This window comes from Caretta caretta, chromosome 25, assembly GCF_965140235.1.
Source record: "Caretta caretta isolate rCarCar2 chromosome 25, rCarCar1.hap1, whole genome shotgun sequence".
NCBI lineage: Eukaryota > Metazoa > Chordata > Testudines > Cheloniidae > Caretta > Caretta caretta.
In genome coordinates this window covers 4,294,209-4,436,831 of record NC_134230.1, presented here as the reverse complement: position 1 = coordinate 4,436,831, position 142,623 = coordinate 4,294,209, and the positions used below count along the sequence as shown (strand labels likewise).

Genomic DNA, 142,623 nt, shown 5'->3' with positions numbered 1-142,623 from the left:
CTAATAATTTTTGTTACCCTTTTCTGAACCTTTTCCACTATATCTTTTTTGAGATGGGGCAACCACATCTGCATGCAGTATTCAAGGTGTGGACATACTATGGATTTATAGAGGCAATATGATATTTTCTATCTTATTATCCATCCCTTTCTTGATGATCCCCCACATTCTGTTTGCTTTTTTGACTGCCACTGCACATTGGGTGGATGATTTCAGAGAACTCTCCACAATGACTCCCAGATCTCTTTCTGGAGTGGTAACAGCTAACTTAGACCCCGTTGTTGTATATTGTGACAAAGTTCCTCCTCTGCCTTGGTGGGTGCTGTGCTTATTGCTTGCATCAGAGATTCACGGCAGCCCTCAGCTTGGCCACTTTTGCTAGTGGCTCAAGCCTGCCGTTCACTCATCTAACCTCATCACTGGCCAGCATAAGAAAAAGGAAGGAGAACAATCCCTGCAGTCTCTGCTGATCCACCATGTGGATCAAGGAACAGCCCAGAGACCTTCCCCTCTGGTGGAACCCATAGTTCTGATCAGACACAGGAGGAGTTGACCTGGAGTTGGGAGGTTTGGGAGGAACCCAGGCCCACCCTCTACCCTGTGGACTGCAGCTGTCTAGACTGCCTCCTGGAACAGCTGCATGACAGCTACAACTCCCTGGGCTACTTCCCCATGGCCTCCTCCCAACACCTTCTTTATCCTCACCATAGGACCTTCCTCCTGGTGTCTGATAATGCTTGTACTCCTCAGTCCTCCAACAGTCTGCGTTCTCACTCTCAGCTCCTAGTATCTCTTGCTCCCAGCTCCTCACACATACCACAAACTCAAGTGAGGTCCTTTTTAAACTCAGGTGCCCTGATTAGCCAGCCTGCCCTAATTGATTCTAGCAGCTTCTTAATTGGCTCCAGGTGTCCTAATTAGCCTGTCTGCCTGAATTTGTTCCAGGAAGTTCCTTCTTGTTCTGGAACTGCCCCAATTATCTTATCCAGGGAAAATGGACCTGCTTAATCTGGGACTAATATATATAGAATATCAGGGTTGGAAGGGACCTCAGGAGGTCATCTAGTCTATCTGCTTCAAAAAAATAGTCTCCTGTAGCCATCTGGCCTGACCCTGTCAAAATATGTATACTTAGGATTATGTTTTCCAATGTGCATTACTTTGCATTTATCAACATTAAATTTCATCTGCCATTTTCATAGATTATCAGGGGTAGAAAGGACCTCAGGAGATCATCTAGTCTAACCCCCTGCTCAAAGGAGGACCAATCCCCAAGTTTTGACTTAGATCCATAAATGGCCCCCTCAAGGATTAAACTCACAACCCTGGCTTTAGCAGGCTAATGCTCAAACCACCAAGCTATCCCTCCTCCTGGTTTTGTTGCCCGGTCACTTGGTTTTGTGAGATCCTTTTGCAGTTCTTCACAGTCTGCCTGGGACTTCACTATCTTGAGTAGTTTTGTATCATCTGCAAATTTTGCCACCTCACTGTTTACTCCTTTTTCCAGATCGTTTATGAATATGGTAAATAAGACTGAGCTCAGAACAGACCCCTGGGGGCCACCACTATTTACCTCTCTCCATTCTGAAAACTGACCATTTATTCCTACCCTTTGTTTCCTATCTTTTAACCAGTTACCAACCCATGAGAGAACCTTCAGTCTTATCCCATGACTGCTTATTTTGCTTAAGAGCCTTTGGAGAGGGACCTTGTCAAAGGCTTTCTGAAAATCTAAATACACTAGATCCACTGGATTGCCTTTGTCTGCATGCTTGGTGACCCCCTCAAAGAATTCTAGTAGATTGGGGAGGCATGCTTTCCCTTTACAAAAGCCATGTTGACTATTTCCCAACAACTTATTTTCCATCTATGTGTCTGACAATTTTGTTTTTTACAATAGTTTCAACCAATTTGCCCAGGACTGAAGTGAGGCTTACTGGCCTGTAGTTGCCAGGGTCACCTCTGTAGCCCTTTCTAAAAATTGGTGTCACATTAGCTATCCTCCAGTCATTTGTTACAGAAGCTGATTTAAATGATAGGTTACAGATGACAGTTAGTAGGCTTGCAATTTCACATTTGAGTTCCTTCAGAACTCTTGGGTGAATACCATGAGGTCCTGGAGACTTATTACTGTTTAGTTTATCATTTTGTTCCAAAACCTCCTCTAATGACACCTCAATTTGGGACAGTTCCTCAGATCTGTCACCCAAAAAGAATGGCTCAGGTTTGGGAATCTCCCTCATATCCTCAACAGTGAAGAATCATAGAATCATAGAATATAAGGGTTGGAAGGGACCCCAGAAGGTCATCTAGTCCAACCCCCTGCTCGAAGCAGGACCAAATCCCAGTTAAATCATCCCAGCCAGGGCTTTGTCAAGCCTGACCTTAAAAACCTCTAAGGAAGGAGATTCTACCACCTCCCTAGGTAACGCATTCCAGTGTTTCACCACCCTCTTAGTGAAAAAGTTTTTCCTAATATCCAATCTAAACCTCCCCCACTGCAACTTGAGACCATTACTCCTCGTTCTCTCATCTGCTACCATTGAGAACAGTCTAGAGCCATCCTCTTTGGAACCCCCTTTCAGGTAGTTGAAAGCAGCTATCAAATCCCCCCTCATTCTTCTCTTCTGCAGGCTAAACAATTCCAGCTCCCTCAGCCTCTCCTCATAACTCATGTGTTCCAGACCCCTAATCATTTTTGTTGCCCTTCGCTGGACTCTCTCCAATTTATCCACATCCTTCTTGAAGTGTGGGGCCCAAAACTGGACACAGTACTCCAGATGAGGCCTCACCAATGTCGAATAGAGGGGAACGATCACGTCCCTCGATCTGCTCGCTATGCCCCTACTTATACATCCCAAAATGCCATTGGCCTTCTTGGCAACAAGGGCACACTGCTGACTCATATCCAGCTTCTCGTCCACTGTCACCCCTAGGTCCTTTTCCGCAGAACTGCTGCCTAGCCATTCGGTCCCTAGTCTGTAGCTGTGCATTGGGTTCTTCCGTCCTAAGTGCAGGACCCTGCACTTATCCTTATTGAACCTCATCAGATTTCTTTTGGCCCAATCCTCCAATTTGTCTAGGTCCTTCTGTATCCTATCCCTCCCCTCCAGCGTATCTACCACTCCTCCCAGTTTAGTATCATCCGCAAAGACTAATGCAAAGACTAATGCAAAGAATTCATTTAGTTTCTCCGCAATGGCCTTATTGTCTTTGAGTGCTCCTTTAGCATTTTGATTGTCCTGTGGCCCCACTGGTTGCTTAGCAGGTTTTCTGCTTCTGATGTATTTTTAAAAAAGTTTGCTATTACTTTTGGAGTCTTTGGCTAGCTGTTCTTCAAATTCTTTTTTGACCTTTCTAATTATATTTTTACACTTCATTTGCCAGAGTTTATGCTCTTTTCTATTTTCCTCATTAGGATTTATTTTCCTCTTTTTAAAGGATGCCTTTTTGACTCTTTCTGCTTTTTTTACTTTGTTGTTTAACCACGGTGGCTCTTTTTTGGTTCTCTTACTATGTTTTTTAAATTGGGGTATAAATTTGAGTTGAGCCTTTCTTATGGTGTCTTTAAAAAGTTTCCACACAGCTTGTAGGGATTTTACTTTTGGTACTGTACCTTTTACTTTCTGTTTCACTAACTCCTCATTTTTGTGTAGTTCCCCTTTCTGAAATTAAATAGTACAGTGTTGGGCCACTGTGGAATTTTCCCTGCCACAGGGATGTTAAATTTAATTATATTATGGTCACTATTACCAAGTGGTCCAGCTATATTCAGCTCTTGGACCTGATCCTGTGCTCCACTTAGGAATAAATCAAGAATTGCCTCTCCTCTTATGGGTTCCAGGACTAGCTGCTCCAAGAAACAGTTATTTAAGGTGTCAAGAAACTTTATCTCAGCATCCCTTCCTGAGGTGATATATACCCAGTTAATATGGGGATAGTTGAAATGCCCCATTATTATTATTATTGAGTTTTTTGTTGTAATAGCCTCTCTAATCTCCCTGAGCATTTCAGAGTCACTAACACCATCCTGGTCAGGTGGTCTGTAATATAGCCCTACTGCTATATTCTTATTTTTCAAGCATGGAATTACTATCCATAGAGATTCTGTAGTACAGTTTAGTTCATTTAAGATTTTTATTTCATTTGATTCTACGCTTTCTTTCACATATAGTGCCGCTCCCACACCAGCACTCCCTGTTCTGTCCTTCCAATATATTTTGTACCCTGGTATTACTGTGTCCCATTGATTATCCTCATTCCACCAGGTTTCTGTGATGCCTATTGTATCAATATCCTGCTTTAACATGAGGCACTCTAGTTGACCCATCTTATTATTTAGACTTCTAGCATTGGTATATAAGCATTTTAAAAACTTGTCATTTTTTGGCTGTCCCCTATTGCATGTCATAATTAAATGGGACTTTTTTTCATTTGACTGTTTCTCATCAGAGCCTCCCTGTATTTTATCATTTTCCATCCTCTCCTACGTATTAGGACATAGGTAATCTCCATCCTCCCCTAAGGGATGTCCAAACCACATGCAACTCCGCACCTGTCGGCTTTCCTCCAGCCCTTAGTTTAAAAACTGTTCTACAACCTTTTAAATTTTAAGCGCCAGCAATCTGGTTCCAGTTTGGTTTAGGTGGAGCCCATCCTTTCTGTATAGGCCCCCCCTCTCCCAAAAGCTTCCCCAGTTCCTAATAAATCTTAACCCCTCCTCCCTACACCATCGTCTCATCCACACATTGAGACCCATGGATTGAGACCCTGCAGTTCTGCCTGTCTAACTGGCTTGCCTACTTGTACTTTTACACTTGACTTGCCAGAGTTTATGTTCATTTGTATTTTCCTCAGTAGGATAGGATTCCCAATTTTTAAAAGATGTCTGTTTGTCTCTAACCACCTCTTTTGCTCTGTGGGTTAGCCATGGTGGCATTTTTTTAGTCCTCTTACTGTTTGGTTTTTTTTCCATTTGGGGTATACATTTAGTTTGAGCCTCTATTATGGTATTTTTAAAAAGTTTCCATGCAGCTTACAGGCTGTTGCAACTGTTCCTTTTAATTTCCATTTAAGTAGCCTCCTCATTTTTATGTAGTTATCCTTTTAGAGGTTAAATGCTGCTGTGGTACGTTTCTTTGGTGTTTTCCCCCCTACTAAGATGTAAAATTTGATTCCATTATGATCGCTATTACCGAGTGGTTCAGCAATATTCACCTCTTGGACCAGATCCGGTGCTCCACTTAGGACTAAATCAAGAGTTGCTTCTCCCCTGTGGGTTCCAGGACAAGCCTCTCCAAGAAGCCGCCATTAATAGTGTCTAGAAATGTTATTTCTGCCTCCCAGCCTGAGGTTACATGTTCCCAGTCAATATGGGGATAGTAGATGTTCCCCATTAATATTGTTTTGTTTTTTTTTTTTAGCCTCTCTAAGCTCCCTAAGTGTTCACAGTCACCGTCACCATCCTGGTCAGGTGGTTGGTAGTATATTCCTTCTGCTGTACTCTTATTATTCAAGCACAGAATTTCTATCCATAGAGATTCTATAGTACAGTTTGAGCCATTTAAGATTTTTACTATATTTGACTCTATGCTTTCTTTCACATATAGTGCCACTCCTTCACCAGTGGAACCTACTCTATTGTTCCTACATATATTGTACCCTGGTACTACCATGTCCCATTGATTATCTTCATTCCACCAAGTTTCTGTGATGCCTATCATGTCCATATCCTCTTTTAATACCAGGCACTCTAGTTCACCCATCTTACTATTTAGAATTTTGCATTTGTATACAAGCCCTTATAAAATCTGGCAATATTTAGTTGTCTGCCTTCATGGGTTGTAACTGAATGGGACTCTTTCATTTGACTGTTTCTCTTCAGTTCCTACCTGTACTTTATCAGCTTCTATCCTCTTCTCTTTACTAGGTTATGGAATATCCCCTTTAATAAATCCTTCCCTAAGGGATGTGTCTGTCTGAATTGCGTGTCCTCCTCACCTGTCAGCTTTCCCCAGTCCATAGTTGTAAAAACTCCTTTATGACCTTTTTAATTTGACATGCCAGCAATCTGGTTCCATTTTTGTCTAGGTGGAACCCATTTTTCCTGTATAGGCTCCTCCTTTCCCAAAAGATCCCCCAGTTCTTAATAAATCTAAATCCTTTCTTCCAACACCATCATCTGATCCACACATTGAGACCCTGCAATTCTGTCTGTCTAGCTGGTGCTGCACGTGGAACTGTAAGCATTTTAGAGAATGCTCCCATGGAGATCCTGGACTTCAATCTCTTACCTAGCCACTTAAATTTGTCCTCCAGGACTGCTCTCCTGCCTTTCCCTATGTCACTGGTACCTATGTGTACCATGACCATTGGCATCTCCCCAGCACTGCACATAAGTCTGTCTAGATGTCTCAAGAAATCTGCAACTTTCACACCCATGAGGCAATTCGCCAGGCAGTTCTCCTGGTCATCACAAACCCAACTGCTTATATTTCTAATAATCGAATCCCCTATTATATTACCTGTCCTTTCCTAGTAACTCAGTCCCCTCCCCAAGAGGGGTGTCCTCAGTGTGAGAGGTTACCATGACATCATCTGGAAGGAGGGTCACGAGTATGTGATTGTTTCCCTCCACTGTAGTTTGATGTTCTCCTTGCCTGAGACTTTCACCCTCCCCAACAGCACAGAGGCTGCCAGATGGGGGCTGGGCCCGCTTTGCTGTGTCCCAGGAAGTCTCCTCTGTGTACCTCTCCGTTTCTGTCAGCTCCTCCAGTTCAGCCACTCTGGTCTCCAGAGCCTGTAGGCAGTCTCCGAGGGCAAAGAGCTGTTTGAACTGCATGCACACATACACCACCTGCCCACTGTGCGAGGTACATCTGATAGCCCCACTCTGCTGCTGCACTTCTGCCTGTGTTCTTTTTATTCTGGCTGGGGCTTTTTGTTTGTTTGTTCCGTATGTTTGTGTGTATGGCTGGACTCTGAAAGGCTCTCTATAGAAAGCTGGAGTTTCTGTTCCAATACACCAGTGGTTCTCAAACTTCTGTACTGGTGACACCTTTCATATAGCAAGCCTCTGAGTGCGACCCCCCTTATAAATTAAAAACACGTTTTTATATATTTAACACCATTATAAATGCCGGAGGCAAAGCGGGGTTTGGGGTGGAGGCTGACAGCTCACGACCCCCCATGTAATAACCTTGCGACCCCCTGAGGGGTCCCAACCCCCCGGTTTGAGAACCGCTGCAATACACTGAAGGAGGGAGAAATCCCTAGTCATGAGGCCGAGCAGTTTCTCTATCATGGGTCACCATATTTCAGCAGAGTATGGGGAGGGGTCTCCGGGATACTGCAGGGTTTGGTCTTAAGACTGGAGTCATGGTTACAGGGCGAGCTACAATTTACATCCCTTTGCAGACCCTGCCGAGTGAAATCCTTGTCTCCTGCCAGGCTGGACCCTGCTACTCCCCACTCTGGGGCTGGCTCTCTGGCTGTAGCCCACCATCAGTTTCTCCACCATGATAACACAACAGGCTCAGCTAAATTTGGCACCTGCAAGAAAACTTCCCTCTGGGAGCCTTTGACCCACAGTTGATTAAAGTGACCCCAAAACAGCCTTCAAAACCAGTGTACAGTTCATTCACACAAAGGCATCTAGCAAGCAGAGAAAAGGGTTACCACAGCTAAAGTCTATACACATCTGGGCTCAGCTAAACTTTGTCCTCTCTTTGCAAGTGTGGAGAGACAGACAGCCCCGCACCATTCTCTTAGCATCTTACCCAGTCACCCCCCTTCTTCCTTGCTAGGCAGGGTCTTTAACGGTTCAGTGTCCTTTTGATCATAGGCTCTGGCCTGGAGAAAGGTGACATTTCCCAATTAATAGCTCCCCCACTGTTCTCTGAAGGGCCCCTGATATTCTCTCTGGACGTATCTTAGCTCTGTCACCTTCTCATGTCATGTTTGTTCTCCCTAACAGCCTCCTTTGATGTAACTCTGTGTAGGCAGACATAATAATATCAAGCAGGTAAACTGAGGTGCATATCATATTCATAAAAATAATACAGATATGTTCCTCGTTCTCCTCATCCAGTTGTATCGACTCTCTTTAATCATGCTTGGGAAGAGAATAAAGAGCTTCTCACAAAATACCCTGAGGCTATGAAATCCTCATGGAGGGAGCTGCAAATAGCAGGGGTGAGAGAAAAATGCAAAGGGGAGATTGAAAATAGGGTCAGCAATACCTGGGGAAAGATAATCTGAGGCAGCCCCTTTCCCCGCACAGACACAGGGACAGTTGGGAAGCAGGAGCTACTGAGAAAAACTAGGGCCTTACTCTCCCTTGCCCTGTACCTTGTGCAGTCTTTACACCAGTGCAAGGTAGAAACATAGGACTGGAAGGGACCTCAAGAGGTCATCTAGTCCAGTCCCCTGCACTCATGGCAGGACTGAGTATCATCTAGACCATCCCTCACAGGTGTTTGTCTAACCTGCTCTTAAAAATCTCCAAAGATGGTGTCAAGGTTCCTCCCCCACTCTGAACTCTAGGGTACAGATGTGGGGACCTGCATGAAAACCTCCTAAGCTTACTTTTACCAGCTTATGTTAAAACTTCCCCAAATTAATTTTATCCTTTGTCCTTGGAATAACCACTGCCACCACCAAACTCTAACTGGGTTTACTGGGAAACGTAGTTTGGACACGTCTTTCCCCCCAAAATCCTCCCAACCCTTGCACCCCACTTCCTGGGAAAGGTTTGGTAAAAATCCTCACCAATTTGCATAGGTGACCACAGACCCAAACCCTTGGATCTGAGAACAATGAAAAAGCATTCAGTTTTCTTACAAGATGACTTTTAATAGAAATAGAAGTAAAAAGGAGTAAAGAAATCACCTCTGTAAAATCAGGATGGTAGATACCTTACAGGGTAATTAGATTCAAAACATAGAGAATCCCTCTAGGCAAAACCTTAAGTTACAAAAAAGATACACAGACAGAAATAGTCATTCTATTCAGCACAATTCTTTTCTCAGCCATTTAAAGAAATCATAATCTAACACATACCTAGCTAGATTACTTACTAAAAGTTCTAAGACTCCATTCCTGTTCTGTCCCCAGCAAAAGCAGCATACAGACAGACACAGACCCTTTGTTTTTCTCCCTCCTCCAAGCTTTTGAAAGTATCTTGTCTCCTCATTGGTCATTTTGGTCAGGTGCCAGCGAGGTTACCTTTAGCTTCTTAACCCTTTACAGGTGAGAGGATTTTTCCTCTGGCCAGGAGGGATTTTAAAGGGGTTTACCCTTCCCTTTACATTTATGACAGATGGAGATTCCACAACCTCCTAGGCAATTTATTCCAGTGTTTAACCACCCTGACAGGAAGATTTTCCTAATGCCCAAGCTAAACCGCCCTTGCTGCAATTTAAGCCTGTTGCTTCCTGCCCTGGCTTCAGAAGCTAAGCAGAACAATTGTTAGTATGTGTAAAGTCCTACTATTCTGATGTGGTAGCAATTTACACCCACTTCACACTCCACTTTGCCCTGGTGTAAATGGCTTACAAGGCACAGGACACTCAGGAAACCAGCCAACAGGGCTTAGAGCTGACAGCGAATTAGACATGAATTTGCACTTAGGGCTTGGCTACACTTACATTTTATAGTGCTCTAACTTGCTGGCTCAGGGGAGTGAAAAATCAGCCCCCTGAACGTAGCAAGTCTGAGCGCTTTAAAGCGCTAGTGTAGACAGGCTCCGAGGGCTGGGAGCCGCTCTCCCAGCGCTTGGGGCTAATCCCCTCGTCAGGGTGGATTACCAGGAGCGCGACCACACTTGCACTTCAAAGCACTGCCGCAGGATAGGGCTGCAAAAAGCCCAGTGCAGTCTGATGCTGTATGATACAATGGCATCATGTCCCAGTGCATGGAAATCATAGGGCCTTTCTCGATGGCTCCAGCGTGGTACGCCTGGAATATGGCCTTCTGTGCATCCTACTACTAGAAAGGCAGTGATGAAAAGGAGGGAGTTCAGGTCGGCTGGCTGGGACCCAGGATTCCCATTCCACAGGAAATTCCAAAATTAAAAAATATTGTTCCGCATTGAAACAAAACCTCAAAATTCTGACATTTTCCATGGAGTAGGAGGAGTCCAGAATTTTCATTTAAAAGAAAAGGGAAATGACATTCTGGGTCAACTTCTTCTAAACACAATGAGACTCCCTGAACTGCTTGGAGCTCTGTCTGCCTGCGGGGCAGAGGGGGGGCTACTGAGAAGCCAGGAGCTTGTAAGTGCTTACAGCCCTGGAGGAATGATGGATGAGATAGAGAAAGGCACCATTTGGGCTGAGATACAGTGAGATGTATCAGTCAGGGGAACTCATTTTGCAGGAAGCAGTGGAAGCTGCGCAGCTTGGGACACTTAAAATTGGACTGTGCCAGAGAATGGAGATGGAGATGATGGTCTGGTCTTTTCCTTCTCTCACTTTGATGATCTTAGGACCCTATCCATAGCTGCATAAAACCTAGCTCACACAGATCAGCCTCCCAGGGCCATATGCTTCCCCTTGGGAGCACAGCCACGTTTAAATGTTTCAAGCCATGGGGCTAGAGCAATTCCTTGCTTGGCTGCATCTGGAAGGGCGTTGAATAACCTGAAAGAAAACTCAGTGCTATTGGCATTGAGCTCTTACTAACCTTGAGTATCCCGACTACAGCCAGTGCTTAACCATGAGTATCAGGCAATGGGCCTGCTCACCTGGCTCTCAGCCAGATGGCAGCAGTAACCTTCTTCTTGTTTTATCTGCTTCAGGAACATGTTCCCGCCGAACCTAGTAGAAGCCTGCTTCAAACAGGTACGGACACCGGTTCCCCATGCCTGCTTCTTCCTGCCCAGCACTCTGATTGTCCTTTATGCCTGTGCAGAAGAGGTTGCATTCTGAACTGCCCCCCTCTAGAGATGCAGGGATGGGTTTAGGCCACCTTTGAACCTCCCAGAGTGCACTGCTCCAATGACCACTGCAGCCACCAGTATAAATTAGAGCAGCTCCCAGGCAGCCTTACCCAGTTGTCTATAGATTAGTAAACAGCCCGGAATTGCTGGAGCACAGACTGTTCTGGCCACTACCCTTCCTGCTCTTGGCTTGCTCCTCTCAGGGGCCTGCCAAGGGGCAGTGTGGGGCCCCTTATATGCCAGCCCTGTACTGCCTGTGAACAAGGGGAGCTCCCCCAGGGCTGTTCCCCTGCCCCTTTATAGCACCTCACGAGCAATATAAAGGGCCCATAGCACAAGTATGAATATCTGGCCCAACGGTAACAGTTGGGTGTAAAATGACACCAAATGGGATTCCCCACTCACAGTGCTAGCCATTGCACCATCCCCTGCGGAGCTGAAGAAGAGACTTCTTTCCCTGAGTGTAAGTAGCACAGCATCTGGGTCGCTTGGTAAGCTGGTCCCATTCAAACAATATGTGTTTTAATACAGCCAAATGCAAAGTCAGACATCTAGGAACAAGGAATGCAGGCCACACCTACAGAATGGGGGGCCGGACCCTGTATCCAGTGACTCTGAAAAGGATCTAGGGGTCATAGTGGACAAGCCATGGAACACAAGCTCCCGGTGCAATGCTGTGGCAGGAAGAGCTAATGCGACCCTTGGATGGATAAATAGGGGTGCAGTGAATAGGAGTCGGGAGATGTTTCTACCTGTGTTTAGCAGTGGTGAGACTGGCCCTAGAATGCTGTGTCCAGGTCTGGGATCTAGATTTTTTAAAGGATGTTTCAAAAATTGAGAGGGTGCAGAAAAAATCCACACAATTCATTTGAGGCCTGGAGAAAATGCCTGACACTGAGAGACTTAAAGAGTTCGCAAAAAGAAAAGGAGGATTTGTGGCACCTTAGAGACTAACCAATTTATTTGAGCATAAGCTTTCGTGAGCTACAGCTCACTTCATCTGTTGCATTCAGTGGAAAATACAGTAAGGAGATTTATATGCACACAGAACATGAAAAAATGGGTGTTATCATACACACTGTAAGGAGAGTGATCACTTATGCCATCATGTGCCAGCAATGCCCCTCTGCCATGTACATTGGTCAAACTGGACCGTCTCTACGTAAAAGAATAAATGGACACAAATCAGATGTCAAGAATTATAACATTCATAAACCAGTCAGAGAACACTTCAATCTCTCTGGTCACTCGATTACAGACCTAAAAGTCGCAATATTACAACAAAAAGACTTCAGAAACAGACTCTAACAAGAGACTGCTGAATTGGAATTAATTTGCAAACTGGATACAATTAACTTAGGCTTGAATAGAGACTGGGAGTGGATGGGTCATTACACAAAGTAAAACTATTTCCCCTCTCTTCCCTCCCCCCCTCCCCCCCGTTCCTCAGACGTTCTTATCAACTGCTGGAAATGGCCCACCTTGATTATCACTACAAAAGGTTTTCTCTCCCCCCGCACCCGCCCCCTGCTCTCCTGCTGGTATTAGCTCATCTTAAGTGATCACTCTCCTTACAGTGTATATGATAAACACCCATTTTTTCGTGTTCTGTGTGTATATAAATCTCCTCACTGTATTTTCCACTGAATGCATCCGATGAAGTGAGCTGTAGCTCACGAAAGCTTAGGCTCAAATAAACTTGTTAGTCTCTAAGGTGCCACAAGTCCTCCTGTTCTTTTTGCGAATACAGACTAACACGGCTGCTACTCTGAAACCTTAGAGTTCGATCAGCTACCCAGGGAAAAGGTGGATTCTCATCTCTTGATGTCTTCAGTTCTAGACCGGATGCTTTCTGGAAATTCTGCATTGGCTAAACCCAAGTTATTGGGCTCAACGCAGGGGGAACTGGGTGAAATGTAAGGGCCTTTGCTTTACAGGAGGTCAGGCCTGATGATCTAATGGTCCTTTATAGCCTTACGCTCTATGATCTAGATGTCTGTGAATCCTTGCACTGAGCCAGGGAATTAGGCCCAAACAGTTGTCAGCCAAGTCCCTGGGAGTTCAGGCTCAGGCCCTATGGAGAAGAGCAGGGTTATTGTGCAGAGGCTTGTGGGCACGGCTGACAACGGTGTATCATTTCAGTACAAGACGCAATACAGCACCAGGGTCTTCGCCAGAACCATCCTCCGCAGCAGCAATGACACAGCAGGGACCACGGCCAGCTCACAGGCTTCCATGCCCGAGAATGTCACCGGCACCCTGGAGAACGTCACACGCACCCTTAGGAGCCTCCAGGAAGTGCTGAGCTTCGAGGAAACCATCCCTATCCCCGGCTCTGCCAACGGGGTGAATGCGCTGGGCCTGGTGGTGTTCTCCGTGTGCTTTGGCCTGGTGATTGGCAGCCTGAAGCAGAAGGGACGGGCCCTGCAGGAGTTCTTCAACTGCCTCAACGAAGCCATCATGAGGCTGGTGGCCATTATCATCTGGTGAGGAGCAGGGTGGGTGGGGCAAGGAGACCTGATGAGAGATGGGGGTAATTTTAAAGGTGAGATACACAGGGAAAATAAATGGGTGTGGCCCCCATTTTGCTCCTTAGTGCCTGGATGGGATTTTAATTCACAAGTGTGTGTTGGGTTTTGTTTGTTGTTTTTATCATAGATATATCAAGGAGGCCAGGACATGACTTCCTTGATGCTGCTTGAGGCCTCCTTGGAGGACCAGAGAGCTGAAGTGGGGGGATCACTAAGACGTTACCTAAAGGGGCAAGCTGTGAGTGTGGCACACACAGAGCTTTCCTCCCAGCTGTTTTCCAGGAGTTTTAGTTAATGTTGAATGGTGTTGGGCCAAGTACCAAACCCTGTGGAACACCAGTAGAAACATCCCCTTTCGGTGAATCCACACTGACAACTACTTTGTTTTTAATCAATTGAACATAATCAATTGTTCTGTTGAGATTGTACAGTGCTAATTTTTAATTAGAATGTCATGTGGTACTAACTCAAATGTCTTACCAAAGTTTAAGTATATTATATCTATGCAGTTATTTTTATCAACCAACCTTGTAATCACTTCAAAGAATGAAATCAGTATTGTTTGCCAAGACGTATTTTCCATAAAACTATGTTGACTGGCATTAATTGTATTCCTGTTCTTGGATTCTTTATTGATTGAATCCTGTATCAGTTTTTCCATTATTTTGCCTTCATGGCTAACTGACCTATAGTTACCCAGGTCATCACACCTGCCTTTTTTGAATATTGGCACAGCATTAGCACTCTTCCAGTGATCTGGAATTGTCCTGGTTTTCCAAAATTTATGAAAAATTAACATCAGCAGGCCAGAAGTATCCTCAGCCAGCTCTTTAAGCACTCTAGGGTGCAAATTAACTGGGCCCGCTAATTTTAAAATATTTATCCCTGGTAGATATTAGCATCCTCTTAATTTACTAATCCGGTTGAAAGGATTTCATCATCCCTATGTGATATGAGTACATCATCCTGCCTCTTTCCAAATACAGAATAGAAATACTTATTGAACCAGGGGCAGCGGAACAATGGGTGTGGGGGACTAGTGCCCCCTCGAGGGAAATATTTGGGGGGGTCTCATGTATGTTTCTGCCCCTTCCAATGTTTCCCCCCAAAATATCTCATGGAAATGATGGTGGGATTGGGAAGAGGGGCTGGAGCTTCCTCTGAGATCAGGTTGGCCACGAGGAGCAGGTAGGAACACCAGTCCTGTCCCTGCCTTCCAGCCTCCATGGGTCCTGGTGGAGACACTTGGCCCAGAGAGGGGCAGGAACATATGTGCCAGCTGTCAGAGTAGGGTGAGGAATGGGAGGAGCACAGGGCACTGGGCACCAGCTGCCAAGGAATTGCTGTAGGAATGCCAGTAGGAACTGCTGGGACACCCTTTCCCAGCCTGTTGCCAGCTGCCCCTCTCCCATCCCTCCCCCCACCAATTCTCAGTAGCTCCCCTCGCTCCCCCTCCTATCCATCTGCTGCCTGCCCATTCACAGTGAGCTTCCGTACTAAACTCTTCTGCCTTTGTGCATCATTATTAACGTTTACCATGTCCGTCTAGTAGTGGGCCTATACCATTGCTTGGAGTCCTTTTTTTCCTAATATACTTAAATTTCTTCTTAATATAAGACCAGCAATACTGGGTCCGATCAATGGTCCATCTAGCCCTGGATCCTGTCTTCTGACTGTGGCCAATGCCAGACGCTTCAAAGGAAAGGAACAGAACAGAGCAATGATTGAGTGATCCATCCCCTGTCGTCCAGTCCCAGTTTCTGGCAGTCAGAGGCTTAGGGACACTCAGAGCATGAGGTTCTTGTGTTATGTGAAGGGGTAAATAAAGCTTCCTTATCCACTTTCACTACACCAGTCATGATTTTTTAGACCTCTATCATATCCCTCCTTATTGGTCTCATTTCCAAGCTGAACATTTCCAGTCTTTTTAATCTCTCCTTGTATGGAAGTTGTTCCGTCTCAACCGTTTCTGTTGCCCTTTTCTGTACCTTTTCCAATTCCAATATATCCTTTTTGAAATGAGGCAACCAGAACTGCACATAGTATTCAAGGTGATGGCCTACCATGGATTTGTATAGTGGCATTGTGATATTTTCTGTCGTATTATCTCTCCCTTTCCTAGTGGTTCCTGACATGTCTGTTAAATTTTTTGACTGCCACTGCATATTGAGTGGATGTTTTCAGAGAACTATCCACAGTGACTGCAAGATTTCTTTCTTGAGTGGTAACAGCTAATTTAGACCCCATCATTTTATATGTATAGTTGGGATTATGTTTTCCAATGTGCATTACTTTGCATTTATCAACATTGATTTTATCTGCCATTTTGTTACCCAGTCACCCAGTTTTGTGAGATCCCTTTGTAGCTCTTCACAGTCACCTTTGGACAACTATCTTGAGTAATTTTGTATTGTCTGCAAATTTTGCCACTTCCCTATTTACCCCCCTTTCCAGATCAATTATGAATATGTTGAACAACTCTGGTCCCAGTACAGATCCCTGGGGCACACTGCTATTTACCTCTTCATTCTGAAAACCATTTATTCCTACCCTTTGTTTCCTATATTTTAACCAGTTACTGATCCAGGAGAGAAACTTTCTTCTTACCCCATGACAGCTTACTCTGTTCAAGAGCCTTTGGGGAGAGACCTTGTCAAAGGCTTTCTGAAAGTCTATGTGCACTCTGTCCACGGGATCCCCCTTGTCCACATGCTCGTTGACGTCCTCAGAGAATTCTCATAGATTGATGAAGCATGATTTCCTTTTACAAAAACCTTGTTGACTCTTGCTCAACAAATTGTCTTAATTTATGTGTCTGATAATTCTGTTCTTTACTGTAGTTTCAACTAAGTTGCCTGGCACTGAAGTTAGCTTTACCAGCCTGTAATTGTCAGGATCGCTCCTGGAGCCCTTTTTAAAAAGGCGTCACGTTAGCTACCCTCCAGTCATCTGGTCCAGAGGCTGATTTAAGCGATAGGTCACAGACCACAGTTAGTAGTTCTGCAATTTCACATTTGAATTCCTTCAGAACTCTTGGATGAATACCATCTGTTAGGGGGCTTATTCCTTCACCCACTTACTTCCCTGGTCCTTCTCGCATGAACAGAGAGCAACAATACCCAAAGTCCAAAGGTGCAAACAATTCGATGTTTATTGGGGTGAACTTCCAGCAAGCATGATTCCAGTTTCCTTCCTTAGTATCCTCCTTCCCAGCTCTGACACCACAGAGCCTTACACCTGTGTCCCTGTTCCCATTCCTACCCTTAGCCAAACATGATTCCAACTTCCTTACTCCCATTCCCTGTTCCCATTTCCCCCTTTAGCAAAACATGATTCCAATTTTCTTACCCCCATTCCCTGTTCCCATCTCCCTCTTTAGCAAAACATGATTCCAATTTTCTTACCCCCATTCCCTGTTCCCATCTCACACACCCACATGCCCACCCCCACCCACACCCAGTCACTTCCTCATTGACTACAGATTATATAGTAAAACTTGAGTTCTGCTTAGCTATACCTTAACCAATCATTTTCCTGAAATTTAACTAACCAATCCTAACATATTGTAACCAATTATATCCTACCACCTTAATTAGTTTACACCCAGCAAAATTAATTATACAGCAGACAGGAACAATCACAGAACCAGACAGAGATTATACAGACAAACAATAGCAAAGTGGGAACTATAATGACAAAACAATACAGAAGTGAGGATTTCACATCCCAGCTATTGATAAGTGAGTTCTTGCCAGACAGGATGCTATCAAACTAAGTTTCCTTTTACATTTTCTAGGCACTTCCCTTTCTCTGGAGGTGATAGGAACTATCAGGACAGGATTGTATTCCTAACAGCCGAATAGCACCTTATTTCAGTGTGACTAGTTTGGAATGTGAGGATGTGACTGTTTGCTTCCCAGCTTATGGCTGCCTCTGCTGCTTAGCCAAAGGTCTTAGCCTAAGAACAGGGCCTCAGACTGTCACATTAAGAGAAGGCCCTTACACCAGCAGACAGTGATTTTGATTCTTTCTTTTATACCTCTATCACTAGCCAAGTGATAAGAATACACCTAAATTCTTAGAGTATAGGCCTTTACAGACAGGCCTGAATATCTATATCCTAACACCATCTGGTTCTGGTGACTTATTACTGGTTAATTTAACAATTTGATCCAAAACCTCCTCTACTGACATCTCAATCTGCAACAGTTCCTCAGATATGTCATCTAATAAGAATGGCTCAGGTGTGGGAATCTGCCTCCCATCTTCAGCAATGAAGACCTATACAAAGAATTCATTTAGCTTCTCCACAATGGCCTTGTCTTTCTTCAGCGCTCCTTTACACCTTGGTTGTCTAGTGGCCCCACTGATTTTCTTTAGCCCTGCCAGCCATGGATTTTTCCCTGAAGTCTTTACTTTCCTTATTAATTTTCTACCCTTTGTTGTATTTATCTATTCCCCTTTTTTCCATTCGTTATATTATGCTTTTCTATTTCTAATTGCTGCCTTCATGTCCCCATTGAACCATGGATGGGCTTTTAGCCAAAGTTGTCCTCTTTCGTGTGGAATTGTGGCTTTGGGGCATCTAATGAACGCTTCTTAGAGAACTCACCATTGTAATCCACATTTTTCTGTCTACATTTTTTCTCGCAGTCAATTTTGCTCAGACTTTTTCCTCAGTGTTGGGGAATTAGGCTGGGCCTGTCCTCTGTTTACCCGTATTGAATGTAACCAGGTCATGATCACTGGTCCTTAGACAACCACCAGCTCCCAACCCTGTGATTAATTCATCTGTATCCAGTATAGCATTCCTTCATGTTGGATGCAATACCTTTTGTGTTAGAAAATTATTTTCTATATTTTTTAGAAACTCTAACAATGTTTCACTGCTGGCTGAATGCAACCTCCAGCATATGTCTCCCAGATTGAAGTCCCTCATAACAACACAATTTTTCTGAACACACAGTACAGACAGAAGTAACTCATGCTGTTCTCTGGTTTGATTCAGTGGTCTGGGTTTTGCTAATAGCACTTTGATCCATATGCATACAACATCCCTAGGTCTGAGTCATTGATACCTCTAACACATTACCTCTTAGTAATGGTGTCTTTTGCCCACTCAAATCTTTCTAAACAGGTTATAAGCAGTGATTTTAACATTCCAGTTATGTGAATTGTCGCACCAGGTTTCAATAATATCGAATTTCTTCTCTATCAATGAAAATTTCCAATTCCTCTTGCTTGGTACCCAGACTCTTAGCTTTGCATTAAAACAACTGAAAAATTTCTTCTCTTCTCATTCTTTGCCACATCAGTTCAATTTGTTCCCAGCATACTGCATTTGAGTTTGTACCACATTTGCCTTCTTAGTATCCTCCCCTTGTGTTGCTAGCTTAATGTCCTCCTGGCTCCTCCAGCATCTCTTTGGATGAATGGGCCACTTCACACCTCTCAGCCATCTGTGCTGCAGATAGATGTGCAGAGCCTCTTCCCTGAACACTAGGACCAGATTTGGGGCAGGGACTCTGCATCTCAAATCTTCTGCCTCCAGCTGGTTCATGCACTTCTCTCAGCCCCACTACCTTCCTTTCTCAGAAGCCCTCCAAGCTTACCAGGGCATGGAGTGGCAAGAAGGAGAGTGGAGCTGGTGTGTAGTGTCCGGAGCAGTGGGTGGGCTAAGAGCTACAGGGGATGTCAGACTGCAATGGCATAGTGCAGAGAATGTTGGAGATGGAGCGGCATCGGAGCAGTGGGGAGGAATCTGAACAATTGCAGGGAATATGGGGTTTTGGAGCGGTGGGGGTATTAGAACAGTGCATTGAAGAGTGGGGAGAAAAGGAGGGGGTCAGAGCTGTGCAGAGGGGGATGCTGGAGAGGTTTTGTCAGTCTCCCAAAACTCTCACATCCATTGCCCCCCAAGTTTGTCCACCTCTTCAAAAAAAGTCCCCACTGACTCCATGCTAGTCCCTGAACTGCTGCTGCATCCTCACCCCTGCACCCACAACTCCTCAATGTGGGTCCTGTCCTGATGACTGCCTCTCTGTGGGAAGGAGGGTGAAGCAGGGTGTGCTGGAGAGGCGGAGACAGGAAGCGATGCAGGGGCAGCAAAGGGACTAATATGGAGCAATGTGTTCTGTGGCCAGGGTAATCGTTGCCTCGGAGCCAGAGACAGTGGAGAGGGTGGGAGTACATGGGGGTGCAGAGAAAATATTGTTTTTAAAAGCAAAGAAATTAAACGCTCAAAAGCCATAATGCAGTGTTACGATTGGCCAGCTGTGCCCCATGTCCTTCCAGAGTGTGGAGAGAGACTAAACAGAAACCTCTGAAAACTAGGAAATACAAAATTAAGATACATGCTGTGACGGGTTGGATCACAGAAACCCCCTTGGGGCTGGCCACTGATGTGCCAAGACTACTTCTGCCCCGCCTTTCCTGCCAGCTTGGGACTCCAGAACCCTGCCTGGTTGTGCCAGACATGCTTGCCGGCTACAAACACAGGCCCAGGTCTGAACCACGTCCACAAACTGAAAGCAGCTTAAGAAGTGTTCCTGTCTTTAACACTCAGATGCCCAACTCCCAGTGGGGTCCAAACCCCAAATAAACCTGTTTTACCCTGTATAAAGCTTATATAGGATAAACTCATAAATTGTTCGCCCTCTATAACACTGATAGAGAGATATGCTCAGCTGTTTGCACCCCCCCCCCCAGGTATTAATACATACTCTGGGTTAATTAATAAGTAAAAAGTGATTTTATTAAATACAAAAAGTAGGATTTAAGTGGTTCCAAGTGATGACAGACAAAACAAAGTAAATTACCAAACAAAATAAAATAAAACACGCAAGTCTATGCCTAATACAGTAAGAAAACTGAATACAGATATAACCTCACCCTCAGAGGAATTCCAGTAATCTTCCTTTTACAGACTAGTCTCCTTCTAGTCTGGGTCCAGCAATCACTTACACCCCCTGTAGTCCCGGTTTCTTTCAGGTATCCTTTGAGGTGGAGAGGCTATCTCTTGAGCCAACTGAAGACAAAATAGAGGGGTCTCCCAGGGGTTTAAATAGACTTTCTCTTGTGGGTGGACACCCCTCCCTCCCCCTGTGTAGAATCCAGCTACAAAATGGAGTTTTGGAGTCACATTGGCAAGTCACATGTCCATGCAGACTGAGTTCCTTACCAGCCAAGCCACATTCCTGGGAAAGCTCAGATGTGGATTGGCATCTCCACATTCATTGTTAGCTTAAGTGTTTCTTGATTGGGCACTTACTGAGAATAGTATTTTCTCAGGAAGCTGACCAACTGCTTCACTGAGGCTATTTAAAATTAAACAAGTACATAGCCAATATTTATAACTTCAAATACAAAAATGATACATGTATACAGATAGGATGAATGTATTCAGTAGATCATAACCTTTGCAGAGAGATGTTACATGGCATATGTAGCATAAAACATATTCCAGCCATGTCATATTTACATTCATGAGCATATTTCCGTAAAGCATTATGGGGTGCATCGTCACACATGCCACAACCCTCGTTAAGTTGTTCCAATGGTTAACTACCCTCATTATTAAAGATGTGTGTCTTATTGCTAGACTGAATTTATCTGGCTTCAGCTTCCAGCCATTAACATGTTAGACCTTTCTCTGCTAGAGTGCAGAGTGCTCTGGTATCAAATTTCTGTTCCCGTGTAGGTACTTTAAAAATATGTATTGTTTGCCTGTGCCCAGCTTCCCAAGCAATCCAGATCGCCCTGTGTCAATGTCCTGCCTTTTTATCCAGATACTCCTGTATTGAGACTAATAACTTGTGTCTGACTACAGCACCCTCCAGAAGGGTGATCAGTCTGGATTTGTGGAGATCAAGAGGTGAAGAATCCACCACTTCCCTTGGTAGTTTGTTAACCTTTAACCCATTCCCAGTGGCTGTTACCAGCTCCAGAATTGGCACAGTTAAGGTTGCATTGCAGGGCTGGCATGTACCTTAACTTTGTATTTTCTGATTTTCAGAGGTTTTGGTTTAGCCACTGTCCACATTCTGGAAGGGCAGGAGGCACCACTGGGCAACTTTAACTCTGCAGTAATGAAGTTTTGGGGCATTTAATATATATTTGCCCCTTGAGCTAAAAGTGTTGCTGGTAGCAGTAGTAGGCTGTTATCCTCTGTGTGGCTCAGCCAATAGAGGGGTGTGTGACACACATTTTATCAGTGGACAATACATTGCTTGCAACACAGCAGTAGAATACTGGGTGTCAGGACTCCGGGGTTCTGTTTCTGAGCCTGGGACAGGAGTGGTTAGAGCAGTTGCTGCAGCCAGAGAGCCAAGTGCATAGGTTCAGCAGACTCTAGTTGAAAGGAGGAGTGACTGAATCTTGGATCTGGGTATTAGAGATCTGGCATCTGTTCCTAATTGCCAGGAGTCCTGTTAGCTGTAAAATGGGGGGATGATACCGGTCTTCCTAAGGTAGGGGTCTGAAGCCTTGCCCAGCGAAAAGGGCTGTGAACTCAAAAAGTGTTGCATCCAACATGGGGGAAGTCTATATTAGACCTTGTCTTGACAGCTAAAGAGGAACTGAGCACAGAACTAAAAATGAATGGTAGCTTAGGCACAAGTGATCATGACTTATCACATTTATAATGTACAAACAGAATGGAGTCCAGTGATATCAATACTTGGTGCTTTAAAAGGGCCAGTTTCACAAAGCTGAAAACAATTATGAGCCAAGTCAGCTGGGAGGAAGAATTGAATCAGAACAAAGTGAATGACTGTGAATTAAGGCCACTTTATGAGGCTGTGTCTACACTACAGACCTTACAGGGGCACAGCCCTATCGCTGCAGCGGCACCGCTGTAAGGTCTCCTGTGTGGCTGCTCTCCCACCAGCGTAATTAAACCACCCCAACGAGTGGCAGTAGCTCTGTCGGCAGCAGAGTGTCTCCTGCCAACATAGCGCAGCCCACACCGACGCTTTTGTCTGTGAAACTTATGTCTGTCAGGGGGTGTTTTTTCATACCCCGGACTCAAAGTTTTACCGACACAAGTGCTAGTGTAAACATAGCCCTAGTTGCCCCAAAAGCCACAATCCCCCTGTCGAGGAAGAGGCCATATTGGTTAACAAAGGACATTTTGATTAAAAATCTAGGTGGTTGTAAAATTAACACAGTGCACACTAAATGGATTAAAAACTAACTAACTGATAGGTCTCAAAATATCATTGTAAATGGGGAATCATTGAGTGGGTGTGTTTCTAATGGGGTCCCACAGGGATCAGTTCTTGGCCCTATGCTACTTAACATTTTTATCAATAATCTGAAAGAAGACATCAAATCATCAATAATAAAGTTTGTGGATGACACAAAAATTGTGGGAGTGGTAAATATGGTAGAGGTCAGATCTGGATTGCTTGGGAAGCAAAATATACTTTTAATACAGCAAAATATACATGTGTACATCTGGAAACAAAGAATGGAGGCCCTACTTCCAGGATGGGGAACACTATCCTGGGAAGCAGTGACTCTGAAAAAGATTCAGGGGTCATGGTAGAGGTGGACAATCAGCTGAACATGAGCTCCCAGTGCAACACCGCACTCCAAAGGTCTAATGCAATCCTTCGGTGCATAAGCAAGGGAAATCTCAAGTAGGAGTAGAGAGGTTATTTTACTTCTGTATTGGCCCTGGTGTGACTGTTGCTGGAATTCTGTGTCCAGTTCTGGTGCTCACAATTCAAGAAGGATGTTGGTACATTTGAGAGGGTTCAGAGAAAAGCCATGAGAATGACTAAAGGATTAGAAAACATGCTTTGTAGTGATAGACTCAAGGAGCTCAGTCAATTATAACAAAGAGAAGGTTAAGGGGCAAGTTAATTACACTCTAAATACCTACATGGGGAACAAATATTTGATAATGGGCTTTTCAGCCAAGCACAGATCTAACACTATCCAATGGCTGAACATTGAAGATAGCCCAATTCAGATTGAAAATAAGGCACACATTTTTAATGGTAAGAGTAGTTAACCATTGGAACAATTTACTATGGGGCATGGTGGATTCTCCATCATAAACAATATTTAAATCAAGATTGGATTTTTTCTAAGGGGCCTACTCTAGGAGTTCTCCTGGGGTAGGTCTCTGGCCTGTGCTATCCAGGAATTCAGACTAGGTGATCACAAAGGTCTCTTCTGGGCCTTGGAAGCTATGAATAGGTGACAGTATTGACTGGAGATTCTGAGCCTTGAACTCCTGACACTCCTGGCTCCTAGCTCAGGGCACCCTCGGCTGGTGGGTATTTTGTGGGGAAGGGACCCTCAGACTGTTGAAAAATGGAGATTGAAGGAGGCAGATCTGTCTTACAAAATTCAGAACCCCAAACTCATGGACCACTAAAAATGTTGATCGAAAGCCAACTCTGGAGTCAGGACTCCTGGTTTTTATCTTCCTCTCTGTCACTGGGTCACTCTGTGATGCTGGGCAAAGCACATAACCTCTGTGTGACTCAGTTTGACCATCTGTTCAGTCCTATGACGGCTTTGCATGGAAGGATTAATAGCACAGTGTTTCCTGTCACGGGTGGGATGTGGCGTTTTCCCTTTCCCATGAACTGATGGAATGTGCTGGACTGGCAGGCCGGGTCTCTCTGCTGAGACTATTTTCTGTGATGGTGTCTGTTGGGAAATGGCCGCTTGTCCACTGCATTGGGACCATCATAGTGATTCAGAAGGGAAGGCTCCTTGCAGCACCTGCAACACTGAGCCACCTCCTTAAACAGCAATGCACCAAGTCAAGCTAGTGAGTACAGCTTGTGAGGAGCCTGTTCTCCCTGTCCCTGGCTCATGCGGGGCTAGAACCAACAACTCCCTCCTCTGATCACTGACATCAAAGTTATTTGGCTTCTAAATGCTTTGCTCTCATGCATGCCCAGCTGAAGGAAAGGGCACATTCAGTGACTGCAACCTGAGTTGCAGGAGATTTCTACTATGCAAGGGCCAGGGTGAGTTGGGGAGAGCTATGGTCAAGGGAGCTGCCAAGGGGCACAGGGGCAGATAAGCCCCTAAAAGTCTGGCACATTATTCAAATCAGGTCAAATCTCCCAAGGACAGGCTGCCTCCGGGGAGCCCTAGCTGCTGCCTCCTGCTGGGAATGTGCTTTCACGCTGAGGCCTGGAGGGGCAGAGGAAAGCCAAGATGCCTGAACTGTTCCAAACTTCCCACGTGGCTGAGTGTGAGCCCTGAGCCTCTTGAATACGAACACTTGAATGGGAGTCCCTAGGGGTGAGCCCTGAGCCACGAGTGTAAGCCTCAAAGCCACAGTCTGAGCTCTGACTGGGAGCCGGGAGTCCTGAGTGGGACCCTGAGTACCTGAAGGGTGTGTCCACGGAGGCATGGTTCTCTTTTATCTTTCCCTAATTTTACCTTCCTGTGACCGCCTCCATCTCAGCACTAGGGCGCCTCCCGCTGAAAGGCAGCCCTGCACTCACTGGATGGATCAGAGCCGGGAGCTCTGCACCCGCGGGATGGATGGGAGCTGAGAGCCCTGTACTCATGGAATGGGATCTGGGAGCCCTGTGCTCGTGGGATGAGAGCCCTGCACCCACAGGATGGATCAGAGCTGGGAGCTCTGCGCCTGCAGGATGGGATGGGAGGCGGGAGCCCTGCGCTTGCGGGATGGGATCAGAGCCGGGAGCCCTGCGTTCTCAGAATGGTATATCGGAGCCGGGAGCCCTGCGCTGCCAGGATAGGATGGGAGCTGGGAGCCCTGTGTTCACGGGATGGGATCGGAGCTGGGAGCCCTGCACTCGCGGGATGGGATCGGAGCTGGGAGCCCTAGTTAGGAAGTTCTGTGGGGTGAGACGGGAATGGAGGAGCAGAGAGGGCAGGTCCCAACGCAGGAGAGGATGTAAGGGCTGATGCAAACATACTTCAGACAAAATGTTTCCTGACCAGCCTCTCCTTTTACTTCTCTGCTTGGACCCAAGTTCAGCATTGCTAGCAACATTTGCTCCCCTGAGTCCCACCGATATTTCAAGAAGGGTTTACATGAAAATATCTGCATAGCCAGTGTTTCCATGATGCTCCTGCCTGTACCTCGCCCTGAGTTAATACTGCCCTCCAGGTGGAGGGGCCTGGCTGGGAGGGGACAGAAAGGGATTTGGAGAGCCCGTCATGCAGAGGCCAGTGCCATCACAGAGGGGTGGATTTCAGTGGAGGAGCAATCCCACCCAGTGCCCCAGCCTGTGCAGCCAGCAGGGGACTGAGGCCATTGACAGACAGACATTGCTTGGTCATTTGAATCCACAGGTCAGCTCTCTGCTGTCCCTGCAGCTTCCAGGAGGGGGCAGCTAAAACCCCGTCTGGCGACTTCATGCGTGGCCTGTGTCTTTGGGTGCCCCAACCTCCTGTGACTCTGTACAGCGTGGGAGAGCCGATGCAGTTATGTGCGATTCTGGAGGCCAGTTCTAAGCCCTGGTCCCTGTGTTCTGTGACAGGTACGCCCCAGTCGGGATCCTATTCTTAATCGCTGGCAAGATTCTGGAGATGGACGACTTAGCAGTGATGGGGGGCCAGCTGGGAATGTACACGCTCACCGTCATCGTGGGGTTGCTCATACACTCCCTGTGTGTCCTGCCGCTGCTGTACTTCATTGTCACCCACAAGAACCCATGGGTGTTCATCACAGGCCTTCTGCAGGCCCTCATCACCGCACTGGGCACCTCCTCAAGGTATGCTGCTTCCCCAGGCAGACTGCGCTGGGCAGGGGCACAGCAACCCGTGGGCAGGGTTGCCAGGCATCTGGTTTTCAACCGGAATTCCCAGTCGAAAAAGGACCCTGGCGGCTCCGGTCAACACTGCTGACCGGGCTGTTAAAAATCTGGTCAGCAGCACAGTGGGGCTAAGGCAGGCTCCCTGCCTGCCCTGGCTCCATGCAGCTCCTGGAAGCAGCCAGCATGTCCCTGCAGCCCCTAGGCACAGGGGTGATCAGGGAAGCTCCGTGCACTGCCCTTGCCCCGAGCGCCAGCTCCGCAGCTCCCGTTGGCCAGGAACCACACCAGTGGGAGCTGTGGGGATGGCGCCTGTGGATGTGGGCAGTGTGCACTGTGCAGAACTGCCTGGCTGTGCCTCCGCCAGGGGTCAGACATGCCGGCCACTTCCAGGAGCAGCATGGAGCCATGGCAGGCAGGGAGCCTGCCTTAGCCCCACTGCGCCGCCGACTGGGAGCCACCTGAGGTAAGCGCTGCCCAGCTGGAGCCCGAACCCTCTGCCCCAGATCAGAACCCACTCCCACCCCCTTCCTCCCTCCCGGAGTCTGCACCCTGCACCCCTTCCTGCACCCCAACCCACTGCCCCAGCCCAGAGCCCCCTCCCACACCCTGAACCCCTCATTTCTGGCCCCACCCCAGAGCCCACACCCCCAGCCCAGAGCCTGTACCCCCTCCCACAGCTCAACCCTCTGCCCCAGCCCAGTGAAAGTGAGTGAGGGTGCGGGAGAGCGAGCGATGGAGGGAGGAGGGCTAGAGTGAGTGGAGTGTGGGGCCTCAGGGGAGGGGCAGGGCAGGGGCGTGGCAAGGGTGTTGCTGATGAAGGGTTTTGTGCAATTAGAAAGTTGACAACCCTACCTGTGGGGGAGGGCTGGGGAGCTAATTAGACATCATGGGACACATGCTCAGAAGCTCTCGTTATTCTCAGTGAGTGCTGAACTCTTGCCACCGCAAGGCTGTGGGGTGGGATTCCCAGCTTCTTGCCCTAGAACCCAGTCCCAAGCCCAACAAAGTCCCATGGCCTTCTTTGGCCCTGGATTGGAGCTGTGATCATGAGGGCAGGCTGCCTCCATCTACGTGCATTAGTGTATGTGCCAGCCACCAAGGAGGCGAACATATCTGTCTGGGGAGGAGATGGTGGGGACTTAGCCGCTGGTCCTGGACTGCACGCCTGAGCTCAGGGCCCAAACTCATATACCACTGGCCTGGCCTGGGGGAGACTGCTCAGCCTGCCACTCACACACACATTCACAGACACGCTCACGCGTGCTCTCATACACACACATGCGCTCTCACAGACACGCAGTCACACACACAAATGCTCACACACATTCACATGCACTCACACACCCGCTCTCACACGCACTCACACATGCGCACTCACATGTGCTCTCACACACTCACACATACACACTCAGACAAGGCTGTCTAGTCTTTCAGTGATTGGGGAGAAGGGCCTCAAGACCCTTGTCTAAGACTGGTGCAAAGAAGCTCAAGATGGTGCCACCCTCCTGCAGTACAAACAGCTTTCTGCGGAACCTGCTGTGAGGCCCCACTCCTGGCCTGACACCGTCACTCCCAGCCAGCAGCAGGGCTGGGAGTCCTGACACTCTCAGGCAGCTTCAAAGTGCACTATACCACCAAGAGACCCACTCAGTCTGCACTCACTCCCAGCAGCCACTTCTGACCTCCCCCTCTACACCTTGCAGGGCAAGAAAGCAGGGATGTGGGATAATAACAAACCAGGGAAGGGCCAAGCATGCTGGAGTGCGTGGCCTTTGCTATTTCCTAGAGGAAGGCAGCATGGTCTGGTGGTTAGAGCTCTGGGAGTCAGGAAACCTGGGTTCTGCTCTTGGCTCTGAGCTTAACTCTCCATGTCACTTTGGGCAAGTCCCTTTCCACCTTTCTGCCTCACTCTACAATACAGAGGTTCTTGGAGGCACCATGCCAGGGGCCAAGCCCTTGGTCCTTCCCCCCAGCGTAGGCTCCAGTAGCCTTCAGGGTCTATTGCTGAGTGAGTGGGGTCACAAAACGCCTCCGGCCAGGGCCCCCTCCCTGGTGCAGAGGTTGGGTGTGGCTCTTTCATGGTGTTTGGGGTTTCCTTTCAGCTCGGCAACGCTCCCCATTACGTTCAGGTGCTTGGAAGACAACAACGGGGTGGACAAGCGCATCACCAGGTTCGTTCTGCCCGTAGGCGCGACCATTAACATGGATGGCACAGCTCTATACGAGGCCCTGGCAGCCATCTTCATCGCACAAGTCAACAACTACGAGCTCGACTTCGGGCAAATCATCACAATCAGGTGACTGGGCCCAAGAACCTGTGCCATTCAGAGGGAGTCAGGCATCGGGGGTCTTGCAGGGCTTGACGGCTGACCCCAAAGGGATCAGGCACCGGTTCTGCTTTGAAAAGGGACTGAGAAGAGGGGGAAACAACAAATTCAGAGAGGGCCCCACTTTTGCCAGCCATGTTCTGGGAGGCGGTTCTGCCCCAGGCCAGAGATCAGGCTGTGGTTTTCAGACTGGGGTACATGAAGTCTCTCCCCATGGTGAGCAAAATGAGCCCATGAGAGCCAAGCAGCAAAGGTTGGGGGTTGGGGGATTGAGGGTGGAGGGGACTCTGACAATGACCGCAGTTTGCAGTGTTGTTGCAACCATGCTGGTCCCAGGCTATTACAGAGATAAGGTGGGAGAGGGAATATCATAGAATCATAGAATCTCAGGGTTGGAAGGGACCTCAGGAGGTCATCTAGTCCAACCCCCTGCTCAAAGGAGGACCAATCCCCAGGTAAATCATCCCAGCCAGGGCTTTTTCAAGCCTGATCTTAAAAACCTCTAAGGAAGGAGATTCCACCACCTCCCTAGGTAACGCATTCCAGTGTTTCACCACCCTCCTAGTGAAAAGGTTTTTCCTAATATCCAACCTAAACCTCCCCCACTGCAACCTGAGACCATTACTCCTTGTTCTGCCATCTGCTACCACTGAGAACAGTCTAGAGCCATCCTTTTTGGAACCCCCTTTCAGGTAGTTGAAAGCAGCTATCAAATCCCCCCTCATTCTTCTTTTCCGCAGACTAAACAATGCCAGTTCCTTCAGCCTCTCCTCATAAGTCATGTGTTCCAGTCCCCTAATCATTTTTGTTGCCCTCCGCTGGATGCTTTCCAATTTTTCCACATCCTTCTTGTAGTGTGGGGCCCAAAACTGGACACAGTACTCCAGATGAGGCCTCATCAATGCCGAATAGAGGGGAACGATCACGTCCCTCGATCTGCTGGCAATGCTCCTACTTATACATCCCAAAATGCCATTGGCCTTCTTGGCAACAAGGGCACACTGTAGACTCATATCCAGCTTCTCCTCCACTATAACCCCTAGATTGTTTTCTGCAGAACTGCTGCCTAGCCATTTGGTCTCTAGTCTGTAGCGGTGCATTGGATTCTTCCGTCCTAAGTGCAGGACTTTGCACTTGGCCTTGTTGAACCTCATCAGATTTCTTTTGGCCCAAACCTTCAATTTTCCAGGTCCCTCTGTATCCTATCCCTTCCCTCCAGCATATCTACCTCTCCTCCCAGTTTAGTGTCATCTGCAAACTTGCTGAGAGTGCAATCCATGCCATCCTCCAGATCATTTATGAAGATATTGAACAAAACCGGCCCCAGGACCAACCCTTGGGGCACTCGGCTTGATACCGGCTGCCAACTAGACATGGAGCCATTGATCACTACCCGTTGAGCCTGACAATCAAGCCAGCTTTCTATCCACCTTATAGTCCATTCATCCAGCCCATACTTCTTTAACTTGCTGGCAAGAATACTGTGGGAGACCGTGTCAAAAGCTTTGCTAAAGTCAAGGAACTCCATCCACTGCTTTCCCCACATCCACAGAGCCAGTTATTTCATCATACAAGGCAATTAGATTAGTCAGGCATAACTTGCCCTTGGTGAATCCATGCTGACTGTTCCTGATCACTTTCCTCTCCTCTAAGTGCTTCAGAATTGATTCCTTGAGGACCTGCTCCATGATTTTACCAGGGACTGAGGTGAGGCTGACTGGCCTGTAGTTCCCAGGATCCTCCTTTTTCCCTTTTTTAAAGATGGGCACTACATTAACGTTTTTCCAGTCTTCCGGGATCTCCACCGATAGCCATGAGTTTTCAAAGATAATGGCCAATGGCTCTGCAATCACATCTGCCAACTCCTTTAGCACTCTCGGATGCAGTGCATCCGGCCCCATGGACTTGTGCTCGTCCAGCTTTTCTAAATAGTCCTGAACCACTTCTTTCTCCACAGAGGGCTGGTCACCTCCTCCCCATGCTGTGCTGTCCAGTGCAGTAGTCTGGGAGCTGACCTTGTTCGTGAAGACAGAGGCAAAAAAAGCATTGAGTACATTCACTTTTTCCACATCCTCTGTCACTAGGTTGCCTCCCTCATTCAGTTAGGGGCCCACACTTTCCTTGACTTTCTTCTTATTGCTAACATACCTGAAGAAACCCTTCTTGTTACTCTTCACATCTCTTGCTAGCTGCAACTCCAGGTGTGATTTGGCCTTCCTGATTTCACTCCTGCATGCCCGAGCAATATTTTTATACTCTTCCCTGGTCATTTGTCCAATCATAGAATCATAGAATATCAGGGTTGGAAGGGACCTCAGGAGGTCATCTAGTCCAACCCCCTGCTCAAAGCAGGACCAATCCCCAACTTCTTGTAAGCTTCTTTTTTGTGTTCAAGATCAGTAAAGATTTCACTGTTAAGCCAAGCTGGTCACCTGCTATATTTACTATTCTTTCTCTACATCAGTCTGTTTCGTCCCTGTAACCTCAATAAGGCTTCTTTAAAATACAGCCAGCTCTCCTGGAGTCCTTTCCCCCTCGTGTTATTCTTCCAGGGGATCCTGCCCATCAGTTCCCTGAGGGAGTCAAAGTCTGCTTTTCTGAAGTCCAGGGTCCGTATTTTGCTGCTCTCCTTTCTTCCTTTTGTCAGGATCCTGAACTCGACCATCTCATGGTCACTGCCTCCCAGGTTCCCATCCACTTTAGCTTTCCCTACTAATTCTTCCTGGTTTGTGAGCAGCAGGTCAAGGAGAGCTCTGCCCCTAGTTGGTTCCTCTAGCACTTGCACCAGGAAATTGTCCTCTACACTTTCCAAAAACTTCCTGGATTGTCTGTGCACCGCGGTATTGCTCTCCCAGCAGATATCAGGGTGATTGAAGTCTCCCATGAGAACCAGGGCCTGCGATCTAGTAACTTCCGTGAGTTGCCAGAAGAAAGCCTCGTCCACCTCATCCCCCTGGTCCGGTGATCTATAGCAGACTCCCACCACGACATCACCCTTGTTGCTCACACTTCTAAACTTAACCCAGAGACACTCGGGTTTTTCTGCAGTTTCATACCGGAGCTCTGAGCAGTCATACTGCTCTCATACATACAATGCAACTCCCCCACCTTTTCTGCTCTGCCTGTCCTTCCTGAACAGTTTGTATCCATCCATGACAGTACTCCAGTCATGTGAGTTATCCCACCAAGTCTCTGTTATTCCAATCACATTATAATTCCTTGACTGTGCCAAGACTTTCAGTTCTCCCTGCTTGTGTCCCAGGCTTCTTGCATTTGTGTATAGGCACTTGAGATAACTTGCTGATTGTCCCTCTTTCTCAGTATGAGGCAGGAGCCCTTCCCTCTCGCATCCTCCTGCTCGTGCGTCCTCCTGGTATCCCACGTCCCCACTTACCTCAGGGCTTTGGTCTCCTTCCCCCAGTGAACCTAGTTTAAAGCCCACTTCACTAGGTTAGCCAGCCTGCTTGCGAAGATGCTCTTCCCTCTCTTAGTTAGATGGAGCCCGTCTCTGCCTAGCACTCCTCCTTCTTGGAACACCATCCCATGGTCAAAGAATCCAAAGCCTTCTCTCTGACACCACCTGCGTAGCCATTCATTGACTTCCACGATTCGTCGGTCTCTACCTGGGCCTTTTCCTTCCACGGGGAGGATGGACGAGAAGACCACTTGCACCTCAAACTCCTTTATCCTTCTTCCCAGAGCCACGTAGTCTGCAGTGATCCGTTCAAGGTCATTCTTGGCAGTATCATTGGTGCCCACGTGCAGAAGCAGAAAGGGGTAGCGATCCGAGGGCTTGATGAGTCTTGGCAGTCTCTCCGTCACATCGCGAATCTTAGCTCCTGGCAAGCAGCAGACTTCTCGGTTTTCCCGGTCGGGGCGGCAGATAGATGACTCAGTCCCCCTGAGGAGAGAGTCCGCGACCACCACCACCCTTCTCCTTCTCTTGGGAGTGGTGGTCGTGGAACCCCCAACCCTAGGACAGTGCATCTCATGCTTTCCAATCGGCGGAGTCTCCTTCTGTTCCCTTCCCTCAGACGTAGTCCACTCTCTTCATTAGTAGCTGTGGGGAGAACATGAAAACGGTTGTTTACCTGTATCTGCGTTGCTGGTACATGGACGCTCCCCTTTCTTCTTCTGGAGGTCACATGCTGCCAAATTTCTTCACCGTCCGTCTGTCCCCGCTGCGCAACCTGCGCTGAATCTTCAGAATGTTGTGTCCTTAGAAGCATATCCTGACATCTATCCAGGAACTCTTCAGTTTCTCTTATGCAACGCAGTTTCTCTTATGCAGTTTCTCTTATACCTGTTGCTCCAGACCTTGAACCTTCTCTTCCAATATGGAGACCAGCTTGCACTTCGTACAGACAAAGTGGCTTCTGTCCTGTGGAAGAAAGACAAACATGGCACATCCAGTGCAGGTCACAACAGCTGAACACTCACCATCCATATTACCTTCCTTCTATGAGTTTCCTCAGGAATTTTAGTAACTACTCAGAGAAGACAGCAAGATGTAAGCCTCAGTGGGCTCTCCCCAGGTGAACTCCCTCTGTTAGCCTCTCTGCTGTTCGCTGCTCAGCTGGTTCGCAGCTGACTGGCTTTTTATAACAGTCAGGCCCACTCAGGGCTCACCTGGAATATATCTTTCCTTGGACCAGCTTCTGTTGGAGAAGGAGACAAGCTGGGCCAGCCCTGAAGAAGAGCTCAGTGCAGCTTAAAAGCTTGTCTCTTTCCCCGGCAGAAGCTGATCCAATCAAAGCTATTCCTTCCCACGCCTTGTCTCTGCAGCAGTAATGTTCGCTAATCACTGAACTCGGTGAGCAGGTTGTAAACTGAACTTCCCTGATTGATGTTACCTGTGAAAGGGGCCAAAAGCCCAAACTATAGCTTGAGGGTCCCCAGATCTCAGCTCTGCCCTGGAGTGCCCGGCTAGATGGCGAGTTACAAAGCAAGCAGCCAGCATGCCTGCGCTGGAACAGGCAAACTCACGGGAACACTTTGCAGTTATGACTGAATGTCCCAGCGGGGGCGGAATTCCTAGGCATTCCTGGCTGCTCCATCCCTCAGAGCCCTGAAATCTCCCTTTGAAATGGGTAAGTGCAGGGGAGGGCACATACTGCTGCTGGGACACAGTAGACCAGAGTATGGATGCAGGAAGCAGCCTGCGTTCATGGCCATTGCAAGTGTGCACTGTGCTGCATGCCTGACCAGCCACTGCCCACGGGGATGGCAGGAGCCTGCCTGGTGACCGAGGCCAGCTGTTGAGCTTGCGGCTGATGGGATTTGAGCACCTTTGTGATACACTGAATGTATTGCTCGCACTACTTGCCTCTTTGGGTGACACTGGCTCTGTGAACTGGCACTGGACTAGATCAGAGCATAGGAGAACTCCTGCCTTCCTCAAAGGCTGCAGGAGGGTTCTTCACCCCACAGCAGGGGCTGGGAGTTTGACTCCCCCAGGCTAGGTTGTTCCATTCAGTCCCAGCTTGGGTGGATTGTGCTGTGGCTCTTGTCTGTAGAAAGGGATGAAATAGCACCAGGACCTGAGCAGTCCTGCACTTCGTGGAGTTTGAACTCCGCACCAAAGGTCATCGCTCCAGCCCCTCTACAGGCTGCATGTTTATATAATCACACATCTTTCCAGCTGCTGACCAGTCTCTGTCCATAAGTCCCTTCTGAGCCATTTCTCACCCTGGAATCATAACCCAAAGCCAGGGAAACTGGGATGTTAGATGAGGTGGGATCTGAGTTACTATAGAAAATTCTTTCCTGGGTATCTGGCTGGTGAATGTTGCCCATATGCTCAGGGTTTAGCTGATAGCCATATTTGGTGTCGGGAAGGAATTTTCCTCCAGGGCAGATTGGAAGAGGCCCTGGAGGTTTTTCACCTTCCTCTGTAGCATGGGGCACGGGTCACTCGCTGGAGGATTCTCTGCTCCTTGAAATCTTTAAACCACAATTTGAGGACTTCGATAGCTCAGACATAGTTGAGAGGTTCATTTCAGGAGTGGGTGGGTGAGATTCTGTGGCCTGCATTGTGCAGGAGGTTGGACTGGATGATCATAATGGTCTCTTCTGACCTTAGTATCTATGAATCTATGAAACTGCTTCCCTTCAGGGCCTGCCTTAAAAGTTGAGACCCTTTCAGGTATGTCTACACTGCCATTAGACACCTCTGGCTTCCCCATGCCATAGAACAGGAGTGGGGAACCTATGGCCTGTGGGCCGGATCTGGCCCGTTGCTTAATTTCATCCAACCCGTGTATCCCATAGGCTGGGGAAGGCTGTGACTCCCCAAACAGCCAGGCGTGGACCACACTCCACCCTGCCCAGGCCCTCTCCCCGCCTGTTCACTGCCGTGCAGCGTGCAGCTCCTCCAGTCCCCCTGTGCTCCAGCCAGAGCTCGGAGGGCTGCCCGCCTGCCCTCCTGGCACTCTGGGTCTAGGCAGGCCTGTGTGCTGCCTGACTTCCAGGCGCTCCAGGCCTGGGCAGGGCTGGGGCCCACGCCATCTGCCCTCCCGGCACCCCTCTGGGGCTGGGAGGCTAGCGTGGGGCGGGGTTTGGGGCCGGTGGTCATGGGGTGGTGTGGGGGCCACAGGACTCTGGCAGGGAGGTGGAAGGGGCGTGGCTGGGGGCTTTGGCTCAGACCCTTGCTTTTTACTATTATGTGACCCGCGACTGATTGTTTTCTGTGGGTCAGTGGTCCGTGGTAGAAAAAAGGTTCCTTACCTCTGCCATAGAACATACAAACGGCCACATCGGGTCAGACCAACGGTCCATCTAGCCCAGTCTCCTGTCTTACGACAGCGGCCTGTGCCAGGTGCCCCAGAGGGAATGAACAGAACAGGCAATCATCAAGTAATCCATCCTCTGTCGCCCATTCCCAGCTTCTGGCAAACAGAGGCTAGGGACACCAGTTTCTCTGAAATGGCCTTATCATCCTTGAGTGCTCCTTTAGCGTCTTGTTCGTCCAGGGGCCCCACTGGTTGTTTAGCAGGCTTCCTGCTTCTGATGTACTTAAAAATATTTTGCTGTTAGTTTTTGAGTCTTTGGCTAACTGTTCTTCACATTCTTTTTTGGCCTTCCTAATTATATTTTTACACTTTGCTTGCCAGCCTTTATGCTCCTTTCTATTTTCCTCACTAGGATTTAACTTCCACTTTTTAAAGGATGCCTTTTTGCCTCTCACTGCTTCTCTTACTTTGTTGTTTAGCCACGGTGGCTCTTTTTTTGATTCTCTTACTATGTTTTTTAATTTGGGCTATACATTTGAGTTGAGCCTCTGTTACAGTGTCTTTAAAAAGTTTCCATGAAGCTTGCCGGGATTTCACTTTTGGTGCTGTACCTTTTAATTTCTGTTTAACAAACTTCCTAATTTTCATGTAGTTCCCCTTTCTGAAATTAAATGCTACCATGCTGGGCTGCCGTGGTGTTTTCCCTGCCACAGGGATGTTAAATTCAGTTATATTATGGTCACTATTACCAAGCAGTCCAGCTATATTCATCTCTTGGACCAGATCCTGTCCTCCATTTTGGACTAAATGAAGAATTGCCTCTCCTCTTGTGGGTTCCAGGACTAGCTGCTCCAAGAAGCAGTCATTTAAGGTGTCAAGAAACTTTATCTCGGCATCCCGTCCTGAGGTGACTGTCAATATGGGGATAGTTGAAATCCCTCATTATTATTGAGTTTTTTTGTTTTTATAGCCTCTCTAATCTCCCTGAGCATTTCACAGTCACTATCACCATCCTGGTCAGGTGGTCAGTAATATGTCCCTACTGCTATTTTCTTATTATTCAAGTATGGATTGCTATCCATAGAGATTCTATGGTACAATTTGGTTCATTTAAAATTTTTACTTCATTTGATTCAATGCTTTCTTTCACATATAGTGCCACTCCCCCACCAGCATGATCTGTTCTGTCCTTCCAATATATCTTGTACCCTGGTATTACTGTCTCACTGATTATCCTCATTCATCAGTATTGTAGGCAGAGATATTACCATCTCCCTATTCCTACCCCATGTTCCCATTTATACATCCAAACAAGCTGTGATATCTGCATCCCTATTATCTGGGAAAGTTTCCTTCTAAGGGTATGTCTACACTGCAGTTAGACACCCTGGGCTGGCCTGTGCCAGCTGACTCCAGACTGCTGCGGGGCTGCAGGGTCCTAGACCCTGTGCTCCAACCCAGGTCCAGAAGTCTACACTGCAATTAAACAGCTCCTTAGCCCAAGCTGTGTGTGCCTGGGTCAGCTGTTTAAAACAAACAAAAGGAAGCATTTCTTCACACAACGCACAGTCAACCTGTGGAACTCTTTGCCAGAAGACGTTGTGAAGGCCAAAGCTATAACAGGGTTCTAAAACGAGCTAGATAAATTCATGAAGGATAGGTCTATCAATGGCTACTAGCCAGGATGTGCAGGGGTAGTGTCCCTAGCCTCTGGTTACCAAAGACTGGGAATGGGCGATAGGGGATGGATCACTTGATGATTACCTGTTCTGTTCATTCCATCTGGGGCACCTGGCATTGGCCACTGTTGGAAGACAGGATACTGGGCTAGATGGACCTTTGGTCTGACCCAGTATGGTTGTTCTTATGTTCTTGATGAGACCTTTACTGGACACTGTGTCCAGTTCTGGCCTCCATGCCTGAAAAAGGATGTTGAAAAATTGTAGAGGGTTCAGAGCAGAGCTACAAGAATGATTCAAGGTCTGTAGAACCTGCCTTGCAGTGACAGCCTAAAGAAGCTCAATATATTTAGCTTATTGAAGAGAAGGGTAAGAGGTGACTTGATCACGGTCTGTACGTTCCTACCCGGTGAGAAGATTTCTGATCGCAGAGAGCTCTTTAATCTTATAGATTCATAGACATAAAGCCAGAGGGGTCCATTTTACCCATCAGTTCTGACCTCCTCCATAATTCTGGCCACAGCTTCTGGGTTAACAAGAGCAGATCCTTTAGAAAGACGTCCAATTTTGATTTAAAGACTGCAAGTAATAGAATCCACTACGTTCCTTGGTAAGTTGTTCCCATGGTAAATTACTCTCAATATTAAAAATTGTTCCTTATTTCCAGTTTGAGTTTGTCTAACTGAAACTTCCAGCCATTGGATTTTTTTCTACCTTTGCCCACTAAGGTGAAGAACCCTCTAGTATTATATATTTTTTCCCCATAGAAGTAGTTACAGACTCCACATCACACATGCAGTGCAGGGTTTGGATGGTGGCAGTAAATAAGGCAGGGGCTACAAACTGACTGAGGAATACTGAACAAGCTGCCTCCTTCACTGAGCACTGTCCGTCCTTTGTGCTGAATGAGGTGCAGTCCTGTGGAAACATAGTGCATGGTTATAGAATTAAGGAATGTACCATAATGCCTAGACACAAGGTGGCAGCACTAGGTTTGCACAGGCCACCAGAGATCTGCCATTTCCTACCTTTGCAGTGTGTGACTTTGCAGATTTAACGTTTTAATATAGTTTTTTTTCATGCAATTAAAAAATAGAATAAAATAAAAATAAGTGTGGAACCAAATTTAGGGCTTGAACCTGCTCCACTGATGCCAAAGGCAAAGATCTTGGTGGCTTCAGCGGGAGCAGAAGTGTACACTGATTGAATGAAGACCTGCCCCTTTGCAGGGCATGGCCCACACCTTTCTTTCTCCTGCTGATCACTGTGCTTCCTGTCCTCCCCAGCATCACTGCCACTGCAGCCAGCATTGGAGCGGCAGGCATCCCCCAGGCAGGCCTGGTGACCATGATGATTGTGCTGACATCGGTGGGGCTGCCAACTGAGGACATCACCCTCATCATTGCGGTGGACTGGTTTCTGTAAGTGCCCTACACAATGGCGAGCTCTGCTCCAGCTGCAGAGCCAGGTCCTTCCTGCTATGTGCGGGAGTTTGCTGTGCTCAGTGCCTGGTCCAAACAGCACAGTGAAGGCTCTAGGACCACCTTGTATCACTAGGCTTGCAGCCTACTCCTTTACATGTGGGGTCCAGCCAGGGCTCCTCAGCACATATCCCAGAGACTCCAGGCACAAGTGACCATGTTCAGAGCAGCTGGGTCACTGAGCAGAGTAGGCTCCATTTGCTCTAACTGGCCAAGTCCTAAAGACTTTTCCTAGACCTTCAGGGCCAGCTTGTCCCCAAAAGGTGCAGGCCTGCATTGGGGCAGTACTGCACGCAGGGAGCTTGGGAAGGGATTGTGTCTCAAGGAGGCACAGGGCTCCCTGGGGGCAGGAGTGTGGCATCGGCGCCAGAATAGGGAGGGCCAGGGGGCCATGATCCTCCCACTTTTTGAAAGTGGACAGATTAGCCCTGCCCCCACCTCCAACCCTGCTCCTCTTCTTCCCCCTAAAGCCCCACCCTCTGACCAGGCTGCCAGCTGGAGCCCGGCTGAGGAGCCTGGGCAGCGGGGGGTGCCATGCCACTGACACTCCACCTGATTGGGGTGGGGGGGACCAAGAGAAGCCCCCAGCCCATGTCCTTGCTCCTGGGCCCCCAGCCCAGGGCAGGTGGAGGCTCCTCATTGCTGCCTGGCCACACGGCTCTTACAATGGCCGGCTGCGGCTCTGAGGCCCTAGCCCCTGGCCGGAGCCAGGTCAGAGTAATAGCCATGCAGGCAACTGTGGGGAGCCACAAACCCTCCACCTGCACCGGGGGTTGCTCTCGGCCCCCTCACACCAGGCAGTTGGAGGGTCTACGGCTCCCAGCCCGCTTCGGGTTCCAGCATGGCCGGGGGCGGGGCAATGGAAGGAGCGGGGCTCCTGCCCCCCCACTTTTGGGACGGTTCCACCGGGGCTGGAGTGTGGCCCTGGCAGACAGCAGCAATATTTGTGTATTCTGCGTTCATTGTGATGCAGACTGAAGCGGGTCACGCTAACTATGGGCATTAAAAATTAACACAGGAATAGACTGAAAGAGCAGCTCCCAAGTCTAGGATTGCGTTGGTAAGAAGAAAATTGACCAGGGCTGCAGGCAAATGGCTACGGGTGAGTGCCAGAACGTGCACCCCTGCAACACAGAGCAGGGGACGGAGGCTGGCGAAGGGTCTCAGGCCTGGAGTTGGCTGAGGAAGGCGAAGGAAAATAGGGAGCTGATGAAATGATGTTGGCTGTTGTGTTTAAATGATTACACCGTATAAGGGATCAGCTGCCTCCTGAGCACCCCCTCATGGCCAGAGGTCATGCTGCAGCAGCCTGCTTCTGTTCCTTTCCTTGGGTCCTTTCATAACTCACTCAGTTAACTGGTGCTGAAGCATTTTCTGCTCGCTGCTTCACAGGGTCGGGTTAGAGCAAGGCAGGGCGTAGGCTGGTGCTAGGGTGACTGTAGCAGGCCCTCAGAGCTGTGTTTGCACAGTTCGGGGGTCATCCCCCAGCAAAGCTCCACCCACTCCTACGTGCACAGGCCCAGCACCCTCCCTGTCCCCTCTGAACCCCTGCCCTCACACAACGCTTGGCCCACTCACGTCATGCAAGTGCTTAAACATTCCAAAACCGAGGCAATTCATGCACGAACCCCTCTGCTGGGAACCAGTTCCAGCTGCCACACATGCAAGTTACCTGACAAACCACAAAGGCAAGGAAATGAAAAGTTAAAGCACCTAGCAGTACATGCCCTCTACTCCACCCACAGACACACACCTTTTCATTACCGCAATTACCGTACGCCACGTGGCACAGCCTTAACCCAGAGGGATTCCATCCTCCTACCCCCACATTTTGCAACATATGTAACATATAGTGTCATCTCTATAGCGAGGTGTACTCAAGTCAGAACATGACACAGGCTCGATCCACCCTCTGGGCCCCTGCTTGTCAAGAATCAGTTTTCATCCCTTTCATTCCTGAACTGGTACTGTGATAGGCGTGCATCCTACATAATGTGGGGGCACCTAGCCCACCCCAATCGTAGAGTACACACCAGGATCAGCAGGGACAATCTGATTGTCACCAACACAGAGGCCAAGAAGGGGGTTTGTGTGGGGTCATAAGAATTACAAGTAAGCAGAGCAAGTTCAAGGATAAATGACTTCTGCCTAGATGTGCCTCCCACAGTCAACCGAACTGGAAGAATAGGAGCTCAAGGTGAAACGGTGAAGAAACAGGTCCTATTGGCAACAGTGCTCGTGGGGTAGGTGGCTGCCATCCCTGAGGGCAGCATTAAGGTTCTGGGGTAGATGTGACAGTCCCATCCGTGCCAGTGGGTGTAGAGGGAGTGTACCAGTCAGTGGCTTCACTCCTCACTCCATGGTTTTGTGTCAGGTGTGTTTTGTGTGTGGCCACTTTAATTATTTCACAATTACCTTTTTGTGTGTGTATAAATAAGTAGAACGATGACATAACAGCTACTGGCAAAGAAACCAGAGCAATTTGGTGGGAAATGATTTTCAATCATATTATGTCAAACTCTTGGTGGGGGCAGTTTGGTTGGTTGGTTTTGTTCAGGCTCATTTTAAAGCACAGTTCTGCTCAGAGACAGCTTGGTGGGGTGGGGGGTGTCCTTGTTTGTCTTTCAGTGAGTCCGAATCCAAAGCCAGCTGCCAGCTCTGAGCCCTGTGGGACAGGCTCTGTTCCACCATCACCAGTAGAAAAGGTTCTGCAGGCCAAATTACCCCTCCAGGAGAGCTGTGGGGCCCCGGTGCTTGGAGCAGGACTGCACAAGTGTGAAGTGATGGGAAGTTCTGTCAATGCCAGGCTGCAGTTCACTCTATCTCAGCCCAGCTGGCTCTGCCAGATGAAAACCAGTCACAAGTTTTTTGAGACCCTTAAAGGCAGCAGAACTGAGAGCAATGCACAGAGCCTGATTTCCCTCTCACACCAGTTGTAAACTGAGAGCAATCCCTTTGAAACCGGTGGAGCTGTACTGGTCCTGTTGACATTCCAGGGAAGTGTCGGGCGGAAGTGAGAGGCAGGGGTAGATCAGTTGAATAAGAAGGACTCTTTTTAAAATCACTTCTCTGAGTCAAACCGAACTTCAGGTGTCCCAAGTCGGGGGGGCCATTCCGTAGCTGCCTAGATCTGCCTTAGGAAGATTTTCAGCACAAATTTCATTTTGACCCTTTGTCTAAAGCACCAGGCACTAGAGCTGCTTGAAAAATGGGCAACATTTCCCTGAAAATGTTTGTGGAAAATGTGTCCCTTTTTCTGTTGAAATTCTGACAGTTTTCAGCTAGCTCTGGTACCAAAAAGTGATGACATTTCCCTGAAAGACTCATCCTGTTTTTCATGGTCACTCTTCTCTGCTGCTTTCCAGGGACCGTCTGAGAACCACCACCAATGTGCTGGGGGACTCCCTGGGAGCTGGGATTGTGGAGCACCTGTCTCGGCATGAGCTGGATGCACAGGACAGCGAGCTCGGGAAGTCTGTGATTGAGGAGAATGCGAAGCCCTACCACCTGATCTACCAGGCGAACACCCACAAGCACCGCAGCAGTGAGACAATCATGTGACGCCAGGGAGCAGGGTTCAGATTGAGCCTTTAAAAAGGTCAAGACTTTCAGTGGCGGGGGATGGAGAAAGAGCCAAGCAGAAGCAAACTCTCCTCCCCCTACACACATTTCCCCATGCAGCCTCCCAGCCCTGCCTCTTTTAAACCTAAGCTACGGAGAAAACAAAGATTTAACCCTTTCTTTACCGAGACAGTTAGATGTTCATTGTGACCCTCATATAAGAGAAGCAGGACTGAGAGGTCCTGCCTTTGTGGTCCACTTCCCCACCCTGGACTAGACTAGGAGTGGGAGGATGATAGTGTTTAGATTAGTAACTGTTCCTCCTCTGCACTTTGAGGCAGAAAACTGGAGCAGCCTCTGTCTCCCACTTCTAGACATTGTCTGAGGCACCAGGTGTTTCATTAGCATCTTTCTTCAAATTTTTATCTGCCTTTCTTTGTATGCTTGGCATATGAAGGGTTAAGGACCAAGACAATAGGCAGCAACTGGCTCCTAGAATTAGTTGGTATTTTGCAGTAACCAACTAGGATTTGGTTGCTTCCATGGTACTTACCTGTCACTATATAGCAGCATTTTTTTTGTGAAGTCCTGGCTTTCTAGTTTCTATTGTGATCCAGGAATCAGACCTGAGTATGTTACATTCAAAGGTAGAGTTGGCCTAGCACAGGGGTGGCCAATCTGGGGCTCCGGAGCCACATGTGGCTCTTCAGAAGTTACTAGGCGGCTCCTTGTCTAGGCCCCGACTCCGGGGCTGGACCTACAGGCGCCAACTTTCCAGTGTGCTGGGGGGTCCTCAATGCTCAACCCCTGGCTCCGCCACAGCCCCTGCCCCCACTCCACCCCTTCCCACCCCTCCCCTCAGCCTGCCGTGCCCTCGCTCCTCCCCCCTCCCCCTGCAGAGCCTCCTGCATGCCACGGAACAGCTGATCAGGAGGCGCTGGGAGCGGGGAGTGGAGCTAATGGTGGCTTTTTGGAAATGTACATTGGTAAATTCTGGCTCATTCTCAGGCTCAGGTTGGCCACCCCTGGCCTAGCAGCTTCCCTGGTTCTCAGCTAAAGCATTACCCAACCAATAACTGAAGCTAGATTAGTGATTTGATTGTCACTGTGGCTGCATAGAAGCATTGTCACAAAATTCTTAATGTCCTCCTGCAGAGATGCAGAGCCAAACAGCAGGTCAGGCTCCACAGGTCTGAGGATCACCACTGGGAACCCGGTTTACATTAGCAAGGGGCACACAAGGAATCAGGGGGGAGCCGCCAGAAGAACTCCCCGACTTCTCAAGTGGCAATTATATTTATATCAGAATAGCAGCAGTGACATCATAGCAACCCAGGGTTCCTGAGGGCCTATCTCATGCAGTATCCTGACAACCTTGTTACAGGCAGCTCTTGGGGCTGCATGGCTTTCAAGGGGCTGGGAGTCTGTGGACAATATGGACATTCTGACTTTTCTTTTACTCTTTAGTTTGGGACAAAATATCATTACCTGTGAATATGGGCCAGGCTGGCAGAACCAGGAAGGGGTTGAATGACTTCTGTTCATCTGAGAAGCTGCTAGAGGTGGGCACACGAGCACAGAGAAAGAATTGATTGGCATTGGTTAAGGCATCTAGCAGTCTGTAGGTACTCCAGGACTTGGATGGGAAATCAGGCTTCTTCTAAAGGTCAAGAGGGTCGAGGGATAGCTCAGTGGTTTGAGCATTGGCCTGCTAAACCCAGGGTTGTCAGTTTGATCTTTGAGGGGGCCATTTAGGGATCTGGGGCAAAAATTGGGGATTGGTCCTGCTTTCAGCAGGGGGTTGGACTAGATGATCTCCTGAGGTCCCTTCCAACCCTGTTATTCTATGATTCTAGGGGGTCGTGTCACTCCTCAAAAGTTGCCTTGATAGCCAGTAGCTCCTTGTCCAGACTATCATAGCTTTTTTTCTGCCAGGGTTAGCTTCTGAGAATAAAAGGCACAAGGGTGGAGTAGGGGTGGGGGGCATATTGAGTTTGGCAAAGTTTGAGGTGTGGACCTCGATTGTAAATGGTTTAATGGGATCTGGGTGAATCAGGATGAGTGCTGTGGTAAACTTCTGTCGATCAAAGGCCAACTGAGCCTCTGTGGACCAGGCAAACTGGGGCAAACCATTAACCATGCTGCCAGGCTAGAGAATCCTTTAATAAATTGCCTGTAGAAACTGGCGAACCCCAGGAATTGCTGCATCCTGCTACCTCCTTAGGCACGGCCCAGTTGGATAGTGCTGCCACCTGACATGGGTCCATGGTGTGTCCCGCATGCAAAATGATATATCCCAAGAATTCCACTGTGGCTTTATGGAACTCAGTTGTTCTCCATGCTGGGGAGACAGGGCTGGACCTGATCAACTTGCATGGGTTTGGGCATTGGAGAAAGGACTGGTAAGGCAGGGCTGGAGCCAGCAGGGTGGTGGATGCTGGGAGGACTATATATTTTCTTGGCAGCATTCGGTCAGGCAGTCTGTTGATCTTGATGCATAGGTTGACTAACCCATCCAGGTGGGTCAGTGATCCCACCCATGCCAGGTCATCTTTCATAGTGTCATTTTAGGCCAGGCTGGAAATGATAACTCTGGTCAGCCTCATTCTACTCAAAGTCTGCTGCCAAGCATTGGCACTCCAGGACCGTCTGCCATTCCTGCTGACACCTGAAGTGCAGCTTCAGCTGCACACTTGAAGATCACCACCATAGCTTGAATGAAGTCCGCACATTGTCCCAGAATGGCTCCAGGAATGGAGATGCCAAGCTAGGGCCTCCTCAGGAAGCAGCCTGATAATCTGTCCCACTCAGGGTTGGTCAGTGGGGTACATAGAATCATAGAAGATTAGGGTTGGAAGAGACCTCAGAGGTCATCTAGTCCAACCCCCTGCTCAAAGCCATCTAGTCCAACCCCCATCTCTGAGCGTATCAGAAATAGGAGCCAACATTGATTTAGGAACCCACGAAATTTGTTGTGATGGCCATTGAATTTGTCAGATGGGGGAGCTTAGACTCATGGAGAAGAGGGGCCAGAGCTGAAGGCAGTGTGGCTTGAGCTTGAAGGACTGCATTCTGCACATGCAGGCCAGCACCCTAGGCCGGCATGGTCTGTCGGACGCCAGCTAGCTCTGTCAGAGAGATATTGGCCTTTGTAGAGTCTGCACTCTCTGTCTCAGCTCTAATTCTCCTCTTGTTTGTATTGGGCTGTCAGTGACCAGAACACGGGTGGTTGGGCTTAGTGATGGGAGCAGGACTAGGGCCTAGTGGGTAGGGCAGGAGTCGGTCCTGAGGAATCGCAGCCCAGGGTCAGAGCCACTGTACTTGGAGAGAGACAAGGCTGGGGCCAAGGCAGGAGCAGGGCAGAGGCCAAGGGTGGAACAGGGCAGGAGCAGGGCTGGGAATAGCAGGCACAGGAGCTATTGCAGCCGTAGGCAAATGCTTTGAGTAGCTGCTGAAGTGCTGCTGCTGGGCATAAGAGCCAGTCTACTGACTTCTCCCACCAATCCGCTGACGCAGACAGACAGGCAGCCTGCACAGGCCAGCTGCACTTGTGAGGTTGCCAGAGACTGGCTTACTTGCAGGCCGTGGGTCCCAATAACCCCTCAGACACATGCGCTGAGTGAAGGGGTAGTTTTGCTAGGGCTGCAAATACCCTAGGTGCAGAGGCTCAAGCAGTTACAGTTCAAGGTGTGTAATAGCGGTTCCTGTTGGGGTCTGGCCAGTCCAGAGCCAGGGCTCTTTCAGCTTAGGGTGCCCTCTCCAGTCCAGTCTCTACTCCAGCAAACTGGAGCTTGCAGGTTTCCAGGCCAGGCTCAGTTAGTGTCTTTCATTGAGGCCTCTCTGCGCTGGCTCCGTGCCCAGCCACTGCTGCTCCCACATACGTCCCACACAGACCTGCACCCACCTGTGACATCTGGCAGTCACAGCCTGTTTCACACACAGCTGTCCACAGTTTCCTTGGGCTTCTCTCCAGCTCCCTGCTGCCATACAGCTCCCCCTCCTAAACAAAGCCTGGCCACTTCTGGTTGAGGGTCTTTCCCCTTACCTGGCCAGGCGTAAGGGGACGTGTGGTGAGAAGGGGGCTGATGGGATTTGTCGTCCCCTGCTCTGCAGAGCCAGCACACTGCCTTTCATGGGAGCTGGGCAATCAGCACCTTGGGCAGGGCTTGGAAGCATTGGCAGCTTCAGACAGTTGGGTCTTATTTTTCTGATTTATTTTTGTAAGTGAAATATCTGCACAATTCTATCATTTGAAAGCAGGCTGCTGCTCCTCTGGCAGTAACTTGATTCATGTCCTGCTGGAGCGATTCTGTACTGCAGACCGGTCCCTCATGACAGTGATAGACTGGCACAGTGCAGGCTGTAGGGCTCCCACTCCATTTTTTAAATCAGTGCCTAAATAAGGATAGCCCAGAAGAACTCTGTCGGAAAATCCGGTGCATTACACACATTTGCTATTTACACAGTGTGGTGGCGCGAACACCCATAGCTGAGCCATCTCCTGGTGGCTGTGCCAGGGCCTGTGAACTGCCATTTAACACAGTGAAGACCCAAGCTAAGGAAACTAGAATGTAACACCCCCAGGCTCCAACAAAGTCACAGACTGACAAGCCCAGGGAGTCAGGAAAGTAGGAGTTACAGTACCATCCCCTTCTTAACTTCCCCACCCAGAAGGTAGATTGATCATGCATATGGGCTAGGGGACAGAGTATCAGACTAGATCTGCAACTGACCTGCTGCGTGTTCCTGGACACATCACCTTTCCCCTTTGTCTCAGTCTTCCCATTTGAAAAATTATTCTATTTAGCAAAGCTTTTGACACGGTCTCCCACAGTATTCTTGTCAGCAAGTTAAGGAAGTATGGGCTGGAAGAATGCACTATAAGGTGGGTAGAAAGCTGGCTAGATTGTCGGGCTCAACGGGTAGTTATCAATGGTTCCATGTCTAGTTGGCAGCCGGTATCAAGTGGAGTGCCCCAAGGGTCGGTCCTGGGGCCGGTTTTGTTCAATACCTTCATAAATGATCTGGAGGATGGTGTGGATTGCACTCTCAGCAAATTTGCGGATGATACTAAACTGGGAGGAGTGGTAGATACGCTGGAGGGGAGGGATAGGATACAGAAGGACCTAGACAAATTGGAGGATTGGGCCAAAAGAAATCTGATGAGGTTCAATAAGGATAAGTGCAGGGTCCTGCACTTAGGACGGAAGAACCCAATGCACAGCTACAGACTAGGGACCGAATGGCTAGGCAGCAGTTCTGCGGAAAAGGACCTAGGGGTGACAGTGGACGAGAAGCTGGATATGAGTCAGCAGTGTGCCCTTGTTGCCAAGAAGGCCAATGGCATTTTGGGATGTATAAGTAGGGGCATAGCGAGCAGATCGAGGGACGTGATCGTTCCCCTCTATTCGACATTGGTGAGGCCTCATCTGGAGTACTGTGTCCAGTTTTGGGCCCCACACTACAAGAAGGATGTGGATAAATTGGAGAGAGTCCAGCGAAGGGCAACAAAAATGATTAGGGGTCTGGAACACATGACTTATGAGGAGAGGCTGAGGGAGCTGGGATTGTTTAGCCTGCAGAAGAGAAGAATGAGGGGGGATTTGATAGCTGCTTTCAACTACCTGAAAGGGGGTTCCAAAGAGGATGGCTCTAGACTGTTCTCAATGGTAGCAGATGACAGAACGAGGAGTAATGGTCTCAAGTTGCAGTGGGGGAGGTTTAGATTGGATATTAGGAAAAACTTTTTCACTAAGAGGGTGGTGAAACACTGGAATGCGTTACCTAGGGAGGTGGTAGAATCTCCTTCCTTAGAGGTTTTTAAGGTCAGGCTTGACAAAGCCCTGGCTGGGATGATTTAACTGGGAATTGGTCCTGCTTCAAGCAGGGGGTTGGACTAGATGACCTTCTGGGGTCCCTTCTAACCCTGATATTCTATGATTCTATGATACTTACATGTACCTTGTGCTAGGGGAGCCCATTGCACAAATACAACCTGACAGGCAAGGCTCCCACAGAGCAGTAAGCTTAAAGCCTTGCCTCTTGCAGTTGCCTACTTTGTGAAGGCGACTCGGGAAGGAGCAGCAGCTGAGCAGCAGCCTGTCGTCAGCCAGTGCAAACCTGGCTCACCGGGAGGATTTCAAAATTCAAGCTGAAGAAAGATCTTTTTTACCTTGATACCTTTTCGTCCCAACCCTGGCATTTTTCTTCAGGTTGCCAGCTAACGACATGGTTAAGATTGTAGGTCTTTATGTTTACACTATCCAAAGGGTAAAAAATTGTCAGAACTGTGTGTACATCTCTCTCTCTCTCTCTCTTACATTTTTTTGCTGCTACTTCCAGAATGAAGAGAGGTGCAGATTCACAAAGATACTTAGATATTGTGATGCTGATCGGATCGGGCCCTGCATGGGAGTTAGGTGGGCGAATGCCAGTCTGCAAATCACTCTGAGGGTTAAGCAGTAGGTAGGCACCTGGGCACCTAGAAGGAGGCAGCACTGCACATGCCCTGAGGCACAAACACAGGCTCCAAGGGAACCTTTTACTGCAAAAACCTAGGCACTGAGTGAATTTGGGCACCTACAGAGTTCAGTGGGAGCTTTGTGAATCGCAATGGAGCCTAAAACTGGGATAGAGGCACCTACAACCAGCCGTCGCCACGTAAGCACCTTTGTGACTCTAGGCTAGAAATACAGAGCTCCCTCTCTGTAAGACTGCACACTCCATTCTGGTGCTTGACTCAATTAACCAACTAACTCCCTCCTTTAAAACAGACGCCATCGGGAGGTGGTTTTGACACTGGGACGCCCAAGACCAGCCTTGCTAGGAAGGAGCTCCGTACGTATATTCAGTTTATGTCATGTCAGCTGATGGCATCTCTAGGATTTTGCAATGTATGGAGAGGGCAGGACATAGTTCTTTACTGGGAATTGGGATGCCCAGTTATATCCCATGCTCCTGTTGTGTTTGTTACACCAAGTGGGATAGATTAAGGCTCTCCAGCCAACAAAACATAAGATTTTGAACAACGCCCTCTAAAGCCGAAGATCTAGCTTTGCCCCAGTCCTTGAAAATTTGATACTGAAAGTGTTTGTGGTTAAAATCCTATTGTCAACAGGTACCTGAGGGTATTCCGACTGGTCTGTCTCTGTTACCTAAGTGATGCTTCTTCCTATAGGGACCTTCCAGTTGTTTTTGTATTTTAAACAAGTCACATGTCTGTGTCCATGTGACTGCAGTGCAGTCTTGTTTCTAACTATTGGGTGTGCAAATGTGTGGGTTTGAACAAGGACTTTGTTCACTGCTTTAAATACGTAAAGAACTGCTTGGCCAACACACATCTTGTTAAAATGGAGAAACACAGAATTTCCAGGACAAAGGCAACATTTTGCAGTGGAGAAAGCAAATTTACACACCGGAGGAAATGTGTAAAATGGGCAGTTTGTTCCAGGAGCGGATCCAGTTCTGGAACAATGGCCTGTCCGTCCACGGCTGCACATAGGGATGAAAGAAATTGACAACTGGAAACTGTTGCTTGATAGTATGTTCATAGTGTGCTCACAAGTTGGCTGTGTTTATGCTTGAGGGCTGCTTCTTTATGCTTTGAGTTTCAGAGATTTTAATGGTGGAGAGTTTGTGTATTTGAAAAATAAAAGGAAATTTTCCATGAGTCCTGCCTTGGAAGCATGACCTGACAAGCTTCAGTGCCTGAGATTAGAGACAATGCCTCTGGTATCATTCATTACAGCTCTTGGTGTTCACTTGTCCATGTCGGGGGGACCTGCATGAGATGTAAATTCTCACCAGCAAGCCTCTTCCCTGAAGCTTTCACCTGAACTCTAGCCCTTGCCACATTCCTCATTACAAGCAGTTACAAATTGTCTTCCTTGCACTCAGGTGTCAAGAATAGTCTTTCCATCTCTGCAAACCTTGTCCAAGAAGTAATAGCTTGTGCGTAGCTCCACTTACTGGCTGGCGGATGAAAGTGTTTGGAGGGAGGACCTGTTTAGCGTCCACACTCCTCTATGAAAAGACATGTCCCAGTACCGTAATATACAAGGCTGAATTTATAATGCCAGTCAGAGCATTTTGGGGTGGTCCTGTGAAACAATGGCTCAACCCTCTGTTCACTTCAAAACCAAGACTAACACGGCTGTTACTCTGAAAAATGACTCCTGTCCATCCTGATCATTCAGATTTCAAAGCAGGTCAGGGAGGAAATTTGTTGACCTGTGCCTCAAACATAACTGACTCATTTTGTATGAAAAGTGTGCGTGTGGCTCAGCCTCCTATTGCACAAGTCAGTATTGCCAACTCTCACGATTGAATTGTAAGTCTTGAGATATAGCCGGTGTTTTTCTTAAAGGCCCAGCTCCTGCAGCCATATGATTGTCAAAATCTCAGTTTTCATTTAAAAGAAAAAGTAAGCTTCTAGTCCTCCTGGTTGCAGAAAAAAGCTTGAGACTGTGAACCTTAACTCTCAGATGCCCAAAACTGCGACCCCGAGCGATAGGCATACATAGGTTTAGATTTTCAAGGCTCTTTGCGAGAAAAAGAACTAGGAACTTGCCTTTTCTTTGATAATGTAAGATGACATGCTCCTATACATTCCTAGTTTCCTCAGCTCAGGAGGACCATGGGGGTGGACTTTGCAGCTCTGCTGCCTTTATGTGTGTGAGCAAATTGCTGAAAAATGTACTAATGTGATCCTGTCACAGTTGCAGGGCTAGCTGGACTGTTGACCACTTACTGGTCTCTTTAAGTGCAGCCCCTCAGGTGTCAGGCCTCAGGCCCTCATCTCTCCTGGGGTGGAATTCCACCATTCCCCCACTCTTTGAGCTGGCCTTGGGCCGCAGCACCCTGTGCATCAACTGTGCATATCCACCAGGTCTGACTGAGTTTGGACACCTGCAGGCGTCTGGAGCCAGTGGTGACCAGCCTGCTTAGACCAGAGTAGTGTTACTTTAACAGTAGAAATAACTCAATCCAGAAAAAGGATTTAAAAAAAACCAAATAGTCTACACAAATCTCTGTCTTACTGAAGTCCAGCATCCCCCTCATGGTGTGCTAGGCAGGCCTAGCTTCTTCAGGCAACTGCCCCTGGAGTGCTAACCCCTCTCCTGAGAGTCCCTTTTTAAACTGCTATCGTCCTTTGGATCTTCTGGTTCCCAGGCCTTTTCCCTCATAATGGCCTTGTCTCTTAACAAACCACCCGTGTTTGCTGAAAAGGGCTTATCGTGAGCCATTCTGTTTCCTTCCTGCTTGTTTTCCTAATAGTCCCTTATTAGACTTGTGACGGGATCCCCGGGGTGCAGCCTGGGACTGTGGGACCGCTTTGCCCCCTTAACTCTCCAGCCTGGGCTGTCTCTCACAAGCTTTGCTAGTGACAAGCAGCAAACCCCTCCAGGCACTGTTATCACTCAGCACAACTACATGTGGAGCTGCACACCGAGCTGGATTGCATGAATGCTCCCAGAGCCACTCATGAATCACACAGAGAAAGGCACCAGCCAAATCCCCCCAGCTCCCAGCCTTGTACCTCAGAAATATACCATCCTGCACTGCTCAAGACCCTTTCTTGAGCATTGCAAGTTTATTAATTAGTTCACCACTTCATCAATGGAAAGTGGATATACATCAGCCTTTGTAAACCTTAGCAGATTTACCAAGCACTTCGGGCAAACTCACTAGTAAAGATAAACAGTAAAATAAGTTTATTGATTACAACAGATAGATTTTAAGTGATTATAAGTGATAAGTCACACATGTGATAAGCAAAAAGTCAGAGTGGTTACCAAAATAAAATAAAATATAAGCTTGCAGTCTAAACCTTAACCCTTATCACACTAGACAGTATTTAGATCAAGCATTGTTCTCACCCCACTGGATCTTACAGTCTTTAATATACAGGTTTCTTCCTTAAACCTGGGGCAGTCTCCTCTTTTGAAATCATCAGTCTTCTGAGCATCCTTGTTGCTTGCAGTGTAGGTGTGGGGAGGAGAAAAGGCCACTGTGTTCTGTTTTATACCCTCAGTCCATGTGCTTGGAGAGCACAAGTCCAGGCAAGTCTGGTGGGCATTGCTGAGTCACCCAGCAAGGTTGAGTAATTCCCTGGGTGTGGCCTTGTGAAGGTGAGTCATTGCATTGTAGTTCCCTTGCTGGACAATGGCTGTTGACGGTTGTTCAACACCCTCCTGGGTGTTGATTATCCCCCTGGTTATTGTTTTAGGGGAGCTAGTATCTGGGCGCTTCCAAAACCCACAGCATATTTTAGTGACAACCATACAACACATTCTCATAACTTCATATGCATTAATGATACACATATTTAGATAGAAAAATTACTTTTGGCAGATCACAACCTGTCATAGAATCATAGAATATCAGGGTTGGAAGGGACCTCAGGAGGTCATCTAGTCCAACCCCCTGCTCAAAGCAGGACCAATCCCCAACTAAATCATCCCAGCCAGGGCTTTGTCAAGCCTGATCTTAAAAACTTCAAAGGAAGGAGATTCCACCACCTCCCTAGGTAATGCATTGCAGTGCTTCACCACCCTCCTAGTGAAATAGTTTTTCCTAATATCCAACCTAAACCTCCCCCACTGCAACCTGAGACCTTTATTCCTCGTTCTGTCATCTGCTACCACTGAGAACAGTCTAGATCCATCCTCTTTGGAACCCCCTTTCAGGTAGTTGAAAGCAGCTATCAAATTCCCCCTCATTCTTCTCTTCTGCAGACTAAACAATCCCAGTTCCCTCAGCCTCTCCTCATAAGTCATGTGTTCCAGTCCCCTAATCATTTTTGTTGCCCTCCGCTGGACACTTTCCAATTTTTCCACATCCTTCTTGTAGTGTGGGGCCCAAAACTGGATACAGTACTCCAGATGAGGCCTCACCAATGTCGAATAGAGGGGAATGATCATGTCCCTAGATCTGCTGGCAATGCCCCTACTTATACAGCCCAAAATGCCGTTAGCCTTCTTGGCAACAAGGACACACTGTTGACTCATATCCAGCTTCTCATCCACTGTAACCCCTAGGTCCTTTTCTGCAGAACTGCTGCCTAGCCATTCGGTCCCTAGTCTGTAGCTGTGCATTGGGTTCTTCCGTCCTAAGTGCAGGACTCTGCACTTGTCCTTGTTGAACCTCATCAGATTTCTCTCTGTCCCCTGATACCTCACACGGCCTGCTTTATATGCAATATAACAATTATATACAAATGAGGAATATGGGAGTTACAGGGCGCTCCCCTGGGGTGTAGAGTGTCAACTCCACTGTTGTCCTGCTGACTGTCACTTACTGGCCTCTCCGGTCATTGGCACTGGAACTCCTGATCACTGGCCACAATCATCTCTTGGGAGGCTCATAACGAATGATAATTGTGCTGTGCTCCTCATGCCCTTCCACAATGGGAGAGTTTAATTCCCCAGGGTCAAGTGTTGGAGCACCAGGAAAATCGTAGTTCAGGCCCCAAAAGAATATTGGCATTACAAGAAAAGAATAAACACAAACATTAGCAAAGCAGGAAATGCAGAGCTCAGGTGACACTTCCCACACAGCACAGCCGCACACCCTTTCTGCTTATCTTTGTGGGGACAGTAACAGGCACTGGGAATCCAGAAGTACCTCACCCCTCCCTAATCAAATCGCCCGTCTCTCTGCACCAGCCAGCACACGAATCAGCCCTCCCGCCAGCCCCACTGTGCTGTAGCAGCACGACTGGTACTTGCTGCCAGCTAGCAGAAGTTACTTGGCCAGCTCAGGAAGCTGCAGCCCGTTGCTGATGGGTAAACAGGGCTGTGGGGCTCCCCTTTCCCTGCATTCCTGGCAGGACAATCTGAACATACATTATGCAGCTATAAATACAATTTACTACAAACCATTGCACTGATCTGTGATCAGCCTTCACCTGAAATGCTTTGAGCAGCAATAAAATAATTATGCTGGCATGGGGGGGTTGGATTTTCAAAAGGGCTAGAGGAGTTAGGCACCTAATTTCCACTGACACTTCAGTGCCTAGCTCCCTTACGCTCATTTGAAAAATCCAAGCCTAAAGTATCATCATTGGGCATCTGAGCTAATGCTAGGGGCAGTTCCTCATATCTCTTGGTTCAGGCTCCCTTCCAGACTCAGGAAGTTGCCACATTCAGTTCACGTGCTGAAGGTTTTCTTTGCAGCTGTGACAGCTAGAGCCTTTCTATATAGATATAGCAAATGCTGTGATTCCACAGAACAAGAGAGCAGCAGCAAGAAGAGGTCCCATGTCACTAACCTACGTGACCCACCCCATTCTAAGCTGTAGGCACCATTGAGAGGCATCTGTGGGGACTGTAACATATTTTGGCAAATTCTGCATAGGGACGGGAATGCAGTGAATTGTGTTGCTATTGCAGCTCCAGAAATTCCTGGAGTGTACTCACTATTGTCAGTCAAAACAACAATTACACCAAGTACAACACTTGTCCCTGAGCCCATAATGTACCCAACCCCTCCTCCTCTGCTCCGCTCTGTCTGATGTAACATAGCCTTTGAAAGCTCCTCAGAACCCAGTTTGGTCAAAACCCTGTACCAGTCAAAATAGGCTTCAGGGCCACTCCTCACCACAGAATTAGCCAGCCCTAGTAAGTCTCAGCCCTGCACTCCCGTGATATGCACCAAATCTTCCCATTCTCTGCTCCCCACTGGATCTCAGGGCTGTGTGCCCAAGCCATGCATTGAGCCTGCCCATTCTCAGCTCCACTCCTTGTCTCAGGGCTGTGTGGGCCTCAGAATGCTCCTGACTGGAGGGAGGGTTTGCAGGGTTTCTCTTCCCCCTCATTCCCACTGCTCACATGGTCATAGCTACTGTCACCCTAGAAGCTCAGCACTGTGCCCCCCAGGCTTGCTGCCTACCCAAATATCCCCCAATGTCTCTCACCCCCTCCCAAGCAAACGCCTGCTCCACCCGAGCTTTAGACACTGCACCATGCAATTGCCTCCTGAATCCTATGCTCAGCACCAGAAGCCCCCGGAGAGTCCAACTAGCCACCAGATAGGGAAAGTTGGCCAAGGTCCCATGATGTGAGGAAGAGATGCCAGTGTGCCTGAGCAGGGCAGGGCCTTACACACAAGCCCATCCTTCCTCCCATATCCTCCTGGGCTGCAGGTGATGCTCTATGCAGGTCTCAGTAACATGTCCAAAGTCACATAAGAAGCCTTTTCTTAGGCAACTGCCTGTGTGCAGATTTTAGAGCCTTTGGAAAAACTGACAGAACCCCTGCGGCAACAGCATAAAGTCCCAGCGCTGTTGCAAGAGCTTTTCCTTGGCCATAAGGGCCTGCCAAACAGGACAGCAACACAGCCCCTCACCAAAGGGGAATTTGTGGTGGTGCCTTAGGTTTCCACAGCCAGGACAAAGAGCTGTGTATGCACAAAGGGGAACCTACTTCAACCTGGCTATGCCTTTGTGCTGTCCATCACTCTGCCGACAGACACAGAGTAAAATCCTGGCTCCATTAAAATCAATGGAAGCATTGTCACTGACCTCAATGGGGCCAGGACTTCACTCTCATGTTTAGGTGATGCTTAATATCTAAGTAACATCAATCCCTTGTGTTGATTATCAATGGGCTACTAGAGCTAAGGCTGAGACTAGTTTACCGTTTAAAAGCTGCCTTTTCCAGCTGCCTTTTACAATTCCATACCAATTGACAACCGTGCTTCAGCAGGGCATGGGAGAAAGTTACTGGTCCAAGCTGAGGTAATCTGAGCAATTTTAAAGATAAAGTGCCCCTAAAATGTGACCATTAAATTGTCCAGTTCTTAGAATGTTTTCTTGCATATACCTGCAGTCTCCAACTCTGGTACTGGGCCTCCCCAGACTGCTCTCACTCAATGGGATTGGATCTGAGCTCATGCCCTGCACCCACTGCCCTTCCAGGGGAGCAATAAAACACTTAAAGTTAGCACTACAAACTAGCATCTGGGCAACATACAGCAGAGAGTGATTTGCATACGTGCAATGGAAAATGTGCATAGAGGTTGATTGCTCTCAGCGTTATTGGAGCACTCAGGGCAAAATACTCAAGGATAGTGAGTTCAACTCCTGCCTTGGCAGATTGCCAAGAATGCCTGCCACTGTGCACACCAAAAGAAAAGGAGGATTTGTGGCACCTTAGAGACTAACCAATTTATTTGAGCATAAGCTTTCGTGAGCTACAGCTCACTTCATCGGATGCGTACTGTGGAGAATACAGAAGATGCTTTTATACAACAAACCATGAAAAAATGGGTGTTTATCACCACAAAAGGTTTTCTCTCCCCCCACCCCACTCTCCTGCTGGTAATAGCTTATCTAAAGTGATCATTCTCCTTACAATGTGTATGATAATCAAGGTGGGCCATTTCCAGCACAAATCCAGGGTTTAACAAGAACGTCTGAGAAACTGAGAAACGGAGTGGGGAGGAGGTAGGAAAAAACAAGGGGAAATAGGTGACCTTGCATAATGACTTAGCCACTCCCAGTCTCTATTCAAGCCTAAGTTATTTGTGCTGGAAATGGCCCACCTTGATTATCACACACATTGTAAGGAGAGTGATCACTTTAGATAAGCTATTACCAACAGGAGAGTGGGGTGGGGGGAGAAAAAAACCTTTTGTAGTGATAAACACCCATTTTTTCATGGTTTGTGTGTATAAAAACATCTTCTGTATTTTCCACAGTATGCATCCGATGAAGTGAGCTGTAATTCACGAAAGCTTATGCTCAAATAAATTGGTTAGTCTCGAAGGTGCCACAAGTCCTCCTTTTCTTTTTGCGAATACAGACTAACACGGCTGTTACTCTGAAACTTGTGCACACTACTACTCCTTTGGGAAGTTTTGCCCTGGGTAGTGAGCTTTTTCATTAAGAGCTCTTATTTCAGTGTTCTGGCATCCACAGGTATACTCAGATTGACTGTATGCCTCACCAGAGCCAAGGGAGGAAATAGTGCTAGAAGTTTAGGATTGTTTGGTCAAGGAGCTCTTTCAGATTCAGCCTCCCAGTAAATAGCTTACTTTAATATTCAAATTGCTCTCACACCATGTGCATATGGAGACTATCATAGAATCATAGAATATCAGGGTTGGAAGGGACCTCAGGAGGTCATCTAGTCCAACCCCCTGCTCAAAGCAGGACCAATCTCCAACTAAATCATCCCAGCCAGGGCTTTGTCAAGCCTGACCTTTAAAACTTCAAAGGAAGGAGATTCTACCACCTCCCTAGGTAACGCATTCCAGTGCTTCACCACCCTCCTAGTGAAAAAGTTTTTCCTAATATCCAACCTAAACCTCCCCCACTGCAATCTGAGACCATTACTCCTCGTTCTGTCATCTGCTACCACTGAGAACAGTCTAGAGCCATCCTCTCTGGAACCCCCTTTCAGGTAGTTGAAAGCAGCTATCAAATCCCCCCTCATCCTTCTCTTCCGCAGACTAAACAATCCCAGTTCCCTCAGCCTCTCCTCATAAGTCATGTGTTCCAGTCCCCTAATCATTTTTGTAGCCCTTCGCTGGACGCTTTCCAATTTTTTCACATCCTTCTCATCTACCTGAAGGGGGGTTCCAAAGAGGCTGGAGCTCGGCTGTTCTCAGTGGTAGCAATGAGAACAGAACGAGGAGTAATGGTCTCAAGTTGCAGTGGGGGAGGTCTAGGTTGGATATTAGGAAAAACTATTTGAATAGCAGGGTGGTGAAGCCCTGGAATGGGTTACTGAGGGGGGTGGTGGAATCTCCATCCTTAGAGGTTTTTAAGGCCCGGCTTGACAGAGCCCTGCTGGGATGGTTTAGTTGGGGATGGTCCTGCTTTGAGCAGGGGGCTGGACTAGAACCTCCTGAGGTCCCTTCCAGCCCTGATCTCCCAAGATTCTGTGGGGCGGGGCAGGTCCTGAGGGAGCTGGGGGGCGGGGCCAGGTGGGGCAGGTCCTGAGGGAGCTGGGGGGCGGGGCCAGGTGGGGCGGGTCCTGAGGGAGCTGGGGGGCGGGGCCACCTGGTGCAGGTCCTGAGGGAGCTGGGGGGCGGGGCCAGGCAGTGGCCCAAGGACGTTGCGGGGGGCGGGTGACGCGGGAGTCAACGCCCACGAGGTGCCCTGATCTCTCTTCGTCAGAAGCTGGAACTGGGCGACAAGGGACGGATCAGGTGACCGGGACAGGGCCCATCGTACCACGCGTGCACGCTACCTCCCTCCCGGCGCTTGCGCATTGGCGCCGTCACCCGAGTTGGCATTTCTGCGCACGCGCAGCGATGGGCCCTGTGGGAGACGCGTGCATTCGTCATATGTGCGCGACCGCCTACGGGGCGGGGCTGAGGGGTGGCGCGGAGCGCACGCCGGCGGCATGGCGGCGGCCCGCTACCTGCGGCTGTGGCGCTGCTGGCGGCCGGGGCTGCCCGGGGGCCTTGCCCCGCTCGGTCCAGCGCGGCGGCGGCTGTACGCGGCCTGCTCCTCCGCCTCCCCGTGGGCGCTGTGGGCTCCGCGGGGCCCGGCCCCGTCTCCCCCCGCCGGCCTCAGCGTCGGGCCCCGGCGACGCCTGCGTGGCCTGGGCAGCCTGGGCGGCGGGGACGGGCTGGAGAGCGGCGGAGCCGAGGACGGCGGGGGCGGCGGGGCCGATCCCGCCGGGGCCCCCCCGGCCATGACGGCGCTGACCCCGCTGCTCATCCCCGAGCGCTTCCCCAACGTGCCGCTCATCGCCGTGACGCGCAACCCCGTCTTCCCGCGCTTCATCAAGATCCTGGAGGTAACGGGGGCCGGACTCCGCGGGCAGCCGGCGCGCCTCCTCCGGGCCGACAGCCGCCCGGCTCCCCCCATCCCTTGCGCCTGCCCGGCTCTCATGCCTGGGGTCTGGGACGCCATCCCGTGTGCCCTGCTCACCGCCCGCTGCCCCCTTCTCCATTTCATCGCAGTGCTTGGGACCCTTTCTCCTCTCCCAGGGCTGCGCACTGCATCCTTTTTCCCGGCAGAGCCACGGACACCCCCTGGCGCTGGGTCGGCCCTAGCTCCTCTCTACCCCTTTGCCTAGTGCGTGGAGGTAAAGGGACCGTGCTGCAGGGGCACAGACCCTCCCACCTCCTTTGCACCCTGCCAGCTCTGGGGAGACAGATTGCCTGGCCCGGAAGCCTGTGACCCTGCAATGTGAGCTAAAGCTTCTGGATCCACACAGAGGGAGAGGAGCTCTCTGCTGGCCTAGAATGGGAGGATGTGGACTGGCAAAGTCATATTAAAACCCCACCCTTGCTGCATCCCAGTCATGTAGAAGATGAGCATGCCTTTCTGGGAGCCCACCTATTGCAGGTTTCAGAGTGGCAGCCGTGTTAGTCTGTATTCGCAAAAAGAAAAGGAGTACTTGTGGCACCTTAGACACTAACCAATTTATTTGAGCATAAGCTTTCGTGAGCTACATGCATCCGATGAAGTGAGCTGTAGCTCACGAAAGCTTATGCTCAAATAAATTGGTTAGTCTCTAAGGTGTCACCTGTTGCAGTTGATGCTGTGCCCTGGTCTATGCACAGATTTGGTAGAGTAACCCAGGGCTTGTCTACACTTAATTTTATAGCGCTCTAACTTGCTGGCTCAGGGGAGTGAAAAATGACCACACTTGTGCTTCAAAGCGCAGCCGTGGGAGCACCCCTGCGACAGCACTTTGAAGTTTCCAGTATAACCATGCCCTCGGTTAGGGGTGTGATTCTTGAATGAAATAGTTATACTGGTACAACCCCTAGTATGCTTGCAGTTATACTGGGGTAATGGGTCATTTTAGGGGCCGGCATAGCTTATTTGCTGTCTCATATATAGTTAAAGCAGAAGAACTTTTGTCTGTAGACAAGCCCAAGACTGGAAGCATTAGTAGGGGCAGGGAGCCAGGATTCTTGGGTTCTGTTAGCAAGTCTGTGGCAGAGCTATAATGTGGCCTTGTGTAAGTCAAAAGAAGGTTAAAGGAAGGAGAGGGGTACACTAGGGCCATGTGACTAGGCAGGGCACAAAAACAGGAGTCCAGAGAGAACTTTGCTTAGCCTCTTGGACCGAGAGGCAGAGGACTTGCATAGTTAGTTTATTTTATGTCTTCCCAGTTCCAGCTGTTCATCTTGTTTACCACTATATAAAACCAACTTGTGGCAGTTGGAGATTGCACTGCAGCTAGATTTACCAAGTAAATTTTAGGCTGTCCTTGAATATCAGTGCTTACGCTGACTGTAAATCTTCTTTTCATCTGTTTTTATTACCATAGTGATTTGTCCTTGATTCAGCCTTGGGTGCACATGTTCACATGTATGTGAACATGATGTATTCCTGATGTCCTTAAAGTGGCAGTGATGAGTCTCATTTCCATAGTTTATTACTGTCATAAATATAAAGGGAAGGGTAAACACTTTAAAATCCCTCCTGGCCAGAGGAAAAACCTTTTCACCTGTAAAGGGTTAAGAAGCTAAGATAACCTCGCTGGCACCTGACCAAAGTGACCAATGAGGAGATAAGATACTTTCAAAGCTTGGGGGGGAGAGACAAAGGGTTCTCTCTGTCTGTGTGATGCTTTTGCCGGGACCAGAGCAGGAATGCAGGTCAGAACTCCTGTAAAGAGTTAGTAAGCAATAAATAAGCTTAGGGGGTCTTTCGTGCAGGTCCCCACATCTGTACCCTAGAGTTCAGAGCGGGGAAGGAATCTTGACAATTACTTACTTCTATGGTTGCATCTTTCAGTCAAAAAACACCAAAGAAACCTCAGAGAGAGAAAAGAAAAGGAGTACTTGTGGCACCTTAGAGACTAACCAATTTATTTGAGCATGAGCTTTTGTGCTTTCACGAAAGCTCATACTCAAATAAATTGGTTAGTCTCTAAGGTGCCACAAGTACTCCTTTTCTTTTTGTGAATACAGACTAACACGGCTGTTACTCTGAAACCTCTCAGAGAGAGAGTGTGTCACGTTTTGGGGCATGCTGACCGTGATAGTGGCCTTTCTAGTTATATGCCTGGCCATGTTCACTTTGGAATATGTCCTACTTTTTTCTACAGCTGTGTGGTTTGGCACCCTTATCACACGATTTGCAGGTGTTTAACAACACATCTAAATCTGAAACTGAATATGCTGTTTGAGTCAGGAGGGAGGATGGATGGACGGACTTTATTTTGTGGATATTAAGCATTTGGAATGTGTAAATATTGATTCTTAGCACCTGGTAGTGCTGTATTGACAGTTTTATTGATGCTAATCTTGGAGTAAAAATATCAAGAGTCAGACCAATGTAAGTTTTGATTCTTGTATGGTTATCATAATTATGTTCATAAATACTATATTAAAATGTTTGGGTTTCAAAGTTAAACACTCAAATATTAGGAAATGCCAGAATTTGGGTTTCTTGTGCAACATTCATTCTGCCCCCTTGAAAATCGGTAGGTCTGGAAGGATTTAATTTTTATTAATAAGTGTTGGTAAATGTCAAGTTCACCATACACCCACTCAAATCTATGAGAAAATAATTCCATGGATGATGATAGAAATTTACTAATAGAAAAAGCAATAAAATTGCTGCTTGAGAATTTACTGGTTTGACTTAAGGATATTTACTTTGTATATTCTAACACGTCATGACAGTTTGTGTTTTAATGGTTAAAAAGCTCAGTGTCTACTATCATTAAGTAATTTTCCGATTCCTGGATTGTCTGATTCATTTGTAATTTCCCACATGTGTATATAAACATTTTAAAAAACACTTAATCCATAATTTTGTGTAGCTGTGAATATTGACATAGACACAAATAGAAAAAAAAGACTTAAACATAGGTTTATGAGCTGTAGCTCACGAAAGCTCATGCTCAAATAAATTTATTAGTCTCTAAGGTGCCAGAAGTCCTCCTTTTCTTTTTAAAGAACATTATCATGCCTCAAAATTATTTTAAAAAATCAAATTCTGATAAGCCTGTATATATGCATTAATGGTAGCCTTTAATTACGTGATGCTATACTAGGTTCCATACCTCATTCATTCAGTGCACTGGATGGATGGTGCTCTGGGGATGAGGCGTCTGTTAAGTATTCCTTCTGTCCTCATCTCAACATTCAGTGTGTAGCTTCAAACTATTTACTAACACAAATAGAACCCTACTCCAAAAATGTAATTATTCATTTCTTCGTTGTCTCTTCTAAGGTGCTCATCACTGTAGTAGCTGGGTGCCTTACTAATGTACAGCTGGGGAACCTGAGACAGATGCCTGAGGCCACACAATGTCAGTGATTCCCAACCGTGTGCTTATTCCTCCTGATCACATTGCCTTACTGCCAGACGCACTGAGCAGCCACAGGTCTAAACAACTTCTGTTGCAATTGTGGGTGTTCAATGCTTCTGCAAATCAGGCCTCTGGTATCAGAGGTTGGGCATCCAGAAAATGAAGAACACAGTTAGTGACAACCTGTGAAAGTTTGGCTTAAGTGACTTATATACATCACATAGGAACTCTGTGGCAGAGATAAAATTGAGTTCTCTTGTGTGACATTCACCTGTTTAACTGCTGGACCATCCTTTCTCTTTGTGCAGTCCCTTGCTTTGTTCTGTATAAGCTAGGGCTGTCAGGTGATTAAAAAAAGTAATTGTGCGATTGATCACGCGACTAAACAATAATAGAATACTATTTATTTAAATATTTTTGGATGTTTCCTAAATTTTCAAATATATTGATTTTAATTACAACACAGAATACAAAGTGTACAGTGCTCACTTTATATTTTGATTACAAATAATTGCACTGTAAAAAACCAAAAAAAGTATATTTCAGTTCACCTAATACAAGTTCTCTGTGTAATGAAAGTTGAACTTACAAATGTAGAATTATGTACAAAAAATAACTGCATTCAAAAATAATCTAAAACTTTAGAGCCTACAAGTCCACTCAATCCTACTTCCGCCAATCGCTCAGACAAACAAGTTTGGTTACAATTTGCAGGAGAAAATGCTGCCCACGTCTTCTTTTCAGGTGACATTGTAAGTGAGATCAGGTGTTCACATGGCACTGTTATAAGCCGGCATTGCAAGATATTTTCGTGCCATATGAGCTAAAGATTCATGTGTCCCTTCACGCTTCAGCCACCATTTCAGAGGACATGTGTCCATGCTGATGATGGGTTCTGCTCAATAATGATCCAAAGGAGAGCAGACTGACGTATGTTCATTTTCATCATCTGAGTCAGATGCCACCAGCAGAAGGTTGATTTTCTTTTTTGGTGGTTTGGGTTCTGTAGTTTCCGCATCAGAGTGTTGCTTTTTTAAGACATCTGAAAGCATGCTCCACAGCTCATCCCTTTCAGATTTTGGAAGGCACTTCAGATTCTTAAACATTGGGTTGAATGCTGTATCTCTCCTTAGAAATCTCACATTGGTACCTTCTTTGCATTTTGTCAAATCTGCTGTGAAAGTGTTCTTAAAACGAACATGTGCTGAGTCATCATCTGAGACTGCTATAACATGAAATATGTGGCAGAATGTTGGTAAAACAGAACAGGAGACATGCAGTTCTTCCCAAAGGAGTTCAGTCACAAATTTAATTAATGCATTATTTTTTTAACGAGCATCATCCGCATGGAAGCACGTCTTCTGGAATGGTGGCTGAAGCATGAAGGGGCATACTAAAGTTTAGCATATCTGGCACGTAAATACCTTGTGAAGCCAGCTACAACAGTGCCAAGTGAATGCCTGTTCTCACTTTCACGTGACATTGTAAATAAGAACTAGTCAGCAGTATCTCCTGTAAATATAAACAAACTTGTTTGGCTTAGCAATTGGCTGAACAAGAAGTAGGACTGAGTGGACGTGTAGGCTCTAAAGTTTTACATTAAGTGCAGTTATGTAACAAAAAAATCTACATTTGTAAAGGTTTCAGAGGAACAGCCGTGTTAGTCTGTATTCGCAAAAAGAAAAGGAGTACTTGTGGCACCTTAGAGACTAACCAATTTATTTGAGCATGAGCTTTCGTGAGCCACAGCTCACTTCATCAGATGTGTACCGTGGAAACTGCAGCAGACTTTATATACATACAGAGAATATGAAACAATACCTCCTCCCACCCCACTGTCCTGCTGGTAATAGCTTATCTAAAGTGATCAACAGGTGGGCCATTTCCAGCACAAATCCAGGTTTTCTCACCCTCCACCCCCCCACACAAATTCACTCTCCTGCTGGTGCTATAGCCCATCCAAAGTGACAACTCTTTACATAATCAAGTCGGGCTATTTCCTGCATAGATCCAGGTTTTCTCACTTCCCCCCCCACCCCCATACACACACAAACTCACTCTCCTGCTGGTAATAGCTCATCTAAACTGACCACTCTCCAAGTTTAAATCCAAGTTAAACCAGAATATCTGGGGGGGGGGGCCTGTCCTTGCCTACAGACAGCCCCGCAACCTGAAGCAAATACTCACCAACAACCACATACCACACAACAGAACCACTAACCCAGGAACTTATCCTTGCAACAAAGCCCGTTGCCAATTGTGCCCACATATCTATTCAGGGGACACCATCACAGGGCCTAATAACATCAGCCACACTATCAGAGGCTCGTTCACCTGCACATCCACCAATGTGATATATGCCATCATGTGCCAGCAATGCCCCTCTGCCATGTACATTGGTCAAACTGGACAGTCTCTACGTAAAAGAATAAATGGACACAAATCAGATGTCAAGAATTATGTAAAGAGTTGTCACTTTGGATGGGCTAGCACCAGCAGGAGAGTGAATTTGTGTGGGGGGGTGGAGGGTGAGAAAACCTGGATTTGTGCTGGAAATGGCCCACCTGTTGATCGCTTTAGATAAGCTATTACCAGCAGGACAGTGGGGTGGGAGGAGGTATTGTTTCATATTCTCTGTATGTATATAAAGTCTGCTGCAGTTTCCACGGTACACATCTGATGAAGTGAGCTGTGGCTCACGAAAGCTCATGCTCAAATAAATTGGTTAGTCTCTAAGGTGCCACAAGTACTCCTTTTCTTTTTACATTTGTAAATTACACTTTCATGATAGAGATTGCACTACAATACTTGTATGAAGTGAATTGAAAAATATTTTCTTGTGTACAATGCAAATATTTGTAATAAAAAATATAAAGTGAGCACTGTACACTTTGTATTCTGTGTTGTAATAGAAATCAATATATTTGAAAATGTAGAAAAAATAGAAAAATATTTAATAAATTTCAATTGGTATTTTATTGTTTAACAGTGTGATTGATCAAGATAAATTTTTTTTTAATCGTGTGAGTTAAAGCTGATTAATCAACAGCCCTAGTATAAACCTTTCAGCTTCTAGAGCAAATGAGACTGAGATCCTGCAAACAGCCTCAGTCATTACACAGAGTTGATGTAATTCCCAAGGCATGTTCCATCTTTTCACTGAATGAGGCTGGGGGGTCTTGTGCAAAAAAAAAAAAAAAGGTATAACTAAGGCTACGATTTAGACATGGGTATTTTTAATAAGTCATGGACAGGTCACAGGCAATAAATAAAAAATCATGGTCCATGACTTGTACTATAAATACCAGCTGGAGGGGTGGAGCTGCCGTTCCTGGGAGGGTCCGGGGGGAGCACTGCTGCTCGGGTGGTGGGGGGAAGCCACCGCCCCTGGCAGGGGTGCGCCACCACTGCTCTGGAGGAAAACCCCGGGGGAGAGCCGCTGGTTGGGGGCACTTTGGAGGGGCAGGGCCAGGGCCAGCAGCATCAGGGGCCGCTGAGCTGCCGCTGATCCGGCCACCCCCAGGACTGTTGCCAGGGGCTGCCAAGCTGTGGCGGCTGCTGCTGCAGAAGTCCTAGAAAGTCACAGAATCCGTGAATTCTGCAACCTGTGTGACAGACATGGAGCCCTAATCATAACTGTTAGAAGAAGCCTATTTACGTTGCAAATTCCAGTACTTAAAAGTTAAAAAAATGCCAATATTTAGGTTGCCTGTGCAACATTCTTTCTGCCTGCTTCTGCTCGGCTTCAGTCCATGCAGTCCATTTAAAAGTGTCTGGTCTGGATATGGCCCTGTTAGCCGACGGCCAAGGATGTTTGGTGAGGTGCCAGCTATGCCCGTTTATACCATCCGTGACTTTAACCGCTAGGACGCACTGTCCCTTCGCGGCGGGCAGCCCGGGCTAGACTGACGGATGCCCCAAGGTCCTAACCACCCGTGACTTTAACTGCTAGAGCTCAGAGCTCCTTCGCAGCGGGCAGTCAGTACTGACTGACTGGTGCCCCAATGGCAGCACTAAGAGCCTCTCCACACCCGTGACTTCAACTGCTAGAGCTCAGAGCTCCTTCGCAGCGGGCAGCCAGGATTGACTGACAGGTGCCCCAAGAGTTTGCCCCGTGGAGGCGGCACAACTCAACGCTAGGCTCTTAGTACTCTCACCTAATGGCCAGGCTTTAGAGCCAAAACGGCTGAGGTTCTTTAATTGTGTTGGTTGCTTTACAGTAAACCAGAGAAAACAAGTCAGGCTTATGCACAAATGGTTACCAAAATTTATTAAGCTAGATTCTAATCATGTGGTTACAAAATTGCTAGTGCCTACTTATTTTAATGTAGAGATGTTACACACACAAACAAGTTACAAAACTGAAGCCACAATCCCAAAGAAAGAAAACAAAGTATAGAGCTCTATTTCAAAATATGTGTACACTAAAGATAGGAGATCAGGTGTGGGTGCTTCTTACCCTCCTTGCATCTCTCGATTCCAGCGGTGCCAAGCCAGGATCGGTCACTCAATTCCGCGGAAAGATGAATAAGGGACAAGGCTTAGGGACCCTCTTAGCTGCAGAAGCCTTGGGAGGCTGTCACTTATCTGACCAGCAGATAGATAGTGAAAAGCACTCAAAAATCATGGTGCTGTAGGTCCCCTACTTATACCTCTGTACTCCTTTATTCTCTTTCTCCTTTCTTATGCCAAATTGAGGCTGGTCTGTCTGGGTGATGCCAGCTTTCGCAAGAGTAGTTTACACTTGCAAGGGAGAGAAACAATAAGTTTCGACTACTGAACATTTCTTTTATCAGGGTAAATATTTTCCCACCTAGGATGTTGGTGTGTGTGCATCACGCTATTTAGTAGGGGCTAAGAGCCATGTCTGTCACAGGGCCTCTGCCTGCTGTGAGCTTAATCCTAGTATCTGTTCCCAGAGGCACATTGTAGCAGCACACCTGTGCTTTTCACAGCTTCAAAGGCTGTGCTGGAATATATGTTAAGTGCCCTGTTCCGGCTTCCTCCTGTGTTTCCAGCAATGCTGGTCTGGGGAGGGCTGGCTGTCTGGCTACAGGCCTGTGGGCTGCCTATTGACTACACCTGCTGTAAACTGTAGGTTTGCCATTCTGAACAGATTTGGAGTGGAATAGCTTGGAGAGTGATTGAAGCTGATTCCCTTTCCCTGACTATATTTCACTTCAACAGCTCAATGTCATTTACAGGCAAGGATGGGATTTTGGCCTTGATCTTTTTGAAACTCAAGCTCTCTGAAGGCTGGTTTTTATTTTTCTTGTTGGTTTTGTAATCCTGTAGTCCCACAGACTTCCTACACTGGCATCGATAGCAGGACAGAATACGAAGTGTTGATTAACAGAAATAGCAGTATCAAGGCAAAACAGGGACTGCATTAGATCAACCAAGAGCTCATTGTAGAATTTGCACAACACTTCAATTTCAGGAGCACTATAATGAGAGAGTTGTGATGACTGGTTTTTCAGTAGCACTTGTTCTGCAGCGAATGTTAAAAACTGACTGTTGTATAGAGAAGGCAAACAGAAGTTACACACTTTTGCATGCGCTGTTTTAATTTTTGGAGCGCGCTCATGGCTCTTGTTTTGGTTGTGGAGCCATTAAGGAATGGAATAGGAGAATTTGCTTGGAGCAGTATGCCTTGCACATCTAGGGGGAAGAGGATTGGAAGGAGAGGAAGTTTCTTTGCCTTTTTTAAGATGTAGTAAGACAAAAGCTGTGAAGTGAAATTTTTTTAAAAAAGATTTTGTTCATGTATCATAATAACTTGCCTAGGGAAACTTTAATGTTTACTTATCTTAAATATTTATATTCCTTTTAATAATTTCTCATACTTCCTTAGTATCTTTACCTAGCTTGAATCTGAATTAACACATACACTGAGAAATTCCCTCCCTTGCTGGAGTTCTCAATATTCATCAGTACTCACTGTGCCCAATGTCTGTCTAGGAAGGGCAGATACATTCCAAATAGCCAAGAGAACAAATTTGCCTTAAAGATGTCTGTTCCATTCTCTATAGGTTCTTGTACTGTGCTCATCAGTGTAGTGTTTGAGCACCATTCAGTAATGGATTAAGGAATGTAACTAACATGTCACGTGTTTCTCATCTTCTTCCCAGACGGACAAGTCCGTGCAGGGAGTACATTGATTTTAAAATTTGTATGTGTATATGTTGCTATATATTTGTTAGAGAAGGCAGGTCAAAGAAGTGCACTGGGAGAGGTTTGTGATGCCCAATAGTTCCTGAGGGAGTTTGTTCCACAGCCTTGGACTGGGCCCCAAGAAAGCTTAGTGTGTTACTTTGCACTTACCATTACTGAATTTCATCTGCCATTGTGTTGCCCAGTCATCTAGTTTAGTTAAGTGTTTCTGATGTTCTAACTTCAACAAATTTGTGTCATCTGCAAATTTTGCCGCCTTGCTGCTCATTCCCTTTTCTGAGTTTTAAATAAATGTTAAACAAGCCTGGACCTCGTATGGAGCTATGTAGTACTCACTGTTAATCTTTAGCCATGGGGAAAATTGACCACTTATTCCTACTCTTGATTTCATGTTTTACAGGAAACCAGAACCCATGTTGTAACCATGTTTTAGTTTAGAAGCTCCCAAGGTTCTCCAACATGCTTTTCTTGCTTGTGTAGGGTGTCAGTACAGGCAAGAAAAGCTAGTGTATCACAGTGTTACCCAACAGCCATGCTTCACAGCTGTGTATGTGACTGATGGGTCAGAAAGAACTCGAGTGGCTTGCTGAAGGTCTCAGGATGTCTGTACCAGAGTTGGGAAGGTAGCCCAGATTAGATTTCCTAATTCAGTCCTGGTCTGTAACCACAAGCCCATCCTTCCTGTGTGACAGGAGCTGAAAGCTTCTGCGAAGCCTGCTCTGAATTTTTACTTAAAACTCATTGCTATCCTAGGTGAAAAATAAGAAGCTGGTGGAGCTGCTGAGGAGAAAAGTTCGCCTTGCCCAGCCTTATGCTGGTGTCTTTTTGAAGAAAGATGACAAGTAAGTGATATCTCTTGCTGTATATAAATACTAATGAGGTTGCATGATTGTGCTGGGAGTGCACTAGGAAAGCTGAGTCCATTAATTGTCTCAGTGGTGACTATGGTGGAAGATGTAGCACAGTGGTAACAAAGGGCTGAACCCTGTCTGTTACCCTTTGTTACCACTGTGCTACATCTTCCACCATTGCTACTGCTGGTAGAGAATTATGGGTCTTGGCTTTCTTTCTGTAGAAAAGTCCTTAACTGTTGGTCAACGGTAAGTAAAAGGTTCCATGTACTCATTAGAACTTTGAGTGGAGACCACATACTAGTTGTTTTGTTCACACCATTATGTATCAGACTCTAGGGACAAGGAGTTTAAGGAGTCACTGTTGCCTCAGTTTGTTGCTCCTTCACCTCCTTTTCCAGACTGGATATCTCAGACAAAGACTCTGAATGTCATACGCTGTGTCTGCACTGGTGACTGGACAGGGTTCTATGTGCATGGTTGTGCCAGAACCCCCTCCCTTCCACATCTAAACCAAAGAAACACTGGTTTTGAGGTGTGCATGGAGCAAGAACTGCACTGTATGTAAGGGAGCAGTTTGACTGCTCAGAGCTCAAGTATGAAACTGTAGAAAAACCTGAGTCTCTGGATTAAATTTAGAAGTGTGAGCAACAAGGGTGATGTCGTGGTGGGAGTCTGCTATAGATCACCGGACCAGGGGGATGAAGTGGACGAGGCTTTCTTCCGGCAACCCACAGAAGTTACTAGATCGCAGGCCCTGACCCTCATGGGAGACTTCAGTAACCCTGATATCTGCTGGGAGAGCAATACAGTGGTGCACAGACAATCCAGGAAGTTTTTGAAAAGTGTAGGGGACAGTTTCCTGATGCAAGTGCTGGAGGAACCAACTAGGGGCAGAGCTCTTCTTGACCTGCTGCTCACAAACTGGGAAGAATAAATAGGGAAAGCAAAAGTGGATGGGAACCTGGGAGGCAGTGACCATGAGATGGTCGAGTTCAGGATCCTGACACAGGGAAGAAAGGAGAGCAGCAGAATACGGACCCTGGACTTCAGAAAAGCAGACTTTGACTCCCTCAGGGAACTGATGGGCAGGATCCCCTGGGAGAATAACATGAGGGGGAAAGGAGTCCAGGAGAGCTGGCTGTATTTTAAAGAATCCTTATTGAGGTTACAGGGACAAACCATCCCGATGTGTAGAAAGAATAGTAAATAAGCCAAGCTGGTCGCCTGCCATAACAGTGAAATCCTGGCTGATCTTAAACACAAAAACGAAGTTTACAAGAAGTGGAAGATTGGACAAATGACCAGGGAAGAGTATAAAAATGTTGCTCAGGCATGCAGGAGTGAAATCAGGAAGGCCAAATAACACCTGGAGTTTCAGCTAGCAAGAGATGTGAAGAGTAACAAGAAGGGTTTCTTCAGGTATGTTAGCAACAAGAAGAAAGTCAAGGAAAGTGTGTGCCCCTAACTGAATGAGGGAGGCAACCTAGTGACAGAGGATGTGGAAAAAGTGAAAGTACTCAATGCTTTTTTTGCCTCTATCTTCACGAACAAGGTCAGCTCCCAGACTACTGCACTGGGCAGCACGGCATGGGGAGGAGGTGACCAGCCCTCTATGGAGAAAGAAGTGGTTCAGGACTATTTAGAAAAGCTGGATGAGCACAAGTCCATGGGGCCGGATATGCTGCATCCGAGAGTGCTAAAGGAGTTGACGGATGTGATTGCAGAGTCGTTGGCCATTATCTTTGAAAACTCATGGCGATCGGGGGAAGTCCTGGCTCCATGTCTAGTTGGCAGCCGGTATCTAGCGGAGTGCCCCAAGGGTCGGTCCTGGGGCCGGTTTTGTTCAATATCTTCATTAATGATCTGGAGGATAGTGTGGATTGCACCCTCAGCAAGTTTGCGGATGACTCTAAACTGGGAGGAGAGGTGGATACGCTGGAGGGTAGGGATAGGATATAGAGGGACCTAGACAAATTGGAGGATTGGGCCAAAAGAAATCTGATGAGGTTCAACAAGGACAAGTGCAGAGTCCTGCACTTAGGACGGAAGAATCCCATGCACTGCTACAGACTAGGGACCGAATGGCTCGGCAGCAGTTCTGCAGAAAAGGACCTAGGGGTTACAGTGGACGAGAAGCTGGATATGAGTCAACAGTGTGCCCTTGTTGCCAAGAAGGCCAATGGCATTTTGGGATGTATAAGGAGGGGCATTGCCAGCAGATCGAGGGACGTGATCGTTCCCCTCTATTCGACATTGGAGAGGCCTCATCTGGAGTACTGTGTCCAGTTTTGGGCCCCCCACTACAAGAAGGATGTGGAAAAATTGGAAAGAGTCCAGCGGAGGGCAACAAAAATGATTAGGGGACTGGAACACATGACTTATGAGGCAAGGCTGAGGGAGCTGGGATTGTTTAGCCTGCAGAAGAGAAGAATGAGGGGGGATTTGATAGCTGCTTTCAACTACCTGAAAGGGGATTCCGAAGAGGATGGATCTAGACTGTTCTCAGTGGTCGCTGATGACAGAACAAGGAGTAATGGTCTCAAGTTGCAGTGGGGGAGGTTTTGGTTGGATATTAGGAAAAACTTTTTCACTACAAGGGTGGTGAAACACTAGAATGCGTTACCTAGGGAGGTGGTAGAATCTCCTTCATTAGATATTTTTAAGGTCAGGCTTGACAAAGCCCTGGCTGGGATGATTTAGTTGGGGATTGTTCCTGCTTTGAGCAGGGGGTTGGACTAGATGACCTCCTGAGGTCCCTTCCAACCCTGATATTGTATGATTCTAAGAACACTAGCACGATGAGCATGAACACGCCATGTCATTTTGTAGTGTGAATGGGGGTAAGAGGTGTGTACCGGATCCTAGTTCTCCATTCCCACAATGCACTAACCCTTTCCTGCTTGACCCTTACCCAGATCTATAAAGGTCCTGAACACCCCCCCCCCCCTTTATTAACAGTTCTGTGCGGACCACTACAGAACAGTTTTCCACAGAACTGTTTTCACCACTATAACCGAACATGAAATCTGCTCCAAGAGTTGCCACCTGGTCAGCTGAGCACACCTGCTCATCAATGTGTGATTGGAGTTCACTGTCCACACCTTCTCCCACAGCACCAAGAACATCCGTCTTTACCAGGAAGATTCAGAGAGGTTGGTGCAGGTAGGTATTCACCAGACTAGCTCAATGCTGGGAACGGATAAAACGTGTCAGGCCATGGAACTGAAAGGCAAAAGACTCCAGCAGTCACTCCAGAAGGAGTTCTCCAATATGCCCCTTCTTCAAGGAGTTGGACCCAGTGCTTTCTAGGGCCCCCAGTACAGAGCCTGAGGTGACTCTCAACCCCCTCCTCAACCTCACGGGCCACATCGTCTTACAGCCAGGTCTATACTGGCAACTGGACACAGGTCCATGGGTGTCATCATCTAAACCCAGGGCGAGGAGGCAATGGGGATTGTGGAGGTGGCAGCCTCAGTAGACCCGGAGGAGGAGCAAGTTATCCTGCATCTCTGCCTGAGGAACCAGCTCAGCAAGCCCCTCTGGATGAGCCAGAAGAGGATCCCAAGACTCACCAGGAACCAGAACCCCAGGCTGGTAAGTTTAAATCCCACCCACCCCGCCAATATCCTCTCCCTCTTTCTCCAGGGCTGCATGCAGGACTGGAAGGCTACTCCTCTCCCAACCCCAAAATGGTTCCCGACCAAGACGTTCAACATTTTATTGAATTACCATGAATCACCATAAAGCTTATGGCAGAAGTTATTGAACAGATTATCAGCAAACTATCGTATTGCCCCTGGGTCTGAGAGTTCATCAGCCAACTGGCGGACAGCAAGGATGGGGGTAGAAAGGTCAAGGTGGAGGACAGGGCATTTGTACAAGATTAATGGTTCTTCAAAATTGCAACTGTTTTGTCCTTCAAGATATCAAACTTCCGTTACAGTAACATCCTTCTCTCCACAAACAGGAGCCATATCAGGGTGGGTTAGTGTCAGGGCTGGTTAGTTACGTACAGGAAGGAGAAGGAAGGGGAACAATCGCTTTTCCGAGGAGTGGGACAGCGGTTATCTGTCCTGGTGTCTGGGGTCTCCCTGCTTGGAGCCATGCTTCACAAGCTGGAGGAAAGGTGGGTGGAGGGGAGTTCTGCTCTGGTGACTGCACAGACACAATGCAGCGTCCCTTTGCAGTGGGGAGGCAAGTGGCTTGTGGTCTTGATTGGAAAGGTCATGGAACAAAGTAAAATTGCTGTGTGATTTTTTTTTTTCTCCATTCCTGTCTCGACCCTTTGCTGAACAAAGGGGCCCAGATTTAATGAACCTGCAATTGCAGGGGCCCACTTGGTGGTGGCTCGGCATTCACAGTGGTTTTCTTCTCCCTCTCCACAGTCTCCATCAGCTATCTTAGAATATAGTCTATTTCTGTTCAGATTGCCTTCTAGTCCCATAAGTGCACATCTGCATGTTTCTGGTGCAGCAGAAACTCCAGCTGGTTCTTAAGGTTCAATGGCAGTGCAAATGGGCTTGGTCCACCTTTCCAGCTCACCATCCCTTCCATTCAGCGACATGTAGAGAGGTGAGAAGCAGCTCAAACATCTCTCTGGCAGAGATTGCTAGGTCCCCACTACGGGACTGGAAAGACACCTCCCTTTTTCAGTCTGGTTACTTTCAGACCTGTTTCATCGAAATGATGGCCAGCCTTGAAAGAAGACATAATGGTTAACATTACTCCCTGAAATAAATGCACCCACCGTCCCAATCACAAATTTAAAGACAGTAAATGTTTAAAAACTATTATTTCATGCTACCTACCGCTTTCAGCAGGTGCTTTTTTCTCGGAGGCTGCAAAAGTTGTCTGAGAAAGAAGGGTAATGAAACAATCATTTCTGAAATGCTGAACAGTATCTACATTGTGAGCGTCAACAGCTAAGTTGTGTTATGTGGAGGGGATTTCTTACACCCTTTAAAAGGAAAGAAAATGATAGAATGCTGTTATTCATTGTTCTTTCATTTTGTATTAATGGTCACAACTGTTAGCCAGACCACAGTTTAGGTGGGGATTAGTCAATGCTTGTAGGACCTGGAGAATAGTTGATGAAGGGGTTGGGAGGGGCTTTTACTACTGGCATCTGTGAGGTGTGCTGGGATAAGGGCACTTACAGGCCAACTATCAGTAACCCCATGGAAGTGCCCTTGTCCCAGCACACCTCACAGATGCCAGTAGTAAAAGCCCCTCCCAACCCCTTCATCAACTATTCTCCAGATCCTACAAGCATTGACTAATCCCCACCTAAACTGTGGTCTGGCTAACAGTTGTGACCATTAATACAAAATGAAAGAACAATGAATAACAGCATTCTATCATTTTCTTTCCTTTTAAAGGGTGTAAGAAATCCCCTCCACATAACACAACTTAGCTGTTGACGCTCACAATATAGATACTGTTCAGCATTTCAGAAATGATTGTTTCATTACCCTTCTTTCTCAGACAACTTTAACTGGGCAGACACCCATCACAGAACAGTCACACAGCAGAAGATGTTATAACTGTGGAGGTGCCCTGTCCCAACTACCCATAACAAGTCATTACCTAAATGAACGACTAATGACCATCAGCAGGAGGGGAACTAAACTGCTAATTGAAACACAAGTGAATGGGAATGGTCCCTGTTGTCTTTTTACAGCACCTGTACGGGGTTTGGTGCTTAGTTTGGGTGACTCTGCCTGCTGTTCCAAGATACAGGCATGATTTGCATCCTGGATTTCCCTGGCTTGCTGTGATCCAGCACCAGCATGAACATTCACTGGATCATGCTGACTGTAAAGGGTTTGCACGCCAGTCCTGTCCTGTGCACACTCTGTCCTAAAGTACTCTCCTTTATTCTCGCAAATGTTATGAAGCACACAGCTGGCCACATTGGCATCCAGTCGGTTGTGTAGGCATAGCTAACAAGACTTCAGCCACCCAAAGGTGCACTCCACTATCCTCCTGCAGCTGCTTAGTTTGAAGTTGAATTCAACTGGATTGGTTAGGGTAGGGTTTCATTAGCCAGGGTAGGAGCAGTACTCCGGGTCCCCCAGAATAACTCTGGGCGCAGAGACACCATATAGACCCATGTCATTTCTGGGGAATAAAGTTCTTTACTACCCCTTCAAGTGCAATCTCGGTCTCCTCAACACCTTGGCATCATGAACCTTTCCTGTGTGTCTGACATTAGTGTGCACGAACCTGCCTTGGTGATCTACTAAGCCTTGAAGAATGACTGAATAGTAATCTTTTCAACTGACATTCTCTCTCACTCCTTTTGGTGGGCAGAGTTTGGGGATTTGAGTGCCGTCAATGGCCTCCATGCAAACCCTATTCTCTGGACCCCCGCTATAATTTCTGGCCATGGGTTTGAGAGGGTTGATAGCTACCCAAATCTGCACTACCCCAAGCCTGACAGTGGACTTCCCCACTCTGAAGTGGTTTGTGATTGACTGGTAGCTGTCCAGCATTGACTACTGCTCTCTGGAAGCTGGCACTTGCTTCTGCATCAGTATGGGTTTCTGGAACAGAGTTCTGCCACTGTAGGATTGGGGCCAGCTCTCACAGGGCTCCATGAACATCTGCTTCCTCATTCTGAAGGTCTGCAGCCACTGGTCATGATCCCAAGTTTTCAAGACAATGTGACCCCACCACGCTTTGCTGGTTTTTCTGGTCCAGAGGCAGCAGTCCACCCTTGGACATACGGTCACGACACTGGCAGTTTCTTGCTTCTTTGTCTCACAGGGTGACAGTGCATCAGTCACCTTTCTGGTCACGCATCTTTGGCGTGTGAGAAAGGTCTGAGTACATTCACCTGAGATTCTTGCCAGTTGCGTGCTGCAATGCACATGTTTGTCCTGAAAAAAGGAGCAGGACAGAAATGCATTGTCAGTCACTTGCTCCATGTCTTCTAAGTTGGCCAGGAGAAAAGGGTGAGTGGTCACTGACATCAACAAATGTGTGAAAGTAGCTGACAGGACCAATAACACACTGCAGGGTGGTTCCTAGAGGGTCTCCTTGTGATGCATATAACCCTGGGTTATTACCCCTGAAATTCTAATGCTAAAGGTGTGTAGCAAAAAAGTGGCAGAGTGGATGCAAGTATACATGTGTAATAGCTTGTGTGCCAGGTTCTCCCCGGGCTGTCATCTGGAACTGGGGTACCATTGAGCCCCCTGACCCACCAGCCTGTGACAAGCTGCAATACCCTCCAGCCTGCACTTTCACCAGCATTCGCACAGGTAGGGATACACTCAGCTGCAGTTTCATGCAGGTTCTCTAACCACCAGCATCCTAGGCTGGGACCCCAGAGCAGTACTGTCCTGCCCTGGTCAAATCTGGCCAGTATATGGGTTTAATACCCAGTCCGCCTCTCCCTCAATGTGAAGAGAACAATGCACACTTGTAACCAAGCAGAGATTTTCCTCAAGCACTCCAGTCAAAGCTCACTGGTCTAGATTAAAACAAAAACAAGTTTATTAACTACAGAAGATAGATTTTAAGTGATAGCAAGCAGATCAAAGCAGATTACCTAGCAAATAAACAAAAAATGTAAACTAAGCTTAATATACTAAATAGATTGGATATGAATTAGCAGATTCTCACCCTAACTGATGGTACAGGCAGACTTGTAGATTCTTAAGGCATAAACTAAACTTGCTTTGCAGATTGGAATCCCCAGGTGTTTTGTACACAGGCTAGAAATCCCTTTAGCCTCGGTTCAGCACTTCTCCCAGTTCAGTCTTTGTTCCTCAGGTGTTTCCGAAGTCGTCTTGTGTGGGGAGTGAAGAGGCCTAAATGATGTCTGTCATAACCATACAGCTAAGGGTAACCTAGAATTCCTCCTTACCTGTAAGGGGTTAAGAAGCTCAAATAACGTGGTTGGCACCTGACCAAAGGGACCAATGGGGAAAGAAGATACTTTCAAATCTTGGCCGGGGGGGCTTTGTGGTGTGTTCTCTGGGAAAAGCAGAGAAGCATCAGGTCAAAAAACCTCCTCCTATAAACCATCCTGTACAAGTCTCTGATATTACAGAAAGAGTAAGTAAATAAGGCAAAGGCGCGTTAGATTACCTTTTTGTTTTCAACTTGTGAATTTTCCCTTTGCTAGTGGGGGGTTTATCCCGGTTTTTTGTAACTTTAAATTTTTGGCTAGAGGGGAATCCTCTGTGTTTTGAATCTGATTAGCTTGTAAAGTATTTACCATCCTGATTTTACAGAGGTGATTCTTTTACCTTTTCTTTAAATAAAATCCATCTTTTAAGAACCTGATTGATTTTTCCATTGTCCCAAGACACAGGGGTTTGGGTCTTTGATCATTTTTTAACCAATTGGTTAGGATATTATTCTCAAGCCTCCCCAGGAAAGGGGGTGTAAGGGATTGCTGGGGGAAGAGGAACTCCAAGTGGTCCTCTTCCCTGGTTCTTTGTTAAATCACTTGGTGGTGGCAGCATTACTTAAACCCAAGGTACAAGCGAGAATTTGTGCCTGGGGATTTTTTAACTAAGCTGCTACAAATAAGCTTAGGGGGTCTTTCATGCGGGTCCCCACATCTGTACCCTAAAGTTCAGAGTGGGGAGTGAACCCTGACAATTAGATATGGCAGGAACCCTTTGTTCCAAAACCAGTTCCCAGACCAGTGTGTGGGGAAAAATAGACACCCCAAATAGAGTCCAGAGTCATGTGGTCTGGTCATATGTCCTTGTAGAGTCATAGCAGCCATCACTCACAGGCTGTCTGTAGTGTTCTCGGGAAGGCTCACCAGGTGGGAGATAAGCTTCTCCTAAGGCCCTATTGTTCTTTCTGGTGGCCCACTGTCCTGAATAGGCCCTTCCCCGCCCACTGTGTAGACTGAAAGCATCTTGTCTAGTGAGTGTTATCCAGGTGTAACTACATTTGAAGTACAGATACATAGTCAGTATTTATAACTTCAGATACAAAAATGATACATGCATACAAATAAGACAATCATATTCAGCAAATAACTTGTCCAGTGGCACCTCACGTGACTTATCTTGCATAAAATAATTATGCTACAATCATAGCACCCTAATATCACTATGAAGAATATGGGGAGCAGTGTCACAGCTTTTAAGTGTGTCTCGCACAGCATACGGGAATACATGCGTGAGCATATGAATGGGTAAGTACAGGTTAAGGTCTGAAAGGACTGCCAGATCCTCTAGTCTGACCTCATGTATATCACAGGCCACCAGCACCTGCACATTAAACCTTGCATCTAAAATTAGATGCAAATGTTACATCCCACAGAAGACTAAGCTGTTATGTGCCCCAGTAGAGAGTAGGCAGGACCGAGGTGCCCCAGTGCCCAAGGCCTCTGCAATGGCAGGGTTTAAGTGAGATATATCTAAATAATCCCAGCAAGTGTGGCCTGTGCTCCATGCCTCAGAGGAAAGTGGAAAAACTGCCCATCTGACCTGGGGCATATGGCAATCAGTTAGACCTGAGCATGAACCAGCCAGCCAGCATCTGAGAGAGAATGCTCTGTGCCACCTCAAAGCCCTGGCCCACCCCACCCAGTGTCCCATCTCCAGATGTGGCCATCTCTGATGCTTCAGAAGGACCGCTCCCCCACCCCCCAAAAAACAACAGAATACATGGGGGCCAGGTGCTGAGTTTCAGGGAGAGAGTTGCCAAAAACACCATATCACCTTTGGGCAAATGTTGTTCACAAAGTGACATCCCATATCTAATCTTTCAATACTTGTCCTCAAGGGAAACCTGCTCAACATCTTCAGAAGGTGAGCCTAGGAATTTAAATTCATAATTCTGCTAGAACCAAAAGCCATGGATTTAACAGGGTTTTATGGCTCATTACAGCTATTTGTAACATGCCACACTGCCTGCTACCCTTAATTGCCCACTCAAGTCCTTTATGCATAACAATGTAACGTGAGTTCTTCCAACATGTTACCCTTTTGGCTTGTCTGTTCCAAATTTAACTCAGACACACTGCTTCCTTCCCTACACCTGAAGAGCTCTTTGTAGCTCAAAAGCTTGTAGCTTCCACCAACAGAAGTTGGTCTAAAAAAAATATTACCTCACCTACCTTGTCTGTCTCATGTTTATGTAATGTTTACATTTAAATTTTATCAGCAATGAATCTGACGTGGTGGAAAACCTGAATGAAATCTACCAGACAGGCACTTTTGTCCAGATCCATGAAATGCAGGACCTTGGCGACAAGCTGCGCATGATTGTCATGGGGCACCGAAGGTAACTTCATCTGCTGCAGAGCCCAGGCATGTGTCTGCCATTCTTGGTGGGCAGGCACATCCTTCAGCTCTTGTTATTGCACTTGTAATGAGGAGAAGAGGGTCATGGGGTGCCATGTGAGGTCTCTTTGGGGAGCTTGCTATTATCAGCTAAGTGTTCGCTTAAAATCGAAATCTTGTATTTACAATCTGTGCTGCACTTTGCCCCACTCTATTCCTGATGGAATGGGGGTACATGTCTCCAGAAGATCTCCCACTCCTGGGATTGGAAGTTTCTGATCTAACTGATAGGGTTAGTGTCTGAGGGAGCACAGTCTGGGTGATATCCTCTGGCAAGGGTAATGGACTGCCTAGTCCAGAGGGAATAATCCCACTATTATAACAGATGTTATTTTTGTAGTGCTATAAATTTAGTGAAATAGACAACCAGATTGGAAAAGCCTTTTGATCTTTGAGATCTCAAGTTACTTTTTTACTGATTTTGCTTTGTGGTGGCACCCGCTCCCTTGTGCTGAGCTCTCCAAAGATATATAGCAGAGATGGTCCCTCAGATGAGAAGATTTCAGTCTGTGTGTCCATCCTTATACTTAGACCAGGATGTGATGAGGGAGCCAAGGGTCACAGTTTCAAATCCAGCTGTGCTTTCTTTAAGGGGTTGGTTCTTCAAAACAAAATGTTAAAATCTAATTCCACTTTGATGTAGGGCAGAAATACAGAGGAGCTAACACAGCAGCCAGCTTACCTTTTTCATGCTTCAGTTTATTCTTTCTAGTATTTGCTTTGCAAATCCCATATGGGTTCACAGCTGCCTGATTCTTAGTTATGTTAAATCAATCTTCAGTGTTCCTGATAGAGACTTGAGAGAGAGTGACACCTAAGCATAATATATAATCCAGAGACTGCAAGTAACCCTGCCCCTAGAAGGGTAGTTGCATACACCAATGTTAGACTTGCGGTGCTGGCTACAGCTGTCTTCTCTCGGTCTTCAGAATTCGTATAAACAAGCAACTAGAGATTGAGCCTGAGGAATCTGAGCCTGAGAACAAACAGAAAGCAAGAAGGAAGCTGAAGCGCTCCAAGAGAGAGGCTGAAGAAGAGGAGGGACCAAAGGACCAAACCGTGGAGCTGGTGCTAGAACCTGTGGCTGCCTCGCCAGAAGAAGTGCTCATGGTAGAAGTGGATAACGTTGTCCACGAAGATTTTCAGATCACGGAAGAAGTTAAAGTAAGTGAAGAAATCACACAAGCCTAGTGCTGCAAGTGTGTGTATCCAGATCTGTGCCAGAGCTATTGGGGATATCCTGCATGTGCTGTTTACAGGTTTATTATACTGTCTGTTCATAATCTCACCCCATGGAAGGTGCCTGGTTCTCATAGTCCTAATATATGTATCTGCATGTTAATCCCATTACGATGACCCTTCTCAGTGCAACATCTCTATTGCTCAGAATGTCTGGCCCCTAATTAACATCACTGTAAGGATGGATTATGCTGTGCGTGCATCCCATGTAATAGCTTGTATCCTGATGGGCATTTATTTTAACTAGCTTGGCTGAAGAATGATTATAACTTCTTTCAAGGGTCATGTCTGAAGGGCCAACCTGAGGGTGTGGGAGAGTTCACTCCATGCAAGAGCCCAGTCTCCAAGCCATCCTTCCCCACCTCCCAGAACGATGGGAAATGGAGGAGGGCAAGCTTCCTTAACAACAACCAGAGTTAAATGGACGCAGGGACTCCTGCCCAGCTTACTGGTGTTTCTGGGCCCTGACATGGGAGGAGGGAGCAATGTTGTGCTTGCATTTTCACTCAGAACTTGTGGGTTTCAGACTGTTGTTTTGTTTAATAGGCGCTTACTGCAGAAATTGTCAAAACAATCCGGGACATCATTGCCTTGAACCCTCTCTACAGGTACCTTTACCCTGTGCTGCTTTATCTCTGGCTTTCAGCAGTTCTCAGGCATGTTTGGTACTTTGAAGCCATTTTTTCTAGACTCAGTAAATGTCTGCGTGCTGTAGCCTAACCAAAGGACAGCAGTAACTGGAGAGTTTCCCACGTAAGATTTAGCTTCAGGATGGAAGTAGATTTAATGAACAAGATGATAATAAAGGGCATGATATGAAACTTAAATGTCTAGGAGGGAGGCTCATGAGTGCATGGGCTAAAAACACTAACTTTAACTGGTGACCTGGGTTCAAATGTAGCTTGGTCACCTGACATGGGTCTTAGCCTAAGACATGTTACAACAAAAGCTTGCCACAACTGCCAAGCTAGGCTTAGGATTCCTGAGATGCAGGGGTGCTGCAGAGCTGGGTGGGGGACACTTCCATAGATCCTGCCTGCATTAAGACTGGGCTGAGCCACCAATAATTCCTCGCTTTAGTCACCCCATGAGCGCTGGTTGAGCTGGAAAGCTGAATTGCTGTTTCGTCTCTCCTGTCTTGTTGGTTGTATTGAGGAATTTCTAATACGGTATAATTTCAATTTTCTGAATAGTGTCCCCATGTAGCCCTATGTTGCATCTAAAGCATTAAAATAGCATGCCTGTTTAGCCGAAGGCGAAATTATCCAAAAGTTTCAGCTGCTCCCTAGGCCATGTGGGAAAATGGGAGAGTACTGTATTCTTAGAATATTAAATCAAAGAAACCATTTACTTTTTATTAGACATTTTGATTCTTGTTTCTAATTGACCTTTCAGAGAATCGGTGCTTCAGATGATGCAGGCAGGGCAACGAGTGGTAGATAACCCAATCTATCTGAGTGACATGGGTGCAGCGTTAACGGGGGCCGAGTCGCATGAGCTGCAGGATATCCTGGAAGAAACCAATGTAAGATGAAAAAACTTTTAACTGATGAATCCCCTCATATAGCTGCCTCTTTCAAAGCAGATGCATCATTACTTGTCATGACTTCTCTAGTGTCTACACTGAGGACACATTAGCTTTGCATTTGGTTATGGCTTGATTTCAGTGGACAATTAAATCTGTGTGTGTGTTACACACCCAGAGATGGTCTCCATTGCAAGCTAAATTGGAATGGTGATGCTAAGTGGGCATCTCATGACACTTACTGTATTAGGTAAAAGAAACAAAACCTGTTTAAAATGGATCATAGACTGGAATAATCCCGTGGTCTCACAAAATGGAGCTCCTTTGCCAAGTGTTAAAGCATTAAGGAGTTATTCCTTTTTATCACATTGTATCCTTGCGGGAGGGGTGGAACACTGCAGGAGGGCATTAGCTTTGTATCTTTGAAAATACATCCCTTGTTATCAGCCTGAGTTATGAGAGGTAAAACAAATCTTTATCTTCTTTCCTGCATTTGAATGACCGTAGAATCAGTGAGGGGTGGCTTGCCCACTGGATGGAGAGGAATATATTGCATCTGGTTTGATGGCAAACAGCTGAGTTTTCCCATCAAGTTCCATATTGCTAGATGTTCGCTGTCCAGATTGATTGTGTCATGTTATCTTATGCATTGAAGCCATTGGATGTGCTTCTGAACATGCTTATTTCCAGCCTGTGAATGGAGAAGTTATTTTGCACCAGTCTCACCAGACCTATGGATGCTGGAGAATTGTAGGTTCATGGGAGAACATTGTGACAGCTCATCAGCCTCTGTCGTTAGGCAGTAGCCTTTCTCATCAAGTGCTGACAGGCCTGTGATGAGTCTGAAGACATAATTTGTTGCTGGGTGGTTGTTTTTTTTCAGATTCCCAAACGGCTTTATAAGGCCCTCTCTCTCCTGAAGAAAGAGTATGAGCTGAGCAAACTCCAGCAACGTCTTGGACGGGAGGTGAGGCTCTAAAGGAACAGGGCACGTTCCCTGTCTTACAAGTTCTTATACTGCACTCATCACGGCAATATAGATGAACACTAAGTAATAGCAGTTATGTGGTGGCATCTTATGTCTCGCAACTGAACAGTGTCATCTGTACTTAGTCTTGTGAAGTAAAAACCTCACTAATTTGCATTAATTACTTGGGCATACATTGTAAATTATGAGAAAGTGGACAGAAATCGAAGGAAGTATAGTACTTTATGTATACTTTTGACAGGTATAAGTCACTTTTAATTTACAAAAACTTCATATTGCACATGTAAATATTCTATGACTTTAATTTCAATGAAGAATTGTGACTGACTTTTACAAAACATGCAAGAAGGGTAAGAAAGGGGTGTGATCTAGATATTGGAGCTTTGAAAGGGCCTCAGTTCTAGTTCCAAGAGCTGTGAAATAGATGATGCCTTGTTAAGTTGCTGGAGCCACCTTTACTTGTAAAATGAACGCATGTGACAAAGAAATAATTGAAATGCAATAAATTTGAGACTCCACAATGCTACTCTTAGTCACTTCTTAGAGCCTTAGAGTAGAACTATACTGCAAATGCTTTCCAAGGGGTATTTGAATCTTCTCTTGCTGGGGACCTCCCAATTCATTCAGATCTCTTTGGAAAGTGGTTGGAGGCATATGGTGTTGGGTTGGGGAGTGAGGGGGTTAGTTATAACAGGTTAAAGGTACTGCGCACATTGTGTCTAGGTTGAGGAGAAGATCAAGCAGACTCATCGCAAGTATCTTCTTCAAGAGCAACTGAAGATTATCAAGAAAGAGCTAGGCCTAGAGAAGGAGGACAAAGATGCCATAGAGGAGAAATTCCGAGAGCAGCTCAAGGATCTGGTAGTGCCAAAACATGTCATGGAAGTGATTGATGAAGAGCTGAACAAACTTGGTTTGCTGGACAATCACTCCTCGGAATTCAAGTGAGTGCACACTAATGCTCTTTGCAATGAGGATTAATTAGAGCTGTGTATGAAATGTGTGCAGTGCCACAGGGCACCTAGAGCAGTGGTTCCCTGCATTCTTACAAAGGGATCCTCCAACTGCCTGTTGTCTCTTATTGTGACTCACCGATACAGTGTGTGTGTGCGCGCGCGCACACCCCTCCCCCCACTTCCTTCTCCTCTGCTCCTAGGTGGTGGGGAGGCGACACCTTTCAATGGGAGTCCAGCAGCCCCTTTGGCCCCTGGAAGCTCTTTTTAGACAGCTTTTTAGATTTTAACCTTCAAAAAATGCATTTTGGAGGCATTTGTTGTGATTATTTCCTATACCACCCAGTTGTGCCCCCAGCCCTACACGCAACCCAAGTCACCTGGCAGCATATTGCACCCCCCAACCCCACCTGGCAGCTGCCCCTCCCCTCAATCGCACTCTGCTCCATTTTTAAGTGAGCTTCCCCCTGTTCCCCCCTGGAGTCGTGAAGGGGCCTGACTCCCCTGGCCCCACATGACGTCCCAGCCTCCAAGGGGTAGGTGGGCGGATCAGCAACTGCTTCTGGGGTCTGTGGCTGTCCATGGCCCCTGCCTGCAGAGGGGTGGTGGCACATGGAAAGGATTCCCCACCCCCTTCAGGTGCCCTGCTCACCTGGATTGGCACTCCCTGCCCCAGGTGCATGAAGTAATCTCCCTCCCACCCAGAGCTGTGGTGACTGACAGCACCGCAAGCCAGTCAGGGCTCCCCAGTGAGGGCAGGGATCTGTGAAGCAACCCAGGGTCCACTTGGAGCACTGTACTCAAGTCAGCTCCCCAGATTATTTCTGGGGCACGCATGGGGCAGGAAAACTATAGCAAAGAACAGAATTGTCAGACACGTAGATAAACATAATTTGTTGGGGAAGAGTTAACATGGGTTTTGTAAAGGGAAATCATGTAGCACCAATCTACTAGAATTCTTTGAAGGGGTTGAATGCACACGTGGACAAGGGGTATCCAGTGGATATAGAGTAATTTAGATTTTCAGAAAGCCTTTAACAAGGTCCCTCACCAAAGGTTCTTAAGCAAAGTAAACTGTCATGGGATAACAGAGAAGATCCTCTTATGGATTGGTAACTGGTTAAAGATAGGAAACAAAGGGTAGGAATAAATGATCAGTTTTCAGAATGGAGAGAGGTAAATATTGGTGTCCCACAGGGATTTGTACTGGGACCAGTCCTATTCAATATATTCATAAATGATCTGGAAAAAGGGGTAAACAGTAAGGTGGCAAAATTAGCAGATGATACAAAACTACTCAAGATAGTTAGGTCCCAGGCAGACTGTGAAGAGCTACAAAAGGATCTCACAAAACTGGGTGACTGGGCAACAAAATGATAGATGAAATTCAATGTTGATAAATGCAAAGTAATGCACAAAAGATGGGGTATAAATTAGCAGTTACCACTCAAGGAAAAGATCTTGGAGTCTTTGTGGATAGTTCTCTGAAAACATCCACTCAGTGTGCAGCAGCAGTCAAAAAAGCTAACAGAATGTTGGGAATCATTAAGAAAGGGATGGATAATACGACAGAAAATATATTGCCTCTATATAAATCCATGGTACGCCCACATCGTGAATACTGTGTGCAGATGTGGTCACCACATCTCAAAAAAGATATATTGGAATTGGAAAAGGGTTCGGAAAGGGGCAACAAAATCATTAGGGGTATGGAACAGCTGCCATATGAGGAGAGATTAATAAGACTGGGACTTTTCAGCTTGGAAAAGAGACGACTAAGGGGGAATGTGATAGAGGTCTATAAAATCATGACTGGTGTGGAGAAAGTAAATAAGGAAGTGTTATTTACTCCTTTTCATAACACAAGAACTAGGGGTCACCAAATGAAATTAATAGACAGATTTAAAACAAATAAAAGGAAGTATTTTTTCACACATGCACAGTCAACCTGAGGAACTCCTTACCAGAGGATGTTGTGAAGGCCAACGCTATAACAGGGTTGAAAAAAGAACTCAGTAAGTTCATGGAGGATAGGTCCATCAATGGCTATTAGCCAGGATGGACAGGGACGGTGTCCTTAGTCTCTGTTTGCCGGAAGCTGGGAATGAGCGACGGGATGGATCACTTGATGATTCCCTGTTCTGTTCATTCCCTCTGGGGCACCTGGCATTGGCCACTGTCGGCAGATGGATCTTTGGTCTGACCCAGTATGGCTGTTCTTACGAGTGGCGTGGGGCTGAGATGGGCTTGTGATGGCAGTGCTAGACCCTTCCCACAACCCTTTGGTTGGTTAGGACGCACTGCTTGGGAAACACTGAGCTACAGTATGGGGATTGCTCTCCTTGCTCCATAGTATTGTTCTCTTTGCATTGTATAGGGTCAGTATCCAGCTCTCCCTTATGGACTTACTGTAGTTCCTGTAGATAATTATTCCTTTGATTTCTGTTCTCACTGTGTCAATTTACTTTCAACTGTTTTCTTTGGGAGTTCTAGAAATCATTTCTTACAACCCATTAGGTTGTAATTAGCAAGGGTTATGTAGTCCCATCCCCCACTCCTCAGCACAAGGCTCACACAGGGTTCACACACTCACTCCCCAAGCAGCTCAGCTTTGGCTCTTAAAAGAGGGCTCTAGATTTCATATGAAGCGAGAAACAAGAGGCTAATCTGTCACATGACAGTGGCTCAGCAACATAACTCTTGTTAATTGATTGAAAATGCTTGGGCAGGATGGGAATTGCAAAAGGCTGAATCACTTTTGCAACATAATCAGCCCATTGATGTGGGCTTTCAGGAGTGTAGAGTGGTGCTTCATAGAATCATAGAGTATCAGGGTTGGAAGGGACCTCAGGAGATCATCTAGTCCAACCCCCTGCTCAAAGCAGGACCAATCCCCATTTTTTGCCCCAGATCCCTAAAGGGCCCCCTCAAGGATTGAACTCACAACCCTGGGTTTAGCAGGCCAATGCTCAGGCCAAAGTGGAGGGAGGGATAGCTCAGTGGTTTGAGCATTGGCCTGCAAAACCCTGGGTTGTGAGTTCAATCCTTGAGGGGGCCGTTTTGGGATCCGGGGCAAAAAATGGGGATTGGTCCTGCTTTGAGCAGGAGGTTGGACTAGCTGACCTCCTGAGGTCCCTTCCAACCCTGATATTCTAAGTGCTTCCACACCTTTTACTAAAGGGGACCAATCAACTGCATTTGGTCTTTTTGGAGACCCATCATTGTATATATACAGTGTGTGTGTACATGTGTGCACACACATACCTACACCCTTCCTCTGCTCCCTGGGGTGCCATTTCAGATCTCAGTGAGGGGGCAACTTTCAGCAGGGGTTCAGGGGCCACTTAAGAGAGTCAGGAGCCATCATTTGGAAAATACTGGCGTAGATGAACCTGTGCCCAAGATTTTGAGATTTCACTATGACTCAGGCTCCATCAACGCAAAGCAGCATTTTGTGTAGTTGTCACACAGTGAATTCCATAGCATCTCTTTGCATCTAAAATATACTAAATATTTTTGCTGGCATACACAGAATTCTTTGCTTAGCCATGCTGGAAACCCAGCTCAGATTTCCAGCCCCAGTATCTTGGTATCTGGACTGGGAGCACTGTGCTTGACTTTACAACCTTAATAATGTTCTTTTCACATAGTTCTGTTTGTGTGCAGTTTCCTAGTTTTTAAAAAAAAGTAAACTGAAGAAAAAACAAATTCCACCTTGTGGTATTTTACTGGTGGCAACTGATTATATTGTGGCAACTGATAGTAGTAGTAGGTTGGTGTCCTCTGTGTGGACCAGCTCTAGAGGGGAAAGAGACACACTTTGACCGTTAATTTCACAGATGGTTGCTGACAGCAGAGGAATGACAAGATTCAGAAACCGTGCATTCCATTCCAGGCTCTGGAGTAGTGTGTGCCCTAGTGGGCATAGACTTGGCTGCTGCCAGTTCTCCTCAAAGTGTGAACCCTTCTGTCCAGTCCTATCTCTTCCCCACTCCTGTCTTCTCATCCTAGTTCCAGTTTCCTTGCCCAGGAAGACTGTCTTCTCACTCCCACTATGTCTCCTTGTCTAGCCAGTCCCAATCCCCCACCAGCTTCTCAGCCGATCCCTCTCCCTCACCCTGGCCTCCAGTCACCCATTTCCCGTTAGCTCCCAATCTCGTTCCCAGGTGCCTCTTCCAAACTCAGTGTCCCATCTCTTCTCCCTTGGACCCTCCAGATCTTTCTCCCAGTCTCTTTGCCCAGCTAGTTACAGTTCTGCCCTTGTATTCCAGTTCTTCATTAGATCTGTCTCCCTTACCACCCCCACCACATTTCTTCACTGCACTGGTTCAGTCCTAATCTCCTTGCCCAGCTAGTCCCAATCCTCCCTCACCCATCCTGGCTTCTCATCCAATCTTGTCTCCCCTCCCTATGTAGGCTCACAGTCCCAGTTTCCCTCTTCCCTCCCCTTGCAGGTCCAGCTCTTGTCACCTCTGCTTTCAAACCAGGCAGCTTCTTCCTTCATGCTGCTTAGGCCCAACAGGAAGGTCATTCAGAGCATAGGAGAGACAGTCTCCCTGCTCTCCGCTCTGGTGCCTGGACCTGGCACAGCCCACAACTGCAACTGCAGGGAATGTTCTATTCAACCTTGGCCTGGAGCATGCTCAGTGCAGAAAAAAATCTTTGGGGAATTTAGCTGCTAAAATCTAAAGTCTCTACTGAGCATGTGAACTGTGACCCCTTTTTCCCCAAGTCCCTGCTTCAAAGCATGTGGGTACTAGAGCTTTTAAAAGAAGAGGTTGCCAAAATTCTTCACATGGATAAAACAATGTGTGTTCTGAGAAATGGCCGAACCTGCTGGCTGAAAAATTCAGCCTGAGGCAGACACCTGACATGTACAACTTCAGTCTGAAAGGTTAAGGTTTGCAAGGGTAAAGAGTCTTTTAATGGGAAGGGTTAGACAACCTTAATATGGTGGAGTCGCATCTTACGTGGGGGTTAGGTTCTAAAGTCAGCGCGTAAGGCAAAAATCACATATAGTCAAAATTACCCTTGAAAATCCCTTAAATCGCCAATAAAGTACAGTATACTGTACATGGTTTTGTGTATACAACCCTCTACAGTAATGTGTATGCATGTATACAGTATGCATGTATACAGTAATGTACAGTATATAATAAAGAGTACATACGCAAAATATAATTTTACAGTACTGTATTTTTAATTACAGGGGGTAATTACAGGGGGTCGTCAGGGCTTGATGTCGATCCAGAAGACGGCAGTGACGGAGAGCGAGTCGTAGACGAAGTGGGTGGCTCTGGTTCAGCTTGAAGTTGATTGCGTAGGCTCATCTGCAGCTGGTTGTTTTTCCTTGAAAAACATGGTGATCGGCAACTGTCGCTGTTGTCTCTTGAGCTGCTCAAACATTTCTTGGTACGGTCTCAAATCGTCCGTAATACTACATGTGATTTTGAGGCTTCGTTCCATAGAGGGATCGTATTCAGAAATTAAATCATTCAGGTGTTTCGCTGCTTGGAACACTTCAGCAAATTGATGAAGATTCCAACTTGCTGGCTCTTCCTGTTCGTCGTCGTCATCTTCGTTTTCTGTAGATGATTTTATCAGTTCCTCTAACTCTTTGTTAGTCAATGTTTCTCTTTGGCCCTCAATTAATTCTTCAATTTCTTTCTCAAGGATGTCGACGAAGCCATCACCACCCACTTGCCTGGCCACCTGAACAATGCGTTTCACTTCTTTGTCAATTGTTGGGAAACCCTTAAAATCATTCACACATTTTTTTCCATAGGTTTCGCCAACATGCGTTGACTGTTTCAGGCTTGATTGCATCCATTGCCTGTTTAATATAAGTGATGCAATCGGCAATGTTGAAGGACTTGCAACACTCAATCACATTAAGATTGGGATCAGCATCCATGGCGCTACTTATCCGTGAGAACGTAAGCCTTGTGTACGTGGCCTTGAAACAGCGAATCACGTCTTGGTTGAGAGGATGGAGGTGGTACTGGGGGGGAGAAAGACGACTTCAATGTCATTATGCGCAAACTGGAGTGCCGCAGGGTGGCCAGGAGCATTGTCTACGATCAGCAACACTTTCCAGTCCTTTCTCTTCAAGGTACCACTTGACCTCCGGAATGAAACACTTGTGGAACCAATCCAGAAATAATGCTGCCCTCACCCAAGCCTTTTTATTTGATTGCCAGAACACAGGCAGGAGATTTTTGTTCTTGCCTTTTAGGGCATGGGGATTTGCAGCCCTGTAGAGCAAGCCCGGCTTTATTAAATGCCCAGCTGCACTGCCACAAAACAACCCAGTCACACGGTCTTTAGTTGCTTTGAAGCCAGGGGCTTGTCTTTCTGATTTCGAAGTGTAAGTGCAGTTGGGCATTTTTTTCCAGAAGAGTCCAGTCTCGTCAGCATTAAAAACTTGTTCCGGAAGTTAGCCCTCTTCTTCTATGATTTTCTTTAATTGTTCAGGGTAGGCTTTTGCTGCCTCTTCATTGGCAGATGCAGCTTCACCAGGAGTCTGCATGTTTTTGAGGTTGAAGCAGTTCCTAAAACTGTTAAGCCAACCTTGGCTGGCTTTGAATTCCTTCTCATCAGAAGGCTGTCCTTCTTCGGCAGGAGGTTTGAACAGCGTGTAGAGGCTAAGAGCCTTTTCTCGCAACGTGTTGCCATCGATAGGCACATGTTTACAGTTCGTGTCTTCCAGCCATAAGTTTAATGCCTTTTCAGTCTTCACTAAAGTCTTACACGCACCTGGCTTGTCACTGTAGCAGTTATTGAAGCACTTGATGCCATAGCTTGACAAATTTCTCTCTCTCTAATCTTGATGGCACGAATGCTAGATTTGTTGCGGCCATATTTATGCGCCCTGTTGGAGAGCAACATACCGTCTCTCAATAAGTCCAACACAGCCAGTTTTTCCTCCGGCGTTGGAACAGATTGCTGTTTCTTTGGTTGAGCACCAGATAAAGTAGTTGGCTTGCGTTTAGGGGCCATGTTGTACAAAAAATACGTACAGTATCTTTAAACACTAGAATCCCACTCAGTGCGGTGAGATGCTCACACTATGAGAGGCACGTGGGAACTGAGACCGACTGAGGAAACAGCAGATTCACGTCTCCCTTCTCATGCTCACTCCGGGGCATATGCTCATTGATGGAATGGTGGGCGGAATCGCCCGCACTATTTACAGGTATCTTGTTGTTTGTCGTTTTTTTTTTTTGCCAAGCGTGTATCGTTGAATTTGCGTAAGTTAAATGCACGTTTGATGCAACTCACCTGTAGGTGGTGCTGCCCGTCCCACCTATAAGAAAACATATGGAACATTAATATATAAACTGTTACAAGTGTTCAATGACTATTCTTCAGGTTGCAGAATCAAGCACTTTAAAATTAGGAAATGGCAGACTCAGTTTGCTTGTGCAACTTGAAATCTGCCTCTTGTGATTCTGTCCCACTTGCTGAATGAGGCAGGGGTCCTGTGGGGAAAATAGGATGTGACTATGTCGTTAAACTGTGTGGAGCCTACCACAAGGGTGCAGATTTACTGTTGCAGGGGCCAGGGAAAGTTTCCTAACTTTTGAGAACTTGCCTTTGCCATCTAAATAATGTTTTTTAAAAATATATTTTGTACTTTCCTACGTGTGTGTTCTTATGGGGGGGAACCCAAACTTTTACTTGCAACTGTCACAGCTCTCACTCCCCATCATGCATTGTCAGCCAGGTTTGAACTGTGAATCGTCAGTACCTGCAGCAGTATAGATCGTTACCACTTGAGCTACAGGACTAACTGCGTTAACTGGCAGCAGGAGAAGCCTATTATCCCGGAGGGAGTGGGGTGGGCCGTTGGGGTCGGGGGAATGGAGGAGGTGCTGTGACTTTCTCTCCCCACCCCAGTAGCTAGGGGTGCTTGGTCAGGGGAAGCCCAGCCTGGCAACTTTCCCCATTCCCTCTGGATCTGCACTGGCAGCTCCTCTCCGGCATTGCTAGGACGGTGCCCGTCGCTGCTGCTCCAGGGGCAGTGTTAGCCCAGCCTCAGAAGGTTCACGTGGAGCCGCCATTTTGGGAGGCTGCCAAAGAGAGGGTCAGTTTTCAACAGTTTGTTTCAGCCAAACCTGAACAGAATTTCAGGTGACAAAGAAAAGACCTTTCCTAATCCAAGGGCTTGTACCCTGCCAGATGTCGAAGATCTTCTGCAAATGGAGGTGTTCGTATTTTTCAAAACAATGTTGCAACAGTAGCCTAGGGGTAGTTACTCATTCTGCCTGTGACAAAGCTGATATGACATTCCATCCTTTTTCCCCTGTGCCCCCCATGAGCCCAGGTTAAATCCCACTCGTCTTAATGAAACTTTCTCTTTCACTGGTGTGTTGGCTTTTTATGATGTTGACTGTTCTGATTGTTTGCTGCTGCCAGTGTTACCCGGAACTACTTGGATTGGCTGACATCCATCCCATGGGGTAAATGCAGCGAGGAGAACCTGGATCTGACCAGAGCCCAGGCAGTTCTGGAGGAGGATCACTATGGAATGGATGACGTCAAGAAGCGAATTCTGGTAAGGCAGCATATGCCATTCTAGGTGGCATTGTGCAGCCTGGCTCATGGCTCTCTTTACAGTTTGTTTCCTGATGTGTCTAATGGGGGAGATACATGAGCCTTGTGGTGGTGTAGGATGGGTGGCAGCGTATTTTAGTGGCTCTGTCTTCATACGGGTAGTTTGCTTATTACTTTCAATGCTCTCAAACTAGAACCCAAGATTTTTGTCCCACCTCTATTGAATTGTCATTGACATCTAAAACCGTGGTTCTCAAAGTGTGGGGCGCATTCCCCTAGGGGGGCGCAGAGGAACATTCGGGGGGAGCATGTGGCAGGACTGGATCCAGTCCCCTTAGGGGGTAGGGAGGGGGTGCCACACTTCCAGCCCTGCTCTGTCCCCAGACCAGTTCCGGTCCTGTTCCATCTCCAGGCCCAGTTCCACCCTCACTCCCTCTCCACCCCCAGACCAGCTCTGCCCCCAGTCGCAGCTCTGCTCCAGCTCTGCCCTCATCTGCTCTCCACACCCAGACCAGCTCCTCCCCCATCCCCAGTTCCACCCTCATCTCCGCCTTCAGCCCAGGCTCTGCTCTTGAGGAAGCCTTGGCTGTGCAGTAATGGAAGGTGCGTGCAGACAGATTCCGTTACTGGTAAGGGGGGTGGGGAGCGGTGGTGGTGGCGACAACTGGAAAAGTTTGAGAACCACTGACCTAAAAGGTTGTTCTTCTGATTTCAAACCACTGTGTACCATTTTGCCACTGGGTGGGGCTGAGCAAATGAGCAAACGCTGTAGGGAATAGTTTCCTGATTAACATTTATTCATTGCCCAGAAGCTTCATTAATGCAGAGTTCAGGTTTACCAGCCGTGCCACATACCCTTCCAGAATGTAGAGTACATCTATATTTAACCCTCTAAAATCCAGGAAACACAGAGCTTAAGGTACACACCAGGCTGCCCTTCCACCTTAGCTACTTCCTGCAGCTGGAAAAAGCTGCTGGGGATATACTGTAGGTATGTTTCAGCAAGGCTGCCCTATAATAAGCAGACATGAGAGAGAACTATGTAAGTGTGCCATTTTTTGTGTTGTGCTGTGTCCCACAGAATTGCATTGTCATTCATCTGCATGCACTCCAACTGCACTGCACAGTATTAGGGTGGCTGTATTGATTGGTGCAGGGGCTACTTGCATCAGGTAGCCACAGCTCACATGCTGATATGAGGATAGGTGCAGACGCATTTTTTCTGCACTGAGTTACATGGATTGTGTAAGCAGAGGAGCGCAGTGGCTATTCTTGCCCTGGTTGCACACTGGTAGCATGCATGACAGAGCACTGAAGGGCATGGGTGAACACTTATCTTAAGGTCTCTCTCTGGGACAAAGGGTAACTGTGGGGTCTTCTGTGCAGAGCAGGTTGAAGTGGCTAAGCATAAGTCAGGAGCAGCTAGCTGGTGGTGTCTCAGCCTGCCCTAAATGAGACTTTTGCCTTTGTGAGGACACAGTCTGACAGTTTCTTGTACTGCATCCTCACAGTGCTCTGCCTTCTCAGAAAGAATAGAGTGTTACCATGTCTGCCGGGGCAGTTGAGGTTTCACTCATAGGGTGGACTTCAGATTGTAGGGCAAGGATGGTATATACCGTAACTATCTGCAGTGCCGGGTTCACAATGGCCCCAGTGGCTCCATGGAGCTGGGCCCATGCTCAGAAGGGGCCCTGGCCTGCTCCACTTGCACTGCGCCCCGAGACCCCACTGGCTCCCCCCCGCCCACCACTTGCTCCTCTAGGCCTGCCCGGCAGCTGGCCGAGGGCTCCTCTCTGCCCCCTGGCCGGACTGCAGTGCACCTCCGGCTCCGGGCAGTCTCTGCTTCCCTGTGGGGCCCCACCTGTCTCCCCGGAGCTGAGCCGCCTGGGATTGGTGCAGAAGCCTGACCAGTCCCAGCCGGGGGTGGGGTTGGGGGGGAACAGTGTGGAAGGCATGGCTGGGCCCCTCCAGTCAAGTGCGTCTTGAGGGACCCTGCCGGGGCAGGTCCTGACCTTGCTGATTGCGCCACTCCTGAGGGGCTGGAGTGATTCCTGGCTCTGGGACCAGCCCTGGCTGCACTGCCGGCTCAGCCTGGCAAACAGTCACCTCCCAGGAGGGCCAGTGAGTGCAGCTGGGAGGCAGGGCTTGGGGAGTGGGTCTGGGTGAGACTGGGGAGGTGCTGGGCTGTGAAGGGGCAGGGAAGATCTGTGTGTTGGGGCACTAGGGAGTGGGGGGTGCTGGGCAGTTGTGGTGGGGCTGTGGGCAGGGGTGGTGTTGTGCAGGGCGCTGTGCATTTGTGGATGGATCTCATAGAATCATAGAATATAAGGGTTGGAAGGGACCCCAGAAGGTCATCTAGTCCAACCCCCTGCTCAAAGCAGGACCAATTCCCAGTTAAATCATCCCAGCCAGGGCTTTGTCAAGCCTGACCTTAAAAACCTCTAAGGAAGGAGATTCTACCACCTCCCTAGGTAACGCATTCCAGTGTTTCACCACCCTCATAGTGAAAAAGTTTTTCCTAATATCCAATCTAAACCTCCCCCACTGCAGCTTGAGACCATTACTCCTCGTTCTGTCATCTGATACCATTGAGAACAGTCTAGAGCCATCCTCTTTGGAACCCCCTTTCAGGTAGTTGAAAACAGCTATCAAATCCCCCCTCATTCTTCTCTTCTGCAGGCTAAACAATCCCAGCTCCCTCAGCCTCTCCTCATAACTCATATGTTCCAGACCCCTAATCATTTTTGTTGCCCTTCGCTGGACTCTCTCCAATTTATCCACATCCTTCTTGAAGTGTGGGGCCCAAAACTGGACACAGTACTCCAGATGAGGCCTCACCAATGTCGAATAGAGGGGAACGATCACGTCCCTCGATCTGCTCGCTATGCCCCTACTTATACATCCCAAAATGCCATTGGCCTTCTTGGCAACAAGGGCACACTGCTGACTCATATCCAGCTTCTCGTCCACTGTCACCCCTAGGTCCTTTTCCGCAGAACTGCTGCCTAGCCATTCGGTCCCTAGTCTGTAGCTGTGCATTGGGTTCTTCCGTCCTAAGTGCAGGACCCTGCACTTATCCTTATTGAACCTCATCAGATTTCTTTTGGCCCAATCCTCCAATTTGTCTAGGTCCTTCTGTATCCTATCCCTCCCCTCCAGCGTATCTACCACTCCTCCCAGTTTAGTATCATCCGCAAATTTGCTGAGAGTGCAATCCACACCATCCTCCAGATCATTTATGAAGATATTGAACAAAACCGGCCCCAGGACCGACCCTTGGGGCACTCCACTTGATACCGGCTGCCAACTAGACATGGAGCCATTGATCACTACCCTGGGGTAGTGATCTGGGGGGCCTCTGGCCATATCGAGTTGGGGGATGTTGGGCAGGGGGGCTGTGTGTTGTGGCATGGGCCTGCCCCCAAGGGGAAGGGGCACGCTGGCAGCACAGGGCCAGGTAGGCCACTGTACGTCTGGCAACTGCCAGTTTGTAAATAGTGCCCTCACATTGGGAGGAGCAGGGCTTCTTCTGCCCCTGCCATGCCTCATTGCCCCTGGCTGGCCCCTCGCTCCAGGAACTGACCTCCCCACACCGTGCTCCGTTGCCTCCATGGGGGCCCACAAAAGGTTAATCTGACCCTGACTATCTGGGGTACCCTGTGCTCAGACAACCTCAAACCACTTAGAGGCATGCTGCTCCAGCCTGTTGTGGACGCACAGGCCCACACTCTGTGCAGCTGCCATCTGTTACAGCAACTTGCTAGAAACCAGAGAACCATGCTCCTGCAACTGGGTGAAACTGACAAGAGCTATGTCCTGCAGAGTGAAATGTGCAAGTATTGGTCCAGTTTCATTCTGTAGCAGAGGCAAGCAATTGTGACGTGTGTGTTTTTTCTCTCTCTCTCTCTAACAACGGGGAAGTAGTTCAGGAACACTGAACAGTAGGGGTGGAGTGCACACTGACTGGGAGAGGCAGGTAAGAACTAGTGAGGGTAGGAGAGAGGCACAGAATCCCACTTCCTAAGTCATAGACTCCAAATATAGCTGTCAGCTCGTTGCCCCATGGGAGCCTGGTGTGCCCCAGCCAGGAGAGGATGTGCCGTAGGATCTTTACCAGCCCTCTCCTTCTAGGTTAATTGGAGGAGCTATTTTTTACCTATCTCCTTGGGTATAATTGGTGTCGGGTACAGTCCTCCAGCCCTGCATTAGTGAAAAACTTCCTCAGCCCTGGTCTACACTAGGACTTTAGGTCGAATTTAGCAGCGTTAAATCGATTTAAACCTGCACCCGTCCACACAATGAAGCCCTTTATTTCGACTTAAAGGGCTCTTAAAATCGATTTCCTTACTCCACCCCTGACAAGTGGATTAGCGCTTAAATCGACGTTGCCGGCTCGAATTTGGGGTACTGTGGACACAATTCGATGGTATTGGCCTCCGGGAGCTATCCCAGAGTGCTCCATTCTGACCGCTCTGGACAGCGCTCTCAACTCAGATGCACTGGCCAGGTAGACAGGAAAAGAACCGCGAACTTTTGAATCTCATTTCCTGTTTGGCCAGCGTGGCAAGCTGCAGGTGACCATGCAGAGCTCATCAGCACAGGTGACCATGATGGAGTCCCAGAATCGCAAAAGAGCTCCAGCATGGACCGAACGGGAGGTACGGGATCTGATCGCTGTTTGGGGAGAGGAATCCGTGCTATCAGAACTCCGTTCCAGTTTTCGAAATGCCAAAACCTTTGTGAAAATCTCCCAGGGCATGAAGGACAGCGGCCATAACAGGGACCCGAAGCAGTGCCGCGTGAAACTGAAGGAGCTGAGGCAAGCCTACCAGAAAACCAGAGAGGCGAACAGCCGCTCTGGGTCAGAGCCCCAAACATGCCGCTTCTATGATGAGCTGCATGCCATTTTAGGGGGTTCAGCCACCACTACCCCAGCCGTGTTTGACTCCTTCAATGGAGATGGAGGCAATACGGAAGTAGGTTTTGGGGACGAAGAAGATGATGATGAGGAGGTTGTAGATAGCTCACAGCAAGCAAGCGGAGAAACCGGTTTTCCCGACAGCCAGGAACTGTTTCTCACCCTAGACCTGGAGCCAGTACCCCCCGAACCCACCCAAGGCTGCCTCCTGGACTCAGCAGGCGGAGAAGGGACCTCTGGTGAGTGTACCTTTTAAAATGCTATACATGGTTTAAAAGCAAGCATGTGAAAGGATTACTTTGCCCTGGCATTTGCGGTTCTGCCTTTGCAAAAGGTTTCTGGGGAGGGCAGCCTTATTTCGTCCTTCATGGTAGGACACTTTACCACTCCAGACCAGTAACACGTACTCGGGAATCACTGTAGAACAAAGCATTGCAGTGTATGTTTGCTGGCATTCAACCAAAATCCGTTCACGCGGTGGGAGGAGGCAAAATGCGACCTTGTAAAGAAAGCACATGTGCTATGTATGTAATGTTAACAGCAAGGTTTACCCTGAAAGAGTGTAGCGACTGTTTTATAAAATGTGTCTTTTTAAATACCGCTGTCCCTTTTTTTTTCTCCACCAGCTGCATGTGTTTCAATGATCACAGGATCCTCTCCTTCCCAGAGGCTAGTGAAGCTTAGAAAGAAAAAAAAACAAACGCACTCGCGATGAAATGTTCTCCGAGCTCATGCTGTCCTCCCACACTGACAGAGCACAGACGAATGCGTGGAGGCAAATAATGTCAGAGTGCAGGAAAGCACAAAATGACCGGGAGGAGAGGTGGAGGGCTGAAGAGAGTAAGTGGCGGGCTGAAGCTCAAATGTGGCGGCAGCGTGATGAGAGGAGGCAGGATTCAATGCTGAGGCTGCTGCAGGACCAAACCAGTATGCTCCAGTGTATGGTTGAGCTGCAGCAAAGGCAGCTGGAGCACAGACTGCCACTGCAGCCCCTCTGTAACCAACCGCCCTCCTCCCCAAGTTCCATAGCCTCCACACCCAGACGCCCAAGAACGCGGTGGGGGGGCCTCCGGCCAACCAGCCACTCCACCACAGAGGATTGCCCAAAAAAAAGAAGGCTGTCATTCAATAAATTTTAAAGTTGTAAACTTTTAAAGTGCTGTGCTTAAAGTGCTGTGTGGCATTTTCCTTCCCTCCTCCACCACCCCTCCTGGGATACCTTGGTAGTCATCCCCCTATTTGTGTGATGAATGAATAACGAATGCATGAATGTGAAGCAACAATGACTTTATTGGCTCTGCAAGCGGTGATCGAAGGGAGGAGGGGAGGGTGGTTAGCTTACAGGGAAGTAGAGTGAACCAAGGGGCGGGGGGGTTCATCAAGGAGAAACAAACAGAACTTTCACACCGTAGCCTGGCCAGTCATGAAACTGTTTTTCAAAGCTTCTCTGATGCGTACCGCGCCCTCCTGTGCTCTTCTAACCGCCCTGGTGTCTGGCTGCGCGTAACCAGCAGCCAGGCGATTTGCCTCAACCTCCCACCCCGCCATAAACGTCTCCCCCTTACTCTCACAGATACTGTGGAGCACACAGCAAGCAGTAATAACAGTGGGAATATTGGTTTCGCTGAGGTCTAAGCGAGTCAGTAAACTGCGCCAGCGCGCCTTTAAATGTCCAAATGCACATTCTACCACCATTCTGCACTTGCTCAGCCTGTAGTTGAACAGCTCCTGACCACTGTCCAGGCTGCCTGTGTACGGCTTCATGAGCCATGGCATTAAGGGGTAGGCTGGGTCCCCAAGGATACATATAGGCATTTCAACATCCCCAACAGTTATTTTCTGGTCTGGGAATAAAGTCCCTTCCTGCAGCTTTTGAAACAGACCAGAGTTCCTGAAGATGCGAGCATCATGCACCTTTCCCGGCCATCCCACGTTGATGTTGGTGAAACGTCCCTTGTGATCCACCAGAGCTTGCAGCACTATGGAAAAGTACCCCTTGCGGTTTATGTACTCGGCGGCTTGGTGCTCCGGTGCCAAGATAGGGATATGGGTTCCGTCTATAGCCCCACCACAGTTAGGGAATCCCATTGCAGCAAAGCCATCCACTATGACCTGCACATTTCCCAGGGTCACTACCCTTGATATCAGCAGATCTTTGATTGCGTGGGCTACTTGCATCACAGCAGCCCCCACAGTAGATTTGCCCACTCCAAATTGATTCCCAACTGACCGGTAGCTGTCTGGCGTTGCAAGCTTCCACAGGGCTATCGCCACTCGCTTCTCAACTGTGAGGGCTGCTCTCATCTTGGTATTCATGCGCTTCAGGGCAGGGGAAAGCAAGTCACAAAGTTCCATGAAAGTGCCCTTACGCATGCGAAAGTTTCGTAGCCACTGGGAATCGTCCCAGACCTGCAACACTATGCGGTCCCACCAGTCTGTGCTTGTTTCCCGAGCCCAGAATCGGCGTTCCACAGCATGAACCTGCCCCATTAGCACCATGATGCATGCATTGTCAGGGCCCATGCTTTCAGAGAAATCTGTGTCCATGTCCTGATCACTCACGGGACCGCGCTGACGTCGCCTCCTCGCCCGGTATCGCGTTGCCATGTTCTGGTGCTGCATATACTGCTGAATAATGCGTGTGGTGGTTAATGTGCTCCTAATTGCCAAAGTGAGCTGAGCGGGCTCCATGCTTGCCGTGGTATGGCGTCCGCACAGAAAAAAGGCGCGGAACGATTGTCTGCCCTTGCTTTCACGGGGGGAGGGAGGGAACGGGGGGCTGACGATATGTACCCAGAACCACCCGCGACAATGTTTTAGCCCCATCAGGCATTGGGATCTCAACCCAGAATTCCAATGGGCAGCGGAGACTGCGGGAACTGTGGGATAGCTACCCACAGTGCAACGCTCCGGAAGTCGACGCTTGCCTCGGTACTGTGGAAGCGCTCCGCCGAGTTAATGCACTTAATGCACTTAGAGCATTTTCTGTGGGGACACACACACTCGAATTTATAAAACCGATTTCTAAAAAACCGACTTCTATAAATTCGACCTTATTCCGTAGTGTAGACATACCCTCAGTGTAACTGTGATGTTCTTTTTCTCCTGGTTGAATGTGTGGCTGCCCAGTACTTAACCTGTAATGCATCTTCTGTTCATCAGGAATTCATAGCAGTCAGCCAGCTGCGAGGATCAACCCAAGGGAAGATTCTTTGTTTTTATGGCCCTCCAGGGGTTGGCAAGACCAGCATTGCCCGCTCCATCGCTAGAGCCTTAAACCGAGAGTATTTCCGCTTCAGTGTTGGAGGAATGACTGATGTGGCAGAAATCAAAGGACACAGGTCAGTTTAACTCAAGCATTTCCCACCCCAACGAGTTTTTATCAACCTTTACAGTGACCTAGTTGACGATGAAATGTGCATGTAATTTAAATTCCCATAGTCAAGAGCGGGATCCTATGGATATAGTAGAAGATTTGTCTTTGGAAGCTATTAAAGTGATGACTTGGGCAGGATTTTAAAATAAACAAACATCAATTAAAAATGACTGTTTCAGAGTAGCAGCTGTGTTAGTCTGTATCCACAAAAAGAAAAGGAGTACTTGTGGCACCTTAGAGACTAACCAATTTATTTGAGCATAAGCTTTCGTGATGCATCCGATGAAGTGAGCTGCTGCTCACGAAAGCTCATGCTCAAATAAATTGGTTAGTCTCTAAGGTGCTGCAAGTACTCCTTTTCTTTTTTTTAATTAAAAATGAATTTCTTTTTAAAAAGTACATCATGCTCTCTGCTCCTCTCTGGTTGTTCTATAACTTTGCCCCAAATACCTTTCCAATTACTCTATGCTGTTGACTAAAGGATGTAGCCAATTGTTTGACTACATTTGCAGTTCATTCTTTAAAATGTTCAAGACCAAACATAGCCAAATGTATTGCATAAAGACAAAGCAGAACAATACAAAATGGAGACATACAGACCCTCTTTTAGGAAGCAAATTCTCGCAGTGTGTTCACTTTCTACAGATGGTGCGCTTCAAGGATATAGGGGTGAGGTAATATCTTTTATTGGACCAACTTCTGAAAGCTTGTATCTCTCACCAACAGAAGTTGGACCAATAAGATATTTCCTCACCCACCCTGCTTCATTGATACGCATTTTGGTTAGTAGTATTTATAGTATGACTACCAGCCACTAAAATCCAACTCACCTGTTCATAATAGTTCCTTAATTTGTTCTTTTGTTCTCTGCTTTTCTTATCTTGGTTTTGGACACAACACTCAAAACCAGTTGGGTATAGAGATATAGTCCAACCTGTGCTAGGACACAGCATTCATGTATCTTGGCTTTGACAGGCTTCGTATCTTAGAATCATAGAATATCAGGGTTGGAAGAGACCTCAGGAGGTCATCTAGTGCAGTCCCCTATTCAAAGCAGGACCAACACCCACTAAATCATCCCAACCAGGGCTTTGTCAAGCTGGGCCTTAAAAACCTCTAAGGATGGTGAAGGAACATAATATGGACACCGTGTAGAATCAAGCACGTGGGTTTATTACGCACAGCTACCTCTTAAGCAGATTATTCCCTCAACTGCATGATATGTTATCTGATATGTGCACTATCCTATCCATCTTCCATGAATATGGTCTCTCATAAAACAGGAGGACATACGTTGGAGCAATGCCAGGGAAAATAATCCAGTGCCTAAAAAAGACCAAGACAGAAAACCCTCTGATCCTGATTGATGAGGTGATGTATTGATCTTTCTCCTGGCTCTTCCCCAGGCTGCAGGGAAACTCCAAGGGTAACTTTTCCAAATTTCCAAAGTCCTGTTGACTTTCAGTGCGGTTTGGGCTCCTAACTCACTTAGGCACTGGGACAGTTAAACCAAATGGCAGACTCCCTTCCAACCCTGATATTCTATGACTCCGCATAGGGGGTGAATGGGCACAAAACCCCAATTTTCCTTCTGGCCCTAGTGGGGTGTGGGGGGGGGAATTCCTTTAGGTTGGATTTAAGGTAGTGGCATGAGGGGTAAGAAGCTTAATTTCATAGAATCACAGAATATCAGGGTTGGAAGGGACCTCAGGAGGTCATCTAGTCCAACCCCCTGCTCAAAGCAGGACCAATCCCCAGCTAAATCATCCCAGCCAGGGCTTTGTCAAGCCTGACCTTAAAAACTTCTAAGGAAGGAGATTCCACCACCTCCCTAGGTAACCCATTCCAGTGCTTCACCACCCTCCTAGTGAAAAAGTTTTTCCTAATATCCAACCTAAATCTCCCCCACTGCAACTTGAGACCATTACTCTTCGTTCTGTCATCTGCTACCACTGAGAACAGTCTAGATCCATCCTCTTTGGAACCCCTTTTCAGGTAGTTGAAAGCAGCTATCAAATCCCCCACTCATTCTTCTCTTCCGCAGACTAAACAATCCCAGTTCCCTCAGCCTCTCCTCATAAGTCATGTGTTCCAGTCCCCTAATCATTTTTGTTGTCCTCCGCTGGACGCTTTCCAGTTTTTTCAAATGCTTCTTGTAGTGTGGGGCCCAAAACTGGAGATAGATCACGTCCCTTGATCTGCTGGCAATGCCCCTACTTATACATCCCAAAATGCCATTGGCCTTCTTGGCAACAAGGGCACACTGTTGACTCATATCCAGCTTCTCGTCCACTGTAACCCCTAGGTCCTTTTCTGCAGAACTGTCACCATCTGTGCTGATCTTGATTCACAGGCAGTTATAGGACTCTGGGCTGTCAACCCAACACTTTCCACTAGCATGAAAAAATATTTCAAGAAGGCAAACCGTGCGTAAAGTTGCAGTATAATAAAGTCAAGATAAAACCATCACTGACCCTGACACAATTTCAGATGGTGTTGATGACAAATCTTGCACTTGGCAGTGTGATGTTGCATTAGTCCATAAAAGCAGACACTTCTTTCAAAGAAAGATACAGGGCTGCTGTAAGCAGCCGCTCTTGATCTGCTGTTGTCACACGTTTTGATTCCTCGACACTTTAGAAGCCAACCTGGGTCTCCTCTGTACAACTTTTGTCCTGTGAGTACTAACAACCACCCCATTTCTTGCCAAGCATGCTAGTTCCTAGAGGCCATGGGGACAGGGTGCTGCTGCGTGGGTGCACCTGAGTAAGGTGGTCTTTGTGAAGAAGCACACTCTGGTGGAGTCAGGGGTGTGAAACAGCTGCTCGTCATGAACAAATGCACTCAAATCTTTGCAGTAAAAATGAATCCTGGTAAGAAGCTTTTCATGCTACTACATTTTCTTAAATTCTTCTGTCACTTGTAGGTGGATAAAATTGGGCGAGGCTATCAAGGTGACCCATCCTCAGCCCTTCTAGAGCTGCTGGACCCAGAACAGAACTCTAACTTCTTGGATCATTACCTTGATGTTCCTGTCGATTTATCAAAGGTATCGTTCCATTGGGTGTTTAAGATGGAAGCTTACGAATCTATTCAGATGCCCCAGCCATTAAAACTGCTGAGGATTCAGTGAGCAAGGTGGTAGGATAGAACACACTCCCTGTGCCCAGGGAGATGTAATTGAGACACGGGGGGGTTCCACATAAGTCTTTTTAACTGGAGTTGATTGCAGTCCAAACCTATACACACTGTACTGAAAACGTTCCATTCCTATGAGCGCCTGAGCCTTGGATTGGGAGCCAGCTGTATGCTGCTGTCGTAACATCATCTGCCAGCTAGTGAGCATGGGGCCTTCTCTTCCACTTCTAACTGGCCAAAGCGGGGCTTGCTCTCAGCAACAGGATGTTAGTGCCCTGCCTACATAATTGCTTTCCGAATTGCTGCAAGGGAGACTTTCAGTGTGGATGTTCATCTGGGTTTCTTCCACATGCTGCTGCTGAGGTCCCTGTTCTCTAGTTACAGTGGCAAATGCCACTTCCCCATGGTCACATCAGAGCATTCTGACTTCCCACTGTATGACTAATTGACTAGGGGGAGAGAACAGCTTGCTCTGGAATCTGACTTCCTAACAGTAGGGGGATAGAACTTGAGGTTAGAGTAAAGTGAAGCAGCATGCCCATGAGAAACACCTAACCAGACTTGTCTTGTCATATTCAGGTGCTCTTTATTTGTACCGCCAATGTGACAGACACCATCCCAGAGCCGTTGCGGGACAGAATGGAAATGATCAATGTGTCAGGATATGTCGCACAAGAGAAACTTGCAATTGCAGAGGTGAGAAGCTACCTCATCAAACGAAAGAAAACGGTATTTCAGCAGCGTAAACCTGTTCTGCACAACCAGTCAACTTGAGTCCAGTGTTCAAGGGAACAGGTCCAAAAGAGACCTGCACTCCCAACTGGATAATACTGGATTTCCACTGGAGACAAGTCCTAGGCATGTCTAGAAAGCATTCATTGATCAGAATGAAGTTGGGTGAAATGGGATGACCAAGCATTCAGTTGTGGGGAGAACACATGGTGGTTGATGTCTTTCAGAGGTATTTGGTCCCTCAAGCACGTGTCCTGAGTGGTTTGGATGAAACCAAGACCAAGATCTCATCAGATGTGCTGACTGTTCTCATCAAGCAGTACTGCAGGGAGAGTGGAGTGAGGAACCTGCAGAAGCAGGTGGAGAAGGTGAGGGTGCTGTGAATGTCAAGTTCCTCCTCTGTGTGCTTTCTGCCTTGGCAGCTTTCTGCAGTAACTAATCACTCTCTTGCACAGGTATTAAGGAAATCTGCCTATAAGATTGTCAGTGGAGAAGCAGACACAGTTGAGGTAACCCCTGAAAACTTGCAGGATTTCGTTGGCAAGCCCATCTTCACTGTGGATCGGATGTATGACCTCACTCCTCCTGGAGTGGTGATGGGCCTGGCCTGGACAGCTATGGGTAAGATGCAGCTGCAGCAGAATCAATGCGGGATTAGCAAGGTGGGCATTTGTCATGGGTGATCATGCTTCCAGGAGAAACTCACTTCCTTTTCGCCAGTTAGGCAGAGTTACTGGTGCTGAATGGAGAGCAGCAGCTGGGGAGCTGAATTACTGCTCCTCTGAAGTTTCCATGCCTTTTCTCTGAAAGCAGCTGTGTAGGAGAGGAAGTAAAATGTCCCCTCTTGGTCCAATGAGAGAACCTTATTCGCATTACTGAAACTCCCCCCTGTGGCTAGTTTAGCTCCTGACTTGTTCTCTGCTGAAAGCTGATATCAGACCCCTCTTGGCTTCAAGCCAGTGTGCTTCTTCTCCAAGGCTTCATATTGTGGGAGGGACTAATTCTGAATGTAAAGACTTTTGTAGGCATGCATACATGAGCCCGTTATCTTCCAGCAGCACGATGTGCCACCTAGGTACACAAGGATGGTGCACCATCGCATATGTACTGTGTCTCACTTGCTTCCTGGTTTGAGTGCAAGTAGCATATGTGCTGGCCCTCTTGCCTCATCTGAAGACTGCTGCTGCACACTAGTGTTCTGTCAGAGGGGGTTCCTGATAACCCAGAGCGCTTTATGTTCAGGGGAAAATATTCACCAAAATGAATATGGAGTGGTGGGCACAAGCTGCTTCTGGGAGCCAGAATGTTTCTGTTTCTGCCCTAGTGTATTCCCTGATTGACAGCGGGTTATGGAACTGAAGCTCCTAGAAGGACTAAGCAGGAAAAATCAGTAAGATCGTGAGGGTGGTGTGGAGGTGCTTAAATATCTGTAGGATTGAAAAGCAGGGCTGCCTGGACCTGTCCAAGTGGCATGAATTCTTCAGAGGAAAATGCAGGCAGTATCTGTGTTACAGGTTACAAATAGGCCTGATGGGTTCAACAAGTAAATGTTTTTTTCAGAAAAGCGTTTTAGAATAAAGCACTTTGAGATTGTAAAGGAAGCAATGTGTACCCATCAGACCTTTTTCCTGTTGGCTCCAAAATGCCTGAGAGTGCTGCTCGGAATGCTATTTGCATTGGGTAGGAGTTGCAAGTGTTCTGGTGGCTTACTGGGTCCGATTGAACTGCTGACTGAGACTGTCGTTAAAGTGTCAGTGTGGGTTTTTTTTAACTAATTTATCCAACCAATTAACAGCACACTAGTCTGGTTCTTGTTGGACTTTTCTAAAGATTCCTCTATTCTTTTTTTTATAGGAGGTTCCACTCTATTTATTGAAACGTCCCTGCGGCGACCCAAAGACAAGGAAAACAAGGATGGGTCCCTTGAAATAACAGGCCAACTGGGAGATGTGATGAAGGAGAGCGCCAAAATAGCTTACACGTTTGCTCGAGCTTTCCTGATGCAGAAGGAACCCACCAATGACTTTCTGGTGACCTCCCACATCCACTTGCATGTGCCAGAGGTAAAGAGACCCTGGGTCCATGGGGGCTGTATAAGGACCTAGACAGGTAGAGCTGGCATGTAGAGGTAGAGCCTCTTAGCCCAGTTGCATGCACTGTGTAGAAAACCTGCTTTCAGCAGCAATACCTGAGTAAATTAAAAAATGACATTTTTCCTGGCAACTCCGGAAGATATTCACATGACCTTTGCTGCCAGCTCCTTTCCTCAGCAAGCACATGGCGAGGTGATACTATGCACACTGCTCTTTAGCCGGGATCTTGGAGCACTTTTTGAGGCAGTATTGCCCCTGTTGGGTAGATGGGGAAACCCAGGCACAGAGGTGAAATGACTTCCACTTTGGATAAGTGGTAGCCTGAGAACTAGGAGACCTGGGTTCAATTCCCTGCTCCACCGGAGTCCCTGGGAAAGTGAGCTGGGCAAGGTCATATTGGTAAAACTTCCATCCTCATAGGCCTCTAAGTCACACTAGGTATGTGTACGCTGCCCGCAGCAGCGAGCCTCCCCGCCTGGGTGACAGACTCAGACTTGCGGGACTCACACTGGCTGGCTTAGAACTAGCTGTGTAGACGTTGCAGCACAGGCTGGAGTGCAGGGAAGGGGATAGGTTGCAGAGCCCCAGCTTCAGCCTGAGCCAGAACCTCATTGTGCCCTCTACACAGCTGGTTTTAGTGGGTTAGCTCAAGTCCTGCTGGCCAGAGTCTGTTGATCCAGGCTGGGGGGCTCACTGCCACAGGCTGTGCAGATGTTCCTTAGTGTTACCCTGTGTCTCTGCCTTGCTCCCAGTCTGCACGGTGGGGATAATAGCACTTTCTACCTCCAAGGCAGGCTGTGAAGATAGCAGGAGGCGCACAGATACTATGGTAATGGGGCCAGGACCGTGCTTGAGAGAGAAGATACTTGTGCTATCCTCAGACCCTGAGCTCTGCTTGCAAACTGCAAGATTTAACCCAGGAACAAGGTGTGCACTTCTCTTTGGAGGCAGTGAACTTAATAGCTGTGAGTGTCCAGTGAGAGGGACTAGACACTGCAGGGAGACAGGCCTGGGAATCTCTGGGACTGTGGTTCACTGAATGTTACCTGCAAGACAAGGTTTGCACTGGTTTCAGAGTCTTGAGGAGTTGGCTGGTGAGGCAGACAGACTGGGATGGCCAGGAGCTGTCTCACAGTCGAGGCTCCAGCAAAGCTCTCTTGCTAAGGCAGAGAGATAACATGGTGGCTCATGGTGCTGGTTGCTCTGAGGAGAGTGTCACACAAGGACACTCAAAAAAACTTGCTTCAAGATGGGGGGGGAGCACTGACTGCACACCACTTACCACCCCATACAGAATATCCTCAAACAGTTACAGCCCATACTTGATGGGGATTGCATCGTGAAAGAAATCTTTCCTGAACCCCTTCTTCTAGCCTTCAAACCATAGAATATCATAGAATATCAGGGTTGGAAGGGACCCCTGAAGGTCATCTAGTCCAACCCCCTGCTCGAAGCAGGACCAATTCCCACTTAAATCATCCCAGCCAGGGCTTTGTCAAGCCTGACCTTAAAAACCTCTAAGGAAGGAGATTCTACCACCTCCCTAGGTAACGCATTCCAGTGTTTCACCACCCTCTTAGTGAAAATTTTTTTCCTAATATCCAATCTAAACCTCCCCCACTGCAACTTGAGACCATTACTCCTCGTTCTGTCATCTGCTACCATTGAGAACAGTCTAGAGCCATCCTCTTTGGAACCCCCTTTCAGGTAGTTGAAAACAGCTATCAAATCCCCCCTCATTCTTCTCTTCTGCAGGCTAAACAATCCCAGCTCCCTCAGCCTCTCCTCATAAGTCATGTGTTCTAGACCCCTAATCATTTTTGTTGCCCTTCGCTGGACTCTCTCCAATTTATCCACATCCTTCTTGTAGTGTGGGGCCCAAAACTGGACACAGTACTCCAGATGAGGCCTCACCAATGTCGAATAGAGGGGAACGATCACGTCCCTCGATCTGCTCGCTATGCCCCTACTTATACATCCCAAAATGCCATTGGCCTTCTTGGCAACAAGGGCACACTGCTGACTCATATCCAGCTTCTCATCCACTGTCACCCCTAGGTCCTTTTCCGCAGAGCTGCTGCCTAGCCATTCGGTCCCTAGTCTGTAGCGGTGCATTGGATTCTTCCATCTTAAGTGCAGGACCCTGCACTTATCCTTATTGAACCTCATCAGATTTCTTTTGGCCCAATCCTCCAATTTGTCTAGGTCCTTCTGTATCCTATCCCTCCCCTCCAGCGTATCTACCACTCCTCCCAGTTTAGTATCATCTGCAAATTTGCTGAGAGTGCAATCCACACCATCCTCCAGATCATTAATGAAGATATTGAACAAAACCGGCCCCAGGACCGACCCTTGGGGCACTCCACTTGATACCGGCTGCCAACTAGACATGGAGCCATTGATCACTACCCGTTGAGCCCGACAATCTAGCCAGCTTTCTACCCACCTTATGGTGCATTCATCCAGCCCATACTTCCTTAACTTGCTGACAAGAATACTGTGGGAGACCGTGTCAAAAGCTTTGCTAAAGTCAAGAAACAATACATCCACTGCTTTCCCTTCATCCACAGAACCAGTAATCTCATCATAAAAGGCGATTAGATTAGTCAGGCATGACCTTCCCTTGGTGAATCCATGCTGGCTGTTCCTGATCACTTTCCTCTCATGCAAGTGCATCAGGATTGATTCTTTGAGGACCTGCTCCATGATTTTTCCAGGGACTGAGGTGAGGCTGACTGGCCTGTAGTTCCCAGGATCCTCCTCCTTCCCTTTTTTAAAGATTGGCACTACATTAGCCTTTTTCCAGTCATCCGGGACTTCCCCGGTTCGCCACGAGTTTTCAAATAATGGCCAATGGCTCTGCAATCACAGCCGCCAACTCCTTCAGCACTCTCGGATGCAGTTCGTCCGGCCCCATGGACTTGTGCACGTCCAGCTTTTCTAAATAGTCCCTAACCACCTCTATCTCCACAGAGGGCTGGCCATCTGTTCCCCATGTTGTGATGCCCAGCGTAGCAGTCTGGGAGCTGACCTTGTTAGTGAAGACAGAGGCAAAAAAAGCATTGAGTACATTAGCTTTTTCCACATCCTCTGTCACTAGGTTGCCTCCCTCATTCAGTAAGGGGCCCACACTTTCCTTGGCTTTCTTCTTGTTGCCAACGTACCTGAAGAAACCCTTCTTGTTACTCTTGACATCTCTTGCTAGCTGCAGCTCCAGGTGCGATTTGGCCCTCCTGATATCATTCCTACATGCCCGAGCAATATTTTTATACTCTTCCCTGGTCATATGTCCAACCTTCCACTTCTTGTAAGCTTCTTTTTTATGTTTAAGATCCGCTAGGATTTCACCATTAAGCCAAGCTGGTTGCCTGCCATATTTACTATTCTTTCGACTCATCGGGATGGTTTGTCCCTGTAACCTCAACAGGGATTCCTTGAAATACAGCCACCTCTCCTGGACTCCTTTCCCCTTCAAGTTAGTCCCCCAGGGGATCCTGGCCATCCGTTCCCTGAGGGAGTCGAAGTCTGCTCCCTCTTCAGATGTAGCTCAGGACAGTTTACCACTCTGCCCTGCATTCTCTGTACAGGTTGATTCACCTTCCTCCACCAGTTCTGGAGTCCTTGTACTGGTGACATCCCCACAATGGACCTGTTTGCAACAAGAGAAAACTGGAAATGTTGCCTGTTCTGCTCTTGGAGGGGACGCCTTTCACTGCAGCTAACAATCGACTGCTGTATGCCCTCCCTTCTCTTCCAGTTATTCCACAGGTCATCGCTAAGCTCAAGGCAGATCAAGCCAGACTCATCATGATTACCCTGGCATGACCGAGACAGTGCTGGTTCTCAGATCTCCTTGCTGTCAGTCCAGCCTCCCATGCTGCTTCTCCTCCATCCTGACGACCTCAGACGGACCACAGCATGGTGATGAGCTCTGTTCACCTTCTGGCATGGCTGAACAAGGGGGAAGAGTGTTGTTCAGAGGCTCTCCAACAGGTCCTACTTAACAGCAGGAAGTCTTTCACTAGGACGGCCTACTTAGTGAAGTGGAAGAGGATTTTGGTGTGTTTTGGAACCCGTCCAACAGGGACTTTCATCCAGGACATCTTAGAGTACCTGCTGCACCTTCAGAAATTAGGCTTGGCACTTGGCAGCAGTATCCACGTTTCATCCCCCTATCCAAGGGAAATCGGTTTTCTCCAACACTATGGTGATGAGATTTCTGAAAGGATTTCTTCACCTGCATCCTCTGGTCAGAGAGCCTGTCCCCTTGTGGGGTCTGGACATGGTTTTAACAGCGCTGATGAGGCCTCCATTTGAGCCTCTTGCTTCCTGTCCACTGCCCCTCTTGTCTGAGAAAACTGCATTCTTGATAGCCATCACCATTGCCAGGAGGCTGGGTGAGTTGCAGGCCCTGATGGTGTGGCCTCCTTACATGCAGTTCTCCAGGGATAAGGTAATGCTTTAGCCACACCCGAAGTTGTCTCCCAGTTTCTTCTGAACGAGGCTGAATATTTGCCTGTGTTCTTCCCTAAGCCACTTTCCTCCCCAGAGGAACAGCGCCTCCATATGTTAGATGGTGTCTCTAGCCTTTTATCTGAACAGAACTGAATTGTTTCATGCTTCACCTCACAGACCACATGAAGGGACAAGTGTTCTCTGCACAGACCATCTCTAGAGGAATAACATCTTGTATCAGGACTGTGTATGAGATAGCATCGGCAACGTCTCCTCAGCAGATACGGCAATGTCAATAGCCTTCCTTAATGATATTTCCATTATTATACATCTGTAGGGCGGCCACATGGTCGTCCATAGATATGTTTTATGGACCATTATGCTATCACTGCATCTTCCAGAGCAGATGCTAGGGTTGGAAGAGTGGACCTTCGATGCTTACTCTGACAGACACCAAGCCCCACCTCTGCAAGGATACCGCTTGTGAGTCACCTACTTGGAATAGATAGCAAGTAGCAATGGTTAACTTTCTGTAACTGTGGTTCTTTGAGATATGATGCAGACGTTTATTCCATGACCCACCCGCCATCCCTTCTGCATTGGAGTCTTGGTGCAAAGGAAAATGGGGGTAGGGGCAACTCCATAACGGAGGGACTACAGACATGACTGCTAGGCAAAAATCACTGGCACGCAGGCACACCTACTTGGAATACACATCTGGAAGAACCAGAGTTACAGTAACTTTCTTCTGGCACCGTACCTTTGCTAAATGCTGTTGAGGACTAGCCTTTTAATCTCTAGGCTCTTCTTTATTCCCTCTCTGGTATAGTCACTGTGGCTTTAAAGCCCCTGACCTGGCCTGTCCCCACCTCCTGGGCAGGGTCAGTGGAAAACGGGTGTTGACATGTCATGCAGGATACAAGGAAGTGCTTCAGGAGGTGCTTACATGCCTTTGAGTTTCTAGATTACTATTCACCTGTAAGCACATCCAGAATCTGTGGTATCTTTAATCCTAGTGTCCCATGTCTTAGAGCAGAGGTTTTCAACCTTTTTTCATTTGTGGACCTCTGAATTTCAAATGGAGGTGGAGGATCTCTTTAGAAATCTTAGATGTAGTCTGCAGACTCCCATGGGTCCATTGACCACAGGTAGAAAACCACTGGCTGAGAGAACTGAAGCTAATATTAGAGCTGTATAGACAATCGTGATGTTTGAGCAGGGCTATATCCAAGATTCCACCAGTGACATTTCAGCCAAACATCTATGCAGTAAATCAAATGTTGCATCAGACAGCAAAGCTGGAGACCTGCTGAAGTCTGGAACTGGGCTTCTGTTCCCCTGACCGTACTAAGCTGGCAGTGACAAAGGTGTGGAAGTGGGCTCTACTACAGATCTGTGTACATCATGACAGTACTAAGTATTTCACACAAGCCTCTGCTTGGTTTGAATGATTGTCAGAGTGTGACTTTCTCTTTCCAGGGAGCGACTCCCAAGGACGGGCCAAGTGCAGGATGTACCATAATAACGGCCTTACTGTCATTGGCCATGAATCGTCCAGCGAGGCAAAACGTGGCCATGACTGGAGAGGTGTCATTAACTGGAAAGATTCTTCCTGTTGGTGGAATCAAGGAGAAGACTATTGCAGTAAGCACCTTCCTCTTGTGTAAGATCATCTGCTGGTGCATGACAATGGGGAGGGCCCTAGAGTGCTTGCTGAGTGACATCACTGTAGTGCTGGACCACCTACTCCTGCTGTCCTGTGGGTGTTAATAGTGAAAACAAGGTGGGGGAGGGAATATCTTTTATAGGACCAACTTCTGTTTGGGAAAGACACAAGCTTTCGAGCTACACTGACCTCTTCTTCAGGGCTGTCTCTTTCCCCAAAAGAAGTTGGTCCAGTAAAAGATATTCCCTTACCTACCTTGTCTCTCTAATAGGCCAGGACCAGCATGGCTCAACAACACTGCAAACAGGCCCAGCAGTGTGAGCATGGAGATCTTGCCTGTGGCCACAAGGTCAGCTTTTATTGGCACCAGTGCTTCCCTGTGCTGTACCTAAGGAGTATCTAGCATGTTGGAAAACCTTGCATGGTGGTGGTGGCTTTTGGTAACAGTTTTGCCCAGGAATAGGCTGGTAACTGAAGATTATCTGGCTTGAAGGGCTTCTGGAAGACTGAGGGGCCTATTGTGGGTTTTTAAGGATAGGTGTAGGTTTGTTTCTCTGAAGGAAGCGAAGCATTGGTAACTTCTACTGATGGCGGGCAAAGTGTAGCCTACTTAGCCCTTGCTAACCAGTGCATTGTCTCTAAATTGTACAGCCTGACCTTGGTTAGACCAAGGTTTTAAAATCTTGCAGACCTTGTCTAAACTACCCAAGCAAATTATTTTTAATTCAGGTCTGCTAAAGAGTTTCCTGGCTAAGACCAAACAAGGCAGCCTTAGATACTTTCCATTTCAATTGTCCTTGGCATCTCTTAATGTGGAGGAAAATTTTTGGTAAGTGACAAAGATTAAGATACAGGCCTTAATCTGTAAAATCCAGGACTATGCACAATGAAGGGGAACTACTTCTTCCAGCAAAGACATGTTCCACAAATTTTCCTTTGCTAAATACACTTCCTACCACAGTCCATATAATGGTGTTCTTTCCTCCCTAGGCCAAGCGAGCTGGTGTTACCTGTATCATTCTCCCATCAGAGAACAAGAAGGATTACTATGACCTTGCTGACTTCATTACAGAGGGACTAGAAGTGCATTTTGTTGAGCACTACAACAAAATATTTGACATAGTGTTTCCAGAACTTGATACCCCTGGAGGATGACTGATGTGAACCGTTTGTACTAAGGGTCCGTCCCTGGCTGCTCTACACCACCCCAAAAGCGAGATGGCCTGGGACAGGTAACACTTGGAGCATGAATATTGCTGCTGCGCAGCCACTGAAATTAATTATGGCTTAATTTGCTGCTGCCTTGGTTACTGTGAGGCATTTCCCACTTACGTTTACGAAGGGATTTGAATTATGACCTGATTAAAATATTTCTAATAAGATGCGGGTCTGCGTTGCACTAGTCTGTCCTGCCTCATCTACTGAAGATGGGATTTACTGATGTGTAAGTGATTTAAAAACTAAGTTTCCCTCTGCAGCTAGGAATAGTGGTAGCAGTGTATTCCCCACTGAAATAGGCATGTACATAGTCAAGAGGTTATGGCAGCTCAGAGAAAGCTCTGTAAAAAGGAACAGGGCTAGATCCTGGTTTTTCACTTCATCTTCAATGGTTGGTGCAGATGAGTCCTTTACTCTAGCCACCTGTGCTCTAGAGCTGAAGTGATTCTTTGAGAGCAGCCAACCCTAGCTCCTGCTTTCTGTTGGAGGAGCTCTCCCCAAAACCTGCTGAGACTTCCAGCTATCATTCTTTAATTAAAGGGCTGGTGAATATAGGTCCCAGCTTGCCCTCCTCAAAGGCAGCTTGGGCTCAGCAGGAGTGCCTTGCCTTGGAGGACAAGCCACTGCACTCCTGTATTATGCTGTTTTCCAAGCCTGGAGTTGGTTAAGTGGCTCATATGCATCTACAACTTCGAGACTTACACAGCAGATGGATGAGACTCACATTTGACTCTTGCTAGTGCAACTCTTACTCCCAATCCCCATATTCCCCTTGAAATAGTAATTCAGCCCTCACCACAAGGTCAGTTTGACACTCCTTAACTAAAGGGGCAGGCTTATTAAATCCTACAAGACACTTGCATGGGTATGCCTTAAGCAACAAAATTGAGAAGCATTGAACATACAGCCTCACTACCCCTTCCTCCCACTCACCTGTCTGGGATAATGACATGCTGGTTGTTCAATACCAGACAAATGTAATTTTGCAGTGTTGTAGCTATGTTGGTCCAAGCAGAGAGACAAAGTGTGTCAGATAATGTTTTATTGGACCAACTTCTTTTGGAGAGAGACAAGCTTTCACAGAGCTCTTCTTCAGGTCTAGATCTAAAAAATTAGTCTAACAAAATGTTACCTCACACACCTTGTCTCTCAAATCTAAAATTAACATCTATCCAAAGCAAGACATGAGCCAAGTTTAACCCTTTGTTACTCTTGGAGGTATTTCAGCACTGTCCCTTCCCCTCCACTCCCCCATGGCAAGCACTCTCCAGTTGTCAGGTTGCTAATAACACCATCATACTGCTGGATTCTCTGAACACACTTTAATGAGTTACAGGAGTTTTTGCAGCTTAATCCTTCTTGGCAGCAGCCTTCCTCATAGCTGCCAGAACATTGCTGAGCTCCTCACGTTTTCGCTTGGCCCGAATGTGAGTACCAACCTGTGTATGAAAGAAAGCAGCACAGTGAGCAGTTGCAGCATTTGATGCTGGTGCTGTAGTAGGGTGCCTTTCTTATTCTGCCTAACATTGGCTAGGCTGTTTTGGGAGACAAAGGAGATACATGTTCACAGTTGAAGGCCTGTACGGTGGAGCACAAACATAAGCTTGAAAAACAGGGGCTCCTTCAGTTTGATGGAACAACCCCAGCCAGCTCCTCTCCCTGCCCAAATCCCAGTAGCTCTGTTGCATGCTCAGAGCAGTTTTGAGCTTTACTTCCTTCTGGTCCAAGTCACTGGGTTAGCTGGATGAATCCAGCTCAGTCTCACTCCCATCACCCTTGCATGAGCTTTGCAAAGCAAGTTCCGGATCACCCTTCAGGGCCTCCCCTTCAAGGGAGCGCCTCTAAGTTCTCTCCATCACTGAGGTAAACTTAGGACAGGCATAGCTGTTGCTGCTCTCCTACGCCATGCCTCCACCAGGCTCCTGATTGCTCAAGGCTCTGTCCTTACTCAATGCTAAGTCTGCTGTAGGGTGGGATCCTCTGACTTGGGGGGAGGGAAGAGGAGCTAGCAAAGCTGGACACATCCTCTGAAGTAAGATGTTAAATTCACTTACCCTTTTCTTTATGAACTTCAGAGCCCGCTTGTCCTTGGAAACTTTCAGCAATTCCATAGCACGTTTCTCATAGGGGGCAAAGCCACAGACCTCTCTGATCATGTCTCGTACAAACTTAGTGTGTTTGGTCAGGCGCTGCAGAGAAACAGTGGTTCAGTGTGAGCAGCATGTAAGAGGCGAGGGGAAATGTTATTTGCCTAAAGCCTTGCTAAGTTAGTGGTTGGGCTGTATGTTGCAGGCAACTGGAATTTGCCGAAGAGCCAGAACTGCAGTGATTCTGGTACGAGTGACACCTGAAGCATCTTTCACACACCCAGCACGACCTGCATTCAGTTTGGAAAGAAGGATGTAACTGTTTACTGGGAGCCCTAGGTAGACCCCAGCAGGAGACTGCACAGGCTTTACTCTCTAATTTCCATGTCACTTGTAGGCCCCAGGGCTCTGCACTATGCACTCTTGCCTGACATGGCAAACACCTGAACTTTACCAACTCAACAAACTGCCACTTGTACTTCAGTCATCTGCACATACAGAACCAGCTGGCTAGTCCTCCCTCCACAGGTACTGCACATTCCAGCCAGGATACTCCAGCTTCTGAAGGAAAACAGGATCTCCTTGGGAAATTGGTCATTTCCCATTTGTTACAACAGCAGCAAGATGACATTTCAGATACATCTGGCAAACTAGAACAGAGCCAGATGCAGGAACAAGGCAAGTTTAAGAAGCAAGGTTTGAGAAGAATGTACTGTAAGTCTGCGTAAATAGGCAGTCCTCCTGCATGGACAGCACCTCATGCATTGTAGGTGTGACAAGAACACAAAAAATAAAGCATAGGTTAACCCAGATTAACAAAACTCTGGATTTAAGTGCAAATTGTGTATGCTCCTTCCCCGGGGCTATAGGCTTGGCTAAGAGAAGCAGGACAGAGGTGGCTGCTAAGGAAGGATGATAAAGAACATAAGAGGGGCCACACTGAGTCAGACCAATGGTACATCTAGCCTAATAGCCTGTCTTCTGACAGTGGCCAGTGCCAGGTGCTTCAGAGGGAATGAACAGAACAGGTAATCATCAAGTGATCCATCCAGTCTCCATTCCCAGCTTTTAGCAGTCAGAGACTAGCAACACCTAGAGTGTGGGGCTGCATCCCTGCCCATCCTGGCTAAGAGTCATTGATGGGCCTATCCTCCATGAAGTTATCATAGAATATCAGGGTTGGAAGGGACCTCAGGAGGTCATCTAGTCCAACCCCCTGCTCAAAGCAGGACCAATCCCCAATTAAATCATCCCAGCCAGGGCTTTGTCAAGCCTGACCTTAAAAACTTTTAAAGGAAGGAGATTCTACCACCTCCCTAGGTAACGCATTCCAGTGTTTCACCACCCTCCTAGTGAAAAAGTTTTTCCTAATATCCAACCTAAACCTCCCCCACTGCAACTTGAGACCATTACTCCTTGTCCTGTCCTCTTCGACCGCTGAGAATAGTCTAGAACCATCCTCTCTAGAACCACCTCTCAGGTAGATATTATATACACACACAGATCATGAAACATGAAGATCTCTGTGTATATAATATCTGCTGCAGTTTCCACGGTATGCATCTGATGAAGTGAGCTGTAGCTCACGAAAGCTCATGCTCAAATAAATTGGTTAGTCTCTAAGGTGCCACAAGTACTCCTTTTCTTTTTGCGAATACAGACTAACACGGCTGTTACTCTGTGTTCCAGACCCCTAATCATTTTTGTTGCCCTTCGCTGGACTCTCTCCAGTTTATCCACATCCTTCTTGTAGTGGGGGGCCCAAAACTGGACACAGTACTCCAGATGAGGCCGCACCAATGTCGAATAGAGGGGAACGATCACATCCCCCGATCTGCTCGCTATACCCCTACTTATACATCCCAAAATGCCATTGGCCTTCTTGGCAACAAGGGCACACTGCTGACTCATATCCAGCTTCTCGTCCACTGTCACCCCAGGTTCTTTTCCACAGAACTGCTGCCTAGCCATTCGGTCCCTAGTCTGTAGCGGTGCATTGGGTTCTTCTGTCCTAAGTGCAGGACCCTGCACTTATCCTTATTGAACCTCATCAGATTTCTTTTGGCCCAATCCTCCAATTTGTCTAGGTCCCTCTGTATCCTATCCCTGCCCTCCAGCGTATCTACCACTCCTCCCAGTTTAGTATCATCTGTAAATTTGCTGAGAGTGCAATCCACACCATCCTCCAGATCATTTATGAAGATATTGAACAAAACCGGCCCCAGGACCGACCCCTGGGGCACTCCACTTGACACCGGCTGCCAACTAGACATGGAGCCATTGATCGCTACCTGTTGAGCCCGACAATCTAGCCAACTTTCTACCCACCTTATAGTGCATTCATCCAGCCCATACTACTTTAACTTGCTGACAAGAATACTGTGGGAGACAGCGTCAAAAGCTTTGCTAAAGTCAAGAAACAATACATCCACTGCTTTCCCTTCATCCACAGAACCAGTAATCTCATCATAGAAGGCGATTAGATTAGTCAGGCATGACCTTCCCTTGGTGAATCCATGCTGACTGTTCCTGATCACTTTCCTCTCATGTAAGTGCTTCAGGATTGATTCTTTGAGGACCTGCTCCATGATTTTTCCGGGGACTGAGGTGAGACTGACTGGCCTGTAGTTCCCAGGATCCTCCTCCTTCCCTTTTTTAAAGATTGGCACTACATTAGCCTTTTCCCATTCATCTGGGACTTTCCCCGTTCGCCACGAGTTTTCAAAGATAATGGCCAATGGCTCTGCAATCACAGCCGCCAATTCCTTTAGCACTCTCGGATGCAACTCGTCCGGCCCCATGGACTTGTGCACGTCCAGTTTTTCTAAATAGTCCCTAACCACCTCTTTCTCCACAGAGGGCTGGCCATCTGTTCCCCATGTTGTGATGCCCAGCACAGCAGTCTGGGAGCTGACCTTGTTAGTGAAGACAGAGGCAAAAAAAGCATTGAATACGTTAGCTTTTTCCACATCCTCTGTCACTAGGTTGCCTCCCTCATTCATTAAGGGACCCACACTTTCCTTGGCTTTCTTCTTGTTGCCAACATACCTAAAGAAACCCTTCTTGTTACTCTTGACATCTCTTGCTAGCTGCAGCTCCAGGTGCGATTTGGCCCTCCTGATAACATTCCTACATGCCCGAGCAATATTTTTATACTCATCCCTGGTCATATGTCCAACCTTCCACTTTTTGTAAGCTTCTTTTTTATGTTTAAGATCCCCTAGGATTTCACCGTTAAGCCAAGCTGGTCGCCTGCCATATTTACTATTCTTTCGACTCATCGGGATGGTTTGTCCCTGTAACCTCAACAGGGATTCCTTGAGATACAGCCAGCTCTCCTGGACTCCTTTCCCCTTCATGTTAGTCCCCCAGGGGATCCTACCCATCTGTTTCCTGAGGGAGTCAAAATCTGCTTTCCTGAAGTCCAGGGTCCGTATCCTGCTGCTTACCTTTCTTCCCTGTGTCAGGATCCTGACCTCAACCAACTCATAGTCACTGCCTCCCAGATTCCCATCCACTTTTGCTTCCCCTACTAATTCTTCCCAGTTTGTGAGCAGCAGGTCAAGAAAAGCTCTGCCCCTAGTTGGCTCCTCTAGCACTTGCACCAGGAAATTGTCCCCTACGCTTTCCAAAAACTTCCTGGATTGTCTGTGCACCGCTGTATTGCTCTCCCAGCAGATATCAGGAAGATTAAAGTCACCCATGAGAACCAGGGCGTGCGATCTAGTAGCTTCTGCAAGTTGCCGGAAGAAAGCCTCATCCACCTCATCCCCCTGGTCCGGTGGTCTATAGCAGACTCCCACCACTACATCACTCTTGTTGCTCACAGTTCTAAACTTAATCCAGAGACACTCAGGTTTTTCTGCAGTTTCGTACCGGACCTCTGAGCAGTCATATTGCTCCCTTACATACAGTGCTACTCCCCCACTTTTTCTGCCCTGCCTGTCCTTCCTGAACAGTTTATAACCATCCATGACAGTACTCCAGTCATGTGAGTTATCCCACCAAGTCTGTTATTCCAATCACGTCATAATTCCTTGACATCACCAGGACCTCCAGTTCTCCCTGCTTGTTTCTAAGGCTTTGTGCATTCGTATATAAGCACTTGAGATAACCTGCTGATCGCCCCTCATTCTCAGTATGAGGCAGGAGCCCTCCCCTCACCGACGTTCCTGCCTGTGCTTCTTCCCGGTATCCCACGTCCCCACTTACCTCAGGGCTTTGGTCTCCTTCCCCCGGTGAACCTAGTTTAAAGCCCTCCTCACTAGGTTAGCCAGCCTGCTCGCAAAGATGCTCTTCCCTCTCTTCGTAGAACTGTTATAGTTTTAGCCTTCACAACATCCCCTTGGCAGCAAGTTCCACAGGTTGACTGTGCATTGTGTGAATACTTCCTTTTGCTTGTTTTAAACCTGCTGCCTGTTAATTTCATTTGGTGACCCTTGGTTCTTGCGGAGGAGTAAATAACACTTCCTTATTCACTTTCCCCACCCCAGTCATGATTTTATAGATCTCAATCAGCTCCCCCCCTTAGTCATCTCTTTTCCAAGCTGAGAACTCCCAGTCTCTCTTCTCATATAGAAGTTGTTCCATATCTTTTTTTTTTTTGAGATGAGGTAACCAGAACTGCACCCAGCATTCAAGATGTGGGCGTACCATGATTTATATAGCAGCATTATGATATTTTCTGTCTTATCTATCTCTTTCCGAAAGGTTCCTAACATTGTTACCTTTTTTGACTGCTGCTGCACATTGAAAAGATGTTTTCAAAGAACTCTCCACAATAACTCTGAGATCTTTCTTGAATGGTAACAGCTAAATTAGATCCCATCATTGTATATGTATAGTTGGATTTTTACCAATCTGCATTACTTTGAGAATGGATGGGGGTGAGGTAGCTAAAGATGCCACAGCACCTCATGTCCTGTGTGCAGAAGCTCTACAGGGCTGAACTCTAATTCTCTGAATGTTTGAGATGTTTTAAGTGGTTTGGAGAATCATCTTGTAATTCCAGGCTGTGGTGCTGCACACTATATTTAAAGGGGACATTCAATGAAAATGAAAGGAGGCAAATTCAAAATGGATCCAACAGAACCTCAGAGTTACGGACACTTCAGGAATGGAGGTTGTTCATAACTCTGAACAAGCTGTTAAGGGATGCTTCTCAGTGTGGACTACTCAGAGCAGTGGCTTCACTCTGCAGTGGTTGCCTGGCAAGTGGGACTGGGGGTAGACAGGTGGTTCTAGGCCCTTGGCTGCAAGGGTGACTGGTGTCAGTGGGCACAGGCTGCAGTCCTTTAAAACTGAGCTGCTACTCCAGAGCACAGCATACAGGCAGGAGCTCAGGCTCCAGCTCCAGCAGTTTACACTCCAGGCCAGGGTTCAGTAGCAGTTTGGGAAGTTTCTTTCCCCAGGCTCTGAGCTTGCAAACTTGTCCCCCTTCCAGCCAGGGGCCAGGGAGAGGGGAAAATAGTATTCACCAATTCCTACCTATAAGTGACTTCCCCTCGCCATGGTGAGTAAGGGTTGGGGGTCAGGTCAGACAGCCCAGATGTGCCTACCTTTAAAATGCAATACAGGCACAGTACAGCATTTGCTGGTTGGTTTGGCCTGATAGCTTACTTCCACTTCCCCATGGCGTCCAATTGACTCTGTAACTTTGGTGTTTGTATCTTTGAGGTTCTACTGTACAATAAAAGAAAAGGAGGACTTGTGGCACCTTAGAGACTAACCAATTTATTTGAGCATAAGCTTTCGTGAGCTACAGCTCACTTCATTGGATGCATACTGTCATCCGATGAAGTGAGCTGTAGCTCACGAAAGCTTATGCTCAGATAAATTGGTTAGTCTCTAAGGTGCCACAAGTACTCCTTTTCTTTTTTTGTGAATACAGACTAACACAGCTGTTACTCTGAATACTGTACAATACACCCAAATCCCACACAAATATCTCATGGCAGTGAGTTCCATAGGCTAACTCAAGCCAAGAGTTTAGGATTCAACATATGGATAACAAGAATATCCAGAGTTCTATTAAATACTAAAAAACCCAAGGATTTTGGAAAGGATATAAACCCTCATATATAACTATTTAGGGTTAGGAGGAAAAGTTCCACCAGGGTAGATTCGCACATCACCTGGCATGTACAAATATATTCACTGGGAAATTCCATTTCCCATGAGCATGTCCTGCTTTCCCTCAGCTATCCAGACCCACTCACCTCCACAGCACAGAGGGGCAGCAGTCAGAAGAGCCACCACTCATCTTTCTAGAATGTGCAGCACTGTACTTGTATCTCCTTAAGCAGGCTCCCCACAGCCACAGTGTGTATACTACAAGCCCCAACTGGAAGGAGGCAAAGCAGAGCTAGTCCCTTGTGAAACAGGCTCTCCCAGGTTAATAGCACATTGACCTGCAAATGAGGCCTCTCCCAGCCTCAAAAAATTGACACCTTGTCATAAATCCAGTATCTTCCATCTCTATAGATAAAGGCCAGTGGCCAGCATCTGGTGAAGGCTCAGAGGTATTAGTAAGATAGAACATACGAACGGCCATACTGGGTCAGACCAAAGGTCCATCTAGCCCGGTATCCAGTTTTCTGATAGTGGCCAATGCCAGGTGCTTCAGAGGGAAGTTTCTGGCAGACAGAGGCTAGGGACACCATCCTGGCTAATAGCCATTGATGGATGTATCCTCCATGAACTTATCTAGGTTTTTTTTTTTTTTGAACAACACGTCCTTATTTACTTTCTCCACACCAGTCATGATTTTATAGACCTCTATCATAGCCCCCTCCTTAGTCCTCTCTTTTCCAAACGGAAAAGTCCTAGTCTTATTAATCTCTCAGTTTAGCCCTGAACTCAGCCAGCTGTCATTCATGCCCCCCAGTAACCCCAGCCCAGCTGCCTGCCACAGTCATTCTCCCCTTGACGGTGTCCATTTCACACAGACAGCCTTGCTGCTTACCACACCACAACCACATTTTTCATGGGCAGAGAGAGCAATTTCAGCAGAGGCAGGAACAGGGCAACTCTTCAGCCTCACAGCTGCTGCATCGTCAGGGTTTGAAGCAGCTCCCTCTATTCCAGTCCTGAACCCCCAGCCCTCCAACTCTGACAAAACATTTCATTTCCCGACTTGCAGGCAAGGAAATGCCAGTGAGTTGAGCGTTGGGCCTCACTGTTTGGCCAATTAGCAATTAAACATCTTAACACCAATAGGCAAATATTCTCCCTTACAGCACAGATCCAACACTACCACCGATAACACTATTCCACAGCAGCCAGATCAACCATGAGGACCAAAAGCAATCTGAAGCAGCTTTCCTCAAGGGACATAGGTTTAAGAACATTGACAAACACAAGAATTTCAAAATGTCAAGAACTGAAATTAACCAATCAAATGCTATTTGGGTCCATTATCCTGGTGTGAAAGTACATGCTGCAATTCATACCTATGACAGACTGGTACTAAAGTCTTAACAATCCCACCAGCAATCAGTGACCATCTGGTAGCCCCCCTCCACTCAGCAGCAGCACCACCAGGAGAAGCTTGAGCACGTGCACAACTTTCAGTGCATTGACACTCTGGAACATACCACCACCACAACACTACTGCTATGTCTCTCACCACTGTCAAGTCAAGTCTATGCCTCTTACATGTCACGCTTCCTCAAATAAGGAAAAAGTTACAATCTACACATGTACATCATCAACACAAATAAATATATGCAATGGGCTTAAATTGCAGCAAGGGCTGTTTAGGCTGGACATTAGAAAAAACTTCCTGTCAGGGTGGTTAAACAATGGAATAAATTGTCCAGAGAGGCTGTGGAATCTCCATTAATAGAGATTTTTAAGAGCAGGTTAGACAAACACCTCTCAGGGATAGTCCAGATAATACTTAGTCCTGCAATAAGTGCAGGAGACTGGACCAGAAGACCTCTTGAGGTCCCTTCCAGTCCTACAATTCTATATTACATCTTATCTCACTACTCGCTCCTCCCATCTGCTGTTTTATGGGAAAGAGTTCACTCTTCAGGGCAGTCACCTTGCCTCTATTTGTTTTGTCATGTGCTTAGCACACCTTAGACACTAGACAAATAATTCACGATGTTCAGTAACTCATCACTTAACGTTGTAGTTACATTCCTGAAAAATGTGACTTTAAGCAAAACGATGTAAAGCGAATCCAATTTCTGCATCAAAATTAATGTAAATTGGGGGGGGGGGGGGGTTTAGGTTCCAAGGAAATGTTTTTCAGCAGACAAGAGACATATATATATATATACGCACACACACAGTATAAGTTTTAAACAAACAATTTAATACTGGACACAGCAATGATGATTGTGAAGCTTGGTTGAGGTGGTGGAGTCAGAGGGGGGGATATTTCCCAGGGAATGCCTTACTGCTAAATGATGAACTAGCACTCGGCTGAGCCCTCAAGGGTTAACACAGTGTTGTTAACGTAGCCTCACTCTACAAGGCAGCACAAATGGAGGGAAGGGGAGACAGCATGGCAGACAGAGACACACAGTGTGTGTGTGGACAGAGAAACACACTGTGTGTGTGTGATGTGCATTTCCCCTTTAAGTACACTGCCTTGTTAAGTAGATCAGCAAGCTGAGATCACAGCTGCTGTCAGGAAGCTCCCTCCAACCTGATCCCTGTCATGTCCCCCGCCCCGCTCTATGGAAGATGGGGTAAGCGGGGGGTGCAGGAGCAGGGGGACACCCAGACAGCGCCCCCCCCCACACACACACACAGCAAGCAGGAGGCTTGGGAAGCAGCTGCAAGGCAGAGGGCAGGAGCAGCACATGGCAGTGGGGGGAGGGACAGGGTATTTAGGGGAATGGGGAGCTGATAGGAGGGCTGCCGCTTCACCCTGGTTCCAAGCCCCCACCAGCTTGCTGCAAAACTGAAAGCAGTGGACAAAGCTGGTGGCTGCCAAACAACATTATAAGGGAGCATTGCACAATTTTAAACGAGCATGTTCCCTGATTGATCAGCAATGAAATCGGGACGACTTTAAGTGAAGACTTACTGTAATGGCAAAGAATGTGCATTCACTTGTTTAAATACTCATTCCACGCCATACATTTCAGATCTTTATCTGTACCCCAATTTACAGAAACCAACCCATTCTAAAGCCATCCAGCACCAATGGGACTCTGCCACAAGGACAATGATCAGCAGAACTGACCAGGACTTAGCCAGTAGAGCTCTCCATTGCCCACTGAGTCACGCCTCGCATGCATTAAGGCCTCTGTGTACTAAACCTGTATGCGTCTGTGCAGTGATTACTCAGGGCAAATGGTAACTTCCTGACTGTCTCAACAGCTGCAAGCCACGGTCATGGTCTGGCTTCTTAGCCCTGGCACAGCCCCCACCTAACGTTAGCCTGCAGAAAGTCTACAGCCAGCCTGCACTTCCCAGGCACTGGCCATGGCCTCAGCAAGCCATGGCGCCCCCACAAACCTGGCCCAGAGGCGGGCACAAGCCAGCTACCTCCAGGGGGTTCAGTACTGCCCAGCTCAGCTCTAGGAGCCAGACATGCGGCAAGCCGTGGGCGCAGACACACACCGCCCCCAGCCGTGCTAGGTCAGGCCAACGGCTCCGGGCTGCCCCGCCCCCCGCTCACTCACCCCTCTGCGGCGGCACTGCCGGGGCTTCGACACGTTCTTCGTCACCTTGTGGCCCTTACTGAGGCCGACAGCCATGGGGTAGCGGATCGCCATGTCTGTGGGGAGAGGGTCAGCGGGTCAGCCCTGGGCCGTGCACAGCATGCCCCCCCCCCAGCCAGTCTCCGGCCCCCACCCCCTCCAGCTTCCCCCACCCCCCAGCCAGTCTCCGCCCCCCCCCGGAGCTGTCCCCCACCCCCCAGCCAGTCTCCGCCCCCCCCCCGGAGCTGTCCCCCACCCCCCAGCCAGTCTCCGCCCCCCCCCCCCGGAGCTGTCCCCCACCCCCCCAGCCAGTCTCCGCCCCCCCCCCCCGGAGCTGTCCCCCCCCCAGCCAGTCTCCGCCCCCCCCCCCCGGAGCTGTCCCCCCCCAGCCAGTCTCCGCCCCCCCCCCCCCGGAGCTGTCCCCCCCCAGCCAGTCTCCGGCCCCCCCCCTCCCGGAGCTGTCCCCCCCCAGCCAGTCTCCGGCCCCCCCCCCTCCCAGAGCTGTCCCCCCCCAGCCAGTCTCCGGCCCCCCCCTCCCGGAGCTGTCCCCCCACCAGCCGCCGCCGCCAGCCGCCGCCGCCAGCTTCCCCACACCATCTCCCGGGCCGCCTCCCATTTTCCCCGGCCCCAACAAGCGCCCCCGGCTCCCCACACCTCGACCCTCCCACCGAAAGGCCCCCCGGCGCCTCCCCGCAGAGGATGGACGCAGATTCTCCCGACCGGCCCCACCTGCCCCAACTCGAACGAGGCCACACCGGAAGAAGAAGGAGCGAAGCCGCGCGGAGCTCTGGGATATCAACCGCTCCTTCCGGTCCTCCTATGCTGAGGAGAGGGAGAGAGCGCGAGGAGAGGCTGGGATGCCAATGGGCTTTCTCTATCTCGCGCTGTGACCATAGAGGCGGGCCGCTTGGGCGCCTCGCCGGAGCCTCCGCAGCCGCGGGCCCCCAGGGCGGGGCGCGGAGAGAACCTGGCCGGGCGGGCTCAGCCGCTCCTGGAGCCCCGGTGCCCGTGGGCTGGGCTCGGCCCCGCTCCCAGAGCGTAGGGGGGGAGCCCTGGGCATGCTGCCCCCCCGTGCCCCCCCCCGGGAGCTGGGAGACCCCGGCCCGGCCCGTGGGACCCCCCCACCCGGGAGCTGGGGGACCCCGGCCCGTGGCCCCCTCCCCCGGGGGAGCTGGGAGACCCCGCCCTGGCCCGTGCCCCCCCCCCCCGGAGCTGGGAGACCCCGGCCTGCCCCGTGCCACACACACCCCCCCCCGCCTTTTGCTCACTTCTGTATTCCAGAATAAGTAGTGGTGGACAACAGACCACAATTCACTGCAGCAGAATTTAAGTCATTGTGAACAAAATATGATTTGATCATATTACATAAGAATGGCCTTATTAGGTCTGACCAATGGCCCATCTAGCTCAGTGGTGTTACCGGCACCCAGTGCCAAGAGGCTAAATAACAGCTTGAGCTGGTTCGTTACCCGGTGTGCTACACCCAATTATCACAACAGGGTGGAGAAGCAGAAAAGTTTATTTGCAGCTGCAAAAAGGTACAGGGAGATTTGAATCTCAAATCCTGTACAATAGAGCAGGAAGTTACACAGGCTTTTATACATCCTTTTTCCCAGCATACTTATCCAATAGCAAGCTGCCCCAAGTTTCCATATAGCCAGCCAATCCAGTTCCCAGCTAGTTCCCTGGTTCTCTATCATTTATTAAACTATACATTAAGCTGCTTTATTCAGCATTGTTCTTCCATATCTGCCCTGTGTGGCCTTGCTTAGTTTCAGGCAGTCTGACTCCGCAGCATATTGTTGCAGATCCTCAGCATAACTGCTGCAAGTGCCTCCAGGCGGGGGGGCCAAGGACACTTGGGCCTAATACGCAGAGCAGAGTGCCTCCAGGCGGGAGGGGGGACCAAGGACACCTGGGCCTAGTGCAAGGGGGCTTCATCGACACTCGTGGTCTTCCATCCCCTCGAGTTACCTAGTGGCCATGCCCCAGTGTCCCCAACAGTGGTTTTCAAACTTTTGTACTGGTGACCCCTTTCACACAGCAAGCCTCTGAATGCCCAACCCCCCCATAAGTCAGAGGTGTAGGTACGCTAGGTGTAGGGACGCTCCATCACCCACTAGTGATGGAGAGGCTGAAAGAGCTGTACAGACAGCCAATAAAACCCTACAGCAGCACGATCCATTCCTTGCTCTTCTGAACTACAGATCAACACCAGTAGTAGCTACTGGATAAAGTCCAGCACAACTCCTGTTGGGCCCAGGATCTTCCTACATGGCTCTGATTGCCGTCTCAGGGCCTCAGTCTAGATGCACCATGATGGGTGCGGGTAACAAAGAGCAAACAAAGAATGGCGAAAGAAGAGGAACATGGGTTCGACTAAGAACCCAGTGCCTTGGGTTAGGCGTGTGCCTATCAGACTAGGATTTGTATTAGCATAGCACCTGGGGTTGAAAATGTATTTATTATGTGAACTGCGACAGGACCTGGCACCCCCCGTCGAGGCCCCATTGTGCGAGGTGCTGTACACATACGTAATAAAAGCCAGTCCCTGCTCCAAACAGTGGACAGTCAGAGCCATTACTACACTAGCATTGGGATCAGCGTGTGCACATCACCTCCTCAGGGCAAGTCCGAGTCTTCCAGCATGGCCTGTGCCTTGTGCACTGTGGGTGCTTCATGGACACAAGAAACATCACCTAAATTAACGCAGCTTAGCCAGAGCTCTGTGCTGGAGCAGGTGGGGTAGGACTCTGCTGGGGTCCCAGCTAGGAGAGGCACCAGAGCCTGCTGCAGGAGGAAGGCTGAAGGGGAGGAGGCAGGCAGGATTGAGTATTGCTCCCCCAGCTGGAGGGAAATCCAGCTGTCCACTCTCAGAGCTGGAGCACCTCGCCCGCAGCGCTCTGCTCTGGCAAGCCAAGACTCCCCAAGTATCTAAGCCCTTGGCGGGCCCTGCTTCACCACCAGAAGTCATGGACAGCAGCCCTGCCCTGAGGTATCTCAGCCTGTGGCAGCCTCCAGCCCTGGCACACGTCCTGGGCTGGTGGGGTTAGCGCTCGCTGCTGGCTAGCGAGGTCAGCGCTGTGACGCTGGGCTGGGATGGGCAGGAAGCAACTGGTTCCCCTGGGATGGGAGGCTCCTCTGTGCGGCTCAGGCCCAGAGTGCGCTGCACCCTGCCCTCCCCGGGGCTGCCAAGGGCGGCCTGGTCTGGACACGGGGCATGGCCAGAACCCCACGCAGCATGCAGACCTAGCACAGTGCTCTGACCACCAGCACTGAGCAGCCAAGAGCAGAGCCCTCAAGAGGTGACATTACCTCACAGAGCAGCTGCAGAAAGGCTCCAAAGGTTCTTCTATCACCAGGGAGGCCAGGCCCAGAATGCAAGCGGAGTCCCCTGCCCATGGCTGGCTCCATTCCAGACCCCATTTCCCTGTGCCCCTTAGGCAGCCAGGCCCCCAGGTTGCCCTGCGTGTTCCTGCCTTATAAGCACTGCTGGGAGCGGCCCCTGCCAGGGAGTGGCCCAACAGGGAGGCAGGGTCCCTGTGCCCGCCTGCGGGAAGGCCAGGGACCGCACAGCAGTGGGTGCCCAGCAGGGAGGAGGTGGCCAACTGGCAGCATGGCCAGTGACAGCCCCAGGGCGTGGCAGTGCGTGCAGCAGAAGCGCCCCTGGCCCACACTGCTTAACAGGCCTGCAAGACCCGCACCCGAGACCTATAGCCTGCCCTCTGCACCCAATAACGTGGGCCTAGCAGCATTCCCGGCCAGCTGTGGGAGCTAGCAGGCCCGTGTCCACCATCTTCCAGGTGGCTGAGAAAGCCCTTCATGGGCATGGAGCTGCACAAGCAGATAAAGCGCTGTCGGCAGCATCAGTCCCTCGGTGAGCCTGGAGCAGTGCAGGATGGGTGCAGCCCTGGGTAAGAACAAGAACCTCTCTGGGAAGTTGGGTGGCAGCACCAACCGCTGATCTTTCGGGGTGACAAGGTGGCAGAGCTCAGGAAGACCTGCCCCACCTGAGGGAGCCAGTCTGCAACCTTTCATCGCCTGCAGTCAGGATGAAAAGCCTCCTTCATGCCAACTTCGCTCCAGGGCCAGCAGCAGCCCCCCCGTGTGCCCAGAGAAAAGCCGCGTGGAAAGTCGAACAGTGTCCCTCCAATCCCAGCATGGGAGGTGTTTGGCCAGCTTAAGTAACCACTTTCTGTGGTGCCCCAGGGATGGTCGGCCTCAATGATGGGCCTGGGGTGCACACATCCTGCAGTATCCCATGGGAACCTCAGGGAGCACCCTGCATTAGGACGTTCTCCACAAGGCTGAGCTGGCTGAACTGCTCCACTCACTCGACCTGCCTCTGTTTCTTTCCCATGGGACGGTGCCTGCCCACTGTTGAGGTGGCTAGGAAGAGGATGGCTTGCAATGCTCCATGCCAGACAGGCTGGGCTCCAATTGACCTCAGTTATGGGAACACCCTCAGGGAGCTGACACCTACAGGAAATACTGGGGCTCAAACTTTCCCTACGCCTTTATGTTACAATGGATTTCAATCCCCTGCCTGAGGGCCAGCCGCAGACAGGGAGCTGAACCCTGGGCAGCTGGGCAGAGCGGGACACACACATTCCTGCTGGTCCTCCCCCTGCAGTTAGTTCATCTGGAGGCCAGACATTCAGCTCAGGTCAAGCTGGGCTCAAAAGATGCTTGGTTCAGGAGAAAAAAGGAGCCAGAGCCTGGTGTTTCTAACATTGTTTGGCAATACCGGAGTTTGAGCCATCTGGAACCTGGCTGTTACAAGGCCATAGAGAATATCCAGCCCCGGGAGCACCAGACAAGTGGGATCACTGCCTTCCTTGCTGACGCCCCCCACCCCTGTGAGACTGCTGGGGCAGTGGGGAAAGGAGCAAAACTGCTGGGGCCATCAGGGAGGAGTGTGTCAACTTTCATTTAACCGTCTCCCAAAATAAGCAGACAGGGCAGCAGCCAGCCTAGACATTTGTGTCTCAAGGAGCTGGAGCAGAAGACCAGGTGCTGAGAGGTTCAAATGTTCCTATGGACCTTATCCTGGAAGGTGCTGATTTCCTCCATTTTCCTTGTTCACAGTTGGTTTGGAGGACTTCAGCATCTCACAGGATTGCGCCCTAACTGAGCAGGCTGGTCCTACTCACTGGAGTAGCTGGGAGAGTCTTACACAATGTAACTGGGAAAGGAGCACTGCTTGTTAAGGGAAATTCCCTGTGTTCCTGTCCCAGAGTCTGACTGGAGACAGCCCAGGCTGACGGCTGCATGAAGCTGCAGAGCCCATTCAGTCACAGTGATACTTACAGGAGGCTGATTCTCCCAGCTGGCTCCGGTGCTGCTCAGGCGAGGAAGAGAAGAATGCCTTACTCCATGAGTCACACCTGCCTGGCTCAGATGTAATGACTGGCCTGAGGTGCAAAGCAGCTGAGCCTTTGTTGTCCTTAATGAGCATTATTGAATGAATCCATCTGTGGTTGACAGACAGATGTGAGGCCCCGTAGCGAGTTAATTTCCAACACTCTTTCTCCAAGAGCAGGGTGTGAGGCAAAGGAGCAGGAGGCTGGTGGGGTGTTAGCCCAGCTGACATGGCCGCTCTTTGGAAGATGTTCTGGTTTTCTGGTGGAAATGCAGCCACCTCGGGGGTGGAGCGAGGCAGATATTGAGGCACACGATAGTGCTGAGGGAATAATTTGGGCAGGGTGCTGGGGCAAACTCCCAGTCTCACAGGATGGTGGGATGGACTTTGTCCTCACCCATAACTATTTCACATTTGGGGACAATGTATACCTTCAAGTCAGCGGCACTGCTATGGGTACCCGCATGGCCCCACAGTATGCCAACATTTTTATGGCTGACTTAGTAGTACAACCCTTCCTCATTTCTCATCCCCTAACGCCCCTACTCTACTTGAGCTACATTGATGACATCTTCATCATCTGGACTCATGGAAAAGAAGCCCTTGAGAATTCCACCATGATTTCAACAATTTCCATCAACCTCAGCCTGGACCAGTCCACACAAGAGATCCACTTCCTGGACACTACAGTGCTAATAAGTGATGGTCACATAAACACCACCCTATACCGGAAACCTACTGACTGCTATACTTACCTACATGCCTCCAGCTTTCACCCAGATAACACCACACGATCCATTGTCTACAGCCAAGCTCTAAGAGACAACCACATTTGCTCCAATCCCTCAGACAGAGACAAACACCTACAAGATCTCTATCAAGCGTTCTTAAAACTACAATACCGACCTGCTGAAGCGAAGAAACAGATTGACAGAGCCAGAAGAGTACCCAGAAGTCACCTACTACAGGACAGGCCTAACAAAGAAAGCAACAGAACGCCACTAGCCGTCACCTTCAGCCCCCAACTAAAACCTCTCCAGCGCATCATCAAGGATCTACAACCTATCCTGAAGGACGATCCCTCACTCTCACAGATCTTGGGAGACAGGCCAGTCCTTGCCTACAGACTGCCCCCCAACCTGAAGCAAATACTCACCAGCAACCACACACCACACACCAGAAACACTAACCCAGGAACCTGTCCTTGCAACAAAGCCCATTGCTAGCTCTGGCCACATATCTATTCAAGGGCCACCATAAGGACCTATTTCAGAGTAACAGCCGTGTTAGTCTGTCTTCGCAAAAAGAAAAGGAGTACTTGTGGCACCTTAGAGACTAACCAATTTATTTGAGCATGAGCTTTCGTGAGCTACAGCTCACTTCGTCGGATGCATACGTGGAAACTGCAGAAGACATTATATACACACAGAGACCATGAAACAATACCTCCTCCCACCCCACTGTCCTGCTGGTAATAGCTTATCTAAAGTGATCATCAAGTTGGGCCATTTCCAGCACAAATCCAGGTTTTCTCACCCTCCACCCCCCTACACACAAACTCACTCTCCTGCTGGTAATAGCCCATCCAAAGTGACAACTCTCTTCACAATGTGCATGATAATCAAGGTGGGCCATTTCCTGCACAAATCCAGGTTCTCTCACCCCCTCCAAAAACCACACACACAAACTCACTCTCCTGCTGGTATTGTTTCATGATCTCTGTGTGTATATAATATCTGCTGCAGTTTCCACAGTATGCATCCGATGAAGTGAGCTGTAGCTCACGAAAACTCATGCTCAAAAAAATTGGTTAGTCTCTAAGGTGCCACAAGTACTCCTTTTCTTTTTGTCCTGAATTGGCACTCTCCGTTGGGTCCCACCAAGGGCAGCATCGTTACATCGTTACAGGGGGCTGGACTGGATGACCTCCTGAGGTCTCTTCAACCCTAATCTTCTAACATCACTTTTCACAGCATCAGACTTGTTAGCTGGCTGGGAGGCAGTGAAAAGTGATATTAACAGATGTACAAATATCACTTTTCACAGCAGACTTACTCAGCCCTGGTAACCTGAGGGAACAAATTAAGCCTTGGATGGGGAAGTGGGTCAGGAGGCAGTGGGGGTCTGGTGTGATGGGGTGGATGGGTGAAGGCCCGGGGGAAGCAGCAGGGGCCAGGACGATGATGGGGCTGGTAAACCTGAAGCCCATTGGCTGGGGGACGGAGCCCACTGCTGCACAGCCAAAGCCTGAAGCCCGATTTCAATAGATCTGAAGAGTTAGAGACACTGATGGAGAGCATAGCAGAACAATGGCAGTTTTTCAAAGAAGCAAGTGTGGATGCAGCCAGGACTAGAGTGCAGGGTGAGAAGACCTAAGAAAGAAAAATGACTCTGTCAGGGGGTACTCACCACAGGTGTGCTCTTTTCCAGGTTCAGCTCTGGTCTTGTGCGACTCTCTTACATTGATGGAGGAAGACTGGGTCTTGTGTCTAATAATTAGTGGACATCTCATATTTTGGGAACTTAAACTCACTTTTTCCCAGCTTGTCCTCTATGAGTGAAATGATGCAGTCAACAGAGGGTATCAAGGCAGTGGGGAAGTAGCATCAGCATGAAGAGTCCAACTATGTGTATCCCTCACTATGGGCCATGGGCCCAACCAGTTCTTAACTGTAGCTGCTGCCCTACTGGGCTGGTGCTCTGAATACTATCATGGGCAGGGGCCTGAAAATCTGCGGATCTCCATGGACCGTGTTTGTGGATCACAGTTCAGATGCAGATACAAATGTTGTACCATGCAGTGTTCTGCTCATGGAGACATGGAGGAGTAGTAGTGATGGTAGAGTTCAGACTATGGCAGATTTTTCCTTTTATCAGGCAGTTAAACCTTTGTTTCTAAGAAATGTTGTACAAGCGGCAATAAAGGAAACAGCAAATAAAATGGACAGGGTATTTGGTGCAGTGCAAGCCCATACACCTGGAATAATAAGACTGCAACATTTTCCACTTTTTAAACATTTTAATGGCACGTCTCACCTTTTCCTAAGCCCTTCTGCCAGAAATATAGACAATATTCTGGGCTCTGATTTGCCATGCACATTACGCAATGCATGCTGACTGAAAACATTACAGAAGTAGCCGTGCTGTCTCCTCGGTAACTCTTTAAATATTAAAAGTTACTATGCGTCAATATGACACCATGAAGCTGGGCTGTTCTTTATGAGTCCCAGTTAGGCAGCAGTGTTCACATCTCAAATGAGTGGGGGGTGAGGGAGCTGCAGGGTTCACCATTCACTGAGGTGAATGGGCTGAAATCACGGTTGTTTGTTCTTTAAGGCTGAGTCAGGCCAAAGGGAGAGTGTTACTGAAAATTTGGGGTGTGTGAAAACAGCCTCCTTGAACTAAACTCATTCACTGCCAGGTGACCAAGTAGTAACGCATGGCACTTGTGCAGCATCTACAGCAGCAAAGCAAATGTTGTAATCTAAAGAGACTGTGCTAAGCAAACTAATAACAGTGATAGGAAGCATATGTTACCTGGATTTCAGCTAATACCCTAGATTCTTTGGTAACTTTTTATTTCCCCGTGCCAAAGGCTCAGTGAACACAAAATGACCCATGCAGTCTCCTGAGGGATGGGAGACCATAAAAAATTGATGAAGTACATGCATAGTTTTTCTTTGTTTCCCTCAAGGAAAGAAGGCTAGTTTTCAACAGAGCATTTCCTTTTTGTTCGAATGTAATAACAAGTTTCATAGACACAGCAGTTAAATATGTCAGATAAAATTACAGCCTGGATGATGCGGGAGCTACATGGACTTTCACAACATCCTCACCCTGAATCTGGATGATAGACTTTAATAATATACACGATTAAAAAGCAACTCAGCTCCTGTGTCAAACAGAGGAACAGCTCACCTTTCTGATAGAGAAGACAAGACAGAGAAGAAAAATTTGCAGGGATTTTCTCTCCGAACCTGCATCATTTAAAATATTTTTATTCTATTTATTTCAACTTGGTATAACAAGTTGTTATAAGATACAAGAAGGCTTGATCAAAAGTGTCATCTTATTAAACTGACCTGAATGGATTAAATGTACATTATGACATGTTATCACACTACTACATGTGTCCTTGTTCCCATTCCTGCCCTTAGCCAAACATGATTCCAATTTCCCCACCCCCATTCCCTGTTCCCATTTCCCCCTTTAGCAAAACATGATTCCAATTTCCTTACCCACATTCCCTGTTCCCATTTTCCCCACACCCACTTCCTGATTGACTGCAGGCTATATAGTAAAACTTGAGTTCTGCTTTGCTATACCTTAACCAATCATTTTCCTGAAATTTAACTAACCAATCCTAACATATTGTAACATGATTATGTAACCAATTATATCCCACCACCTTAATTAGTTTACACCCAGGAAAATTAATTATACAGTAGACAGGAACAATCACAGAACCAGACAGAGATTATACAGACAAACAATAACAAAGTGGGAACTATAATGACTAGACAATACAGAAGTGAGGATTTCACATCCCAGCTATTGATAAGTGAGTTCTTGCCAGACAGGATGCTATCAAACTAAGTTTCCTTTTACATTTTCTAGGCACTTCCCTTTCTCTGGAGGTGATAGGAATACAATCCTGCCCCGATAGTGCCTAACAGCCCAATAGCACCTTATTTCAATGTGACTAGTTTGGAATGTGAGGAGGTGACTGGTCAGGTGGCTTCCCAGCTTATGGCTGCCTCTGCTACTTAGCCAAAGGCCTTAGCCTAAGAACAGGGCCTCAGACTATCACAGTAAGAGAAGGCCCTTACACCAGCAGACAGTGATTTTGATTCTTTCTTTTATACCTCTAGAACTAGCCAAGTGATAAGAATACACCTAAATTCTTAAAGTACAGGCCTTTGCAGACAGGCCTGAATATCTATATCCTAACAGTCTTCACTATGTCAAGGGAAAACTTCTGCTCTATGGCAGTTAAGTTGCCGGTCTCTCTTTGTTTTCTCTTCCCTTCCAGCCTAGGAGCTTTGCAGTTGGGCCTCCCAACGTGTCTGAACTTCGTAGTTTGTTGCTCCAAAGGAGATTTGACCTTCGCCTTCAGTCCTTTCTGCGAATCCTCCAGATGCTTCTTGATTTCCTTTCAGGTCTTGTTTTAAATTATTTTATCCATCTTTGATTTCTGCAAGCCTCGCCATCGCTGCACATCTCGGTTCATGAGGAATGCCAGCTCACCATTGCTCTCCTTAGAAGCTGGATCCTGCTCCTGACGCCAGCGTTGCCCCTTTCTGACCAGAGTAGCCAATCAAATTTCGGGGCCCTGGGGATGTTCCACTTGGAAGTAAAAAATGATGGCGTCTGGGATTTTCTTTGATGCAATTATGATGAATGTGGGAATTTTGGTAATATTTTTAAGATTCCTGTGTGCATCTCCGTTTCTCTCTGGGCTTTGCATTGCTGTGTACTAGAGGCAAAGAGAAGGGATGCAGCGTTTGACTCATGTAGCAGGCTGGCTGGAGACGAGAGTCAATAATTAAAGGCTCATTTACACTTGAAATACAACAGCAGTACGGCTGCAGTGCTTCCGTGTGGACACTACCCGTGCTGATAGGAGGGGCTCTGCCACCTCCCCAAGAGTCGACAGCTCGGTCAAGGGGAGAATTCTTCCCCTGACCTAGCGCTGTCTGCACAGGGCCTTAGGGCAGCTTAGTTACACAGCTCAGAGGTGGTATCCCAGGAAGCAAACCGCCACCGTTCCGCCTACTGCCTTTGTGTGGTTTTTGCAATGCAGGGTGGGGCAGAAAATTGTTGCGCAGAGGTTACTGGGAGAAAGGGATCAACTTCCCATAATGCAATTTTTCCTTCCCAAAATACCAGGGCCGTCCTTAGGCATACGCAGCATACGCGGCTGCGTAGGGCACCCTCGCTGGCTGCAGCTGGAATCCTCTCCTCTCTGGCCCCTTCCCCACGCTGGGCCGGCGGGCTTCTCCCCGACCTCAGCCCTGCCCCCTCCCTCCCTCCTTCCCTCACCACTCAGCCGCCTGGCGGAGGGCCCAGTCTCTGGTTCTGCTGCCCCAGCCCTGGGGAGCCCAGACCGGCGTGGCCGGTCACTGGCGGCGTGGCGGCCCAGCCCACCGCTGCCCAGCCCCTTCCTGCCTGTCCCACTTCTTCTCTGGTGGGGGCTGGGCCAGAGCCAGGACAGGAGGAACAAAACTTCCACGTGAGTCAGTGGGGGATGGGAGCCAGGCCAAGGGGGAAGGGAGGGAGATGGGGACTTAAAGTGACAGTGCGCTCACTGTCTCTCCCACTTCCCTAATACACACACAGAGTCTCTCTCACACACAGACTGGCTCTCACACCCACATACACTCCTTCTCTTGTCTGCAGGAAGCATGGACTCTGCACAGCTCTGCACTACTGTCATGACCATTGCAAGCACAGAATACACTTTCCTCCAGTATTTGCAGAGCCACAAGAAGAACCATGGGGCACATGATGATTTCCTGGTGGTGAGTTTGCTGTGGGACACGAATCAATTCAAGGTTGTTGGTGGCATTCACAGAGCAGCTGCAGAGGGCGGAGCGCTGCATCTGGGCCGGAGAAGCAAGCACCGGCTGGGCGGGATCGCCGGGTAAGGCGCCGGCCGGGCGGGATCGCCGGGTAAGGCGGGTCTGGGATGACGAGCAGCAGCTACAGAACTTTCAGATGCACCAGGCCACGCTCCTGGAGCCGTGTGCAGAGCTCGCTCAGCCCTCCAGTGCAGAGACACTGGAATGAGAGCCGCAGTGACAGTGGAGAAGCGAGTGACGATCACAATGTGGAAACTTGCAATGCCGGATTGCTACTGGTCAATGGGAAGTAATTTTGGAGTGGGAAAATCCACTGTGTGGGTGGTTGTCATGCAAGTGTGCAGGGCCATTAATTGTCTCCTGCCACTCAGGACTGTGACTCTTGGCAACATGCAGGACCATAGATGAATTTGCACCTCTGGGATTCCTGAACTGCGGTGGAGCAATAGATGGTACTGTGACAGACCCAGAGCAGTGGGATACAGGAGTCTGGTAGAAGGCAAATATATTTGGCCACTGGATGAACAGGTTTCTGTTCCCTGAGTGACCAGACCAGGGGCTGCCCTAGAGCAGTCAGGAACCTGCCAGAACCAATTAAGACAGGCAAGCTCATCAAGACACCTGGAGCCAATTAAGAACTTTCTAGATTTAATTATGGCAGGCAGGCTAATAGGACACCTGGTTTAAAAAGGACCTCCCATCAGTTAGTAGGGGGGTGTGCCAGGAGCAGGAAGTGGGAAGGTGATCACTACCTTTTGTAGTGATAATCAAGGTGGGCCATTTCCAGCAGTTAACAGGAACGTCCGAGGCGCCGGGGGCGGAATAAACATGGGGAAATAGTTTTACTTTGTGTAATGACACATCCACTCCCAGTCTCTATTCAAGCCTAAGTTAATTGTATCCAGTTTGCAAATTAATTCCAATTCAGAAGTCTCTCCTTGGAGTCTGTTTTTGAAGTCTTTTTGTTCCAATATTGTGACCTTTAGGTCTGAAATCGAGTGACCAGAGAGATTGAAGTGTTCTCCGACTGGTTTATGAATGTTATAATTCTTGACATCTGATTTTTGTCCATTTATTCTTTTATGTAGAGACTGTCCAGTTTGACCAATGTACATGGCAGAGGGGCATTGCTGGCACCTGATAGCATATATCACATTGGTGGATGTGCAGGTGAACGAGCCTCTGATAGTGTGGCTGATGTGATTAGGCCCTGTGATGGTGTCCCCTGAATAGATATGTGGACACAGTTGGCAACGGGCTTTATTGCAAGGATAGGTTCCTGGGTTAGTGGTTCTGTTGTGTGGTGTGTGGTTGCTACTGAGTATTTGCTTCAGGTTGGGGGGCTGTCTGTAGGCAAGGACTGGCCTGTCTCCCAAGATTTCTGAGAGTGATGGGTCATCCTTCAGGATAGGTTGTAGGTCCTTGATGATGCGTTGGAGAGGTTTTAGTTGGGGGCTGAAGGTGTTGGCTAGTGGCGTTCTGTTATTATCTTTATTGGGCCTGTCCCGTAGTAGGTGACTTCTGGGTACTCTTCTGGTTCCGTCAATTTGTTTCTTCACTTCAGCAGGTGGGTATTGTAGTTGTAAGAATGCTTGATAGAGATCTTATAGGTGTTTGTCTCTGTCTGAGGGGTTGGAGCAAATGTGGTTGTATCATAGAGCTTGGCTGTAGACGATGGATCGTGTGGTGTGGTCTGGGTGAAAGCTGGAGGCTTGTAAGTAGGAATAGCGGTCAGTAGGTTTCCAGTATAGGGTGGTGTTTATGTGACCATCGCTTATTAGCACCATAGTGTCCAGGAAGTGGATCTCTTGTGTGGACTGGTCCAGGCTGAGGTTGATGGTGGGATGGAAATTGTTGAAATCATGGTGGAATTCCTCAAGGGCTTCTTTTCCATGGATCCAGATGATGAAGATGTCATCAATATAGTGCAAGTAGAGTAGGGGCGTTAGGGGATGACAGCTGAGGAAGCGTTGTTCTAAGTCAGCCATAAAAATGTTGGTATACTGTGGGGCCATGCGGGTACCCATAGCAGTGCCGCTGATTTGAAGATATACATTGTCCCCAAATGTGAAATAGTTATGGGTGAGGACAAAGTCACAAAGTTCAGCCACCAGGTTTGCCGTGACATTATCAGGGATATTGTTCCTGATAGCTTGTAGTCCATCTTTGTGTGGAATGTTGGTGTAGAGGGCTTCTACATCCATAGCGGCCAGGATGGTGTTTTCAGGAAGATCACCGATGGATTGTAGTTTCCTCAGGAAGTCAGTGGTGTCTCGAAGACAGCTGGGAGTGCTGGTAGTGTAGGGCCTGAGGACGGAGTCTCCATAGCCAGACAATCCTGCTGTCAGGGTGCCAATGCCTGAGATGATGGGGCGCCCAGGATTTCCAGGTTTATGGATCTTGGGTAGCAGATAGAATACCCCAGGTCGGGGATCCAGGGGTGTGTCTGTGTGGATTTGTTCTTGTGCTTTTTCAGGGAGTTTCTTGAGCAAATGCTGTCGTTTCTTTTGGTAACCCTCAGTGGGATCAGAGGGTAATGGCTTGTAGAAAGTGGTGTTGGAGAGCTGCCGAGCAGCCTCTTGTTCATATTCCGACCTATTCATGATGACAACAGCACCTCCTTTGTCAGCCTTTTTGATTATGATGTCAGAGTTGTTTCTGAGGCTGTGGATGGCATTGTGTTCTGCACAGCTGAGGTTATGGAGCAAGTGATGCTGCTTTTCCACAATTTCAGCCCGTGCACGTCGGCAGAAGCACTCTATGTAGAGGTCCAGTCTGTTGTTTCGACCTTCAGGAGGAGTCCACCTAGAATCCTACTTTTTGTAGGGTTGGTAGGAAGGTCTCTGTAGATTAGTATGTTGTTCAGAGGTGTTGGAAATATTCCTTGAGTCGGAGACGTTGAAAATAGGATTCTAGGTCACCACAGAACTGTATCATGTTCGTGGGGGTGGAGGGGCAGAAGGAGAGGCCCTGAGATAGGACAGATTCTTCTGCTGGGCTAAGAGTATAGTTGGATAGATTAACAATATTGCTGGGTGGGTTAAGGGAACCATTGCTGTGGCCCCTTGTGGCATGTAGTAGTTTAGATAGCTTAGTGTCCTGTTTCTTTTGTAGAGAAGCAAAGTGTGTGTTGTAAATGGCTTGTCTAGTTTTTGTAAAGTCCAGCCACGAGGAAGTTTGTGTGGAAGGTTGGTTTTTTATGAGAGTATCCAGTTTTGAGAGCTCATTCTTAATGTTTCCCTGTTTGCTGTGGAGGATGTTGATCAGGTGGTTCTGCAGTTTCTTTGAGAGTGTGTGGCACAAGCTGTCAGCATAGTCTGTGTGGTATGTAGATTGTAATGGATTTTTTACCTTCAGTCCTTTTGGTACGATGTCCATCTGTTTGCATTTGGAAAGGAAGATGATGTCTGTCTGTATCTGTACAAGTTTTTTCATGAAGGTGATAGATTTCCACTCCATACAGCTAAATGCAGTGTCTTGCATAACGACATAGGGGCAAAGGGGCCCTGATCCACAAAGCTACTTAGGTGCCTAAACCCAGGACTTCAAGATGGCTAAGTCCCAGTTTTAAGCTCCTCTGTAATCCACAAAACTGCCAAACACTATGGGCACCGAACCTCACTCCGCACCTAAGTAGTAAAGGTAAACTTAGGTATACTATTTATCCACAGTGGAACAGTCACAGAGGGGGAGGTGGGAGCGAGAGAGTCTGTAGTCCAGTTGCTAGGGTATGCACTGGGGAGGTGGGAGACCTGGGGTACAGTCTCTTGCTCCAGTCCAGAGTGAAACAGCTTCAGCATGGGAGACTGAGGGTCCCCCATCAGAATAGCCCATCGCTCAGTGGCTAGAGCAGCCTGCTGAGTTGTGGGAGGCCCCTGTTGAAAGCCTTTTGTTAGGGGGCTTATTCCTTCACCCACTTACTTCCCTGGTCCTTCTCTCATGAACAGAGAGCAACAATACACAAAGTCCAAAGGTGTAAACAATTCGATGTTTATTGGGGTGAACTTCCAGCAAGCATGATTCCAATTTCCTTCCTTAGTGTCCCCCTTCCCAGCTTTGACACCACAGAGCCTTACACCTGTGTCCCTGTTCCCATTCCTGCCCTTAGCCAAACATGATTCCAATTTCCCCACCCTCATTCCCTGTTCCTATTTCCCCCTTTAGCCAAACATGATTCCAATTTCCCCACCCCCATTCCCTGTTCCCATTCCCCCCCCCACACACCCACCCACTCACTTCCTGATTGACTGCAGGTTATATGGTAAAATTTGAGTTCTGCTTAGCTATACCTTAACCAATCATTTTCCTGAAATTTAATTAACCAATCCTAACATATTGTAACATGATTATTTAACCAATTATATCCCACCACCTTAATTAGTTTATACCCAGCAAAATTAATTATACAGCAGACAGAAACAATCAGAGAACCAGACAGAGATTATACAGACAAACAATGGGGAAATGGGGACTACAGTGACAG

The 142,623-nt window shown here is 47.9% G+C and overlaps 3 protein-coding genes and 2 long non-coding RNA genes across 9 annotated transcripts in view; 3 read left to right on the top strand and 2 right to left on the bottom strand.

Moving 5' to 3' along the window:
* LOC125627021 (excitatory amino acid transporter 1) overlaps positions 1–42,082 on the top strand; it is a 162,595-nt gene extending 120,513 nt beyond the window's left edge. For all 4 annotated transcript variants that reach the window (XM_075123165.1, XM_075123166.1, XM_048830710.2 and 1 more), the window contains 6 exons: positions 10,799–10,841; positions 13,082–13,425; positions 25,956–26,189; positions 28,334–28,528; positions 38,255–38,389; positions 41,815–42,082. In XM_075123165.1, coding sequence (XP_074979266.1) covers positions 10,799–10,841; positions 13,082–13,425; positions 25,956–26,189; positions 28,334–28,528; positions 38,255–38,389; positions 41,815–42,010 — 1,147 coding nt within the window. In that variant the 3' untranslated portion in view covers positions 42,011–42,082. The remainder of the gene's footprint in view (positions 1–10,798; positions 10,842–13,081; positions 13,426–25,955; positions 26,190–28,333; positions 28,529–38,254; positions 38,390–41,814) is intronic.
* A 16,292-nt stretch (positions 42,083–58,374) lies between these two features.
* LONP1 (lon peptidase 1, mitochondrial) lies at positions 58,375–114,612 on the top strand. The gene is made up of 18 exons (XM_048830692.2): positions 58,375–58,761; positions 69,172–69,260; positions 79,413–79,532; positions 80,521–80,755; positions 81,377–81,438; positions 82,226–82,355; positions 83,239–83,322; positions 84,067–84,287; positions 92,715–92,853; positions 100,933–101,111; positions 102,430–102,517; positions 104,073–104,195; positions 104,864–104,980; positions 105,244–105,384; positions 105,472–105,637; positions 106,871–107,079; positions 113,044–113,208; positions 114,221–114,612. The coding sequence occupies exons 1-18, from the start codon at positions 58,657–58,659 to the stop codon at positions 114,383–114,385; spliced, it is 2,538 nt and encodes an 845-aa protein (XP_048686649.2). The 5' UTR covers positions 58,375–58,656; the 3' UTR covers positions 114,386–114,612.
* On the bottom strand, positions 89,475–100,997 carry LOC142070116 (uncharacterized). The gene is made up of 2 exons (XR_012666077.1): positions 100,908–100,997; positions 89,475–91,602 (listed from the first exon to the last, which is right to left on the bottom strand). It is a non-coding gene; the product is annotated as an uncharacterized LOC142070116 (long non-coding RNA).
* Positions 114,613–115,755: 1,143 nt separating the features above from the next.
* On the bottom strand, positions 115,756–127,032 carry RPL36 (ribosomal protein L36). 2 transcript variants are annotated; one of them, XM_048830717.2, is made up of 4 exons: positions 126,927–127,032; positions 126,180–126,274; positions 116,503–116,637; positions 115,756–115,887 (listed from the first exon to the last, which is right to left on the bottom strand). In XM_048830717.2, the coding sequence occupies exons 2-4, from the start codon at positions 126,270–126,272 to the stop codon at positions 115,798–115,800; spliced, it is 318 nt and encodes a 105-aa protein (XP_048686674.1). In that variant the 5' UTR covers positions 126,273–126,274; positions 126,927–127,032; the 3' UTR covers positions 115,756–115,797. The 2 variants fall into 2 exon arrangements, with proteins under 2 accessions (XP_048686674.1, XP_074979297.1); XM_075123196.1 differs by lacking the exon at positions 126,927–127,032 and adding an exon at positions 126,852–126,874.
* Positions 127,033–137,010: 9,978 nt separating this feature from the next.
* On the top strand, positions 137,011–139,194 carry LOC142070101 (uncharacterized). The gene is made up of 2 exons (XR_012666043.1): positions 137,011–137,791; positions 137,959–139,194. It is a non-coding gene; the product is annotated as an uncharacterized LOC142070101 (long non-coding RNA).
* Positions 139,195–142,623: the final 3,429 nt, after the last annotated feature.

What these genes read in the sequence shown, in the direction of transcription:
- RPL36 (XM_048830717.2), bottom strand. Translation starts at nt 126,272, where the DNA reads ATGGCGATCCGCTACCCCATGGCTGTCGGCCTCAGTAAGGGCCACAAG. An exon ending in GGCAGTGCCGCCGCAGAGGG is followed by an intron (nt 116,638 to 126,179) that starts GTGAGTGAGCGG and finishes GTTTCTCTGCAG; the next exon opens with CGCCTGACCAAACACACTAA. An exon ending in TGAAGTTCATAAAGAAAAGG is followed by an intron (nt 115,888 to 116,502) that starts GTAAGTGAATTT and finishes TTTCATACACAG; the next exon opens with GTTGGTACTCACATTCGGGC.
- LONP1 (XM_048830692.2), top strand. Translation starts at nt 58,657, where the DNA reads ATGACGGCGCTGACCCCGCTGCTCATCCCCGAGCGCTTCCCCAACGTG. An exon ending in ACGTCAAGAAGCGAATTCTG is followed by an intron (nt 92,854 to 100,932) that starts GTAAGGCAGCAT and finishes TCTGTTCATCAG; the next exon opens with GAATTCATAGCAGTCAGCCA. An exon ending in AGAAACTTGCAATTGCAGAG is followed by an intron (nt 104,981 to 105,243) that starts GTGAGAAGCTAC and finishes GATGTCTTTCAG; the next exon opens with AGGTATTTGGTCCCTCAAGC.